Source organism: Hyla sarda, chromosome 4 (assembly GCF_029499605.1).
Source record: "Hyla sarda isolate aHylSar1 chromosome 4, aHylSar1.hap1, whole genome shotgun sequence".
NCBI classification, from domain to species: domain Eukaryota; kingdom Metazoa; phylum Chordata; class Amphibia; order Anura; family Hylidae; genus Hyla; species Hyla sarda.
The window spans coordinates 12,231,838-12,376,016 of record NC_079192.1 but is presented as its reverse complement, the minus strand read 5'-3'; the positions used below and the strand labels follow the sequence as shown (position 1 = coordinate 12,376,016).

Sequence of the window (144,179 nt, the reverse complement as noted above, 5' to 3'; positions counted from 1 at the left end):
ACTCTGTGTAACGCTGTGCTATGAGCGATTGACACACACACACAGTCCCGTGTTCTCCCGATCAGATTGAATAGTAAAAATGACGAGAAGGAAGATGGCCGCCGATTATATAGGGCTGTGATATCACAGGTGTCAGTTAACACTGATATGCTGCATCTCCCATGTGATTCAGGGTCAGCACGCCTACTTTCATTCCCGCCGCAATCTCCAGCCCTCCCATCATCCCTTGCCCCATGTACTGACATGTGGATCCGCCATTTTAGGTCTCCAATAGGCTGGAACGCTGTAAAATGGAGTTTAATGAAGCGATTCGTGGGATCGAATGGCGGCGATATTCGTATTCGTTCAGAATCAAATTTTTCATGAAATTCGTAACAAATTCTGGTTCGTCAACTTCGATTCGCTAATCTCTAATCGGTACAAAATGAGCGATTTTAGAAAAACGATCTACTACCACCCATATGACAGTATTACCTTGGGAAGAAGGAAGATCTGTAATGAAATCCATGGCAATGCCAGACCATGGAAGTTCAGAAACTGGCAAGGGTTGAAGCAGACCTGCTGGCTTGGAACGGGGAGTCTTGTCCCGGGCACAGACTGGGCAGGACCGAACAAACTCAACGACATCCTTTTTCAAAGTTGGCCACCAGCAATGTCTTGAGATGAGCTGTAAAGTCTTACGAATACTAGGATGGCCAGCCAGAAGAGAAGAGTGTCCCCATTTCAAGACTCAGAGTTTCATACGAGGTGAAATGTTGGAGGCAGGTGTTGGAGACTTGCTGGTACTGTAGAAATTAGACTCTCCGGCGGGATAATATGCTGTGGAAGAGATTCACCATCGTGCACATCTGAAGACCTGGAGAGAGCGTCAGCACGGACATTTTTTTCTGCAGGGCAGAAGTGGATGAAGAAGTGGAATCTGGAGAAAAACAATGACCATCGGGCCTGTCGTGGGTTGTGACGATGAGCTGACTGAAGATAAAGCAGATTCTTGTGGTCTGAATAAATTGTGACAGGAAATACCGAACCTTCCAAGAGGTGATGCCACTCTTCTAAGGCCAGTTTAATTGCTAGGAGATCACCGATAGGATAGTTTCTTTCTGCAGGGGTGAAGGTTTTAGAAAAAAAGCCGCAGGTTAAAGTTGTCCCTTTAGCAGACGTTTGTGTTAAAACTGCCCCGGCTCCTACTGAGGAAGTGTCCACCAAGAAAAATGGCTGGTCAGGATCAGGTCTGAATAAAACAGGAGCAGAAGCAAAGGCGGACTTAAACTGCTTGAACTGCTTCTTCAGCCTCTGGTGTCCACACCCTGGGATTAGCAGTCTTCTTGGTAAGGGAGACGATGGGAGCTACCAGAGTATAGTAATGAGGTATACATTGCCGATAGTAGTTGGCAAAACCAAGGAAGCGCTGGGTCGCCTTCAGACCAGAAGGTTGAGGCCAGTCTAGAACAGCGGACAACTTGTTGGGATCCATCTGGAGACCTTCACTTGTAACAATATAGCCCAAGAAAGGAAGACTGGTTTTCTCAAAAGTGCATTTTTCCAGTTTGGCATAAAGACGATTTTCTGGGAGACGCTTTAAGACTTGGCGGAGATGAGAGCGATGAGATTGAGGATTGGACAAATAGACTACGACACAGGTGTATAGAAGATCTTGAAAAATATTGTTGATGAACTCCTGAAAGACCGCTGGAGCATTACAGAGTCCAAATGGCATGACAAGATACTCGAAATTTCCATCAAGGGTATTACACGCGGTCTTCCATTCGTCCCCTTTACCGATGCAAATTAAATTATATGCCCCACGCAGATCAAGTTTTGAGAAGATTTTGGCACCTCTCAGACGATCAAATAATTCCGAGATTAGGGGTAGTGGATAACGGTTCTTTACAGTAATTTTCTTTAATCCACGATAGTTAATACAAGGTCGCAAAGAACCGTCTTTTTTCTCAACGAAGAACCCTGCCCCGGGAGGTGAAGAGGACTTCCTGATAAACCCCTTGCGCAGATTTTCTTGGATGTAGTCTGCCATGGCCTGGGTTTCTGGAACAGACAAGGGGTAAATTCTGCCTCTGGGAGGAGTGGTACCGGGCAGTAAGTCTATAGTACAATCGTAGGAACGGTTTGGAGGTAATACTTCAGCTTGCTTTTCGCTGAAAACATGCGCAAAGTCCTGAAGAAAAGTAGGCAGACCAGGCAGAGGTCTTGAAGTTGGTTTCAATTTAGTAACACGTACATGGATACAGTGACTGTTACAATGTGGACCCCAACGTAGAACTTCTCCAGTTTTCCAATCCAGCTGAGGGGCATGGAGCTGTAACCAAGGTAGACCAAGCAGGAGAGGAGAAGTACAGTGCGGGAGTATGTAGAAGGACAAGTTCTCCATATGAGAAACTCCGACCTGCATAGACAAGTGTTCTGTGCGGTATAGCACGGTACAGTACGATCTTTCTCCATTGACCGTTGAGATGTACAGTGGTTTCCGTAGGCAGGACACAGGCAAAACGATACTTGTGCACAAGAGAGGCATCAATAAAGTTTCCCGCAGAGCCTGAGTCCAGGAAGGCCAGAACGGAGATGATCTCTTTGGAGAGAAGAAGGAGCTGGACTGTCAAATTTAAACGTGGAGAGGAGGAATTCACACCTATGGAGGCCTCTCCAACAAACCCTAGGTGCGAGCGTTTCCCTGTGGCTGTGGACGTACAGGACAATCTTTCAGGAAATTATCGGCACTGGGGCAGTAGAGACACAGATTCTCAGCTCGGCGGCGAGTTCTTTCTTGCAGAGTCAGGCGAGACTGATCCACCTGCATAGCCTCCACGGCGGGAGGCAAAGTATAAGGTTGCGGTGGTTGCTGGAAGACTGGTGCCAAGCGAGGAAAGCGCTGAGGTTGTGCTGATTCCCTTTCTTGATGTTGTTCCTCACGTCTCTCAGAGAAACGGATATCAATCCGGGATGCCAAGTTCATTCAGATTAGATGGCAACTCCAGGGCAGCGAGGACATCCTTTATTTGGCTAGATAATCCCCTCTTGAAAGTAACGCAGAGAGCTTCATTATTCCAAGACAACTCCGAGGCCAGGGTCCCGAACCGGATGGCATATTCGCCCACAGTGGAGTTGCCCTCGGAAAGACTCAGCAATGCCGTCTAAGCGGAGGAAGCTCAGGCAGGTTCTTCAAAAACTGTGCAAAATTCCATCAGGAACGCCTGGAGGTTATTAGTGATAGCATCACTTCGATCCCAAAGTGGAGTAGCCCAGGCCCTACCAGACAGGAGACTGATGATGAAGGCCACCTTTGCTCGCTCTGTGGAGAACTGGTCCACCATGAGTTCCAAGAGCACTGCGTCATGAAACCCCACAAGTCTTGGGATCCCCCTCAAACTTCTCAGGAAGCGACCGACAGAGTTCAGAACCAGAGGAGACTGCGGCAGCGGGAGGCTGTACTGGAGCTGGAGAAGGCTGTGGCGGAGCAGCTGCTGCATCATGGCGGAAAGCTGGTTGAGCTGCTGTGCCTGCTGAGCCAACTGCTGGGACTGAAGCGCCACGACTGATGCAAGATCCGATCCAGGCAGAGGAACCCCAGTTGGATCCTTGGCCGGATCATGCTGTCACGCACATGGATGCGGGCGGTCTGGAACAGGATGTGGATCCTCCACCTGTGTGGCTGATGGTTCGGACCGTATCGGGGAGTGGAGTCTAAGGTGCCGCTGGTCTTCACCAGAGCCCGCCGCAAAGCAGGATGGATTTGCTGCGGCAGGCAACACCCAGGTCGCTACCCCCAATATGGCTTGACCACACAGGCAACTGGGCAAGGCGAGGTACAGGAGGATGAGACAGAGGCGTAGTCAACGTAGCAGAAGGTCAAGGCAGGCGGCAAAGGTTCGTAGTCAGTAAATGTAGCGGAAAGGTCTGGGTACGCGGGTATGCTTTCTCTCAGGCAAATTACACTGAAGATCCAGCAGGGGGTGTGGGAGGTGCAACAACTTTATAATGTGCTTTTCAGGTGCATACTAATTATGGGCGTACTGGCCCTTTAAATCTCAGAGCACCAGCGTGCGCGTGCCCTAGGAGACGGGGACACGCGCGCTGGACCTGAGACGCAGAGCAGTGGGTAGCAGAGGATCGAGGTAAATGACGGTCCGGGACTCGCATGCGGGCGTGTCCCGCGATGCAAATCCTGGCCCCGCCGGGAGCAGAGCCCGTGAGCTCGCGGGCGCCATGTGTGGCCAGAGCGCAGGTAGTGACAGTACATTTGAGGTCTAAATTGGTGATTTGCACAGGGGTGGCTGATTTTACAGTGGTTCTGACATAAATGCAAAACAATAAATACCCACATGTGACCCGCTTTTGGAAACTACACAGAATGTAATAAGGGGTACAGTGAGCCTTAACACCCCACAGGTGTTTGACGAATTTTCGTTAAAGTTGGATGTGAAATTGAAAAAAAAAAATTCACTAAAATGCTGGTTTTACCCTAAATTTTTCATTTTCACAAGGGAGAATAGGAAAAAGCCCCCCGAAATTTGTAACACAATTTTTTCTGAGTAAGTGCATACCCCATATGTGGATGTAAAGTGCTCTGCTGGTGCACTACAATGCTCAGAAGAGAAGGCGCGCCATTGGGATTTTGGAGAGAGAATGTGTCCGAACGAAATTGAAGGCCATGTGTGTGTACAAAGCCCCCATAGTGCCAGAACAGTGCCCCCCCTCACATGTGTCCCCATTTTGGAAACTACACCCCTCACAGAAGTTAATAAGGGGTACAGTGAGCCTTTACACCCCACAGGTGTCTGACAGATTTTTGAAACAGTGGTCCGTGAAAATGAAAAATAAAATTTTTCATTTGCACAGCCCACTGTTCCAAAGATCTGTCAAATGCCAGTGGGGTGTAAAGGCTCACTGTACCCCTTATTATATTATGTGAGGGGTGTAGTTTCCAAAATGGGGTCACATGTGGGGGGGGGCACTGTTCTGGCACTATGGGGGCTTTGTACACACACATGGCCTTACATTTTGAACACATTCTCTCTCTCCAAAATCCCAATGCAGTTTCCAAAATGGGGTCACATGTGTGTGTGTGTGTGTGTGTGTGTGGGGGGGTCTACTGTTCTGGCACCACGGGGGGGGGGGGGGGTTGTAAAAGCACATGGCCCCCAACTTCTATTCCAATCAAATTCTCTCTCCAAAAGTTCAATGATTCTCCTTCTCTTCTGAGCATTGTAGTTCGCCCGCAGAGCATTTTGGCATTTAGCATTTTACATCCCATTACCTCTTGTGAAAATGAAAAATTTGGGGTGTCGGGCATATTAATAATGTGTATGATTATAAATCAAGAATGTTGCAGTTGGCTTATAGAATTCATAGATCATAGCTCTGAAGACAGAATTTCCCTGTTTTCTGTCAGGTCTGGTTTGAATGCTGATTTCACCTTCTGCCCTCTGTTCCAAGGTAGATAGATAAGGAAACTTATTTACCAGGAGAATAGTTAACAATGGAAATCCTAATCTAGTTGTCCAAAACCCAATATGAGATAGAACAAGACTAGTTTAAATACAAGACACTATGGTTTCAAAGTTCTCATGTTTATACTTCCACAGGCCATTGAATGGACATGTGTGAGGAAGTCAAGGAATTGTAAATACCAGACAATGCATTATACTATGTTCTGTCTATAGAGGTTCTGAGATATACAAATACTGGAGGATCTCTTGATCTCAATACAATAGCTCTGGATATAACAATCCTGATATAGAAGGAAGTGTAATATGATCCTATTGTCCCTAGAAGTGTTAACCAAATCTAAGGTGTAGATTCAGCCAGCCAAAAGTTTAACTTGTTTGTGTGTGTGTGTGTGTATATATATAAAAATATAAATAATATATATATATATATAAAAATCTTCAGAGCTACTGCTCACGGTGCCGAGGCCTCGCTGATCATGAGTCTGGCTTGGGGGGTGCAGGTGCGGCATCCCTGGCAGCTCTGCTGGCTGTCTTATCTGGGGATGCTGAGTCTCACTCTGATTATTAGGTAATATAGGGCAGGTATGGTTCTGGCTGGCTCTGCCCACAGCGGTAGTGGGGTCCAGGAGCAGCAAGCAAGTGAGTTAAATCGGTGCTGGGGGTGGCGAGACCTCAGCATCTCGCGCATCCCGCTAGCTGCCTCATGGCGGCATGTGGACCGCTCGCCACACGCACAGCTACAATTGTCTATGCACTTGGGACAGGTTGCGACAGCTGCCCAGTTCTCTGCATGGCCGCTCGTTAGGCGGTCCTGTCAGCTTGTCTGCTATCGTTAATCTAAAGTATAGTGCAATGCTCTGCGGAGGGTTGTTTCAATACAACGTTTGCTGTATACAGTGTGGTGCAATGGTCTGCAAAGAGTCGTTTCAATATGACTATTGCTGTGTGCTGCGGTGCTCTGCGGGGTATATGGTGCCCTTGCAGTAAATGGTACAGTGTAATGCTCTGCAAAGGGTCTCTTTACAATATAACATGTACTGTATAACAGTTTAGTGCAGTGCTCTGCAGATGGTCTCGTTACAATATAGTATACATGATATATAGTTATGGTGCAATGCTCTGCAGATGGTCTTGTTACAATAAAGTATACATGATATACAGTTATGGTGCAATGCTCTGCAGATGGTCTCATTACAATATAGTATACATGATATGCAGCTATGGTGCAATGCTCTGCAGATGGTCTCATGGTTAATTCATACGCTTATGGCCACACTGCTCGTACGCGCATAGTATGTATACAGTTTCATGCGCTAATATCATTATATACGGTACATATACTCACTGACGATATATTCACAGCATTATACTGTGCAAACTTGTTTATGCTGTTCACCTCATGGTTATTCTCTCACTCACTGGTGTTTATACGGTCCACAAACTTGGCATTTATGCTGCTCATATATTCTGGGCATGTTCATGGTCTTACGTTCTTTCTATCCATGTTACGTTCATGGCAGTCAAACACCTCGTACTTATCACTGTTACGCCGAGCGCTCCGGGTCCCCGCTCCTCCCCGGAGCGCTCGCTTCACTCTCCCCGCGGCAGCGCTCCGGTCACGTCCTCTGACCCGGGGCGCTGCGATTCCGCTGCCAGCCGGGATGCGATTCGCGATGCGCACCCCGGCTCCCCTACCTGACTCGCTCTCCGTCTGTTCTGTCCCGGCGCGCGCGGCCCCGCTCCCTAGGGCGCGCGCGCCGGGTCTCTGCGATTTAAAGGGCCACTGCGCCGCTGATTGGCGCAGTGGTTCCAATTAGTGGTTACACCTGTGCACTTCCCTATATCACCTCACTTCCCCTTCACTCCCTCGCCGGATCATGTTGCCTTAGTGCCAGTGAAAGCGTTCCTTGTGTGTTCCTTGCCTGTGTTTCCAGACCTTCTGCCGTTGCCCCTGACTACGATCCTTGCTGCCTGCCCCGACCTTCTGCTACGTCCGACCTTGCTTTTGCCTACTCCCTTGTACCGCGCCTATCTTCAGCAGCCAGAGAGGTGAGCCGTTGCTAGTGGATACGACCTGGTCACTACCGCCGCAGCAAGACCATCCCGCTTTGCGGCGGGCTCTGGTGAAAACCAGTAGTGGCTTAGAACCGGTCCACTAGCACGGTCCACGCCAATCCCTCTCTGGCACAGAGGATCCACTACCTGCCAGCCGGCATCGTGACAGTAGATCCGGCCATGGATCCCGCTGAAGTTCCTCTGCCAGTTGTCGCTGACCTCACCACGGTGGTCGCCCAGCAGTCACAACAGATAGCGCAACAAGGCCAACAGCTGTCTCAACTGACCGTTATGCTACAACAGTTACTACCACAGCTTCAGCAGTCATCTCCTCCGCCAGCTCCTGCACCTCCTCCGCAGCGAGTGGCCGCTCCTGGCATACGCTTATCCTTGCCGGATAAATTTGATGGGGACTCTAAGTTTTGCCGTGGCTTTCTTTCCCAATGTTCCCTGCATCTGGAGATGATGTCGGACCTGTTTCCCACTGAAAGGTCTAAGGTGGCTTTCGTAGTCAGCCTTCTGTCCGGAAAAGCCCTGTCATGGGCCACACCGCTCTGGGACCGCAATGACCCCGCCACTGCCTCTGTACACTCCTTCTTCTCGGAAATCCGAAGTGTCTTTGAGGAACCTGCCCGAGCCTCTTCTGCTGAGACTGCCCTGTTGAACCTGGTCCAGGGTAATTCTTCCGTTGGCGAGTATGCCGTACAATTCCGTACTCTTGCTTCAGAATTGTCCTGGAATAATGAGGCCCTCTGCGCGACCTTCAAAAAAGGCCTATCCAGCAACATTAAAGATGTTCTGGCCGCACGAGAAATTCCTGCTAATCTACATGAACTTATTCACCTAGCCACTCGCATTGACATGCGTTTTTCCGAAAGGCGTCAGGAACTCCGCCAAGATATGGACTCTGTTCGCACGAGGCGTTTCTTCTCCTCGGCTCCTCTCTCCTCTGGTCCCCTGCAATCTGTTCCTGTGCCTCCCGCCGTGGAGGCTATGCAGGTCGACCGGTCTCGCCTGACACCTCAAGAGAGGACACGACGCCGTATGGAGAACCTCTGCCTGTACTGTGCTAGTACCGAACACTTCCTGAGAGATTGTCCTATCCGTCCTCCCCGCCTGGAAAGACGTACGCTGACTCCGCACAAAGGTGAGACAGTCCTTGATGTCTACTCAGCTTCTCCACGTCTTACTGTGCCTGTGCGGATGTCTGCCTCTGCCTTCTCCTTCTCTACAGTGGCCTTCTTGGACTCTGGATCTGCAGGAAATTTTATTTTGGCCTCTCTCGTCAACAGGTTCAACATCCCGGTGACCAGTCTCGCCAGACCCCTCTACATCAATTGTGTAAATAATGAAAGATTGGACTGTTCCATACGTTTCCGCACGGAGCCCCTTCTTATGAGCATCGGATCTCATCATGAGAGGATTGAACTTTTGGTCCTCCCCAATTGCACCTCGGAAATTCTCCTTGGACTTCCCTGGCTTCAACTTCATTCCCCTACCCTGGATTGGTCCACTGGGGAGATCAAGAGTTGGGGGTCCTCTTGTTCCAAGAACTGTCTAAAACCGGTTCCCAGTAACCCTTGCCGTAACTCTGTGGTTCCTCCAGTAACCGGTCTCCCTAAGGCCTATATGGACTTCGCGGATGTTTTCTGCAAAAAACAAGCTGAGACTCTACCTCCTCACAGGCCTTATGATTGCCCTATCGACCTCCTCCCGGGCACTACTCCACCCCGGGGCAGAATTTATCCTCTCTCTGCCCCAGAGACTCTTGCCATGTCCGAATACGTCCAGGAGAATCTAAAAAAGGGCTTTATCCGTAAATCCTCCTCTCCTGCCGGAGCCGGATTTTTCTTTGTGTCCAAAAAGGATGGCTCCCTACGTCCTTGCATTGACTACCGCGGTCTTAATAAAATCACGGTTAAGAACCGCTACCCCTTACCCCTCATCTCTGAACTCTTTGATCGCCTCCAAGGTGCCCACATCTTCACTAAATTGGACTTAAGAGGCGCCTATAACCTCATCCGCATCAGAGAGGGGGACGAGTGGAAAACGGCATTTAACACCAGAGATGGACACTTTGAGTATCTGGTCATGCCCTTTGGACTGTGCAACGCCCCTGCCGTCTTCCAAGACTTTGTCAATGAAATTTTTCGTGATCTGTTATACTCCTGTGTTGTTGTATATCTGGACGATATCCTAATTTTTTCTGCCAATCTAGAAGAACACCGCCAGCATGTCCGTATGGTTCTTCAGAGACTTCGTGACAACCAACTCTATGCCAAAATTGAGAAATGTCTGTTTGAATGCCAATCTCTTCCTTTTCTAGGATATTTGGTCTCTGGCCAGGGACTACAGATGGATCCAGACAAACTCTCTGCCGTCTTAGATTGGCCACGCCCCTCCGGACTCCGTGCTATCCAACGCTTTTTGGGGTTCGCCAATTATTACAGGCAATTTATTCCACATTTTTCTACCATTGTGGCTCCTATCGTGGCTTTAACCAAAAAAAATGCTGATCCCAAGTCCTGGCCTCCTCAAGCAGAAGACGCCTTTAAACGACTCAAGTCTGCCTTTTCTTCGGCTCCCGTCCTCTCCAGACCTGACCCTTCCAAACCCTTCCTATTGGAGGTTGATGCCTCCTCAGTGGGAGCTGGAGCTGTTCTTCTACAAAAAAATTCTTCCGGGCATGCTGTCACTTGTGGTTTTTTCTCTAGGACCTTCTCTCCAGCGGAGAGGAACTACTCCATCGGGGATCGAGAGCTTCTAGCCATTAAATTAGCACTTGAGGAATGGAGGCATCTGCTGGAGGGATCAAGTTCTCCTGTTATTATCTACACCGACCACAAGAACCTCTCCTACCTCCAGTCTGCCCAACGGCTGAATCCTCGCCAGGCCCGGTGGTCTCTGTTCTTTGCCCGATTTAATTTTGAGATTCACTTTCGTCCTGCCGATAAGAACATTAGGGCCGATGCTCTCTCTCGTTCCTCGGATGCCTCAGAAGTTGAACTCTCTCCGCAACACATCATTCCACCTGACTGCCTGATCTCCACTTCTCCTGCCTCCATCAGGCAGACTCCTCCAGGAAAGACCTTTGTTTCTCCTCGCCAACGCCTCGGAATCCTCAAATGGGGTCACTCCTCCCATCTCGCAGGTCATGCGGGTATCAAGAAATCTGTGCAACTCATCTCCCGCTTCTATTGGTGGCCGACTCTGGAGACGGATGTTGTGGACTTTGTGCGAGCCTGCACTATCTGTGCCCGGGATAAGACTCCTCGCCAGAAGCCCGCTGGTTTTCTTCATCCTCTGCCTGTCCCCGAACAGCCTTGGTCTCTGATTGGTATGGATTTTATTACTGATTTACCCCCTTCCCGTGGCAACACTGTTATTTGGGTGGTCGTTGATCGATTCTCCAAAATGGCACATTTCATCCCTCTTCCTGGTCTTCCTTCTGCGCCTCAGTTGGCTAAACAATTTTTTGTACACATTTTTCGTCTTCACGGATTGCCTACGCAGATTGTCTCGGATAGAGGCGTCCAATTCGTGTCTAAATTCTGGAGGGCTCTCTGTAAACAACTCAAGATTAAATTAAATTTTTCTTCTGCATATCATCCCCAGTCCAATGGACAAGTAGAAAGGATTAACCAGATCTTGGGTGATTATTTGCGACATTTTGTTTCCTCCCGCCAGGATGACTGGGCAGATCTCCTCCCATGGGCCGAATTCTCGTATAACTTCAGGGTCTCTGAGTCTTCCTCCAAATCCCCATTTTTCGTGGTGTACGGCCGTCACCCTCTTCCCCCCCTCCCTACTCCCTTGCCCTCTGGTCTGCCCGCTGTGGATGAAATTTCTCGTGACCTTTCCATCATATGGAGAGAGACCCAAAATTCTCTCTTACAGGCTTCATCACGCATGAAGAAGTTCGCGGATAAGAAAAGAAGAGCTCCCCCCGTTTTTTCCCCTGGAGACAAGGTATGGCTCTCCGCTAAATATGTCCGCTTCCGTGTCCCTAGCTACAAGTTGGGACCACGCTATCTTGGTCCTTTCAAAATTTTGTGTCAAATTAATCCTGTCTCTTATAAACTTCTTCTTCCTCCCTCTCTTCGTATCCCTAATGCCTTTCACGTCTCTCTTCTCAAACCACTCATCCTCAACCGTTTTTCTCCCAAGTCTGTTCCTCCCACTCCTGTTTCCGGCTCCTCGGACATCTTCTCGGTCAAAGAAATTTTAGCTGCCAAAAAGGTCAGAGGGAGAAATTTTTTTTTAGTGGACTGGGAGGGTTGTGGTCCTGAAGAGAGATCCTGGGAACCTGAGGACAACATCCTAGACAAAAGTCTGCTCCTCAGGTTCTCAGGCTCTAAGAAGAGGGGGAGACCCAAGGGGGGGGGTACTGTTACGCCGAGCGCTCCGGGTCCCCGCTCCTCCCCGGAGCGCTCGCTTCACTCTCCCCGCGGCAGCGCTCCGGTCACGTCCTCTGACCCGGGGCGCTGCGATTCCGCTGCCAGCCGGGATGCGATTCGCGATGCGGGTAGCGCCCGCTCGCGATGCGCACCCCGGCTCCCCTACCTGACTCGCTCTCCGTCTGTTCTGTCCCGGCGCGCGCGGCCCCGCTCCCTAGGGCGCGCGCGCGCCGGGTCTCTGCGATTTAAAGGGCCACTGCGCCGCTGATTGGCGCAGTGGTTCCAATTAGTGGTTACACCTGTGCACTTCCCTATATCACCTCACTTCCCCTTCACTCCCTCGCCGGATCATGTTGCCTTAGTGCCAGTGAAAGCGTTCCTTGTGTGTTCCTTGCCTGTGTTTCCAGACCTTCTGCCGTTGCCCCTGACTACGATCCTTGCTGCCTGCCCCGACCTTCTGCTACGTCCGACCTTGCTTTTGCCTACTCCCTTGTACCGCGCCTATCTTCAGCAGCCAGAGAGGTGAGCCGTTGCTAGTGGATACGACCTGGTCACTACCGCCGCAGCAAGACCATCCCGCTTTGCGGCGGGCTCTGGTGAAAACCAGTAGTGGCTTAGAACCGGTCCACTAGCACGGTCCACGCCAATCCCTCTCTGGCACAGAGGATCCACTACCTGCCAGCCGGCATCGTGACAATCACTGGTTCATACGCTCAAAGTGTCATTCGGTTCATAAGTTAATGGCATTTTATTCACGCGTTTGCAGTTTTTGTGCCTCGCACATGCTCATACAGCGCATGGGGTGTGGCCCTGTGCGCAGGTATGTGGTCATTATAGTTACTACATGCATGTATGTTCTTTGTCATCGGTTCTGGTTGGCCACATTTGCGTTTGTTTCACCGGTGCATAAACGCATATAGTTGGCCTGAGTATAGGTTCATCAAGTTTGGTGGTACAGCCATACATAGCTGTTATATGACAGTTTCGCACATAGTCGTTCTGTACATATCTGCATATAGGCAGGGAGATACATTGCGTAGTTGTGGTTACTGACACGTCTTCAGAACAAAAATAACACAACACACAGGCGTTGTATACCCATTAAGCTTGCCACGCCTGCAGGGGGGGTACGTTGCATTTTTGTTGTTACTGACACGCCTTCAGCACAACAACAACGCGACACATAGGTGGTGTATACGCATCATGCCTGCCACGTCTGCAGGGTGTTACATTGCATAATTGTTGTTACTGACACATCTTCAGAGCAACAACATTACGACACATAGGTGGTGTATACGCATCATGCCTGCCACGTCTGCAGGGTGTTACATTGCATAATTGTTGTTACTAACACATCTTCAGAGCAACAACATTACGACACATAGGTGGTGTATACTCATCATGCCTGCCACGTCTGCAGGGGGATACATTGCATAGCTGTTGTTACTGACACGTCTTCAGAGCAACGACATTATGACACATAGGTGGCGTATACCCATTATGCCTGCCACGTCTGCAGGAGGGGTACGTCGCATAGTTGTTGTTACTGACATGTCTTCAGAGTAACAACATTACGACACATAGGTGGCGTATACCCATTATGCCTGCCATGTCTGCAGGAGGGGTACGTCGCATAATTGTTGTTACTGACACGCCTTCAGAACAACAATAACACAACACATAGGTGGTGTATACTCATCATGCCTGCCACGTCTGCAGGGGGTTACGTTGCATAATTGTAGTTACTGACACGCCTTCAGAGCAACAACATTACTACACATATGGTGATATACTCATTATTCCTGATATGTCTATAATTAAAAAGAAAAAAATATATAGAAAAAAAAGGAAAAAATATACAAAAAAAAGAAAATAAAAAAGTTTATTGTCATGACCTGACACATTCTTAGGTCAAATACAACCTCCTCTGTTGTATTTCACGACTACATTATCAGTTAGTTATAGTACACATATTCAACTGGCACAGGTGCTCGTTCAAAGGGTGGTCATCATTTTAATGGCACTAATCGGCTGTTCAATACCCGATCACCTGACTTGTTCCTTCAGGATTAGGGGTTGAATCGCGGTTGTTACTGACTCACATTCAGAGCAACTAATTTCAGGAATACTCACTATGTTACCCTGCTGCCTGACTCCTCTTCAGGTTAAGGGGTAATGTTGGTTGCTACTGACTCGTTTCAGAGCAATTTTGTCGTTTGTGTATTTGTTATGACCTGACACGTTTTCAGGTCAGATACAACCTCGTCTGTTGTATTTCTCAATTACTTTATCATTTCGTTATAGTACACAGATTCAACTATCCGGCATAGTTGCATGTTCTCTTTTAAGGAGGGCCGGAATTTAGTTGCAGATATATTGTGTATTTAATACACAGTTACATGACTCATTTCTTTAGGATTGGAGATTGAATCGTGGTTGCTGCTGTCTCATTTCAGAGCAATTGATTTCGACATGGTTGTGTAGGTAATCTGACACGTTTTAGATCGCATGTCATTTCACACTTACATATTTGGAAAAAAAAGTGGTTTACAAAGACCTGTTACGTTTATAGGCACAATGATTTCACAAAGACCTGTCATGTCTACAGGCTTGATGGTTTTGCGGGGACCTGTGATGGGTTCAGGCACGAAGGTGTCACAAAGACCTGTCAGGTCTACAGGCATGATGGTTCACCTAAACACTGGTCACATCTACAGGTACGTTGCTCACGCAGGGAGCTGTCATCTGCAACCGGTCATCACTCCCAAGTCCAGTTGGGTCAGTAGATTGGCTAGTTAGGTATGCCTGTTGTTACAGTCTCAATCAGGTAAGGTGCCTTCGTGAACCTTGTCAGGCGACATGACCCACACGGTCTATCAGGTAGATAGGTATTTCTTGTCATTTACCTTTCAGTTTAGTTTTTGCCTCTTAAATAGCAGGGGATTGGTGCTTTTCAGACCTGCCATGAAGTTAGTCTTTCCGTGTCCATTTGAAGTAATGTCAAAAAGTAGGGATGGTAATAGGTAGAGTTCAGTTAGTATATTGGCAGGGAATGTTATCATACTCAGGTCGTTTCTTTACAGATGGACGTTACTACCACAGTTTCTAAGGTATGGTTACCACCTCTAGTAGTCACTAGTTGGTCGGGGCTACTCTTTCAGCACACTAGGTATAATCTACTTCGGGTATGTGAAGATTGATGCTGGGTGTAGGATGTGTTATTTCAGGAATTGTATTTATGCTAGCATGGTTGCTTTTTGCCCTCTATAGGCGTGCCCTCATTGCGCGGTTATGGCACAACTCAGACCGCTATGCTAGGGTAAGATCTTGTATAGATATGTAGGCTATCTTTCCTGTCACTAGTACACCTATGGAGCCCCGAACACAAGTGTATGCCTGCAGGACTGTGTTTGTGCGAGGGGCGGAAGTAATTATCGCTCTCTGCACTTGCAGGTGGGGCTTATTGGGAACAGGTGGGGGCATGTGTATATAACTCTCCCCTCTCCTACAGGGGCGGAGCATGTGTCATTTGTGGAACCCTCCCAACCCTCCCTTATTTTATTCCTTCACTATAGGGCATGCCCTCTATAGGCGTGCCCTCATTGCGTGGTTATGGCACAACTCAGAACGCTATGCTAGGGTAAGATCTTGTATAGGTATGTAGGCTATGTTTCCTGTCACTAGTACACGTATGGAGCCCCGAACACAAATATATATATATATATTTTTTTTTTATCAGGACTTTTTACCGTGCATGAGCTTACCTGTTACCTCCTGCCAAGGATACCTGAAAGAAACTAGATTAAGAAAGCTCTAACACTTAAACTCTACCTATGACTTAGAACAGAGGATGAGGTGTGCCTGAAAACCGCGCCGAGGGTTCGCCATTAGAGGGCAAAAATACACCACCATTTAGGGTAATTAAGTAATATTTATTTATAATGCCAAATATTGAAATGCATCTGCCATCTCCCTTGAGGGATCTGGGACATAAGTGGTGTACGCGTCAGAGCGCCACCTACCCAACTTCTGGTTAACATGTACCGGCACCTTGTGCCTAAAAGCCGCTGACGCTGCTCCTATTCGAAATGAGTGACCTGTACCCTAATGTGCGAATCAATGTGCCGACGTGAGATGTGAATAAAGAAGTAAAAAAAAGGAGGAAACGGTCCCTATATAGGACTGAGGTGCCTTTTAAAATATAACTTTTACTTGTTACTATTAAAAAGATAATCTTACAAATAACAGTGTCTATATAGTGCAAATAACCAATAATTAGTAACTGGTGCTCATACATACGATTAGTACGCAAATCAATTATATCAGTGGTTATCAGAGTGACACCATCACGATATTCCTATATCATAGGAGTATGGTTCAAATTACATAGAGATTAGAGTCTCTTGTCCCAACGCGTTTCCATGGGGGGAACAGATAAATAATATTGTTCCCCACACTTCATCAGGGGACTTTAGCAATATATTCACTCGTAACAACAAACGCATATTAGAGTGGTAGGTGTGCAATCACTATGTGGAGACACAAATGTAGTAAACTCCACAACTTATATCCACCGTAATGATACCAGGGTCTCAAGATAAGCTAATCTGTCCACATATCCACCGTGCATCCCCCAAGGATCCTGGGTGCAACGGTCTGTGGAGTTCTAAACTAATATATGAGACCACCGGGTGAGTTGGCTGTTAAAAGTGCATAAGACGCTGCTGTGACAGCGAATACAGGAGCGGTGTATGGGACAAGTGCGTGTGTAAAGGGCATAAATCACCTAACATTCCTAAATTATTTGGAATAACGTGCTTCAGCCCCCTTTAGGCATCACATAGTTAGATCCCCCTTTAGGCAGCACATAGATTCCCCCATATTTAGAGCCTCCCTTGAGGCAGCACATACTGGGATTTGAACCCAAAGCCCCAGCGGAGCAGTACTAACCTCTAAGCCACCATGCTACCCTTACCATACATCTAATATCCACGGTTGCTAAAATGGACAGAGATGTCAGCAGAGAGAACCAGAAAAATTGCAGCACCATAACAAGTGCCGCAGCAGAGCCCAGAAAAATTAGGCATGTACACATGCATGAAAAATTGGGTATTGTCGCAGCTGCAGCTGTAGCAGCGGCCACAAAAATTGCAGCACCATAACAAGTGCAGCAGCAGAGGCCAGAAAAATTAGGCATGTACACCTGCATGAAAAATTGTGGGAGGAGGAGGAGGACTACTTTCACCTCTTCCCCTGTTAGATCCCTGTTTTGCTGTGACATGACCCTTATACGGCATACTTCTTAATTTATTTTGGACCTGCTGAATCCTTTCCGCCTTGCTGTAATGCGGTAACATGTCAGGCACTTTGTGTTTATACCGGGGGTCTAATAGCGTGGACACCCAGTACAAGTCGTTCTCCGTCATCCTTTTTATACGCGGGTCCCTCAACAGGCACGACAGCATTAAAAAACCCTATTTGCACAAGGATACCGTGCTACTCATGTCCCGTTCCTTGTCCTCAGTGATGTCAGGGAAGGTATAATCTTCTTCCCCCCAGCCACGTACAACACTACGGGAACCAGATAGGTGACAAGGAGCACCCTGGGATGCCTGCTGTGGTTGGTCTTCCTCCTCCTCTTCAAAGCCATATTCCTCCTCTGACTCCTCTTCCTCACAATCCTCTTCCAGCATTGCCGAAGGTCCAGCAAGCGATGCTGATAAGGCTGTTTCTGGTGGTGATGGTGTCCACAACTCTTCCTCTTCACGATCATCTACTGCCTGATCCAGCACTCTTCGCAGGGCATAATCCAGGAAGAAAACAAACGGTATGATGTCGCTGATGGTGCCTTCGGTGTGACTGACCAGGTTTGTCACCTCCTCAAAAGGACGCATGAGCCTACAGGCATTGCGCATGAGCCTCCAGTAACGTGGCAAAAAAATTCCCAACTCCGCAGATGATGTCCTAGCATCCCGATCATACAAATATTCGTTGACGGCTTTTTCTTGTTGGAGCAGGCGGTCGAACATTAGGAGTGTTGAATTCCAAAGTGTTGGGCTGTCGCAAATCAAGCGCCTCAATGGAATGTTGTTTCGCCGCTGGATATCTGACAAGTGCGCCATGGCCGTGTAGGAATGCCTGAAATTGCCACACACCTTCCTGGACTGCTTCAGGACATCCTGTAAGCCTGGGTACTTGAGCACAAAGTGTTGTACACTCAGATTACACACATGTGCCATGCACGGCACATGTGACAACTTGCCCAACCTCAATGCCGCCAACAATTTTTTTCCGTTATCACAAACCACCTTGCCGATCTCCAGTTGGTGCGGAGTCAGCCACTGGTCCACCTATGCGTTCAGGGCCGACAGGAGCGCTGGTGCGGTGAGACTCTCCACTTTGAGGCAAGTCAACCCCAAGATGGCGTGACACTGCCGTATCCGGCATGTGGAATAGCACCTGGGGAGCTGGGGGGTGCCGGTGATGTGGAGCAAGACGCAGCAGTGGAAGAGGATTCGACCGAGGATGTTATGGAAGAGGATGGAGTAGGAGGAGTAGAGGAGGTGGCAGCAGGCCTGCCTGCAAGTCATGGCGGTGTCACCAACTCCTCTGCAGAGCCACGCATTCCATGCTTGGCAGCCTCCACCAGGTTTACCCAATGCGCTGTGTAGGTGCCTGCCCTGACCATGCTTTGCAGACCAGGTATCAGTGGTCAGATGGACCCTTTCCCCTACAATGTGTGCCAGACATGCCATAATTTCCTTTTGCACAATCGAGTACAGGTTGGGGATTGCCTTTTGTGCAAAAAAATTTCGGCCGGGTACCTTCCACTGCGGTGTCCCAATGGCTACAATTTTTTTAAAGGCCTCAGACTCCACCAGCTTGTATGGTAAAAGCTGGCGGGCTAGCAGTTCTGACAAGCCAGCTGTCAGACGCTGGGCTAGGGGGTGACTTTGAGACATTGTCTTCTTGTGCTCAAACATCTCCTTGACAGACACCTGACTTTGGGCAGATGAGCAGGAACTGCTCAAGGCGAGAGACGGAGAGGCGGATGGTTGAGAGGGGGCAAGGAGGGCAGCAGTGGTTGACCTGGCTGAAGATGCTGGACCAGGAGGAGGATGGCGGCTTTGACTTTGTGTGCTGCTTGTACTGACGTATTGATCCCATAGGCGTTTGTGATGTGACATCATGTGCCTTCGCAAAGCAGTTGTGCCTAGGTGGCTGTTGGACTTCCCACGACTCAGTTTCTTCTGGCACAGATTGCAAATGGCCTCGCTGTTGTCAGAGGCAGACACAAAAAAAATGCCACACTGCTGAGCTCTGTGATGACGGCATTCTGGTGGTGGCAACAGCATGCGTTGATTGGCATCCCGTCTGGCTGACCCTGGGTGCCGATGCATGCTGTCTGACTGTGTCACTAGCTCCTTGCGACGACCTCCCCCTGCTTCCAACTCGTCTCCTCCTCCTCTCTGTCTCCCCATCTGAACTTTCCCCCTCTTCTTCTCTTCTAGTGGGCACCCACGTGGCATCCACAGACACATCATCATCATCAACACCTTGACCGCTATCTGACACCTCAAGAAAGGAAGCAGCGGGTACAACATCATCATCACACCGTACGTCCATGTGTGTAATGCTGCCTGACTGAGACATATCCCTGTTAACTACATCCTCTGGCAATAATGGTTGCGCATCACTCATGTCTTCAAACTGATGTGTAAATAACTCCTCTGACGGATCAAGTAAAGCTGCTGTGGTGCAAGTGGTGGTGGCGGCAGGCGGGCAAGTGGTAGCATGAGAGGTGCCAGAAGCTAAGCTAGAGGAGGAGAAGGATGGTGCCTCAAGGTTCAGAGCGGAAGCTGTAGTAGATTGGGTGTCTTGTAATAGCCAGTCAACTAAGTCCTCAGAACTTTGGGGGTTCTCAGAACTTTGGGGCCATTCTAGGGCCAAATGGAATCCCAGCACCACGACGCCCCCTTTTTTGGTTAAATTTGCACAACTGTCACACCAAATGTGACGTGAACTGACAGTGACTGGTTTTATTTAACAGCCAAAAAAGGTATTTTTAATTTTTTTATTTGCACAAGTGTCACACCAAATGTGATTTGCACTAGGGTGACACAATTTGCCCTGCTGGCAAAAAAAACTGGCAACTGTGATGTGAACTGACAGTGACTGTTTTTATTTAATAGCCTAAAAAGGTAATTTTTTTTGCACAAGTGTCACACCAAATGTGATTTGCACTAGGGTGACACAATTTGCCCTGCAGGCAAAAAAAAACTGGCAACTCTGACATCAACTGACAGTGACTGGTTTTATTTAACAGCCAAAAAAGGTATTTTTTTTATTTATTTGCACAACTGTCACACCAAAATGATTTGCACTTGGGTGACACAATTTGCCCTGCCGGCAAAAAAACTGGCAACTGTCACGTGAACTGACAGTGACTGGTTTTATTTAACAGCCCAAAAAGTTTTTTTTTTTAAATTTGCACAACTTTCACACCAAATATGATTTGCACTAGTGTGACAATGAGCAAAAAAGCTTGCCAGCGGAGTTTCCCTTTTAAGCAGTGGTCCACAACCAGGGTGCCTCCAGCTGTTGCAAAACACACGGACTGATATATTTCAGCCCTTTGAATACTGTAGTAGTTAGTTGCTTTAAAGAAAAAAAGCTTGCCAGCGGAGTTCCCCTTTTAAGCAGTGGTCCCTAACCAGGGTGCCTCCAGCTGTTGGAAAACACACGGACTGATATCTTTCAGCCCTTTGAATACTGTAGTAGTTAGTTGCTTGAAGGACCTTACGTTTTATACTGGAGTACCCCTTTTAACCAGCGGTTCCCTCCCAACCAGGGTGCCTCCAGCTGTTGCAAGACACACGGACTGATATTTGAGCCCTAAAAAGGGCTTTTTTGGGTGCTGTCCTTAACCCCTTAAAGACCAAGGACGTATGAGTGCGTCCTTGGTCCCGCTCCCGTGATATAACGCGGGGTCCCATGGTGACCCCGCATCATATCACGGCGGGCCCGGCATCATAGTGAAGCCGGGACCCGGCCGCTATTAGCGTGTGGCACTGATCGCGGTGCCGTGCGCTATTAACCCTTTAGCCGCGCGTTCAAAGCTGAGCCACGCAGCTAATAGTGAAAGTAAAAACTGCCGGTTAGCTCAGTGGGCATCGCGAAATCGCGGCATCCCGAACAGCTCTCAGGACAGCCGGAGGGTCCCTGCCTGCCTCCTCGCTGTCCGATCGCCGAATGACTGCTCAGTGCCTGAGATCCAGGCATGAGCAGTCAAGTGGCAGAATCATCGATCACTGGTTTCCTATGAGAAACCACTGATCAATGTAAAAGATCAATGTGTGTAGTGTTATAGGTCCCTATGGGATAACAATGATCAATGTGAAAGACCATTTGTGCAGTGTTATAGGTCCCTATGGGACCTATAACACTGCAAAAAAAAAGTGAAAAAAAAGTGAATAAAGATCATTTAACCCCTTCCCTATTAAAAGTTTGAATCACCCCCCTTTGCCCATTAAAAAAAACACAGTGTAAATAAAAATAAAAATATACATATGTGGTATCGCCGCGTGCGGAAATGTCCGAATTATAAAAATATATCGTTAATTAAACCACACGGTCAATGGTGTACGCGCAAAAAAATTCCAAAGTCCAAAATACTGCATTTTTGGTCATCGATTAATAAGTCCTATCAATGCAAAAATGGTACCGTTAAAAACTTCAGATCACGGCGCAAAAAAATGACCGCAATGTTAAAGTATAGGGGGCGGATCGAACTTCACATATCTTTGCCGGGCAATGCAAACATGAGCATGTGAAATTCGCCGGGAACTGTTCGCGGGCGAACAATTTGTGACATCTCTACAAATAAATAATAATAGACTTGTGTGTTGTACTCCAAATTACATTTGTCCATAGGCATAAGCATTCAATAGAAAGTAATAGCAGATAGCTACTCTAAACAGCACTTTATATGCTGATGTCCGTGGTACCTGCTTCCTATTGCTGATGCACGTAGTTCTGCTGCGGAATAAGTCTCTCTTTAATTCTCACGTCGGTTCTGTGTGACTTTAGGGGGCTCCAAATAGAGATCCTCTGCTGAGCGATGAGATGTACTGTACCGGGGGGCCGAACGCCAGGAGATCTGCTCCGGCCGGAAGTTTGGAGTCTGGATCGTGATTTTCTGCTAACACAAAGGAGGGTGCACATCTGGAGAATAACCCACAAAATCCAATCAATATCCCTATAATCACAACTTATAATAACCATAGCTTTTTGTTCAAAAGGATAGTACAGAAACATTGGGATATACTAAAAGGTGATTGCACTATAGGTGAATTACTCCCAAAAAAAACAAAGTTTGTCTTTAAGAGACCGGCTAATATAGGAAATTGTGTGGCACCCACGGTGAGGAGGAACCTTCAGAAACCTGTTTTTTTCCATGCCGTTCATGCAAAGGATGTAAAATTACAAAGGGAAAGCAGACTTTGGAAGTAAAAAATAAAGACGGCTCTTTTGTCAACTTATAAAAACACATATAAATTGTAAAAGTAGAGGAGTGATCTATGGAATAGTATGTCCCTGCGGAAAAATATATGTGGGAAGAACAAAAAGAATGTTGTCGAAAAGAATTGGAGAACATATTTACAACATTGGTAGAAATTTTTTAGGGCACCCCCTATCCAAGCATTATCTAAACAAACATACTGCTTCATTCTCCGGATACCACTTTTTTGGCATAGAACAAATAAAAAAACATTGGAGAGGGGGCGACTATATAGCGGCTATGTCTAGAGCAGAGGGCAGATGGATGTTCAATTTTAATTTCATGGTTCCTTTTGGTTTAAACACGAACTTTGAAATGTTTGCTTACTCGTAATATATTATTTTGGACTCTTTGAGTAAGCCATTATATATTATTATTCATCTTTTTCAAAAATAAATTTCTTACTTGGACCATGTTCCCACTGTGCTGTATTTAAGTGCGTTTTTGATGCGTTTTTTTGCACAGGGGCTGTGTTACGCCGAGTGCTCCGGGTCTCTGCTCCTCCCCGAAGCGCTCGCGGCGTTTCTCTCCCTGCAGCGCCCCGGTCAGACCCGCTGACCGGGAGCGCTGCACTGACATTGCCGGCGGGGATGCGATTCGCATAGCGGGACGCGCCCGCTCGCGAATCGCATCCCAAGTCCCTCACCTGCCCCGGTCCTCGGCTGTCATGTTCTGGCGCGCACGGCTCCGCTCTCTAGGGCGCGCGCGCGCCAGCTCTCTGAGATTTAAAGGGCCAGTGCACCAATGATTGGTGCCTGGCCCAATCAGCCTAATTAGCTTCCACCTGCTCCCTGGCTATATTACCTCACTTCCCCTGCATTTCCTTGCCGGATCTTGTTGCCTTAGTGCCTTGAGAAAGCTATTACTGTGTTTACCCATACTGTGTTCCTGACCTCCTGCTATTCCTATAGAACCTTGCCGCCTGCCCCGACCTTCTGCTACGTCCGACCTTGCTCTTGCCTTATCCCTTGTACCACGCCTATCTCAGCAGTCGGAGAGGTTGAGCCGTTGCCGGTGGATACGACCTGGTTGCAACTGCCGCTGCAAGACCATCCCGCTTTGCGGCGGGCTCTGGTGAAAACCAGTAGCAACTTAGAACCGGTCCACTGACACGGTCCACGCCAATCCCTCTCTGGCACAGAGTATCCACCTCCAATCAGCCGAATCGTGACAGGCTGCTGTCTCTACTTAAGGAACAGTCTCCAAATCAAAACTTGGAGAAATGAAGGAAGTTCATTAAAATGCATACCAATAACCTGGATGACACTGAGATAGATGGATGATGGACAGCTTCTAGTATAAATAGCCGTGACCCCATACCATCTATAATCTCTGAGGAAGAAAATGTATTTTCCGAAAAGCGTTAGATCCTTTTTGGCCCCAGGCCCATGCAGTAGTGACGCCACAAGCAGAACCTGGGTTACGGCTAAGCGCTATTACACCAGGGAAGAAGGAGGAGAAGAAAGGATCCTTTGTGGCGCTCTTCATAAGGTAGAGATAGTGAAATTAAAGCCGTAATACCAGCAGTAATTTAAAATAAAAAACTGGTTTATTAGAGCGCTCGTGGACAACGCGTTTCAAAGGGTTGCCCCCTTCTTTATCAGGTCCAGTGATTGGTCAGAGTAAAAGGTACGTCATTATATACAAAAAAAGCCTGCGAGGAGGGGCGTGGCTTGGCACGCTGGAGACAATAAGCTGCGTGTGAGAGCTCCCAGCAGGGCCAACTCTTAGAGGGCTAAATTCGGGCTATGGGAGGCAGATCCAGAGCCAGAAAGGCACACCCGGCTCCCTCACACCCCAGTGCTCCTGCTGGCCGGATCCCAGCTTATTTTGTACCGTGCCGCTGACCGCGGTCCTGACAGTGCAGGGGCCGCGGCCATTGCGGGAGCAACCTTCGGCTCCTCCACGCTCCTGCCCGACGGCTGTTGAAACCCCGCTGTGAGTGGGGGATTGACAAACTCACCTCCACAGTCACCTCCAACCAAAGATCAACACCCCGGGACCCGCGCCGGATCCCCGGCAGCGCTGGATTGTGTGCGCACACGAGACCTGCCAGCTCCAGCGCGCACTGATCTCCACAGGCGGCAGGAGGAAGCTTTCCCTGAGCTCCGGTCATCGGGTGAGTGGACCGTCCTGCCCGTACAGCAGCCGCAAATGACAGCCCTGGCAACTGATAGTGGGGCCCAGGCGATGGAGACCCAGACCCCTGTTACCGCTACAGAACCCTCCTATGCCGCCATGGTGGCCATGACACCCTCTACTCCAGCTGAGGCACTGCTGAGCCACTATCCTGCTGCCTTGGAGACTGATACAGCTTCCAGAACTGCACTTAACCCTTCCTCTCCCAGCATTGCAGGGGCTTGCACCGCACCATATCTCTCTACATCCCCTGCAGTTATTGCTAAGGCTGTGACTGTCCACATGGCCCCTTTACCTGGCCCACCCGCGCAATTGGTCACCGACTGGGCAGCAGAAATGGATTCTGATGACTCTCAGACTGCTCGGAGCTCGCAGGACTCCACGGAGGGTAGTGATACACCTGGTTTCTGGGAAGATAGTCCCCCTGCTAAGAAGAAGCTCTTTAAGACCCCACTGAAGTACCCTGCACACCGGGACCCTGATACTCTAAGGTCGTCCTCGGATGATTCATAGAAACGTACTAGGACTGAGACGCGTCACTCCTCTACACGCAAACCGCGAGTCGCTCCTGTGGGTCCTCAAGAACCTGTGCGGATGTCCCCCGATCATATCCTGCCATCTCCTGAAATAGCGGCTAACACCTTGAAAAACTTTCCTAAGCTGAGAGATCTATTGGCTTTTTTACCTTCCAAAAATGATCTACTCTCTATGGCGTCTGACTTAAAATCGGCGTGGCAACAGGACTTCCAGCCGGTCAAGGCTGATGTCTCTGAGTTGCAGACCAAGGTGAAGGATCTTGAGGTCTTCCGCTCCACAGTATCTTCCCAAGTCCAAGCTCTACAGCAAGCCATAAAATCGCTCTCTGACCAACAGGCTGCTACCATTGAACATCTGGACGATATAGATAACCGGAACAGAAGAAATAATATTAGAATCAAGGGACTTCCGGAATCTGTCCCCCCTCAGGAGATTTCTCATTGCTTGCAGAAACTCTTTAACCAAATACTTCAAAAACCACCTGACAACCTAATCGAATTGGACAGGGCTCAAAGAGCTCTCAAAGCTAAAAATCCAGACCCCAAGCGCCCTCGAGATGTGATCTGTAGAATACATCACTTTCAACAGAAAGAAGAGATTATGCGCAAGGCGTGCTCCCTGAAGACAATTGCCTATAATGGTTCCGAAGTCCGGCTGTATCCTGATTTATCGCTCCGCACCCTCAAGCTTAGAGCGACTCTGCAACCTCTCCTGCAGTTACTCCTGAACGCTCAAATCACCTACAGATGGGGTTTCTCGTTCTCTCTGATGGCAAGACACGGACCGACGACAGCTGTTCTTCGCAGACGTGAGGATCTCCAGGGATTCCTAATGACCTTCCGCCTCCCTGCTGTACAGCTACCTGAATGGAACAGCATGTTCCCACTATCTGTGCTGCCTCCGTTGACATCGCATCCACAACGCACTCTCACGGAGGGTGTCGAGAATGTCAGCCTTCCAAGATCACTACCACAGCGACAGAAGAAGAAGACCTGACTCTAATCTGGACTCTAAGTATACATTTTCTCTTTGAATCCTGTTCCGATGACTTGGCCCCCTCTGGGCGCGTTTGTCCTGGGGCCAACTCAGGCGGAATAGTTCACTGTCGGTAGAGATGTTTTTCTTTTTGCATTACCTGGCTGTGTTCTACCGTTATTGGGGTAATGCCCATTGTGTTCAGATGCCATCCCTACTTCTCAATTCTGATGCGACATTTTGGTTAATGTTCCCACTTCACTTCCCCACTCACCAGTTGTGTGCTGTATTTTTTGTTTACACATAGTTTACTGCCTCCCACCCACTGATAGTCATAGGGTGCCTGAGCCCTTTTCTTTTTCCATTAGCCCACCCCCAACGGTCCTACAGTAGGATAGATTATATATTTTGTCCCCACAACTTCCTACCCTCAGTCTTATCCGTCAATATTGGAGTAGTTACGCACTCTGATCACGCCCCTGTGTTCTGCACCTTTACCCTTCCCTCTTTTGACCAGCCTCATCCAAGTTGGAAATTTAATGAGTCTCTCCTTCTTGATGCCCTGTGTCTCAAGGACCTGAAAGACTCCATCTCTCACTTCGTACGAGATCATGAGAATGACCCCTCCTCACCCTTAAATGTGTCTTGAGAGGTGTTTTAATGACTCATGGGGCTTAAGAGGGAAAAGGCGGCCAAATATCAGGAACTTATACGAACCCTGCAGACACTGGAAACTCAACACAAACAGACCCAACTAGAGGGCACTTTACGGGAACTGATAAAAGTACGCCATGATTTACTTGATCACCTCAATGACAGGTACCTGTCAGGATCCGGGTACTTTGAGGACACTGGTGGTGGATCCTCTGTGTCAGTGGGGTGATGACGTGGGCCGTACCAGGGGAACGGAGTCTAAGGGGTTACTGGTTTTCACCAGAGCCCGCCGCAAAGCGGGATGGACTTGCTGCGGCTGTTAACCCCCAGGTCGTTCCACCCGATAGTGACTCAACCCCAACTGACGGCTGAGATAGGCGAGGTCGGAGCAAGGTCGGACGTATCAGAACGTCAGGGCAGGCAGCAAGGATCGTAGTCAGGGGCAACGGCAGAGGGTCTGGAACACTGGCTTGGGACATACAAGGAACGCTTTCACTGGCACAAGGGCAACAAGATCCGGCGATGCTGGGAAGGGGAAGTGAGGTAATATAGGCTAGGGCACAGGTGTATGCACTAATTGGGCCAGGCGCCAATCAGAGGCGCACTGGCCCTTTAAATCGCAGAGAGCCGGCGCGCGCGCGCCCTAGAGAGCGGGGCCACGCGCGCCGGGACTGAACTGACGGAGGACAGGTCGGGTAAGAAGACTGGGATGCGAACCGTGAGCGGGCGCTTCCCGCTTCGCGGGTCGCATCCCCGCCAGTGACACTAATGCAGCGCTCCCAGTCAGCGGGTCTGACCGGGGCGCTGCGACAAGGTGAACGCTGTGAGCGCTCCGGGGAGGAGCGGGGACCTGGAGCGCTCGGTGTAACAGTACCCCCCCTTGGGTCTCCCCCTCTTTTTGGAACCCGAGAACTTGTGAATGAGCTCCTTGTCGAGGATGTTATCCTCGGGTTCCCAAGACCTCTCCTCAGGTCCACAACTTTCCCAATCTACGAGAATTTTTTTTTTACCTCTGACTGTCTTGGACGCGAGAATCTCTTTAACAGCGAAGACATCGGAGGAGCCAGAGACAGGAGCTGGAGCGACAACCTTGGGAGAGAAGCGGTTAAGGACAAGCGGTTTGAGAAGAGAAACATGAAAAGCGTTAGGAATACGGAGAGAAGGGGAAGAAGAAGTTTGTAGGAGACAGGATTGATTTGACTCTTGATTTTAAAGGATCCAAGATAACGTGGTCCCAGCTTATAGCTGGGGACACGGAAGCGGATATACTTGGCAGAGAGCCACACTTTGTCCCCAGGAACAAAGACAGGAGGAGTTCTTCTCTTTTTGTCGGCATGCTTCTTCATACGGGATGAGGCCAGTAGGAGGGACTTTTGAGTTTCCTTCCAGATGATGGAAAAGTCCCGGGTAACTTCATCAACAGCAGGCAATCCAGAAGAAGTGAGAATGGGGAGGGGGGGCAGAGGGTGACGGCCGTACACCACAAAGAACGAGGATTTGGCGGAGGATTCAGAGTTTTTGAAATTGTACGAGAATTCAGCCCAGGGTAGAAGATTGACCCAATCTTCTTGGCGGGAGGAAAAAAAATGTCGCAAATAGTCACCAAGGATCTGGTTAACTCTCTCTACTTGCCCATTGGATTGGGGATGATAGGAGGACGAGAAATTTTATTTGATTTTTAATCGATTACAGAGAGCTCTCCAAAATGTCGATACAAATTGAATGCCTCTATCCGAGACGATATGCGTGGGAAGCCTGTGAAGGCGAAAAATGTGCACAAAAAATTGCTTCGCCAACTGTGGCGCTGAAGGAAGACCTGGAAGTGGAATAAAATGTGCCATCTTGGAGAAACGATCAACGACCACTCAGATGACTGTGTTGCCATGGGATAAAGGCAGATCCGTAATAAAATCCATGGCAATTTGAGACCATGGTAGATCAGGAACAGGTAAAGGATGAAGAAGTCCAGCAGGCTTCTGACGAGGAGTCCCGTACAGGCCCGAATGAAATCAGCGACATCAGCCTCCAGGGTAGGAGCCACCAATATAAACGACAAATGAGTTGGAAGGACTTCTTGACGCCAGCATGGCCGGCGAGGTGTGAAGAGTGTCCTCACTTGAGGATCTTGAGGCGCTGGCGTGGAGGGACGAAGGTCTTTCCAGGAGGAGTTTGTCTGATAGAAGCTGGAGCAGAGGAGATCAGGCACTCAGGAGGTACAATGTGTTGCAGGGGGGCTTCCGATTCGGAAGCATCAGAGGAACGTGAAAGGGCGTCAGCCCTCATGTTTTTGTCAGCAGGACGAAAATGAATCTCGAAGTTAAAGCGGGCAAAGCCGGAGAGAAGGTTTTAGAAAAGAAACCACAAGTAATGTTATGTCCGGTAGAGTTTTTTTTTAAGGAGTACGGCTTTGGCTCCGACCAAGGAGGCGTCTACTTCCAGCAAGAAGGGTTTTGATGGATCAGGTCTGGAGTGTACCGGAGCAGAAGCGAAGGCAGTTTTGAGGTGTTTGAAGGCCTCATCCGCTTGGGGAGGCCAGGACTTAGGGTTGGCATTCTTCCTGGTTAGGGCCACAATCGGAGCCACCATGGTGGAAAAATGAGGAATTAACTGTCGGTAGTAATTGGCAAATCTTAAGAAGCGTTGGATAGCTCGGAGTCCAGAAGGGAGTGGCAAATCTAAAACGGCTGACAGTTTGTCTGGGTTCATTTGAAGTCCCTGGCCAGAGACTAGGTAACCTAGGAAGGGAAGAAATTGGCATTCAAAGAGACATTTCTCCATCTTGGCATATAATTGATTTTCACGGAGTCTCTGGAGCACTAGGCGGACATGACGACGGTGTTCCTCAAGATTAGAGGAAAAAATCAAGATGTCGTCCAGGTAAACCACAACACAGGTATATAACAAATCCCGAAATATTTCATTAACAAAGTCCTGGAAGACAGCAGGGGCGTTGCAGAGCCCAAAGGGCATAACGAGATATTCAAAATGTCCGTCTCTGGTATTAAATGCGGTTTTCCACTCATCCCCTTTTCTGATGCGAATGAGATTATATGCGCCTCTTAAGTCCAATTAAGTAAAGATGTTAGCGCCACGAAGGCGGTCAAAGAGTTCCGACATAAGAGGCAGGGGATAGCGGTTTTTGATAGTGATTTTATTTAAACCGCAGTAATCAATGCACGGCCTTAACCCCTTAAGGACCAACACAAATAAACCTGTACGCCCCTGAAAGACCAGGCCTGTTTTTTTCAAATCGGGGATGTCTGTTTTTATTAGAGAATAACTCTGGTAACGTTTTGCCAATCACGATAATTCTGACATTGTTTTATTGTCACAAGTTGTCCTTCATGTACATAGTAAAAGTAAGCCGATATCATTTTTAGTTTTTTTTTACAATGTAAAAAATCATGAAATTTTTACAAAAAATTAAGATTTTTTGCTATTTTAACACTAATAGGTTGCATATATTTATACTTACTGACCAAATAGTTTATGAAACTTATACTTTCAGATGTCTACTTTATTTTGATGTCCTTTTTTTGTTTTTAATTAACATTTTAAATTAGTTAGAAGCCTAACAATTTAACTTGAAATTTTGAAAATTTGAAAAGTACATCTTTTTTTGTGTGCTATGCAAGGTTTGCAGAAATTAAAAGGTAGTAGAACATAGGAACACCCTCCCAAATTGCCCCATTTTAAAAACTAGACCCCTTAAGATATTCGCTAGGGGGTACAGTGAGTATTTTAACACCATAGTTTTCTGGCAGGAATTATTACAAAGTCAGTGTTAAAAATGTGAAATTTGCAATTTTTCACAAATGCATCATTTGGGGGGCATTTTTTTGTACATCACTTCTGATATTGAAAGAAATGCACCCTATATTTTATTTAGCTGCTTGTCCCATGTTCGGAAATACCCCCGCTTTGGCCATATATGGTTCCTTGGCCGCATGGTAGGACTCAGAAGGAGAGGAGCACCATTTGGCTTTCAGGGCAGAACAGTACCCCCACCCCCACAAGTAACTCCATTTATATACCGCACCCTACAAGTTATTGGCTGGACCAGGGACCTCTCTGATTGGTCCTTGGTCGGCTGGCAGTATAACGCGTCTGTCTGTGACAATTAAGGCTCCTAATGGATATATCCGCCATGTTGTGGGAATAAGCACCCGCTCATGGCGAATATATCCATCACTGCTGCGGCTGGGTAGCTCAGTGTGTCCGCTTATGACTGCTGGTGGGAAATCCCCCGCTATGAGTGGACACACAAAGCTACCCAGCCGCAGCAGGGAGCTCATTACCGTGTCTGCTGCATAATGTGTAGGATCACATGGCGGACATCCGCAGCATATTACATGCTGCGGATGTCCGCCAATGCGATCCTACACATTATGCATTTTTTTTATTAGATTCATTTAATAAATGTATTTATATATATATATATATATATATATATATATATATATATATAATTACATTTTTTTTACACTTTTATTACATTTTTATTTATTTTTACACTTTTATTTATTTATTTATTTTTACACTTTTTAATGCTTTGGAATACTTAGTATTTCAAAGCAGTTATATGCTGCCTGCCAGTTTTCACTAGCAGGCAGCATATTTTTAATGCTTTGGAATACTTAGTATTTCAAAGCAGTTATATGCTGCCTGCCAGTTTTCACTAGCAGGCAGCATATTAGGACGTGCCTCTGGGCAGACCTGGGGTCTTTGTAGGACCCCCGGCTGCCCAGGTATGCAGCAGCCCCCCGCGATGCTCCGGTGTGCTGCAGGAGAGACAGAGGGAGCCCCCTCCCTCTGTCAGAACTCCTTACAGCGCGCGGTCACTTCTGACTGCGGCTGTAAGGGTTGAACTGTCGGGAGTGAAGTGAACTTCACTCCCGGCAGTGCGGCAGGCCCCGGCCAGCCGCGGCCACACACAGCACTCCGCGATCACGATGAGGGGTGCTGCAGAGGAGACAGAGGGAGCTGTAAGGGTTAAAAGCTGTGTGATACAGCCGAGTCCCTGCCGCGATCTCATGGGTGCATTGGGCATCACCCACGAGAATAATGGACGAGTATAGACGTCCAGGTGCGGGAACGGCCGCCAACCTGGACGTCTATACTCGTCCGTGGTCATTATCGGGTTAAGCTACCGTCTTTTTTTGAGACAAAGAAGAACCCCGCTCCGGCAGGGGATGAGGACTTGCGAATGAATCCCCTCTTTAAATTTTCTTGGATGTAGTCCGACATGGTTTGAGTCTCAGGAGCGGACAGAGGATAGATCCTGCCCCGGGGTGGAGTAGTACCAGGAAGGAGGTCAATAGGGCAGTCATAAGGCCTGTGAGGTGGCAAAGTCTCTGCTTGTTTTTTGCAGAAAACATCGGCATAGTCCTGGTAGGCCTTGGGAAGACCTGGTGTAGGAGGAGCCACAGGGGTTTGACTGACGGAGCCGGGAGCAGACATGAGGCATTTTTTGAGGCAAGAAGAACCCCAGCTCTTGATCTCCCCGGTGGTCCAGTCAAGGGTAGGAGAATGACGTTGGAGCCAAGGCAAGCCGAGGAGAATTTCAGAAGTGCAGTTGGGTAGGACCAGAAATTAAATTTTTTCGTGATGTAGTCCAATGCACATTAACAGGGGTTCTGTGCGGTAACGCACAGTACAGTCCAATTTTTCTCCATTAACTGAAGCGATGTAGAGGGGTCTGACGAGACTGGTAACTGGGATGTTGAACCTATTAACGAAAGAGGCCAAAATAAAATTTCCTGCAGAACCGGAATCCAAGAAGGCCACAGCTGAGAAGGAGGAGTTAGCAGAAGAAGAAATCCGCACAGGCACAGTAAGACGTGGAGAAGCAGAGTTCACACCTAGAGCTGTCTCACCTTTGTGCGGAATCGGAGTGCGTCTTTCCTGACGCGGAGGACGGATAGGACAATCCTTCAGGAAGTGTTCGGTACTAGCACAGTACAGGCATAGATTCTCATTGCGGCGGCGAGTCCTCTCTTGTAGGGTCAGGCGGGAGCGGTCTACTTGCATAGCCTCCACGGCAGAAGGCACAGGAACAGATTGCAGTGGACTTGAGAAGAGAGGAGCCGGAGAGAGAAATCGCCTGGTGCAAACAAACTCCATATCCTGACGGAGCTCCTGGCGTCTTTCGGAAAAACGCATGTCAATGCGGGTGGCCAAATGGATAAGTTCATGCAGGTTAGCAGGAATTTCTCGTGCGGCCAGCACATCTTTAATGTTGCTGGATAGGCCTTTCTTGAAGGTCGCGCAGAGGGTCTCATTATTCCAGGATAATTCAGAAGCGAGAGTACGAAATTGGATGGCGTATTCGCCCACAGAAGAATTTCCCTGGACAAGGTTCAACAAAGCAGTCTTGGCAGAAGAGGCTCGGGCTGGTTCCTCGAAGACACTACGAACCTCAGCGAAGAAGGACTGGACAGTGGCAGTGACAGGATCATTGCGGTCCCAGAGCGGTGTGGCCCATGACAAGGCCTTCCCAGACAGGAGACTAACCACGAAAGCCACCTTAGACCGTTCTGTGGGAAATTGGTCCGACATCATCTCCAAGTGCAGGGAACATTGAGAGAGGAAACCACGGTATTTGAGTCCCCATCAAATTTGTCCGGCAGGGACAAGCGGAGGCTGGAGGCGGCCACTCGCTGAGGAGGAGGTGCAGGAGCTGGCGGAGGAGATGGTTACTGAAGCTGTGGCAAAAGTTGTTGCAGCATAACTGTCAGTTGGGACAGCTGATGTCCTTGTTGCGCTATCTGTTGAGACTGCTGGGCGACCACCGTGGTAAGGTCAGCGACAACTGGCAGCGGGACCTCAGCGGGATCCATGGCCGGATCTACTGTCAGGATCCGGTTACTGTGAGGATACTGGTGGTGGATCCTCTGTGTCAGTGGGGTGATGACGTGGGCCGTACCAGGGGAACGGAGTCTAAGGGGTTACTGGTATTCACCAAAGCCCGCCGCAAAGCGGGATGGACTTGCTGCGGCAGGTAACCTCCAGGTCGTTCCACCCGATAGCGACTCAACCCCAACTGACGGCTGATTAGGCAAGAGCAAGGTCGGACATAGCAGAAGGTCATGGCAGGCAGCAAGGATCGTAGTCAGGGGCAACGGCAGAGGGTCTGGAACACTGGCTTGGGACATACAAGGAACGCTTTCACTGGCACAAGGGCAACAAGATCCGGCAATGCTGGGAAGGGGAAGTGAGGTAATATAGGCTGGGGCACAGGTGTACGCACTAATTGGGCCAGGCTCCAATCAGAGAGCAGAGAGCCGGCGCGCGCGCACCCTAGAGAGCGGGGCCGCGCGCGCCGGGACTGAACTGACGGAGGACAGGTCGGGTAAGAAGACTGGGATGTGAACCACGAGCGGGCGCGTCCCGCTTCGCGGGTCGCATCCCCGCCAGTGACACTAATGCAGTGCTCCCAGTCAGCGGGTCTGACCAGGGCGCTGCGACAAGGTGAACGCTGCGAGCGCTCCGGGGAGGAGCGGGGACCCGGAGCGCTCGGCATAACAGTACCGCTACTATAGACAGGTCACGGAGAAAACATTTTATGAATGAGGTAATAGGGCGGGACGATTGTTAGCTGCTGCCCTTAAGGCAAAAAAATCCACATTATTTATCCCAGCAATACGCACTTCTGCGGGCTCCACTTCTTTTCTTACACCGGACATTCTTTCTGCTTTCCGTTCTTACTACTCTGCTCTTTACAACTTGCCCAAACCTCAGGTCCCGACCTCTTCTGCGGAGGCTTCTCCCTCTTTGGGACAAAACATAGCATCGACGGCACTCCGTGAACTTCCCTGGGATGTGATCCAGTCACTAGAGTCTCTATTCTCCTCAGAGGAATTGTTGGGGGTGATATCTTCCTTAGCGGCCGGTAAGAGCCGGGGACCTGATGGTTACACTGCCAAGTTCTACAAAATACTAGATACTGACCTCTCTCCCGCACTACTCTCTGTTTTTAACTCCGTCTCGGGTGACACTCCGCCTCCTGCCTCCTTTCTGCATGCCTTCATTACTGTCATCCCAAAGCAGGGTAAGGATCCCTTGCTCTGCCCCAGCTACCGACCTATCTCTCTGATTAACAGTGATGCTAAACTGTTTGCAAAACTTATTGCAAAAAAGTTGGCAGATCACATGCAGTCTCTCGTCCACCCTGATCAGGTAGGTGTTATACCGGGGAGGGAGGCCAGAGACAATACCCTAAGGGTCTTCTCGGTTCTCCACGTTGCCCGATCACACAATATCCCACTATGCCTTCTCTCTTTGGATGCAGAAAAGGCCTTCGATCGGGTGGACTGGGGTTTTCTGCATGCAACTCTCTCCCAAATTGGACTGGGTACAGTCATGAGGTCGCGCATAATGGCACTTTACTCCCACCCCCAGGCCCAAATAAAGATAAATGGTCATCTGTCGTCTCCCATTGACATTGGCAATGGCACGAGACAGGGGTGTCCTCTCTCCCCACTCCTATTTGTGCTTTGTATGGAGCATCTCCTTGTACATATCAGACGGAACCCGGACATCACAGGTCTCTCACTGTCCTCGGGCCATTGCAAATGCTCGGCATACGCAGATGATCTTCTTCTCTTTCTCTCCTCGCCTGTCACCTCTCTCCTTTCTCTACTCGCTTCTATACGCAGATTCTCTTTCCACAGCTATTATAAATTGAATACTTCCAAAAGTAAGGCCCTTAATGTGAACCTCCCCCCTAACACGGATAAAATGCTACGGGATTCCTACTCCTTTCAATGGCAATCGAAATCACTAAAATACTTAGGTATTCGTGTCCCAGCTAACCCTGCTGATACCTACACTCTCAACTTTCCCCCCTTGCTATGCGCCCTGAAGTCGGACCTGTCAAAATGGGATAGAGCTGATGTTTCATGGTTAGGTAGAATTAACATATTTAAAATGAATGTACTCCGACGCCTCCTCTACCTGTTTGCGGGTATACCCACTCATATCCCTCGGACTTTCTTTCAAGAATTGTCCTCCCTACAAACTAGATAATTATGGGCGAATAAACATCCTAGGTTAGCTAGACACATACTTATTAGGCGCAAGAAGGACGGAGGATTGGCTTTTCCTGACTTCCTTTCCTACTACCTTGCGGCGGTCCTTTCTAGAATGTTAGACTTGTTCCGTACAACTGATGGCAAACAATGGGTTTCCCTAGAAAGTGCTCTATCTGGCAGGGATATTAGGGCTATCTTATGGACGAGTACACACTTGACCTCCCCCTCCCTGGGCCCCCCATATACGCCTCCATTATGCGTGCCCATTTGACTTACCTGAGACGCTCCCCCTTTCTCTCTCCTGACGGCCCGCTCACTCCGCTCTTTGGTAATGCAGCATTCCCACCAGCCTTTCAGGCTCGTACGTTTCTGACCCTACCTCGTTCTGAAGGCACAACCTTTCATACTCTTACACGTGATGGGGATCTGAAAACCCTTAGTGAACTTTGCCCAAGTACCCCGCCCACACCATTACATTAGTTCCAATATGCCCAGCTGTCTCACTTTTACCACACTAATAAACATGGCTTGGGTCTCAATCGCCCCTTGACAACATTTGAGCACCTTTGTGCTGAGTCGCACCCTTCCAGGGGTCAGATTAAGATACTCTACACCCTCTTTTTAGACAGCTTTGCCTCTTCCCCACTTAGATTTCGATCCTCATGGGAGACTGAACTGGGACACACCATTAGCGATACAGACTGGCACAAGGCGATATCAGTTTGTCACAAAATGACGATTTCATGTAGGTCGCAAAAGACCAACTACAAAGTGCTGACCAGATGGTATAGAGTCCCATCCTTATTGGCCCACATATACCCTGGGGTCTCGGAGGTGTGTTGGCGATGTGGAGTCAACAGTGGTACTATGACCCATATTTGGTTCACCTGTCCATCACTTGATTCCTATTGGACTGGCACTTTGAACCTCATGTCCAAGCTAACCTTCCACACACTCCCCAAGACCCACGGAACTGACTTTACTATCCATTCTTCCCCCATCACTTCCAAAATTTTCTACCCGCCTCCTTCACTACGTGTTGATGGCTGCCAGATCGGTGATCCCCAGACTCTGGAGATCTTCCAGACCCCCTACCCTCTCGTCCTTGCTTCAGGAAATATCACATATTTGTAGGATGGAGAAATTAATGGCGGTCTCAGAACGGCAGATTGACAGATACCAGCGTATCTGGGGTCCTTGGCTATGTCATCGGGGGAATTTGAGTCCTTTCACTTAGAGGCGTAATATGGTACATCTGTACTCATTTACTGATCCCTTCTGTACTACGGCGGCAGCCGCGGATCTGGAGGTGGCCGGTCCTGCCAGACTCATGAGGTACATCCTTCTCTAACTCGCCTGCTTCCCTATTCACTCTTCTTCTATCATTCGTCTTACCTTCTAGCTCTACTTTTGTCCTTCCGGCCTTTCCCTTCCCTCTGTTCCCTCTTGACCTGTGTGACTGTGCTTATACCCTCCCTAACTTGACGACCCTTCCCTACCCCTGGCCTACGCCCTTATTGAGATTTAAATTCGAGTTACTGTAGGATCTTTTTCATGTTATCTCTGAATTGCACTGTTGTTTTGATTATGACCGCTGTCATAAAGTGGGCAATTCCTCTATGATCTTGGACTGGCCGTCCGAAGAGAGTCACTCATGTCTTTCCTTCTTCCTGTGAGATGCTTTTGCTGTTTATTGTCTTGTATGCTATTTTTGAAAATAAAAATTTTACTTTGGAAAAAAAAGCCCGCAAACTGCACAGGTAAGAGTGTGAGAAAAATAAACATAAAAGCATATAAGTACACAGAATAAACAGGATAAAACATAAAATGGCAGCATCCATAAAAAATGCATTAAATGCAACAAATGAACATCAGGAAAATAACAGCACAGATATAAGAAAACTTACTATGAACTTTGTTACAAACTATTCCGGGGGTCATAAGCACTGGGATATTTTAAGGTCAGATCAACACCTTGCAGATCTACTCCCCAAAAAAAACAGCTTTACTTACCGAAGGGCCCCAACACTTCGTAACATTCTAGCACCTAGTCGGGGGAAAAAGAACCAACAGATCAGTAACAATATAAAATAAACTTAAACAATCTAACTTAGATATGTCGCCAAAAAATGGGGCCTATAGATGTGCCCGCCCAAGATGCCTTTGCTGTACAACAATTGTCCATAATCAGACCTGCTTCCAGAATCCACAGACAGGTGCTACATTTGATATTAAATCGCAAATGACCTGCCAATCATCTTTTGTTATTTACTTAATTACATGCAAGTGTGGCAAACAATATGTTGGTCGAACAACACAACATCTACACCAGCGGCTGAACCAACACAGGAAAAATATTAACAAAGGCTATCTACTCCATAGCCTATGCCGACATATTAGCACCTCACACAGTGGAGAACTGAACCCGATCTCTATTTTACCTATTGAGCATATTACATCATCCACCACCAATAGAATGGAGGTACTGTCAAAAAAAGAGATGTACAGTGGTCCCTCAACATACGATGGTGATTCGTTCCAAACGACCCATCATTTGTCGAATCCATCGTATGTTGAGGGATTCGTGCAATGTAAAGTATAGGAAGTTCTACTCACCTGTCCCCGCCGCTCCGGACCGCGTCGTCACCGCTCCTGATGCTGTCCCAGGGGCTCTCGATGCTGGCCCGCTGCTCTGGCGTCTTCTTCGGGACCCTCCGGCTTCTTCCGCCTCTTCCCCAGGGTCTGGGCCTTGTTTTCTGGTGACGTTATTACGTTGCACCGCGTGCGCAGCTGCGTAATAACGACGCCGGAAAGCGAGGCCCGGACCCTGGAGGAGATGCAGAAGACGCTGGAGGATCGCGAAGTGGACCCGGAGCAGCGGGGATAGGTAAGCGAAGCTATCCGACAGCAGCTTAAGCATTTTGCGCTGTCGGATAGCAGTTAATGCGATGGCCCCGACATATTAAAGCATCGTATGTCGATTTGATCATATGTCGGGGCCATCGCATGTCGGGGGGTTACTGTATAGGATTTACACCTTATCCTCTCTACAACCAATAGGAATTAATGAAGCCACGGAACTTATCTGCTGATTAACATCCTTCACATACAGCTCATCTTCTTTAAGGGTCCCCTAGCACCATCTATTGGCCAGAAGATTAAAGGTACTTGTGAAGGAAGATTGCTTCTCCCTCACCTTCAAATCTGATATTGTGTCTGTTATACATCTTAAAATTGGAACTATATAGGTTTTCACTATTTGATGAGTGTTTTTTGGTATAAATGTGATATTATCTACCTGTCCTCAGGTGCAGAATGTAGAAACTTTTTAAATATTCTTGTACATTACATTTGGATACTTCCAAATGTAAGAATATATCACCTCATCTGGTACTATTGCATGTCCGTTATATTGTATCCATCTATAACAGGAAAACCTAGCCCAGGTAATTCTAAATAAGCCGGTATCCGAGTATGTATTACCTTACCATATAAAACCACAAAGGGAGCCAGCAATGGATGACCACTGGGGATGTGCCCGTAATCCACCCGAGCGCCAAAGACGGGTACACTTCACATTCTCTCCAAAGGAAACAGCAGCAATCGCCAGGTCCAGTGTAGTAGCAAACTGATATTTATTGCATCAATAACAGCAACGTTTCGGCTAAAAGTGAGCCTTTTTCAAGCATAGTGCAAATGGCAATGAGTCAAACTTATATATGTAGTGGAGGAACATGATTGGTGACAATACAGGTGCATTACATTAATCATTAGACATTGTGTCCACCCTCAACCCATGATTGGGTAGATGGGCGGTCATGTGATATCAAATCTGTCAAAATGTCAAATAACAGACTTAAACTCTATAAATATTAATATTATTACTTCCCCACATGGAGCGACGGAGTCCGCAGGGATCAGCAATTCATCTCCAACCCTCCGATTGTTGATTGTTGTGACCATTCCCGTGCATCTGAGCCGCCGTCTCTTCGCTCCTCCGTTTGTAAACAAAGGAGCTGCGGCTGCGCGGATCCCACATAGATCTCCGCCCAGCCTTCATTCCATAGTGTCGTCAGTGATCAATCTGCGCATGCGCGGGTGCTCCGTGCATCGATTCTGGCCGTCCTGCAGTGAGTGCACAGAGACCGCTGTCAATAAATGCAGCAGCTCTGTGTACTATATTCACCAGGATCATGGCCAATAGGAATGCTTATAGGACAGACTGAAAACTGACTAAAATGTATAGTGGGGTCAATATGTTAGAAAAAAAAGAGGGGGTTGTGTGTATTCTTCGGCAGAATTGCATAAAGTTCCGTGCGTCTTCTCGCTCCATGTGGGTTAGGTGTGAACAAGGTGTCTAAAAATGATACAAAAATACAAAAAGTTACAAAAAGTTAAAATGTAGTAAAACCAACGCCTCCCATCGTTTATCATTATAAAGAAAGTATTCACGTATTCCTGTACAGAGAAGAATAAAGGAGAAAAGAACAAGAGAAAAAGTGAGAAAAATAAAAAGTGTAAATAAAAAGCAAAAAAAAAATTTTTTATTATTATCTTTTTATTTATTAATCTTTTTCACTATTTATTTTACCATTTTTATTATTATTTTTTCATTTTTTCTATTTTTTATTTTTTATTATTATTATTATTATTTTTATTTTCATTTTTTATTTTTTACTTTTTATTTTTTATTTTTATTTTTAGTATTTTTATGTTCATTTTTATGTTTATTGATTTTTTTGTTTTTTTGCTTTTTTAGTTTATTTTTATTTATCTTTATTTTTGTCTTTTAGTTTTTTTGCTTTTTATTTACACTTTTTATTTTTCTCATTTTTTCTCTTGTTCTTTTCTCCTTTATTCTTCTCTGTACAGGAATACGTGAATACTTTCTTTATAATGATAAACGATGGGAGGCGTTGGTTTTACTACATTTTAACTTTTTGTAACTTTTTGTATTTTTGTATCATTTTTAGACACCTTGTTCACACCTAACCCACATGGAGCGAGAAGACGCACGGAACTTTATGCAATTCTGCCGAAGAATACACACAACCCCCTCTTTTTTTTCTAACATATTGACCCCACTATACATTTTAGTCAGTTTTCAGTCTGTCCTATAAGCATTCCTATTGGCCATGATCCTGGTGAATATAGTTCACAGAGCTGCTGCATTTATTGACAGCGGTCTCTGTGCACTCACTGCAGGACGGCCAGAATCGATGCACGGAGCACCCGCGCATGCGCAGATTGATCACTGACGACACTATGGAATGAAGGCTGGGCGGAGATCTATGTGGGATCCGCGCAGCCGCAGCTCCTTTGTTTACAAACGGAGGAGCGAAGAGACGGCGGCTCAGATGCACGGGAATGGTCACAACAATCAACAATCGGAGGGTCGGAGATGAATTGCTGATCCCTGCGGACTCCGTCGCTCCATGTGGGGAAGTAATAATATTAATATTTATAGAGTTTAAGTCTGTTATTTGACATTTTGACAGATTTGATATCACATGACCGCCCATCTACCCAATCATGGGTTGAGGGTGGACACAATGTCTAATGATTAATGTAATGCACCTGTATTGTCACCAATCATTTTCCTTCACTACATATATAAGTTTGACTCATTGCCATTTGCACTATGCTTGAGAAAGGCTCACTTTTAGCCGAAATGTTGCTGTTATTGATGCAATAAATATCAGTTTGCTACTACACTGGACCTGGCGATTGCTGCTGTTTCCTTTGGAGAGAATATTACCTTACCATAGATATTTTTAGATATATTTTGTATACTCAGATTTTGTTGTGTATATGTATATATTTTTTACCTCTGATATCTCTGGAAGTAGTTGCTATCCAATGCACATGAATACACAGGTGAAGATTTGGTTCTAAAAGCGGGGCTCTGTTGCCCTCTGGATGAACCTCACTGTTCCTCTGCTGTCTCCCATTGTGGCTGCGGCCGGAGCGGTAGCTGTTTAGCGCATCCAAGTCTGGAGCTGATACTACAACATGTCCAATGAGCCTCTCTTCTGTTTCCTCTATTCACTGCCAGTCCCGGACGAAACAGAAGGACAATGTTGTAATGGTTGCTCCTCAGAAGTGACCAATATTATAATCATTTATCATATGAGTGTATTTTAGGGTAATGCATTTTTTATGGATGCTGCCATTTTATGTTTCATCCTGTTTATTCTATGTACTTATATGTTTTTATGTTTATTTTTCTCGCACTCTTACCTGTGCAGTTTGCAGGCTTTTTTTGTATATAATGACGTACCTTTTACTTTGACCTATCACTGGACCTGATGAAGAAGGGGGCAACCCTTTGAAGCGCGTTGTCCATGAGCGGTTTAATAAACCAATTATTTATTTTAAATTACTGCTGGTAATACGGCTTTAATTTCACTATCTTTACCTTATGAAAAGCGCCACAAAGGATCCTTTCTTCTCCTCCTTCTCCACTGCATTAGACCGGCGGCCATTCCATCCCGATCAGGCGGATCCTGGCAGCACTTCCACGCTTGACCCACATCAGTTGGGCCCCTATGTCCTCGCAGGTGTTGTGCCCTTAGCAAAACGCCCCCAGGTGAGTGCAACACCAAAAGTATTTTTCATATACAATTTTTTTCCTGGGTAACGGCACAAGGTTGGTCGCATTGTCTCTCTTTTTTCTTACATATATGATCATTACACCAGGGAAGCCAGCTGGTGAGACCCTTCCGGCCGGAGCAGATCTCCTGGCGTTCGGCCCCCCGGTACAGTATATCTCATCGCTCAGCAGAGGATCTCTATTTGGAGCCCCCTAAAGTCACCCGGAACTGATGTGAGAATTAAAGAGAAACTTATTCCGGATTATTGGCTACGTAGACACCATAGTGCCGATACACATATATTTATTTATATATTTTTTAATCTTTGTTGAGTGGAAGTACAGGGATCCACTCTTTGTTATATCTTGGCAGCTCTTTTTAATCCTTTTTGCGCCTGTACTGTATTTTTATATAATTGTATCTCATATCTATCTATCTCATATCTATCTCATATCTATCTATCTCATATCTATCTATCTCATATATATCTATCTATTTCATATCTATCTCTCTATCTATCTATACATTACAGCTGTATAGCATTTCATGTTCTATCTATATACTCATGTTTTATCTATATACTCATGTTTCATCTATATCTTTGTGCTAGCAGTGTGCTGCTGTATTCTCCTGTTGCTGTATATTTAGCCCAGCAGCCTGCATCTGCAAGCCAGGTTTTTACAATAGTTTGGAATTAATAGTGCTGGCCAACTTATTCTTTGGTTGTATTACACATAGGGGGGAATGGCTACCTCCATGTTGGCTCCTGCACCCCACCCACCTCTATTAGGTGTATATAAGGTGCCTTGGATGTTTCAGACCTTGCATGCCTGCTGTACTGTTCACACAGAGGTATATTCACAGTGTAGGGTCCGTCCCAGAATGAGGTCACCTTACCGTGGTGGGATGGTCCACGCTATTTGGCGCCAAATTTGCAAGCTAAGTACCTCATAATTTCATTGTTTCATATCTTCATTTATTGCATTACAGCTGTATAGCTTTTCATGTTCTATCTATATACTCATGTTTTATCTATATCTTTGTGCTAGCAGTGTGCTGCTGTATTCTCCTGTTGCTATCTATCTATCTATCGTGGCCAAGTACAGCATGGGGTTGCCCCCTACCTTTCCTGCCCTGTCCTTCAGTGTTCCTTAGTGTCCCCAGGGCCCAATGTTGTTGTTTCCCCAATTGTACATATGTTTTGATTATAAAATGTGTTATACCTTTAATAAAATGTACCATGTGATTGTTACCCAGTAGGTACCAGTGACAAGGTTATCACAAGAGTGACCTATGGGCTCCCTGCTAGTCTCCCCCATATAATGACCTATGGGCTCCCTGCTGGTCTCCCCCATATAATGATCTATGGGCTCCCTGCTAGTCTCCCCCATATAATGACCCATGGGCACCCTGCTAGTCTTCCCCATATAATGACCTATGGGCACCCTGCTAGTCTTCCCCATGTAATGACCTATGGGCTCCCTGCTAGTCTCCTCCATATAATGACCTATGGGTTCCCTGCTAGTCTCCCGCATATAATGACCTAAGGGCTCCCTGCTAGTCTCCTCCATATAATGATCTATGGGCTCCCTGCTAGTCTCCCCCATATAATGACCTATGGGCTCCCTGCTAGTCTCCTCCATATAATGACCTGTGGGCTCCCTGCTAGTCTCCCCCATATAATGACCTATGGGCTCCCTGCTAGTCTCCCCCATATAATGACCTAATGCTCCATGCTTGTCTTCTCCATATAATGACCTATAGGCTCCCCGCTAGTCTCCTTCATATAATGACCTATGGGCTCCCTGCTAGTCTCCATATAATGACCTATGGGCTCTCAGCTAGTCTCATCCATATAATGACCTTTGGGCCCCCTGCTAGTCTCCTCCATATAATGACCTATGGGCTCCCTGCTAGTCTCCCCCATATAATGACCTATGGACTCCCTGCTAGTCTTCCCCATATAATGAACTGTGGGTTCCCTGCTAGTATCCTCCATATAATGACCTATGGGTTCCCTGCTAGTTTCCCGCATATAATGGCCTATGGGCTCCCTGCTAGTCTCCTCCATATAATGACCTATGTGCTCCCTGCTAGTCTCCTCCATATAATGACCTATGGGCTTCCTGCTAGTCTCCCCCATATAATGACCTATGGGCTCCCTGCTAGTCTCCCCCATATAATGACCTATGGGCTCCCTGCTAGTCTCCCCATATAATGACCTATGGGCTCCCGACTAGTCTCCTCCATATAATGACCTATGGGCTCCCTGCTAGTCTCCATATAATGACCTATGGGCTCCCTGCTAGTCTCCCTTATATAATGACCTATGGGCTCCCTGCTAGTCTCCTTCATATAATGACCTATGGGCTCCCTGCTAGTCTCCCGTATATAATGACCTATGGGCTCCCTGCTAGTCTCCTCCATATAATGACCTATGGGCCCCCTGCTGGTGTCCCCATATAATGACCTATGGGCTCCCTGTTTGTCTCCTCCATATAATGACCTATGGGCTCCCTGTTAGTCTCCCCCATATAATGACCTATGGGCTCCCTGCTAGTCTCCTCCATATAATGACCTATGGGCTCTCTGCTAGTCTCCTCCATATAATGACCCATGGGCTCCCTGCTAGTCTCCTCCATATAATGACCTATGGGCTCGCTGCTAATTTCCTCCATATAATGACATATGGGCTCCCTGCTAGTCTCCCCCATATATTGACCTATGGGCTCCCTGCTAGTCTCCCTTATATAATGACCTATGGGTTCCCTGCTAGTCTCCTCCATATAATTACCTATGGGCTCCCTGCTGGTCTCCCCCATATAATGACCTATGGGCTCCCTGCTAGTCTCCCCATATAATTACCTATGGGCTCCCTGCTAGTCTCCCCCATATAAGCCCCAGGTGCAACTTCTCTCTCTTGTTGCTGAGGTCCAGTGTAGTCGTCTCAGTGTGTGTGTCCAGAGCATTGGATGTCTCACCCCAGTCTGCAGCCACAGTCAAGTGCAAGTAAGATAAACCTGCAATAATTGTCAGTCACCAGTCAAGTTGTCTGTCTAGTCAACGTGGCCTGCACTAATATACCCAGTACTACTACAAGTCCCAGCGAGCTGGCAAGGTCTCTGAGACGCTGGTCACCTCCGTGGGCCTTGGCTGAACTGTATAGACTTTACCATCTGTCTACCCTCAGTAAAGCTACCGTTGTCCGTAACTTAGTGTTGGAGTCTATATTGCCCCCCGTGCCTAGCCCAGGATCCAGCAGTATACCTTCAGGTGGTTATAGGCTAAACCATGCCCTAGTTTCACAAATACAAGGGGTTAATGCCATCTTCCCCCAGGGTAACAACATCTGCCCTGCACCACACACCCCGCCACCACATATCTATCTCCTATTTATCTAACTCCATTTATCTATTTTGGTTTTAACATCTTGGGGGATGTGGAACCAACTTCCAGTTCTCCATAGAGTTTAGTGATGAGCGGCATTAGCCATATTCGAATTCGTGATTTTTCACGAATATTTAGACGAATATTCGTCCTATATTCGTGAATTTCGCGTATTCATAAATTCTCATATTAGAATATTCGCATATTCGAGGAAGAAAACAGTAAGGGGGTGGGCAACTTTACTCTTGGTTGCTAGGAATGTTGTTGACAGAAGTGATTGAATATTCGCATATTAGAATATTCATAAATGCAAATTTTCGCGCGGGTGCCAGTCTCACACAGTAACTAGTATTGGAGCCTTGTTTAGACCACAAGCTGGAAGCAGGGAGGGGTGATCACTGTGATGTGTACTGTGAAAAGAAAATGTGAATATTTGTAATAGCGAATATATAGCGCTGTATTCGCAATATTCGTGAATTAGCGAATAAGCAATATTTGCGATAAATATTCGCATTGCTAATATTCGCGCCCAACATTAATAGAGTTATGGTCTCAACATACGAGGTCCTAACCAGTAGATATTATATGTAGAGGGGTCACTGTACATTGTATTGTTTCCATGTTGTACTTTAAGTTTGTTAATACTTTTTTTTTCCAAAGAAAGCAAAGAGAATGACAGCAACATTTATCATTTTATTGATCAGATTTGGATCCAGATTTACATGAACCCATCACTAGTATCAACAACATTCAAATTCAACATCATTGAGAGAGGTGTCATCTCCGCCATATTGTTGTCCCTCCACTTTGGTTCGGATACCACAGATACCATCTAAGCAGTCCTCACTCCAGTTGTCATAACTTCCCCACCTTTCACCATTTCCTTCTAGAATGTCTTCATCTGAACATGCCATCATGATGTTGTTGGCCGCTGTGTCGTCTCCTAACTGTATGTCCTCAACTTTCAAGGAGAAACTTATGAGATTTCCACTAGGACACCAGGAAATGGAAGTCCAGTCCCCCCATCTTTAAAGAAAAACACACAGATTACATTGTTATCACCCATATGTGGAATACATAGAAGAAAGGGTAATACTGAAATAGGCCTCCCATTATGGTGTCTGATTTTGCCCCCCCCCCCCAAGCACAGAAAGGTCTGGTGTTTATTTATTTTTTGCTTTTTATGACCCATTGGTCAAAACCACCCCTCCACAAATTTACTGACAATGCAGTTCCCTGGAAAGAGGAAAGAGACCAACCAGGACGGGCCCCTCTCTCTCTAAGGGCCCCATAGCAGCTGGATGATCTGTTACTATGTGATCTGTTACTATGGTACATACGCTACACATGTCATTGGTTTACCATGATGATGTTTCCTGCAGTTGCTCTCACACTTTTACAACATGAAACAGAGGACAGTGAGGGGGATCAGCAGCACTTTGCTCTCAGCTGCTGTATAATTCTCTATATTTTGACTTAAAGGGGTACTCCACCCCTAGACATCTCATCCCCTATCCAAAGAATAGGGGGTAAGATGTTAGATGACGGTGGTCCCACTGCTGGGGACCCCCGCAATCTCCCAGCTGCACCTAGTGTTCATTTAGAACGTGGGGTGCAGCACCGGAGGCTCGTGACGTCACGGCCACACCACCTCAACAAGTCTATAGAAGGGGGCGTGACGGCCCGCTCCGCATCACCAGTCATCTGGCACAGAGCAAAGTTCGCTGGGTGCACCGGATGTCTGGGGTGCCGCAGGATAGGGGATAAGATGTCTGAACTGAGTTACAGGAGGTGTCATTTCTCATTCTAATTCCCAATAAGTGGAATAAGAGTTGTGTAAACAGTATAGTAGCGGTTGCTGCACTGCTTTCCTAACTCCTGGAGTTACATAAACAGCGTAGGTCACAGTCCTATTCTGTTGTTTTGGCCTCTCAAACACCTCGATGGTCACAAACAGGACAGAGTGGCCAAAGAGACTTCATTTTAGTAGGTAAGTAGATAGATAGGTGTGGGGTGAGGGGGTCCAAGATGTGGGACCTGCATCTATGGATCATGTATGGCATATCCTGTGGATATGCTATAAATGTCTCAGATAAGAATACTCCTTTAATGCCTTAAACGGGTACTCCGGTGGAACATTTTTTGTTTTAAATCAACTGGTGCCAGAAAGTTAAACAGATTTGTAAATTAATTCTATAAAAAATTGAAATCCTTCCAGTACTTATTAGCTGCTGAATACTACAGAGGAGATTCTTTTCTTTTTGGAACACAGAGCTCTCTGCTGACATCACAAGCACAGTGCTCTCTGCTGACATCTCTGTCCATTTTAGGAACTGTCCAGAGTAAGAGAAAATCCCCATAGAAAACATATGCTGCTATGGACAGAGACGTCAGCAGAGAGCACTGTGCTTGTGATGTCAGCAGAGAGCACTGTGTTCCAAAAAGAAAATAATGTCCTCTGTAGTATTCAGCAGATAATAAGTACTGGAAGGATTAAGATTTTTTAATAGAAGTAATTTACAAATCTGTAAAACTTTCTGGCACCAGTTAATAAAAAAAAAAGTTTTCCACTGGAGTACCCCTTTAACCCCTTAAGGACGCAGGATGTAAATGTACGTCCTGGTGCGGTGGTACTTAACGCACCAGGACGTACATTAACTTCCTGTGCATAACCGCGGGCATCGGAGCGATGCCCGTGTCATGCGCGGCTGATCCCGACTGCTGATCGCAGCCAGGGACCCGCCGGCAATGGCCGACGCCCGCGATCTCGCGGACGTCCGCCATTAACCCCTCAGATGCCGGGATCAATGCAGATCCCGGCATCTGCGGCAGTACGCGATTTCAATGAATAATCGGATCGCCCGCAGCGCTGCTGCGGGGATCCGATCATTCATAACGCCGCACGGAGGTCCCCTCTCCTTCCTCCGTGCGGCTCCCGGCGTCTCCTGCTCTGGTCTGTGATTGAGCAGACCAGAGCAGAAGATCACCGATAATACTGATCTGTTCTATGTCCTATACATAGAACAGATCAGTATTAGCAATCATGGCATTGCTATGAATAGTCCCCTATGGGGACTATTCAAGTGTAAAAAAAAATGTAAAAAAATGTAAAAGTTAAAGTAAAAAAAAAGTGAAAAACCCCCTCCCCCAATAAAAAAGTAAAACGTCAGTTTTTTCCTATTTTACCCCCAAAAAGCGTAAAAAATTTATTTAATAGACATATTTGGTATTGCCGCGTGCGTAAATGTCCGAAATATTAAAATAAAATGTCAATGATCCCGTACGGTGAACGGCGTGAACGTAAAAAAAAAAAAGTCCAAAATTGCTACTTTTTAAATACATTTTATTAAAAAAAATTATAAAAAATGTATTAAAAGTTTTTTATATGCAAATGTGGTATCAAAAAAAAGTACAGATCATGGCGCAAAAAATGAGCCCTCATACCGCCGCTTATATGGAAAAATAAAAAAGTAAGAGGTCATCAAATTAAAGGGATTATAAACGTACTAATTTGGTTAAAAAATTTGTGATTTTTTTTAAGCACAACAATAATATAAAAGTATGTAATAATGGGTATCATTTTAATTGTATTGACCCTCAGAATAAAGAACAGACGTAACTTTTAGCGTAAATTGTACGGCGTGAAAACAAAACCTTCCAAAATTAGCAAAATTGCGTTTTTCTTTTTAATTTCCCCACAAAAATAGTGTTTTTTGGTTGCGCCATACATTTTCTGATATAATGAGTTATGTCATTACAAAGGAAAACTGGTCGCGCAAAAAACAAGCCCTCATACTAGTCTGTGGATGAAAATATAAAAGAGTTATGATTTTTAGAAGGCGAGGAGGAAAAAATTAAAACGTAAAAATTAAATTGTCTGAGCCCTTAAGGTCAAAATGGGCTGAGTCCTTAAGGTGTTAAGGACGCAGCCCATTTTCACCTTAAAGCGTACGCGTCAGATCCAACAAAAAAAAAAATGTTTTTAATATATCACTCAATACCTAATCCTGACCATGTACATCATATTTTTATGTGTCTAGCACCTTTATTTATTTTTTATTACACTATTAATTTAGCTCACTAGTCTGAATTCCTCTCAAAGTGAGGGGGCGTTTCTTCACTGTGCAGGTCTCCGCCCCATCCCTCAGTATGCTGTCTGCTCACATCTCCCCTAGCATTAGAAAAACTACAACTCCCAGCTTGTCCTCACTGACAGTAGCGGGACACAAGCTGACAGTGGGAGGATTTTTCCTCCAGTTCTGAGCCCTGCACTCACAGTTGTCAATCAAGGAAGTGTGTCCATGACATAGGTGATGACTCATGGACACAGCAGGACTAGTATGTGTCCAAGTAGGCAGGGGGGGGGGGCAGTTGTTTGACTGGATTTTTCAGTATGAAATACTGAAAATTTTCTAATGAAAGCAATTGCAAAACCTATTGGTTATACATGCTTTACAACATATCAAAAGTTTTTGTATCTGACAGTGCCCATTTAAGGACCCAAGAATTTTTTGCACATCTGACCACTGTCACTTTAAACATTAATAACTCTGGGATGCTTTTACTTTTCATTCTGATTCCAAGATTGTTTTTTCAGGACATATTCTACTTTATGTATGTTAGTGGTAAACTTTCTTCGATATTTGCATAATTTCTTGGTGAAAAATTCCAAAATTTGATGAAGAATTTGAAAATGTTGCATTTTTTTTTACTTTGAAGCTCTCTGCTTATAAGGAAAATAGACATTCCAAATAAATAATATTTTGATTCACATATACAATATGTCTACCTCCTGTTTGCATCATAAAGTTGACGTGTTTTTACTTTGGAAGACATCAGAGGGCTTCAAAGTTTAGCAGCAATTTTCAAATTTTTCACAAAATTTTCAAAATCGGAATTTTTCAGGGACCAGTTCAGTTTTGAAGTGGATTTGAAGGGCCTTAATATTAGAAATACCCCATAAATTACCCTATTATAAAAACTGCACCCCTCAAAGTGTTAAAAATGACATTCAGTTAAGTGTGTTAACCCTTTAGGTGTTTCACAGGAATAGCAGCAAAGTGAAGGAGAAAATCTTAATTTTTTACACTCGCATGTTCTTGTAGACCCAGTTTTTGAATTTTTACAAGGGGTAAAAGGAGAAAAATCTTCCTAAGATTTGTAACCCAATTTCTCTCGAGTAAGGAAATACCTCATATGTGTATGTCAAGTGTTCTGCGGGCGCAGTAGAGGACTCAGAAGGGAAGGAGCGACAATGGGATTTTGGAGTGTGACTTTTTCTGAAATGGTTTTTGGGGGCATGTCACATTTAGGAAGCCCCTATGGTGCCAGAGCAGCAGAAAACCCCCCACATGGCATACTATTTTGGAAACTACACTTGGAAGTGTAAATTATTATATATTTTTTTCACTAAAATGCGTTTTTTCCTCAAATTTGACATTTTTACAAGGGGTAATAGGAGAAATAGTCCCCCAAAATGGACGTCAAGTGCTCTGCGGGTGCACTACAATGCTCAGAATAGAAGGAGTCACATTTGGCTTTTTGCAATTTTGCTGGAATGGTTTTTGGGGGGCATGTCGCATTTAGGAAGCCTCTGTGGTGCCAAAACAGCAAAAAACTCCCACATGGCACACTATTTTGGGAACTACACCCCTCAAGGTACATAACAAGGTGTACAGCGAGCCTTAACACCCCATAGATGTTTGATGACTTTTCATTAAAGACGGATATGTAAATGAAAATTATTTTTCCACTAAAATCAATTTCCCCCCCCCAAATTTACCATTTTTACAAGAGTTAATAGGAGAAAATGCCCCCCAAAATTTATAACCCCATCTCTTCTGAGTATGGAAATACCCCATTTGTGGACATCATGTGCTCTGCTGGCGCATTGCAATGCTCAGAAGAGAAGGAGTCACATTTGGCCCCTATGGTGCCAATGGACCCCCCCCCCTTCACCCACATGTGATCCCATTTTAGAAACTACACCCCTCACGGAATGTAATATGTGGTGCAGTGAGCATTTACACCCCACTGGCGTATACCAGTGGAGTGTAAATGTTTACTGTACCCCTTATTACATTCCATTAGGGGTGTAGTTTCCAAAATGGGGTCACATGTGGGGAGGGGGGGGGTCCACTGTTCTGGTACTATGGGGGCTTTGTAAACGCACATGGCCTTCAATTTCGGACACATTCTCTCTCCAAAAAAAAACAATGGCGCTCCTTCTCTTCCGAGCATTGTAGTTTACCCGCAGGGCACTTTACATCCACATATGAAATGGTGTTACAAATTTTGGGGGGCTTTTTCCCTATTACCTCTTGTGAAAATGAAAAATTTAAGATAACACCAGCATTTTAGTGAAAGAATACAATTTTTTTATTTTCACGCTTAACTTTAACGAAAATTCGTCAAACACCTGTGGGGTGTCAAGGCTCACTGTGCCCCTTGTTAAATTCCGTGAGCGGTGTCGTTTCCAAAATGGGGTTGCATGTGGGTGTTGTTTTTTGTGTTTATGTCAGAACCGCTGTAAAATCAGCCACTCCTGTGCAAATCACCTGAAATGTACATGGCGCTCTCACTCCTGAGCCTTGTTGTGCGCCCGCAGAGCATTTTACGCCCACATATGGGGTATTTCCGTACTCAGGAGAAATTGCGTTACAAGTTTTGGGAGGTCTTTTTTTCCTTTTACTGCTTGTGAAAATAAATAGTATGGGGCAACACTAGCAGTGTAAAAAATATATATTTTTTCAAAAACATGCTGGAATAGCCCCCCACTTTACCTTTTCATAAGGGATAAAAGGAGAAAAAGCTCAAAATTTATAGTGCAATTCCTCACCTGTACGGAAATACCCCATATTTTGCCCTAAACTGTTATCTTGAAATATGACAGGGCTCCGAAGTGGGAGATCGCCATAAGCATTTGAGGCCTAAATTAGGGATTGCATAGGGGTGGACATAGGGGTATTCTACGCCAGTGGTTCCCAAACAGGGTGTCTCCAGCTGTTGAAAAACTCCCAGCATGCCTGGACAGTAAATGGCTGTCCGGCAATACTGGGAGTTGTTTTTTTTTTTGCAACAGCTGGAGGCTCCATTTTGGAAACAGTGCCGTACCAGATGTTTTTCATTTTTATTGGAGGGGAGGGGGGAAATGTGTAGGGGTACATGTATATTTAGTGTTTTACCCTTTATTTTGTGTAGGTGTAGTGTAGTGTTTTTAAGGTACATTCACACGGCGGGGGTTTACTCCGAGTTTCCCGCTGCAGCGAGAAACTCACTGTAAACCCCCAGCGTGTGAATGTACCCTGTACATTCATATGGGGGTGGGGGGGGGTGCAAACCTCCAGCTGGTGCAAAACTACAACTCCCAGCATGCCCTCTGGCTGTCCATGCATGCTGGTGCTTGTAGTTATGCAACAGCTGGAGGCACACTGTTTGCAAAACACACAGTTTGTTACTTAACTCAGTGTTTCCCAACAAGTGTGCATCCAGCTGTTGCAAAACTACAACTCCCAGCATGTACTATCTATCAGTGCATGCTGGGAGTTGTAGTTTGCAACAGCTGGAGGCCCACTGGTTGTGAAACACTGAGTTAGGTAACAAACAACCTGTTGCAAAAACTACAAATCTCAGCATACAGTAAAAGTAAAAGGGCATGTTGGGAAATGTAGTTATGCAACAACTGGAGGCACACTAGCTGCAAAACACAGAGTTTGTTACTTAACTCTGTGTTTCCCAAGCTGTGTGCCTCCAGTTGTTGCAAAACTACAACTCCCAGCATGCATAGTCTGTTAGTGCATGCTGGGAGTTATAGTTTTGCAACAGCTGGATGTACACAGGTTGGGAAACACTGAGTTAGGAAACAGAAAATGTTTCCCAACCAGTGTGCCTCCAGATTTAGCAAAACTAAAACTCCCAGCATCCCCGGAGAGCCGAAAGGTATGTTGGGAGTTGTAGTTACCTAACAACTGGAGGAGAACAGTTTGGAGACCACTGTGCAGTGGTTTCTAAACTGTAGCCCTCCAGATGTTGCAAAACTTCAACTCCAAGCATGCCCAGACTGCCCAGGTATGCTATGAATTGTAGTTTGGCAATATCTGAAGGGACAGATGTTACAGAACTACAACTCCCAGCATGCCTGAACTGTATGGGCATGCTGAGAGTTTTAGTTTGGCAACATCTGGAAGGGCTACAGTTTGGAGAAACTGTAGCCCTTCCAGATGTTGGGTATGCCAAAGGCTGTCTGGGCATGCTGGCAGTTGTAGTTTTTGAAGTCCTAGAAGCAGCAGTGAAGATCACTTTACAGCGATCCTTACTGCTGCCTTGGACGCCGCAGCCTACTGGACCTCCCCACTGCCTGCTCCACTCACCGGTCCCGGTCCCCGTGTGCTCCCGTGGTACCTGCCGCCGGTCCCCCTGCATCAACGGCCCCCGCCGCCATCTGCCCCGCTCTGCCCAGACTTCTAGGGGATCTGAACTGTCACCCCTGCTCCTGCCCTGCGATTTGACAGTCAGTCCTGCACCCCTGCTACCTCACTCCTATCCTTCAGGATGGTCGGAACTCTCTCTGACAGCTCCGATCATCCCTATTTTCCACCAGAGAACCGATCTGCCCGGAATAGCCGCAAATCGCCGATCTAATTTGGCAATGTCACAGGATGCCTGCTAAATGATTTCAGCAGGCATCCCATGCACGTGGCGGGGACCGAAATTCCCACGAGCGTACAGGTACGCCCTGGGTCCTTAAGTACCAGGGCGTCAGGGCATACCTGTATGCCCTAGGTCCCCAAGTGGTTAAAGATATTCAAATACCAATAGGATGACAGCATTATAAGGCCGGTTTCACACTGCGCAATCTCCTGCTGGAATTTTTGCCAAAGATACTGCGGGCAGTACTAGGACCATACGGACTGCTTTGTCGTCACCATAGATGGCAATGCATTTCTGACTGGATCCGCCTGTGGGATTTCAACCAGAGATTCCGCAGTATGAACCCGGTCTTACTGCTAAAGGGTATGGGAAAAAACTTGGAATCAGAGCCAATAAGCCTGGAAGTACGTCTCTGGTTGGAGTTCATGTCTCAGGGAGCCAATACACCAAAAGTTTGTTTGGCCAATGGCTTCTCCTCCTGAGGCTATGTCCACATGTCAGAATGTCTGCGTGGAATTCCACAGTAATATTCCACATGAACATTCCGCTGCAGCAAAGCCCCATTGATTTCAATGGAAGTCTGCTGTGCACAGAGCAGAATATCCACTGCAGAGACATCCCAATATGATTCACTCTCTCTGCACATGGCAGGAAGGTGCCGTCCGCCTTACATTACTAGAGTCAACTGCCTGACTACTGAGAGGCGGCTCGAGGACTCTCCAGGACAGCCCTGTATATTTCTGAGCCTCTGTCCTCAGTCTTATTCTCACAGTGAGCGTTACTGTCACTGTGTGTATGTATTGTTTGTGTGTTTGTATGTGACTGTGTTTGTGATTGTGTGCATGTATTGTTTGTGTGTTTGTATGTGACTGTGTTTGTGTTTGTGATTGTGTTTATGCCACTGGCCTGTACTCTGGGATCGTGCACACACCACAGCACAAAACCGAAAAGCTGCACTAAGCCACAGGACAGACAAGGTACTGAGTTGAGAATACCCCTTAAAGAGTACCTGTAACCAAACTAAACTTAAATTTATTGTTCCTTATGTAATTACAAGACACTTTGCTATTTACTTGCTGTTAAAATTCTCAACCTTTATATGTTTTTAATGTATTTGAAAAAATGTCCACTAGGTGGCTCTGTTCTGTTCCCTGCGCAAGTCAAACAGTTTCATCTCCGGACTTGCAGAAATTCAAACTCAGGAAGTGCATGCGGGCATGGCGAGGCACAGCTCTGGCAGGCTTCGGTGATGTTGCGCCTGCTGGGGGACGCCCACTTTCTCCTGCTGGGAGCAAGTGGAAAGGTATGATACACAGCTTTTAAACCCCTTAAGGACCAGGCCCATTTTATTTTTGTATTTTGGTTTTTTCCTCCTCGCCTTCCAAAAATCATAACTCTCTAATATTTCCATCCACAGACCCATATGAGGGCTTGTTTTTTTGCGTCACCAATTTTACTTTGTAATGACATCAATTATTTTACCATAAAATGTACGGCGCAACCTAAAAATATATTATTTATGTGGGAAAATTGAAAAGAAAACCACAATTTAGCACATTTTGGAAGGTTTTGTTGTCACGGTGTACACTTTATGGTAAAAATACGATTAAAATGATACCCATGTTATATGCTTTTCTATAATTGTACCGCTTAAAAAAAATCTCAAACTATTTCAAAGGACAACTGCAGGGGCATTACACTTATCCCCTATCCACTGGATAGGGGATAAGTGTTTGATCGCGGGGGGTCCGACTGCTGGGAACCCCCCTGATCTCCCTAACGGGGCGCCGCCATGAGCGCTCATGGTGAGCGCTAAGGCGCGTAGAGTCGACCTAGAGGTCGACGGTGACGCCCCGTCTCCTCCCCGTACCCATACAGTTCTATGGGGGATGCGGGGAGGCACGAATGCTGCCTCCCCGCCTCTCCCATAGAGATGTATGGAGGAGGCGTGCCGGCCGCAACGTCATGCTGCAGCTGGCATGCCCCCTACACGGGAGAGCCGCGGTCCCATGCAGGAGATCGCCGGGGGCCCCAGCGTTCGGACCCCCCGCGATCAAACACTTATCCCCTATCTTGAGGATAGGGGATAAGTGTTTGTAACGCTGCAGATGTCCTTTAACAAAATTAGTATGATTGAAATTGCCCTATTTTGACCACCTATAACTTTCTCATTTTTCCGCATATGGGGCGATACGAGGGTTAATTTTTTTGTGAGGTGATCTGTAGTTTTTATCGGTACCACTTTTTGCTTAGTTTTTACTTTTTATTAACTTTTTATAAATTTTTCTGGGAATAAGATATGACAAAAATGCAGCAACTTTAGACTTTAAAAAAATGTTTTTGTGTTTACGCCATTCACTGTACGGAATAATTAACAATATATTTTGATAGTTCAGACTTTTATGCACGCGGTGATCCCAAATATGTTTATTCATTTTTTTTTACATTTTTTGGGGGGTAAAATGGGAAAAACGGAAGATTTACTTTTTTATTGGGGTAGAGGATTTTTCAAATTTTTTTAACTTTTTTTTATACATTTTTCTAACTTTTTTTTTTTTTTTTTACTTTAATAGTTCCCAATGCGGACTATTTATAGCAATCTATAGTTTGATTGCTAATAGTGTTCAGTGCTATGCATAGGGCACAGCACTGATCAGTATTATCGGTAATCTTCTGCTCTGATCTGCTCGATCTCAGAGCAGAGCAGAAGACCCCGGGAGACAGAGAGAGGAGAGTGAGGGAACCTACGTCCACCATTATGGATGATCGGATCCCCACAGCAGTGCTGCGGGCAATCCGATCATCCATTATAAGCACCGCACTGTCGCAGATGCCGTGATTCATCACGGCATCTGAGCGATTAATGGTGGACATCTGCGCGATCACGGATGTCCGCCATTATCGGCAGGTCCCCAGCTGCTGATAGCAGCCGGGACCTGCCACGAACACTGGTCCGGTGCTCGCGGTCATGGCGGAGAATAAATGTACGTCCTGGTGCGTTAAAGGGGTACTCCGGTGGAAAACTTTTTTTTTTTAAATCGACTGGTGCTTGAAAGTTAAACAGATTTGTAAAGTACTTCTATTAACCCCTTCATGATCCAGCTAGTTTTGGCCTTCATGACCCAGTCCGTTTTTTTAAATCTGACGTGTCTCTTGAAGTGGTAATAACTTTGAACTGCTTTTACCAGGCAAAGTTATTCAGAGACAGTTTTTTCAAGACATATTGTTCTTTATTCTGTTAAGGACCCAGGACATACCTGTACGTCCTGAGTCCGCTCCCGATCTATAACGTGGGTCGGGCCCGGCCTCTAACAACGGCCGGGACACGTGGCTAATAGCGCACGGCATTGATCGCGGTGCCGCGCGCTATTAACCCTTTAGACGCGGCATTCAAAGTTGAATGCCGCGTCTAAAATGAAAGTGAAACCATGCCGGTTAGCTCAGGGAGCTGTTTGGGATAGCCGTGGCGAAATCGCGGCATCCCGAACAGCTTACAGGACAGCAGGAGGATCCCTACCTGTCTCCTCGCTGTCTGATCACCGAAATGACTGCTCACTGCCTGAGATCCAGGCATGAGCAGTCAAGCGGCAGAATCATCGATCACTGGTTTCTTATGAGAAACCACTGATCAATGTAAAAGATCAGTGTGTGCAGTGTTATAGCCCCCTATGGGATAACAATGATCAATGGAAAAGATCAGTGTGTGCAGTGTTATAGCTCCCTATGTGAGCTATAACACTGCAAAAAAAGTGAATAAAGATCGTTTAACCCCTCCCCTAATAAAAGTTTGAATCACCCCCCTTTTCCCATAAAAAAAAAAAGTGTAAATAAAAATAAACATATGTGGTATCGTCGCGTGCGTAAATGTCCAAATTATAAAAATATATCGTTAATTAAACCGCTCGGTCAATGGCGTGCGCACAAAAAAATTCCAAAGTCCAAAATAGTGCATGTTTGGGCACTTTTTATATCATGAAAAAATGAGTCAATAAGTCCTATCAATGCAAAAATAGTACCGCTAAAAACTTCAGATTACAGCGCAAAAAATGAGCCCTCATACCGCCCCATACACAGAAAAATAAAAAAGTTTTAAGGGTCAAAAGATGACAATTTTAAACGTATACATTTTCCTGCAGGTAGTTTTGATTTTTTTTAAGAAGTACAACAAAATTAAACCTATATAAGTAGGGGATCATTTTAACCGTATGGAGCTACAGAATAATGATAAGGTGTCATTTTTACTGAAAAATGTACTATGTAGAAACGGAAGCCCCCAAAATTTACAAAATGAAATTTTTTTTTTCAATTTTGTCTCACAATGATTTTTTTTTCCATTTCGCCGTAGATTTTTGGGGAACAATGACTGACGTCATTACAAAGTAGAATTGGTGGCGCAAAAAATAAGCCATCATATGGATTTTTAGATCAAAAATTGAAAGAGTTATGATTTTTTAAAGATAAGAAGGAAAAAACGAAAATGCAAAAACGGAAAAACCCCGGGTCCTTAAGGGGTTATATTAGTGGTAAATTTTTGTTGATTCATGAAGTGATTTTTGTGAAAAACTCAAAAATATTGTGAAAAATTGGAAACATTTTATTTCTCTACGTTTGAAACTCTCTACTTGTAAGAGAAATAGTTGTCCAAATAAATTTAGTTATTAATTCACATCCACAACATGTCTACTTTCTGCTGGCGTCATTTATTAAACGTTCTTTTACTTTTTTACAACATTAGAAGGCTTATATTATATTATTACACGCAATTTTTCAAATTTTCTACAAAAGTTCTAAATCGAATTTTTTGAGGGAACAATAAAATTTTTAATATATACCGTATTTATCGGCGTATAACACGCACTTTTTAGGCAAAAATTTTTAGCCTAAAGTCTATGTGCATGTTATACGCCGATACACCCCCAGGAAAGCCAGAGGGGGAGAGGCCGTCGCTGCCTGCTTCTCTCCCCCTGCCTTTCCTGGGGTCTAGAGCCCTGCTGCCGGCCCTTCTCTCCACCTGGCTATCGGCGCCGCTGCCCGTTCTGTCCCCCTGATTATCGGTGCCGGCGCCCCATTGCCGGCGCCGATAGCCAGGGGGAGAGAAGCGGCGCCGACAGCCAGGGGGAGAGAAGGGGCAGTGGCACCCATTTCCGGCACCGCTGCCCCGTTGCCTCGCCCCATCCCCAGTGGCATAATTACCTGTTGCCGGGGTCGGGTCCGCGCTGCTGCAGGCCTCTGGTGAGTGTCCCCTGCGTCGTTGCTATGCACGGCGCGGCGCACTGACGTCATGCGCCGCGCCGTGCAGCGCATAGCAACAACGCAGGGGACGCACACCGGAGGCCTGAAGCAGCGCGGACCCGACCCCGGCAACAGGTAATTATGCCACCGGGGATGGGGGGAGGCAACGGGGCAGCGTCGCCGGCAATGGGTGCCGCTGCCCCTTCTCTCCCCCTGGCTGTCGGCGCCGGCAATGGGGCGCCGGCACCGATAGTCAGGGGGAGAGAACGGGCAGCGGCACCGATAGCCAGGGGGAGAGAAGGGCCGGCAGCAGGGCTCTAGACCCCAGGAAATGCAGGGGGAGAGAAGCAGGCAGCGACGGCCCCTCTCCCCCTGCCTTTCCTGGGGGTGTATCGGGGTATACACGCGCACACACGCACCCTCATTTTACCATGGATATTTGGGTAAAAAACTTTTTTTACCCAAATATCCTTAGTAAAATGAGGGTGCGTGTTATAGGCCGGTGCGTGGTATACCCCGATAAATACGGTATATATATATATATATATATATATATATATATATATATATATATTGTGGAACTCCAGCTCTCGTTTAAACCATGCACCTGATCATCTTTAACCGCTCCAGAAAGCGGAAGGTGTTACGGAAGCAAACCAGGAGTATACCAGGAGACTGGACAGGACCTCACAGCAAGTCTACAGTACCGATATCTACATTACAGGTAGTACCGGTCTTACAATACTATAGTGTTGTTTATTAACAGCTTTGTTAATTAAGTAAGACTGTGCTTATAACAGCATTGGAGGATTTTTTACAGACCAATTATTGTGTGAATCTCCTTTTTGCAGTGAACACTGAGTGCTACACCCTTTACTCCCTGCAATTATTTAAATCTATGCCATCAGTTAAAGTAAGCGCTATCTATACGTTATATTAGATAAACTAAAGTTTTTAGTTTTAATCCATTATCTATAAGCGCCGATACACAGATTTCTATTACTGTTAACCCCTTTCTGAGTGGAACTACAGGGATCCACCTTGTTGTATCTAGGCTGCTCAGTTAGCTATCCCAGCGCGCCGATGCTAAGACTTTTTTATATTTTAATTTACAAATCTGTTTAACTTTCTGGCACCAGTTGATAAAAAAAAAAATATATATATATGTTTTCCACAGGAGTACCCTTTAACCCGTTAACTAGAGATGAGCGAATCGAAGCTGACGAACCCAAATTCGTTACATTACGTGAAATATTTGATTCGCAACTAATGCGAATATCGCCGCAATTCTATCACACGAATCGCTTCATTAAATGCCATTTTAAAGCGTTCCTGGCTAAAGGAGACCTAAAATGGCAGATCCACATGTGAGTACATGGGGCAGGGGATTATGGGAGGGCAGGAAACAGCGGCGGGAATGAAGGTAGGCGGGATGACCCTGAATCACATGCAGATAGCTGTCAGCTGCCTCATACATATCAACAAGCTGCCTGAACTTTATCAACCATCTCATCACCTTATTTTTCAGCGCAGTTCAGTGGTTTTTTTTCTCCAGAAATCATCTGCTGCTCAGAATTGTGTGTAGACTGTATAAAAACCAGTGCACACCATTCCTAACACTCTGTGACACAGTGCAATTTAGGGTTTAATCCCTGTTTTCTTTTCTTTTTTTTTTTTTGTGGTGCTGCACTGTTGTGTCCTGCCGCTGTTCACAAATACGTTTTTTCAGCGGACTGTAGTGCATTTGTCTGCGCTCATACCTGCATACCACATACCTACATCAAAGCAGTCTACTATTCTGTATCTGTAACAAGTCTAGATACAGGGAAAGTCCTGGCAAAAGTAATCACCTGCTGGTGTTTTACAAAAATACAGATTTTTTTCTGCCTATTGTTGCTCATTGTTCTGCCCTCATCAGCGCATACCGCATACGTACATCCAAGTAGTGTACCATTTTGTACCTGTTAATCTGTCAAGGGCGTACATACTGTGAAAGTCCAAACAATAGTACTCACCTGCTGGTGTATTACAAAAATACAGATTTTTTTCTGCGTATTGTTGCACATTTTTCTGCCCTCATCAGTGCATACCGCATACGTACATCCAAGTAGTGTACCATTTTGTACCTGTTAATCTGTCAAGGACCTACATACTGTGAAAGTACAAACAATAGTACTCACCGGCTGGTGTTTTACAAAAATTACAGAGTTTTTAGGCTCATTGTAGCGGATTTTTCTTCCCTCATCAGTGCATTCTGCATACGTACATCGAAGTAGTGTACCATTTTATACCTGTTAATCTGTCAAGGGCCTACATACTGTGAAAAGACAGCCAAAAGCAATCACCTGCTGCTGTTCTTGACAAATACTGTTTAAAGAGTAGTGAAGCATATTGTAATAACCTTATATACGCACTAAGTATGTCAGGAAGAGAAGTGTCAGGATGTGCGCAGAGGAGTGGCAGAGGCCTAAAAACTTCAGGCAGAGTTGGCAGCAGACTAGGGGCGAGTAGCAGCAGGAGTCGCAGAGAGAGGCCTGTGCTCCCGTTATCAGCCAGCGGTTGTGTCTCGACCAGCAACCCATCTGTCGTAGTCGATAGGTTAACATTAGAGGTGCACCGAAATAGAAGTTTCAGAACCGAAACGAAACCGAAATAAAAAAAAATGTCTGGCCGAAACCGATACCGAAAATGACTTCTCCCCGTCTTCTGGTAAAATGCAGCGCTCCGCTCATTAGATTCCCCCACATTAGATTGCCAGCTCCCCCACATTAGGTCGGGAGTTCCCCCACATTAATAGGCAGCTCCCCCACATTAATAGGCAGCTCCCCCACAATAGTAGGCAGCTCCCCCACAATAGTAGGCAGCTCCCCCACATTAGGTCACCATTTCCCCCACAATATTAGGCAGCTCCCCCCAACAATATTAGGCAGCTCCCCCCCACATTAGGTCAGCAGTTCCCCCACAATAGTAGGCAGTTCCCCCAACAATATTAGGCAGCTCCCCCAACAATATTAGGCAGCTCCCCCCCCCCCACAATATTAAGCAGCTCCCCCCCACAATATTAGGCAGCTCCCCCCCACAATATTAGGCAGCTCCCCCACAATATTAGGCAGCTCCCCCCTAACAATATTAGGCAGCTCCCCCCCAACAATATTAGGCAGCTCCCCCCACAATATTAGGCAGCTCCCCCCACAATATTAGGCAGCTCCCCCACATTTGTAGGCAGCTCCCCCCCACAATATTAGGCAGCTCCCCTCCAACAATATTAGGCAGCTCCCCCAACAATATTAGGCAGCTCCCCCCACAATATTAGGCAGCTCCCCCCCCCCAACAATATTAGGCAGCTCCCCCCCAACAATATTAGGCAGCTCCCCCCCCCATTTGTAGGCAGCTCCCCCCCACAATATTAGGCAGCTCCCCCCCAACAATATTAGGCAGCTACCCCCCAACAATATTAGGCAGCTCCCCCCCCCATTTGTAGGCAGCTGCCCCCCAACAATATTAGGCAGCTCCCCCCCAACAATATTAGGCAGCTCCCCCCCCCCATTTGTAGGCAGCTGCCCCCCAACAATATTAGGCAGCTCCCCCACAATAGTAGGCAGCTTCCCCCCACCCCACAGACATACAGCTTCCAGCCATATACAGTGTACGACTGGAGGCTGTATGTCTGTACTGCTGCCCCCACAGTGTTCCGGTCACCGCTCCTCCGGCCCGGGGTCACATCTACTGTTATGGCCTATGGACCATAGCAGTAGGTGCCGGGACCGGGGGAGCGGTGACTGGAACACTGAACAAGATGACGCGGTCACTTACCAGGCCCCGACCAGCGCGCGTTCTCCTGCGACGATCCTGCGGTCCTCCTGCGTCTCTATGGTTGTACGCACGGGACGTCAGTGACGTCCCGTGCGTACGACCATAGAGACGGAGAAGCGAAGGACCGAAGGAGGATCGCAGGAGGACGCCGGGGAATGGTGAGTGACCGCCGGACATCCTTATGTCCCGAAAAGATATTTCGGGACACAGGGATGTCCGGGATAGGATTAGGAATACTTCTTTTTATGTGCCCGGGCCGGCTCCCGTGTGTGGCTGCAGGCGGGGTCCGGCCAGAGCATATAAAACCTAATACTGTGTACTAAAAACCAGGGGGCCTCCAGCTGTTGTGAAACTACAACTCCCAGCATGCCCGGACAGACTTTGCCGGTCCGGGCATGCTGGGAGTTGTAGTTTCACAACAGCTGGAGGCCCCCTGGTTTTTAGTATACAGTATTAGGTTTCATATGCTCTGGCCGGCCCCCGCCTGCAGCCACACACGGGAGCCGGCCCGGGCACATAAAAAGAAGTATTCCTATCCCGGAGAGCGCGACCCCCCCCCAACCCCACCCCCCCCCTCAGATGTTGCGGCCGCCCCCCCCTGCACCGCCCACGAGTGCCTCTGCCACTGGCAGTGTTTGTAACTTGTGCTGTGGGCGGGCAGGGGAGGTGGTCATTATCTGCACTTTTTTAGTTGTTTCGGCATTTCCCCGAAACAGCTATTTTCGGCCGATATGTATCGGCCGTCGATATATCGGTGCATCCCTAGTTAACATGCTCATCCACTTCATCACAAGTGACATCTGACACCCCCAGTCAACAGTCGGTGGGTTCCTCAGACACAACCCTCAGTAGGCATGGCCCGGGAGTAGTCCCTGTCCTCCCATTGCCTTTGTCCTATGCTGTTCCCTTTCCTAGAGAAGTATCTTATGCTGTAGGCAGTGGCGTCTCCAGCATTCAAATTTAGGGGGGGCACATGGGGGGCCAGTGACAAAAGTGGGGGGGCAATTTAAAACGTGTGTATGTGTATATATATATATACACACACACACATATATATATATATATATATATTTATATATATATATATATATATATATATATATATACACACAATGACTTTTTTTCCCGTTTTTGCCATAGATTTTTGGGTAAATGACTGATGTCATTATAAAGTAGAATTGGTGGCGCAAAAAATAAGCCATCATATGGACTTTTAGGTGCAAAATTGAAAGGGTTATGATTTTTAAAAGGTAAGGAGGAAAAAACAAAAGTACAAAAACGGAAAAACGCTCGGACCTTAAGGCGTTAAAACTTTTGGACACTACCATCAACTTTGATAGCGGCATCTAAAGTGTTAATGTCGGACATCAGCCTGATTGGTGATGTCTGGCATTAGCCGAGGGTTCTAGCTAATGATTTATACAACACAGTGGGAGCGGGCACTGTGCGTACACATACGCCTTGTGTCCTTATGGCTCATTTACACGGATGGATCCCCAGCATATTTTACGCTGCGGATCCCCCGACAATGCACACATCGCTGCTGCTTTCGGCCTAGTTCAGAGAGCAGGAGGAGCGGTCATGATGTGCGCGAGTATACACATCAAAGTGTGTCTGCTCGTAGCGGAGGATTGCCATTATGATCAGCACAGATAGAGGCAGCACTGTAGGGTCCATTGTCGGCGGATCCGCAGCGTAAAATACACCGTGGATCCACCCCTGAATAAGCCCTTAGGATACGCTCACACGTACAGGATCTGCTGCATATTTTCTGCAGCTGATTTTGCTACCTATTGAAGCTAATGGGTTGCAAAATCAGCTGCACAAAATATGCAGCAAAAATATGCAGCAGATCCTGAACATGTGAATGTACCCTTAAGGGGTTAATGAGGGGTTAATGTGTTCACATGTTGTCCTTCCAGAGGGGTCACTTTCCCTCCTCCAGCGTCCACAGGTCTCCAACAGGTCACATTACCAGAACAATTTATGGAAAAATCGCGGCAAAAATTGCGCTGTTTTACCGCGATTTACGAAAAATCTTACGAAAACAATTTTTGCCGCGATTTTTCCCAAAAATTGTTGTGATAATGTGGCCTGTTAGTGACCTGTGGACACTGGAGAAGGGAAAGTGACCCCTCTGAACTGCTACCATACACATGACCCAGCCCCAGGATAGACTGCTGATCAGGGGGAGAGAGGGAGGACACGGGACATCACTCATCACCTCACATGAAGCTGCCGCTCTGCTGTGTGACCTGTCACCTCTCGGCCCCTCCTCTCCTGTGCTGGGGGCGGAGCCATCAATGTATCAGGACATCCCTATTAATTTTAAATTGGGGGGGCCCAAGGGGGGGCACGGCCTGATCTAGGGGGGGCCATGGCCCCCTCTGGCCCCCCCCTGGCGACGCCACTGGCTGTAGGTTCAGCAACACTATTCACTGAGGACAATCTATTAGAGGACAGCCAGCAGCTACTGCCCAGCCAAGAAGGGGAGGAGACATGCGCCGCTTGCTGCACTAGGCGGCCAAGTTGTGATGCGGAGAGTGACGTGGGAGGCGGTGTTGCCAGGGTTCAGGGTCCTGCAGCAGACACTGTTGGGGAATCTGAGGAGGACATCAGTGACATGCAGACATCTGTTGATGATGATGAAGCCGATTGCAATTGGGAGCCGGGTGCAGAAGGGGCTTCATCATCATCAGGAGAAGAGAGTTGCAGGTTGCCCTTGAGGCAGCAGCTGAGCCAGCAAGGCGGTAGCACGATTAGCAGTCAGCGTGGTGGCAGGAGTGGAAATTTTGGAGCCAAACGTGCCCGGGGAGACCACCTGCTTCGCGGCAGCCTACCTTTCAGGGAGGTAGTGGAACAGGGGTTCCTGGAGATGGCGCCAGTAGCAGCCAATTAGTGCGGACTGTAGGTGGGAAAATCAGCTACTCGCCGGTGGGGAAGTTTTTCATCAGGCATCTGGAGGAGGTTCACGTAGCCACATGCAAGATATGTCGGCAGAAGGAGAAGAGTGGCCAGGGTCCCAATGTTGGCACCACGGCCCTGCGTCAACACATGCTTCGCCACCATAAAGCGGCCTGGGAGAACCCTGGCTCCGATGTAGTGGTCCAGCCTGCTGCATCACCCAGTGGCCATCCGCTCCCTCCTTCATCCAGCCAAGGCTCCACCACCTCAGCCGAAAGGAGCTGTGTGTCAAACCCTCCTTCTGTCGCTCCAGATGCTCCTGCTTCTCCCACTTTTAGTCAGCCAATCCTTCAACAATCCATCTGCGAAGCCATGTCCAAGAGACAACAGTATGCGCCCACTCATCCAACGGCGCAGAAGTTGAATGTGCTCCTGTCCAAGTTGCTGGTGTTGCAGCCCTCCCTTTTCAAGTGGTCGACTCTGCACCTTTCAGAGAATTGATGGCTTGTGCCAAAGCGAGGTGGAGAGTCCCAAGCTGTCATTTCTTTGCGAATAAGGCAGTACCAGCCCTGCATAAGTTTGTACAAGAGAAGGTGGGCCAGTCCTTGAGCCTGTCGGTGTGTTCAAAAGTGCACGGTAGCGCCGACGTGTGGAGCTGTAACTACGGGCAGGGACAATAATTGTCTTTTACGGCCCACTGGGTAAATGTGGTTCCTGCACAGCCAAAACAGCAACTTGGACAGGTCACACCACTTCCACCTCCATGCTCTCACTCTCAGGCAGTTGGTCCTGTGACAGTGTGCGACTCCGCCTCCTCATCCTCCACCGTGTCCTCAGCCTCCACTGCACGTACAAATCTCGGTGGCCCTTCATCGTACCATGTGTGTGGGGAACGGCGGTGTCAAGCTGTTTTTCACATGGTTTGCTTTCATGAACGGATGAGAAGATGAGGGGCAGAGTGGAGCATAGTTTAGGTTGGATGAGATGGCCGGTGTTTTTAGTCATTGGACAGGAGAGGAGGAGCAGGAGCAGCCAGAGGAGCTAGAGGGTTATGACGAAGGCAAGACAGAGGACCCAGACACACTGTGGCAGTATGCAGTGGAGATGGAGGCACGTAGTCCCTCCGAGTCACTGGCGCAAATGGCACGATGCAGGCTCAGTTGCTTGCGAAGTGACCCCCGAATTGTCAAAATTCGTCAGCGGGATGACTTCTGGCTCTCCACCTTTTTGGACCCTCGCTACCGTCCCAGAATGGGGGCCTTTTTTACACCCACTGAGAGGGAGGACAAACTGACCTACTAAAGAGAGATCCAACGTAGTCAGTTGGCCGATGCCTATCGGCGACATGATCCATCCACTCGCAGGTCTGACTCTTGGGGCCCTCTGCACTCACCTTCCACTGCCATGGCTGCTGGGGAGGGGAGGCATGGCAGGAGCAGTACCAGTTCCATCAGCAGCATGTCTACAGTCGCTGATGAGTAGCTTTCTTCACCTGCATAGTGAAGCAACTCATCAGCAGCAGGTAGACATGAAGCAGGACCTGAACCAGCAGGTGGTGGCATACCTTGACATGGCCATGCCAACAAACATTAAAGATCTGCTGGACTTCTGGGTAGCCAAACTTGATTTATGGCCGAAACTAGCAGAGTTTGCCCTGGAAAAGCTGTCCTGCCCAGCCAGTAGTGTGGCATCAGAGTGGGTGTTTAGTGCGGCCGGGGCCATAGTCACCCCAAGGCGAACTCGTCTGTCCACGAAAAATGTGGAGAGACTGACCTTTGTGATGATGAATCAGGGATGGATCAGCCAGGATTTCCAGCCACCAATGCCAGATGCCTTAGAGTAGATTGACCATGCTGCTACACCAACACTTCAAAATTATGGTTATGAAACCCTCTTGGGTTATCAATTAGGGTTATGAAACCCTCTTGGGTACTGCGAATGCCTGCTCCTGACTCATCCTGTGTTTTTCAGGAACTACTTGCCTCACGGATGCTTCGGGCCTTGGGCCTTTAATTTTTGGATGTTTAGCAGTAGCTAAATACATTCTTAGTGTGAATTTCAACATTGATCTTTAACCCCTTAACGACGCAGGATGTGTATTAACGTCCTCCGCCGTCTTCCGCGATACGCCGCGGGGTCACGCGGTGACCCAGCGTCATATCGCGGCGGTCCCAGCAGCTTTCCACGGCCGGGACCCATGGCTAATACAGGACATCACCGATCGCAGTGAAGCCCCATTTTAACCCTTCAGACGCAGCGATCAAAGCTGACCGCCACATCTGAAGAGAAAGTGAAAGTAACCTGGCTGCTCAGCCGGGCTGTTCGGGACCGCCGCGGTGAAATCGCGGCATCCCGAACAGCTTGCATGACACCGGGAGGGACCCGGTCCATCAATTTAACCGTATGGACCTACAGAATAAAGATAAGGTGTCATTTTTACCGGAAAATGTACTGTGTAGAAACGGAAGCCTCCAAAAGTTACAAAATGGCGTTTTTCTTTGATTTTGTCGCACAATGATTTTTTTTTCCATTTTGAGGTGAATTTTTTGGGTAAAATGACTAATGTCACTGCAAAGTAGAATTGGTGACGCAAAAAATAAGCCATAATATGGATTTTTTGGTGGAAAATTGAAAGGTTACGATTTTTTAAAGGTAAGGAGGAAAAAACAAAAATGCAAAAACTGAAAAAGGGGTTAAATGTAAGGCATTATGAAACCCTCTTTGGTACTGCGAATGCCTGCTCCTGACTCCTCCTGTGTCTCTTTCAGGAACTACTTGCCTCACTGATTATTCGGACCTTGGGCCTTTAATTTTAAAATGTTTAGCAGTAGCTAAATACATGCTTAATGCAAATTTCAACATTGATCTTGCAATGTAAAGGGGTTATGAAACCCTCGGGTGTACTGCTGATGCCTGCTCCTATGTCTTTCAGGAATGACGTGGCTTACTGATGCTTCTGGGCTTGGGCCTTACATTTTTGAATGTTTAGCACGAGATAAATACATGCTTAATAGAAATTTGAACTTTGATCTTTCAATGTAAGGGGTTATGAAACCCTCTTGTGTACTGCTGATGCCTGCTCCTGACTGTGTGTTTCAGGAACTACTTGGCTTATTGATGCTTCTGGGCTTTGGCATTAAATTTGGATGTTTTGCACTAGCTTACATACATGCTTAATTGAGATTTCAACATTGATCTTTCAATCTTAGGTGTTATGAAATCTTCTTGTTGTTACGCCGAGCGCTCCGGGTCCCCGCTCCTCCCCGGAGCGCTCGCAGCATTCTCCTGTTCGCAGCGCCCCAGTCAGACCCACTGACCGGGAGCTCTGCGATAATGTCCCTAGCCGGGATGCGATTCGCGATGAGGGACTCGCCCGCTCGCGATGCGCATCCTGACCCATTTACCAGACTCGTTCCCCGTCTGTGCTGTGCCGGCGCGCGCGGCCCCGCTCCCTAGGGCGCGCGCGCGCCGGCTCTCTGCGATTTAAAGGGCCAGTGTGCCACTGATTGGCGCATGGTTTTAATTAGTGTGTTCACCTGTGCACTTCCCTATAATACCTCACTTCTACTTCACTTCCTTGCCGGATCTTGTTGCCATTGTGCCAGTGAAAGCGTTCCTTTTGTATCCCAAGCCAGTGTTCCAGACCTCTTGCCGTTGCCCCTGACTACGATCCTTGCTGCCTGCCCTGACCTTCTGCTACGTCCGACCTTGCTCTTGCCTAATCCCTTGTACCGCGCCTATCTCAGCAGTCAGAGAGGTTGAGCCATTGCCGGTGGATACGACCTGGTTGCTACCGCCGCTGCAAGACCATCCCGCTTTGCGGCAGGATCTGGTGAATACCAGTAGCAACTTAGAACCGGTCCGCCGGCACGGTCCACGCCAATCCCTCTCTGGCAGAGAGGATCCACCTCTAGCCTGCTGAATCCTGACACTTGTGTACTGCTGAGGCCTTTTCTTGACTGTGTCTTTCAGGAACTACTTGGATTACTGATGCTTCTGGGCTTGGGCCTTACAGTTTTGGATTTTTGAACTAGATACATACATGCTTAATTTGAATTTCAAAATTTATGGTGCAATGTATGGGGTTATTAAACCCTCTTGGGTTCTGTTTTTCACATTTTCTGATAATTTTCTTGGAAGTAATCTTGAATTTTCCAAAGTACAAACCGTGCCACCATAGAAAGCTTGTTGTGTGTGATTTTTTAATTAACATTTTCCCAAAATAACACGGTGAGGGATGAACTCTGCTTCTTTATGTCAGAACACATTACTTTAGAGAAGAATGTCTTTTTGTGGACCACCGTCATGCATTATAGAGTCATCTGGATTCTTGGATATGCACTTGTTCAAACACAAAGGTATTTTGTCAGACAACATACCTAAAACAACTTTAATATTTTCTTCTGACTGAGAGAACGATTGAATTATTTTAGTACACCTTTTAATAAACACTGAAGTTAACTTTTTTATTCAGTCTATTTATTGTGGGAATCTCAATTTTGTGCAAGCCTTTATTTGATGGAACTGGGCTACAGCTGACTGCTGTGTCATGTGACTCAACACTGTTATCCACTTTTAATGAAAGTGTCTAAAGGTTGTCATTTTTACTTTCTATTAAAATTGGAGTGTCTGTCTGAATTTCTGAGATAGAATCTGCTATCTGGTGATCTCAAGTTAAATAATTAAAGTCCTCGAAGCCTTTACTTTTTGCTTCTTTGGATGGACCTATTTCCTATGTGTGTGAGCCATAATGGCTTCCCATTGCTTCAACCACCTCAAGGATGTGGCATTCAGACACTGTATAGTCTAGAATCTGCTATCAGGGGATCTTGAGTTAAATAATTAAAATCCTCGAATTAATTACTTTTTGATTCTTTGGATGTACCTATATCCTATGTGTGTGAGCCATAATGGCTTCCCATTGCTTCAGCCACCTCAAGGATGTGGCATTCAGACACCGTATAGTCTAGAATCTGCTATCAGGTGATCTTGAGTTAAATAATTAAAATCCTTGAATTAATTGATATTTCAATCTTATTGATTATTAAATCCCCCGGTGTACTGCAGATGCCTTTTCCTGACAGTTTTGATCCGGAACTAATTTACTTAATGCTGCTTCTGGCCTTGGCCCATAAATTTTGTGATATTTAGCACTAGCTTAATTGAAATTTCCTGTGTCTTTCAGGAATTACTTGGCTTACTGATGCTTCTGGGCTTGGGCCTTAAAGGGGTACTCCGCCCCTAGACATCTTATCCCCTATCCAAAGGATAGGGGATAAGATGTCAGATCGCCGCGGTATCTCTGCTGGGGAGCCCTGGGATCCCCGCTGCGGCACCACGCTCTCATTACAGCACAGAGCGAGTTCGCTTTGCACGTAATGATGGGCGATACAGGAGCCGGAGCATCGTTATACCATGGCTCCGCCCCTCGTGACATCATGGCCCGCCCCTTTCAATACAAGTCTATGGGAGGGGGTGTGGCGGTCGTCACACCCCCTCCCATAGACTTGCATTAAGGGGATGGGCCATGATGTCACGAGGGGCAGAGCCATGACATCACGCTGCTCCGTCCCCCGTATCGCCCGTCATTAGGCACAGAGCGAACTCGCTCTGTGCTGTAATGAGAGCGCGGTGACGCAGCGGGGATCCCAGGGCTCCCCAGCAGCGGGACCGCGGTGATCTGACATCTTATCCCCTATCCTTTGGATAGGGGATAAGATGTCAAGGGGCGGAGAACCCCTTAAAATTTTTGGATGGTAGCACTATCTAACATGCATCTTGAATAGAGATTTCAAAGTTCACCTTTTAATTTTAGGGGTTGTGAACCCCTCTTGTGTACTCATGCTGCTTCGTGCTCCACTCTGTCAGCCCGTTGGTCCTGTGACAGTGTGCGACTCCGCCTCCACATCCTCCACTGTGTCCTAAGCCTTCACTGCCCGGACAGTCTCAGTTGCCCTTCAGCATACCATGTGTGCAGGGCACGGCGGTGTCACGCTGTTCTTCACATGGTTTGCCTTGGTAAAAGTCTTGGAAACAATGGCTGGTCAGGGCAATGGAGACGTTGCGCCTACATTTCCCGGCCACATGAGCCCTGTGGGGGCTTTTTTTATTTGGTCCTTTGTACCCACACGATGTGTTGTGGGACACTCAAACTTTGATTTAAATTTCAAATAAAAAAATCAGACATTTCAATGGTCTCCTCATGCATCAGCACACTCCAGGCTGTGTCATTCAGGCAATATATGGTTTACTGATGCCGCTGCTGGGCCTGGGTCTGGGAATTTCAAATTTTCTCATAGGTAGCACCCGCTATCCAAAATCTTCTTCAAAAATGTTAATTTTTTTTTCTTAGGGATTGTGAAGCCCTGCTGTGTACTCCTGCATCAGCCAACTCCAGGCTGTGTCATTCGGGCAATATATGGGTTACTGATGCCGCTGTTGGGCCTGGGTCTGGGAATTTAAAATTTTCTCATAGGTAGCACCCGCTATCCCAAATCTTCGGTTTAAATTTTTAAATTCATCTTTTAATCTTAGGGATTGTAAAGGCCTAGTGCCTACTCATGCTGCCAACACCTCCACGCTGTGTCATTCAGCCACTATATGGTCTCCTCATGCTGCCAACACCTCCACGCTGTGCCATTCATCCACTATATGGTGTCCTCATGCTGCCAACACCTCCACGCTGTGTCATTCATCCACTATATGGTCTCCTCATGCTGCCAACACCTCCACGCTGTGCCATTCATCCTCTATATGGTCTCCTCATGCTGCCAACACCTCCACGCTGTGCCATTCAGCCACTAAATGGTCTCCTCATGCTGCCAACACCTTCACGCTATGTTATTCAGTCACTATATGGTCTCCTGACACTGATGCCACCACCAGGCTCTGTCATTGTGCTGCTGTACGGCAGTGATTCTAAGAGCGATGCCGGTAATCTGCATGCTATTCTGAATAACAGTATTATTTCACTACCCCAGCACACTCCATATGCATTTTAGGATTATGCATTCTATACCCCTATAGAGGCTGTATGTAGGCTAGAAATAGCCTTTTTTAATATAGATTCGCCGCAAAAAAATTTGGATCAAAACAAGCTTTTTCGGAAAATTCGGCGAATCGGTCAAAACTAATTTTTTAAAAGTTTGCTCATCTCTACCCTTAACGATCCAGGGTTTTTTGTTTTTGCATTTTAGTTTTTTCCTCCTTACCTTTAAAAAAAAAATCATAACTCTTTCAATTTTGCACATAAAAAATCCATATGATTCAAACTTTTATTAGGGAAGGGGTTAAATGATCTTTATTCATTTTTTTGCACTTTTTTTTTGCAATGTTATAGCTCCCATAGGGACCTATAGCACTGCACACACTGATCTTTTACATTGATCATTGTTATCCCATAGGGATAGGAAACCACTGATCGGTGATTCTGCCTCTTGACTGCTCATGCCTGGATCTCAGGCACTGAGCAGCCATTCAGCGATTGGACAGCATGCAGGCAGGTAGGGACCCTCAGGCTGTCCTGTAAGCTGTTCGGGATGCCGCGATTTCGCCACAGCGATCCCGAACAGCTCCCTGAGCAAACCGGCAAAGTTTTAGTTTCACTTTAGATGCGGCGATCAACTTTGAACGCCGCATCTAGGGTTAATAGAGTGCTGCACGCTATTAGCCACGGGTCCCGGCCTCTGTTAGAGGCTGGGCCCGACCCGCTATGACGTGGGGCCATGCCGCGGCCCCGCGTTATAGAACGGGAGCGGACTCATGACGTACCGGTACGTCATGGGTCCTTAACAGGTTAAGGACCTAGACAATTTTCAGTGTAGGACCAGCCCATTTATACCTTAAGGACCCAGACAATTTTTGCACTGTCAGGATCCGGATGGGTATGCAGTGAGGATACTGGTGGTGGATCCTCTGTGTCAGTGGGGTGATGACGTGGGCCGTACCAGGGGAGTCTAAGGGGTTACTGGTTTTCACTAGAGCCCGCCGCAAAGCGGGATGGACTTGCAGCGGCAGGTAACCCCCAGGTCATTCCACCCGATAGCGACTCAACCCCAGCTGACGGCTGAGACAGGCGCGGTACAAGGGATAAGGCAAGAGCAAGGTCGGACGTAGCAGTAGGTCAGGGCAGGCAGCAAGGATTGTAGTCAGGGGCAACGGCAGAGGGTCTGGAACACTGGCTTGGAACATACACAAGAACGCTTTCACTGGCACTGAGGCAACAAGATCCGGCGATACCAGGAAGGGGAAGTGGGCTTTTATAATGAGGACACAGGTGAATATACTGATTGGGCCAGGCGTCAATCAATGGCACACTGGCCCTTTAAATCTCAGAGAGCCGGCGCACGCACGCCCCAGGGAGCTGGGCCGGGCGGGCCGGGACTGAGCCGACGGAGGACGGGACAGGTGAGGGGATTGGGATGCGAGCCGCGGGCAGGCGCGTCCCGCTACGCGGGTCGCATCCCCGCCGGTGACACTACTGCAGCGCTCCCGGTCAGTGGGTCTGACCGGGGCGCTGCATGGAGGTGAACGCCGCGAGGGCTCCGGGGAGGAGCAGGGACCCGGAGCGCTCGGCTTAACAGTACCCCCCCCCCTTGGGTCTCCCCCTCTTTTTGGAGCCCAGGAACCTGTGAATGAGCTCCTTGTCGAGGATATTATCCTCGGGTTCCCAAGACCTCTCTTCGGGCCACAATTCTCCCAATCTACGAGAATTTTTTTTTTTTTACCTCTGACCACTTTGGAAGCAAGGATTTCCTTTACAGCGAAGACATCAGAGGAGCCAGAGACAGGAGCTGGAGCGACAACCTTGGGGGAGAAGCGGTTAAGAACGAGAGGTTTCAGAAGTGAAACATGAAAGGAGTTAGGAATACGGAGAGAAGGGGGAAGAAGAAGTTTGTAGTAGACAGGATTGATTTGACTCTTGATTTTAAATGGCCCAAGGTAACGTGGACCCAGCTTATATCTGGGAACGCGGAAGCGGATATACTTGGCAGAAAGCCACACTTTGTCCCCAGGAGCGAAGACAGGAGGAGTTCTTCTCTTCTTATCGGCATGTCTCTTCATACGAGACGAGGCCACTAGGAGCGACTTTTGAGTCTCCTTCCAGATAACAGAGAAGTCCCGGAATGGGGAGGGTGGGGGGGGGGGGCAGAGGGTGACGGCCGTACACCACAAAGAACGGGGATTTGGCAGAGGATTCTGAATATTTTAAATTGTACGAGAATTCAGCCCAGGGTAGAAGGTCAACCCAATCGTCTTGGCGGGAGGAGACAAAATGTTGCAAATAGTCACCAAGAATCTGGTTTACTCTCTCTACTTGTCCATTGGATTGGGGGTGATAGGAGGACGAGAAATTTAATTTGATTTTTAATTGGTTACAGAGAGCTCTCTAAAATTTCGACACAAATTGCACGCCTCTATCCGAGACGATATGCGTGGGTAGCCCGTGAAGGCGAAAAATATGCAGAAAAAATTGCTTCGCCAATTGTGGCGCAGAAGGGAGACCTGGAAGCGGAATGAAATGTGCCATTTTGGAGAAACGATCAACGACCACCCAGATGACGGTGTTGCCATGGGATACAGGCAGATCCGTAATAAAATCCATGGCAATTTGGGACCATGGCTGCTCGGGAACGGGTAAAGGAAGGAGGAGTCCAGCAGGCTTCTGGAGAGGGGTCTTATCCAAGGCGCAAACTGTACAGGCCCGAATGAAATCAGTGAGGTCACCCTCCAGTGTAGGCCACCAATACAAATGAGAAATAAGCTGGATGGACTTCATGATGCCAGCATGGCCAGCAAGGTGAGAGGAATGTCCCCATTTTAGGATCTTGAGGCGCTGGCGTGGAGGGACAAAGGTCTTTCCAGGAGGAGTTTGTCCAATAGAAGCTGGAGCAGAGGAGACCAGGCACTCAGGAGGTACAATATGCTGCAGAGGAACTTCAGATTCGGTGGCATCAGAGGAACGTGAAAGGGCGTCAGCCCTGACGTTTTTGTCTGCAGGACGAAAGTGAATCTCGAAGTTAAAGCGGGCAAAAAACAACGACCACCTAGCCTGGCGAGGATTCAGACGCTGGGCAGACTGGAGATACGAGAGATTCTTGTGGTCAGTGTAAATGACAATGGGGTGTTTGGAACCCTCCAAAAGTTGCCTCCATTCTTCCAGTGCTAACTTGATGGCTAGAAGTTCACGATCTCCAATGGAGTAATTTTTTTCTGCCGGAGAGAAGGTTTTAGAAAAGAAACCACAAGTAATATTACGTTCGGTAGAGTTTTTTTTGAGAAGTACGGCTCTGGCTCCGACTGAGGAGGCGTCCACTTCCAGCAAGAAAGGTTTCGATGGATCAGGTCTGGACAGCACTGGAGCAGAAGCGAAGGCAGTTTTGAGGCAATTGAAGGCCTCATCTGCTTGGGGAGGCCATGACTTAGGGTTGGCATTCTTCCTGGTCAGGGCCACAATAGGGGCCACATTGGTGGAAAAATGGGGAATAAACTGTCCGAAGTAGTTGGCAAATCCCAGAAAGCGTTGGATAGCACGGAGTCCAGAAGGGCGTGGCCAATCTAAAACCGCTGACAGTTTGTCTGGGTCCATTTGAAGTCCTTGGCCAGAGACTAGGTAACCTAGGAAAGGAAGAGATTCACATTCAAAGAGACATTTTTCCATTTTGGCATACAGGTGATTTTCGCGGAGTCTCTGGAGCACTAGGCGGACATGACGACGGTGTTCCTCTAGACTAGAGGAGAAAATCAAGATGTCGTCCAGGTAAACCACAACACAGGTATATAACAAGTCCCGAAATATTTCCTTAATGAAATCCTGTAATACTGCAGGAGCGTTGCAGAGCCCAAAGGGCATAACAAGATATTCGAAATGTCCGTCTCTGGTATTGAATGGGGTTTTCCACTTATCCCCTTTCCTGATGCGAATAAGATTATATGCGCCTCTTAAGTCCAATTTAGTGAAAATGTTGGCGCCACAAAGATGGTCAAAGAGTTCAGAGATCAAAGGCAGGGGATAGCGTTTTTTGATGTTGATTTTATTTAAACCGCGGTAGTCAATACATGGCCGTAGGGTACCGTCTTTTTTAGAAACAAAGAAGAACCCTGCTCCAGCAGGGGATGAGGACTTTCGAATGAATCCCCTCTTTACATTTTCCTTGATATAGCCAGACATGGCTTGAGTCTCTGGGGCAGACAGAGGGTAGATCCTGCCCCGGGGTGGAGTAGTACCAGGAAGGAGGTCAATAGGGCAGTCATAAGGCCTATGAGGTGGCAAAGTCTCTGCTTGTTTTTTACAGAAAACATCGGCAAAGTCCTGGTAGGCCTTGGGAAGACCTGCTATAGGTGGAGCCACAGGGGTTTGACAAATGGGAGCAGATGTGAGGCAATGTTTGAGACAAGATGAACCCCAACTCTTGATCTCCCCGGTGGTCCAGTCAAGGGTAGGAGAATGACGTTGGAGCCATGGCAGACCGAGGAGGATTTCAGAGGTGCAGTTGGGTAGGACGAGAAATTAAACTTTTTCGTGATGCAGTCCAATGCACATAAGCAGGGGTTCTGTGCAGTAACGCACAGTGCAGTCCAATTTTTCTCCGTTGACTGAAGAAATGTAGAGCAGTCTGCCGAGACTGGTCACTGGGATGTTGAACCTATTAACAAAAGAGGCCAAAATAAAATTTCCTGCAGAACCGGAGTCCAAGAAGGCCACAGCTGAGAAGGAGGAGTTAGCAGAAGGAGAAATCCGCACAGGCACAGTAAGACGTGGAGAAGCAGAATTCACACCTAGTGCTGTCTCACCTTTGTGAAGAAACGAAGTGCGTCTCTCCTGACGCGGAGGGCGGATAGGTCAGTCTTTTAGGAAGTTTTCGGTACTAGCACAGAACAGGCATAGATTCTTGTTACGGCGGCGAGTCCTCTCTTGTAGGGTCAGGCGGGACCGATCCACTTGCATACCCTCCTCGGCAGAAGGCACAGGAACAGATTGCTGTGGACTTGAGAAGAGAGGAGCCGGGGAGAAAAATCGCATGGTGCGAACAAGATCCTTTTCCTGTTGGAGCTCCTGGCGTCTTTCAAAGAAACGCATGTCGATGCTGGTGGCCAAATGGATAAGTTCAGACAGGTTAGAAGGAATTTCACTTGCGGCCAGTACATCCTTGATGTTGCTGGATAAGCCTTTCTTGAAGGTCGCGCAGAGGGCCTCATTGTTCCAGGATAATTCTGAGGCGAGGGTACGAAACTGGATGGCGTATTCGCCTACGGAAGAACTTCCTTGGACTAGGTTCAGCAAAGCAGTCTCGGCAGAGGAGGCCCGGGCTGGCTCCTCGAAGACACTACGAACTTCAGTGAAGAAGGACTGGACAGTGGCAGTGACAGGATCATTGCGGTCCCAGAGCAGAGTGGCCCATGACAAGGCCTTTCCAGACAGGAGACTAACCACGAAAGCCACCTTAGACCGTTCTGTGGGGAATTGGTCCGACATCATCTCCAAGTGTAGGGAACATTGAGACAGGAAACCACGGCACAGTTTAGAGTCCCCATCAAATTTGTCCGGCATGGACAGGCGGAGGCTAGGAGCAGCCACTCGCTGTGGAGGAGGTGCAGGAGCTGGCGGAGGAGATGGTTGCTGAAGCTGTGGCAGAAGTTGTTGCAGCATGACGGTCAATTGGGTCAGCTGCTGTCCTTTTTGCGCTATCTGTTGAGATTGCTGGGTGACCACCGTGGTTAGGTCAGCGACAACTGGCAGCGGGACCTCAGCGGAATCCATGGCCGGATCTACTGTCAGGATCCGGATGGGTATGCAGTGAGGATACTGGTGGTGGATCCTCTGTGTCAGATGACGTGGGCCGTACCAGGGGAACGGAGTCTAAGGGGTTACTGGTTTTCACTAATGCCCGCCGCAAAGCGGGATGGACTTGCAGCGGCAGGTAACCCCCAGGTCGTTCCACCCGATAGTGACTCAACCCCAGCTGACGGCTGAGACAGGCGCGGTACAAGGGATAAGGAAAGAGCAAGGTCAGACATAGCAGAAGGTCAGGGCAGGCAGCAAGGATCGTAGTCAGGGGCAACGGCAGAGGGTCTGGAACACTGGCTTGGAACATACACAAGAACGCTTTCACTGGCACTGAGGCAACAAGATCCGGCGATACCAATAAGGGGAAGTGGGCTTTTATAATGAGGACACAGGTGAATATACTGATTGGGCCAGGCGCCAATCACTGGCGCACTGGCCCTTTAAATCTCAGAGAACCGGCGTGCGCGCGCCCTAGGGAGCGGTGCCGCGCGCGCCGGGACTGAGCCGACGGAGGACGGGACAGGTGAGGGGATTGGGATGCGAGCCGCGGGCAGGCGCGTCCCGCTACGGGGCGCTGCATGGAGGTGAACGCCGCGAGCGCTACGGGGAGGAGCAGGGACCCGGAGCGCTCGGCGTAACATGCACATGTGACCACTGTCACTTTAAACATTAATAACTCTGGGATGCTTTTACCTTCCATTCTGATTCCGAGATTTTTTTTTTCGTGACAAATTCTACTTTATGTTAGTGGTAAATTTTCATCAATAATTGCATAAGTTCTTGGTGAAAAATGCTAAAATTTGATTAAAAATGTTTTCATTTTGCATTTTTCTAACTTTGAAGCTCTCTTCTTGAAAGGAAAACAGACATTCCAAATAAATTATATTTCAATTCACAAATACAATATGTCTACTTTATGTTTGCATCATAAAGTTGAGATGTTTTTACTTTTGGAAGACATCAGAGGGCTTCAAAGTTCAACAACATTTTTCCGATTTTTCACAACATTTTCAAAATCTGAATTTTTCAGGGACCAGTTCAGTTTTGAAGTGGATTTGAAGGGCCTTCATATTAGAAATACCACATAAATGACCCCATTATAAAAACTGCACCCCTCAAAGTATTCAAAATGACATTCAGTAAGTGTGTTAACCCTTTAGGTGTTTCACAGGAATTGCAGCAAAGTGAAGGAGAAAATTCAAAATCTTCATTTTTTACACTCGCATGTTCTTGTAGACCCCGTTTTTTACTTTTTGCAAGGGGTAATAAGAGAAAAAGTCCCTCAAAATTTGTAACCCAATTTCGCTTGAGTAAGGAAATACCTAATTTGTGGATGTCAAGTGTTCGGCAAGCGTAGTAGAGGGTTCAGTAGGGAAGGAGCAACAATGGGATTTTGGAGAGTGAATTTTGCTGAAATGGTTTTTGGGGGGCATGTCACATTTAGGAAACCCCTATGGTGCAAGAACAGCAGAAAAACCCCAAACATGGCATACAGTTTTGGAAACTACACCCCTTAAAGCATGTTACAAGGGGTCAAGTGAGCCTTAACACCCCAGGTGTTTGATGACTTTTCCTTAAAGTCAGATGTGTAAATAAAAAATATAAAAAAATTTCACTAAAGGGCAGTTATTTTCCCAAATTTACCATTTTTGCAAAAGTTAATGGGAGAAAATGCCCCCCAAAATTTGTAGTCCCATCTCTTCTGAGTATGGAAATACCCCATGTTAGGATGTAAAATGCTCTGCGGGCGAACTACAATGCTCAGAAGAGAAGGAGTACACATTTGGCTTTTTGAAAGCAAATTTTGCTGAAATGGTTTTTGGGGGGCATGTCGCATTTAGGAAGCCTCTATGGTGCCAGCACAGCAAAAAAAAAAAAAAAACACATGGCATACTATTTTGGAAACTACACCCCTCAAAGAATGTAACAAGGGGTACAGTGAGCCTTAACACCTCACAGGTGTTTGATGACTTTTTGTTAACCCCTTAAGGACACAGCCCTTTTTCGCAATTCTGACCACCGTCACTTTACGCATTAATAACTCTGGGATGCTTTTACCGAATATTCTGATTCTGAGATAGTTTTTTCATTACATATTCTACTTTATTTTGGTGGTAAATTTTTGGCGTTACTTGCATCCTTTTTTGGTGAAAAATCCCCAAATTTTTATTCTCAAATACAATATGTCTACTTTATGTTTGCATAATTAAATGGACATATTTTTACTTTTTGAAAAAATTAGAGGGCTTCAAAGTAGAGCAGCAATTTTCAAAAATTTCATGAAAATTGCAAAATTTGAAGGGACAGATGTTACAGAACTACAACTCCCAGCATGCCTGGGCAGTCCAGGCATGCTGAGAGTTGTAGTTTGGCAACATCTGGAGGGCTACTGTTTGGGCACCACTGTACAGTGGTCTGCAAACTGTGACCCTCCAGATGTTGCAAAACTACAAATCCCAGCCTTTGGCTGTCTGGGCATGCTGGGAGTTGCAGTTCGGTCTTCCTAGTGGTTGTTACAGTAAAGATCGTTTACTGCAATTTTCCTTCCCCTCCCCCACCGTCGCTTCCCTACCTGCGCCGTGATCTCCGCAGTCTACAGTGACGATCGGAGGTCCCCACAACATCTTCTTTACAGGTACCGGCCTCCATCTTTTCCCCCTGTTCTACCCGACATCCAGGGGTGGGCAGGATGGGGGATTTCCATGGCAACCCCCTGTTGTGCACTGCCATTGGCCAGAACTCATTTCTGACCAATGGCAGGGGATAGGAGGAGATCGCAGTACTGCGACCGTGCTCCTATCCCTCAGGATGATCGGGGCTGTCACTGACAGCTCCAATCATCCCTATTTTCACCAGAGATCCGATCAGCCCGGAATAGCAGAAAAATTGCATGCCTGAATTGACATGCGATTTTCTGCAATTGCCGACATGGGGTGGGGGGTCTCTGTATCGATCACGGCATATGAGGGGTTAATGGCGGATATCCGCGCGATCGCGGATGTCTGCCATTACCAGCAGGTCCCTGGCTGCTATCAGCAGCCGGGACCTGCCGCGCATGACCCGAGCATTGCTCCAATAATCGCGGTTATGTATAGGATGTAAATGTACGTCCTGGTAAATTAAGGGGTTAAGTACCCAGGGCATATGGGTACACCCATGGCTTCCTGGTAGTTAAGGACCCAGGGCGTACCTGTATGGGTGTCACCTCACGATCACGTGATTGATTGGTGGGAACGACTGATCATTCACTGTCCTTCTGGGTGGCGATCGGGCCGGCAGGGGTCTCCTACCTTTCCCTGGTCCGGCTGGGGTCATTTCAGGAGCGGCACCGGCGGTCCAGGTGGCAGGAGTGGTGGCAGCAGCAGCGATGGTGGCGGTGCAGGTGGCAGGATACAGCAGGAGGTGAGGCCTGTTCCCCTCCTGCTGTTGCTTAGCAACAACTCTCAGCATGCACAGCCAAAGGGCATGCTGGGAGTTGTAGTTTTGCAACAGCTGGAGTTCCAACTACAACTCCCAGCATGCCCTTTGGTAGTCTGTGCATGCTGAGGATTGTAGTTATGCACCAGCTGGAGGCACATTTTTTCTATGAAAAAGTGTGCATCCAGCTGTTGCATGACTACAACTCTCAGCATGCACAGACTACCAAAGGGCATGCTGGGAGTCTGTCAATGCATGCTGAGTGTTGCAGTTTTGCAACAGCTGGAGGCACTGGTTGTGAAACAGAGTTTGTGTCCTAACTCAGTGTTTGTCAACCAGTGTGCCTCCAGCTGTGTCAAAAATACTACTCCCATCATGCACTGAGAGACTGTATATGCTGGAAGTTCTAGTTTTGCAACAGCTGGAGGCACACTGGTTGCAAAACACTGAGCTAAGTAACAAACTCTCAGTGTTGCGCAACCAATGTGCCTCCAGCTGTTGCATAACTACTACTCCCAGCATGTATGGTCTGTCAGTACATGTTGGGAGTTGTAGTTTTGCAATAGCTGGAGGTTCCCACCCCCCCCCCCATGTGAATATACAGGGTACATTCACACGGGCGGGTTTATAGCGAGTTTTCTGCTGCAAGTTTGAGATGCGGCAAATTTTTTGCCGCAGCTCAAACTCCCAGCGAGAAACTCACTGTAAAACCCCATCGTGTGAATGTACCCTGACTGTCAAGGCATGACCACTGACTGTCAAGGCATGCTGGGAGTTTTGCAACAGCTGGAGACACCCTGTTTGGGAAACACTGACGTAGGGTATTTTGGCGGCGGATGCAAATCCCCAAAATAGGCCACAAATGCGCATGGCGCTCTCTCACTGTGGAGCCCTGTCGTATTTCAAGGAAACAGTTTAGGGCCACATATTTCCGTACTCAGGAGAAAATGTGTTACAAATTTTGGGGGCGTTTAGATTACATTTTTTACACTAACATGCTGGCGCTTCCCCATAGTTTTAATTTTCACAAGCGGTAAAAGGAAAAAAAGACCCCAAAATTTGTAACGCACTTTCTCCTGAGTATGGAAATACCCCATATAAGGGTGTAAAGTGCTCTGCAGGCGCACAACAAGGCTCAGGAGTGAGAGGGCACTATGTACATTCGAGGTCTAAATTGGTGATTTGCACAGGGGTGGCTGATTTTACAGCGGTTCTGACATAAACACAAAGCAATAAATACCCACATGTGACCCCATTTTGGAAACTACACCCCTCACAGAACGTAACAAGGGGTATAGTGAGCCTTAACACCGCACAGGTGTTTGACAAATTTTCGTTAAAGTTGGATGTGAAAATGAAAAAAAAAATGTTTTCACTAAAATGCTGGTGTTACCCTAAATTTTTCATTTTCACAAGGGAGAATAGGAAAAAAGCCCCACAAAATTTGTAACCCCATTTCTTCTGAGTAAGAACATACCCCATTTGTGGATGTAGAGTGCTCTGCGGCTGCACTACAATGCTCAGAAGAGAAGGGGCGCCATTGGAATTTTTGAGAGAGAATGTGTCCAAAATTGAAGGCCATGTGTGTTTACAAAGTCCCCACAGTGGCAGAACAATGGACTGCCCCCACATGTGACCCCATTTTGGAAACGAAACCCCTCACAGAATTTAATAAGGGGTACAGTGAGCCTGTTTGACATATTTATGGAACAGTGGTCCGTAAAAATGAAAAATTAAAGTTTTCATTTGCACAGCCTGTGAGGAGTGTAGTTTCCAAAATGGGATCACATGTGGGGGGGGGGGGTCCATTGTTCTGGAACCAAGGGTGGCTTTGTAAACGCACATGGCCCCCGACTTCTATTCCAATCAAATTCCCTCTCCAAAAGTTAATGGCGCTGCTTCTCTTTTGAGCATTGTAGTTCGCCGGCAGAGCATTTTACATCCACATATGGGGTATTTCCATGCTACAAAGAAATGGGGTTACAAATTTTGGGAGGATTTTTCTCCTATTACCCCTTGTGAAAATGAAAAATTTTGGGTAACACCAGCATTTTAGTGATAAAAATCGAATTGTACATTTTCACGTCCAACTTTAGCAGAAATTTGTCAAACACCTACGGGGTGTTAAGGCTCACTGTACCCCTTGTTACGTTCCTTGAGGGGTGTAGTTTCCAAAATAGTATGCCGGGTTTTTTTTTGGGCTGTTCTGGCACCATAGGGGCTTCCTAAATGCCACATGCCCCCCAAAAACCATTTCAGCAAAATTTGCTTTCCAAAAGCCAAATGTGACTCCTTCTCTTCTGAGCATTGTAGTGCGCCAGCAGAGCACTTAAAGTCCACACATGGGGTATTTCCACACTCAGAATAGATGGGGTTACAAATATTGGGGGTCATTTTCTCCTATTACTACTCATAAAAATAAAAAAATTGGGGGAAAACTAGCATTTTTGTGGGGAAAAAAAACTAAATCATAATTTACACATCCAACTTTAACAAAAAGTCTTCAAACACCTATGAGGTGTTATGGCTCACTGTACCCCTTGTTACGTTCCTTGAGGGGTATAGTTTCCAAAATATTATGCCATGTGTTTTTTTTTTTTTCATTGCTGGCCCCATAGGGGCTTCTTAAATGTGACATGCCTCCCAAAAACCATTTCAGACAAACTCACTCTCCAAAATCCTGCTCCTTCCCTTCTGAGCCCTTTAGTGCACCCACAGAGCACTTGACATACACATATGAGGTGTTCCCTTACTTGAGAAAAATTGGGCTACAAATTTAAATGTTCTCCTTCAGTTTGCTGCTATTCCTGTGAAACACCTAAATGGTTAACAAACTTTTTGAATGTCATTTTGAATACTTTGAGGGGTGGAGTTTTTATAATGGTGTAATTTATGGGGTATTTCTAATAAGAAAGCCCTTCAAATCCACTTAAGAAATGCAAAATTGAAAAAATTTTCAACAAATTTTGGAATTTTTCACCAAGAAATGATGCAAATATTGATGAAATTTTACCACTGACATAAAGTAGAATATGTCACGAAAAAAATAATCTCGGAATCAGGATGAAAGGTAAAAGCATCTCCGAGTTATTAATGCTCAAAGTGCCAGTGGTCAGATGTGCAAAAAATGGCCAGGTCCTAAGGTGAAAATTGGCTGGGTCCTTAAAGGGGTACTCCGCCCCTGGCATCTTATCCCCTATCCAAAGGATAGGGGATAAGATGTTAGATCGCCACGGTCCCGCTGCTGGGGACCCCGGAGATCGCCACTGCGGCACCCCGCCATCATTACTGCACAGACCGAGTTCGCTCTGTGCGTAATTACGGGCGATACAGGGGACGGAGCAGCGTGACGTCATGGCTCCGCCCCTCAGGACATCACGGCCCATCCCCTTAATGCAAGTCTATGGCAGGGGGCGTGACAACCGCCACGCCCCCTTCCCATAGACTTGTATTGACGGGGGCGGGCTGTGACGTCACGAGGGGCGGAGCCGTGACGAAACGATGCTCCGGCCCCTGTATTGCCCGTCATTACGCACAGAGCGAACTCACTCTGTGCAGTAATGATAGCGGGGTGCTGCAGCAGCGATCCCCGGGGTCACCAGCAGTGGGACCCCGGTGATCTGACATCTTATCCTCTATCCTTTGGATAGGGGATAAGATGTCTAGGGGCGGAGTACCCCTTTAAGGGGTTAAGTACCACGGCACCATGACGCACATTAGCATCCATTGTCGTTAAGGGGTTAAAGCTCGGAATAGTTTTTTAAGGGCAGGAGGGGTGTTAGGAGTAGTTAAGGAATATAATCTGAGTTAGTTTAGAAAATATGGTTTAATGACAGGTACTCTTTAAAGGGATATTCTGGCTTTATATATCTTATCTCTTATCCAAAGGATGGGGATAAGATGTATGATTGCAGGGGTCCCACTGCTGGGGACCCCCGCAATCTTGGTGCAGCCCGCAGCATTCTTTGCCAGGCTCTGCCTACAAGACGGGGATGTGGCGTCACAGAAACGCCCCTAGTGATGTCATGCCACGACCCCCTCCATTCATGTCTATGGGAGTGGTTGTGAGCGCCATGCCCCCTAGTGAGGTTACACCACGCCCTCCATTCATGTCTATGGGAAGGGGCGTGACAGCCATCACTCCCCCTCTCATAGACATGAATGGAGGGCCATGATGTACCATCCCCGTCTCGGGATGCTGGGGGCTGCACAGAGATTGCGGGGGTCCCCAGCAGAGGGACCCCTGTGATCATACATCTTATCCCCTATCCTTTGAATAGAGGATAAGATGTATAAAGCCAGAATAACCCTTTAAGTCTCTGGTCTTCTTCACACTTAAGGACATGGCAGACTGACCGAGGCTTCTTAATATCTGCTTAATAAGACAAATGTATGGACTTACGGTCCGATTGTAGATGTAATTGTCGCTACCACATCTCTGCTTCCATATTCAGTACAATATAACATTATTGCATTCAAGGCTGTGTCATCTCCTTTAGTTCCAAGTGGTCGCTCCACCTTAAAAAGAAAAAATCACATTGTAATGTTCATATGGAGATATAGCTTTTTATCAGACAGGACAATGGATATATGGAAGACTGCCTAGTAGTTCTTCCACCGACCATTCCTGCTGCCATCCCATCCCATTGATCTTTCCCCTAAACTACAGACAGAGCTGTCCACCAGAGACGTGCACAGACATTTTGGGGGGCAGGGGCTCAAGTAGAGAAAAAGGGCACTTCTAATAAAAAAAAAAATGTTTGTAAAAACCTTAACACAACACAATTCCTGAGGTAAGGGACCTCCGGCAGTCAGGGATGTGCACAGACATTTAGGAGGGCAGGGGATCAAGTTAAAAAAAAAAATAAATAAATAAAAAAGGGCACTTCTCAAAATGTATAAAACGTCTGCCAGACTTAATGGGAATGCTCTGCAGAAAGCAAAGTGACGTCACAGGGGAGATATGCTGCGGCCCAGGCACACAGTGGACTCCGGCCAGGTCCCCTTGACATTCCTAGCCCCCATAAAAGTTGGTGTTTTTGTAAAATAAAGTCAAGAACAGTTTCTATGAAGGTCTGCCATGTGTATATACACTTTGGCTGTGCTACCAGTCTTAATTACAGAAAACATGTGACAGCTGCCCTATAATATACTATATTATAGAGGAGATTTATCAAAACCTGTGCAGAGAAAGAGCGGTGCAGTCGCCCATAGCAACCAATCAGATTGTTTTGCAGAAGGCTTTTCCTCTGCAAAGGTTTTAATAAATCTCCCCCTATATGCCCCGGTCTGACCTCTATATGACAGAACCCATCACCAATCACCCAGCACCCATCACTTAGCACCAATCACCCAGGACCAATAAACCAGCACCCATCACCCATCACCCATCACCCAGCACCAATCACCCAGCACCAATCACCCAGCACCAATCACCCAGCACCCATCACCCATCACCCAGCACCCAGCACCCATCACCCAGCACCCATCACCCATCACCCAGCACCCATCACCAATCACCCAGCACCCATCACCAATCACCCATCACCCAGCACCCATCACCCAGCACCAATCACCCAGCACCAATCACCCAGCACCCATCACCAATCACCAAGCACCCATCCCCAATCACCCAGCACACATCACCCATCACCCAGCACCCATCATCAATCACCCAGCACCAATTACCCATCACCCAGCACCAATCACCCATCACCAAGCACCCGGCACCCATCACCCAGCACCAATCACCCAGCATCCAGCATAAATCACCCAGCACCCATCACCCAGCACCAATCACCCATCACCCAGCACCAATCACCCAGCACCCAGCACCAATCACCCAGCACCAATCACCCAGCACCCATCACCCAGTACCCATCACCAATCACCCAGCACCCATCACCCAGCACCAATCACCCAGCACCCATTACCAATCACCCAGCACCAATCACCCAGCACCCATCACCCAGCACCAATCACCCAGTACCCATCACCCAGCACCCAGCATCAATCACCCAGCACCCATCACCCAGCACCCATCACCAATCACCCAGCACCCAGCATCCATCACCCAGCACCAATCACCCAGCACCCATCACCCAGCACCAATCACCCAGCACCCATTACCAATCACCCAGCACCAATCACCCATCACCCAGCACCCACCTTATGCAGGAATCTCCACACAGCTCTGGTTCTTACACTAATGAGATGAACACCACACTAATATATACTTACATTCTACAATATACAAGAATTGGCAGAAAAAAACAAGATGTAAGAACGAAGAATTATAAATATGAAAAGACGGCCGGGCATAGCACAGCATACAGGATGGAGGCAGGGAAGCTCCGCCTCCATTGCGCACAAGACTGAATTTGCATACTAGCAATGTGGGGCAATACCTAGAAAATGGGTAGATCGATTTTAGTAAGTATAACATTATCTTTCTCCTGCACTGTAACCTAGTGAATTGGGTTTAGTGCGAGTAAACAGCCTGTCAGTTTCCCTTTAATTATATACCGTACCCCCCTTAATGAACTATATACTGTGCCACCATTCTTCTATTAATTCCCTATATACTGTGCCACCATTCATCTATTAATTTTCCTATATACTGTGCCATCATTAATGAACTATATACTGTGCCACCATTCATCTATTAATTCCCTATATACTGTGCCACCATTCATCTATTAATTCCTTATATACTGTGCCACCATTCATCTATTAATTCCCTATATACTGTGCCACCATACATCTATTAATTCCCTATATACTCTGCCATCATTAATGAACTATATACTGTGCCACCATTCATCTATTAATTTCCTATATACTGTGCCATCATTAATGAACTATATACTGTGCCACCATTCATCTATCAATTCCCTATATACTGTGCCATCATTAGTGAACTATATACTGTGCCACCATTCAAATTCATCTATTAATTCCCTATATACTGTGCCACCATTCATCTATTAATTCCCTATATACTGTGCCACCATTGATCTATTAATTCCCTATATACTGTGCCATCATTCATCTATTAATTCCCTATATACTGTGCCACCATTCATCTATTAATTCCCTATATACTGTGCCACCATTCATCTATTAATTCCCCATATACTGTGCCACCATTCATCTATTAATTACCTATATACTGTGCCATCATTCATCTATTAATTCCCTATATACTGTGCCACCATTCATCTATTAATTCCCTATATACTGTGCCACCATTCATCTATTAATTCCCCATATACTGTGCCACCATTCATCTATTAATTCCCTATATACTGTGCCACCATTCATCTATTAATTCCCTATATACTGTGCCACCATTCATCTATTAATTCCCTATATACTGTGCCACCATTCATCTATTAATTCCCTATATACTGTGCTTTCATTTCTCTATTAATTCCCTATATAATTGTGCTTCCATTTCCCTAATAATGTGCTTCATACAATACATACAAGCATATAACATAAAGGCGCAAACAGTACATGGGTAATATACACACATACAGTACATAGGTCATATACACACATACAGTACATAGGTCATATACACACATACAGTACATAGGTAATATACACACATACAGTACATAGGTCATATACACACATACAGTACATAGGTCATATACACACATACAGTACATAGGTAATATACACACATACAGTGCATAGGTAATATACACACATACAGTACATAGGTCATATACACACATACAGTACATAGGTAATATACACACATACAGTACATAGGTCATATACACACATACAGTACATAGGTCATATACACACATACAGTACATAGGTAATATACACACATACAAAGAGACACTGACACATACATACAGGTACAAATATACATTAAGAAACAAATACACAGACACACATATAACATGTAATATATACAAACAGATATATCCAATAAGCACATCATACATACAGGTACACACATACAATCACTCACATATATATACACACACATACATAGATTCCCTTGCTCACATATATATATATACATATATATATATATATATATATATATATATATATATACATATATATATATATATATATATATATATATATATATATATATATATACATATATATGTGTGTGTATGTGTATATTTATATATATATATATATATATATCACATATATACACATACAGTGGTCCGTCAATATACGATGGTAATTCGTTACAAACGAGCCATCGTTTGTCGAATCCATCGTATGTTGAGGGATTCGTGCTATGTAAAGTATAGGAAGCTGTACTCACCTGTCCCCGCCGCTCGAGATGGTGTCCCCACCTCTTCCGATGGTGACCCCGGCCTCCGCTGGGCTCTCCGCTGTCTTCTCCGGTCCTCCACTGTCTTCTCCGGTCCTCCGCTGTCTTCTCCGGTCCTCTGCTGTCTTCTCCGGTCCTCTTCTGTCTTCTCCGGTCCTCCGCTGTCTTCTCCGGATCTCCGCTGTCTTCTCCGGTCCTCCGCTGTCTTCTCCGGTCCTCCGCTGTCTTCTCCGGTCCTCTGCTGTCTTCTCCGGTCCTCTGCTGTTTTCTCCGGTCCTCTTCTGTCTTCTCCGGTCCTCCGCTGTCTTCTCCGGTCCTCCGCTGTCTTCTCCGGTCCTCTGCTGTCTTCTCCGGTCCTCCGCTGTCTTCTCCGGTCCTCTGCTGTCTTCTCCGGTCCTCTTCTGTCTTCTGCAAGGCCTTACTGGGCCTGCGTAGCGACGTCATTACGCCGCTGCGTACGCCATTCCTATTGGATGACGTGCGCAGCAGCGTATTGACGTCATCGGAGAGGGCCGAGAAGACACCGGAAGACCAGTGCTGGACCCGGAGGGCACCCCGGAGCATCGTGGAGGGGTAAGTAATACTTACCGCACCACACGGGGAACATTAAGCTGCTATCCGGCAGCAGCTTAAGCATTTGGCGCTGCCGGATAGCACTTAATACGATGGCCCCGACATAAAAAAGCATCGTATGTCGAAGCTGACATCGACATGCAATGGCCTCTGAGAGGCCATCGTATGTCGATTTGATCATATGTCGGGGCCATCGTAGGTCGGGGGGGTCACTGTACATAGATTCCCTTGCTCACATATATACACACATAGATTCCCTTGCTCACATATATACACACATAGATTCACTTGCTCACATATATACACATATACATAGATTTCCTTGCTCACATATATACACATACATAGATTCCCTTGCTCACATATATACACATACATAGATTCCCTTGCTCACATATATACACATACATAGATTCCCTTGCTCACATATACACATACATAGATTCCCTTGCTCACATATACACACATACATAGATTCCCTTGCTCACATATACACATATACATAGATTTCCTTGCTCACATATATACACATACATAGATTCCCTTGCTCACATATATACACATACATAGATTCCCTTGCTCACATATACACATACATAGATTCCCTTGCTAACATATATACACATACATAGATTCCCTTGCTCACATATATACACATATACATAGATTCCCTTGCTCACATATATACACATATACATAGATTCCCTTGCTCACATATATACACATATACATAGATTCCCTTGCTCACATATATACACATATACATAGATTCCCTTGCTCACATATATACACATACATAGATTGCCTTGCTCACATATATACACATACATAGATTTCCTTGCTCACATATATACACATACATAGATTCCCTTGCTCACATATATACACATCTACATAGATTCCCTTGCTCACATATATACACATATACATAGATTCCCTTGCTCACATATATACACATACATAGATTCCCTTGCTCACACATATACACACAGACATAGATTCCCTTGCTCACATATATACACATACAAAGATTCCCTTGCTCACATATATACACATATACATAGATTCCCTTGCTCACATATATACACATACATAGATTCCCTTGCTCACACATATGCATAGATACATAGATTCCCTTGCTCACACATATACACACATAAATAGATTCCCTTGCTCACATATATACACACATACATAGATTCCCTTGCTCACATATATACACATGCATAGATTCCCTTGCTCACATTTGCACACATGCATAGATTCCCTTGCTCACATATATACACATATACATAGATTCCCTTGCTCACATATATACACACATACATAGATTCCCTTGCTCACATATATATACATAAATAGATTCATTTACTCACATATATACACATACATAGATTCCCTTGCTCACACATATACATAGATACATAGATTCCCTTGCTCACATATATACACATATACATAGATTCCCTTGCTCACATATATACACATACATAGATTCCCTTGCTCACACATATACACACATACATAGATTCCCTTGCTCACATATATACACATACAAAGATTCCCTTGCTCACATATATACACATATACATAGATTCCCTTGCTCACATATAGACACATACATAGATTCCCTTGCTCACACATATGCATAGATACATAGATTCCCTTGCTCACACATATACACACATAAATAGATTCCCTTGCTCACATATATACACACATACATAGATTCCCTTGCTCACATATATACACATGCATAGATTCCCTTGCTCACATTTGCACACATGCATAGATTCCCTTGCTCACATATATACACATATACATAGATTCCCTTGCTCACATATATACACACATACATAGATTCCCTTGCTCACATATATATATATACATAAATAGATTCATTTGCTCACATATATACACATACATAGATTTCCTTGCTCACACATATACATAGATACATAGATTCACTTGCTCACATATATACACACATACATAGATTCCCTTGCTCACATATATATATATACATATATATATATATATATATATATATATACATATATATATATATATATATATATACATATATATGTGTGTGTATGTGTATATTTATATATATATATATATATATATATCACATATATACACATACAGTGGTCCGTCAATATACGATGGTAATTCGTTACAAACGAGCCATCGTTTGTCGAATCCATCGTATGTTGAGGGATTCGTGCTATGTAAAGTATAGGAAGCTGTACTCACCTGTCCCCGCCGCTCGAGATGGTGTCCCCACCTCTTCCGATGGTGACCCCGGCCTCCGCTGGGCTCTCCGCTGTCTTCTCCGGTCCTCCACTGTCTTCTCCGGTCCTCCGCTGTCTTCTCCGGTCCTCTGCTGTCTTCTCCGGTCCTCTGCTGTCTTCTCCGGTCCTCTTCTGTCTTCTCCGGTCCTCCGCTGTCTTCTCCGGATCTCCGCTGTCTTCTCCGGTCCTCCGCTGTCTTCTCCGGTCCTCCGCTGTCTTCTCCGGTCCTCTGCTGTCTTCTCCGGTCCTCTGCTGTTTTCTCCGGTCCTCTTCTGTCTTCTCCGGTCCTCCGCTGTCTTCTCCGGTCCTCCGCTGTCTTCTCCGGTCCTCTGCTGTCTTCTCCGGTCCTCCGCTGTCTTCTCCGGTCCTCTGCTGTCTTCTCCGGTCCTCTTCTGTCTTCTGCAAGGCCTTACTGGGCCTGCGTAGCGACGTCATTACGCCGCTGCGTACGCCATTCCTATTGGATGACGTGCGCAGCAGCGTATTGACGTCATCGGAGAGGGCCGAGAAGACACCGGAAGACCAGTGCTGGACCCGGAGGGCACCCCGGAGCATCGTGGAGGGGTAAGTAATACTTACCGCACCACACGGGGAACATTAAGCTGCTATCCGGCAGCAGCTTAAGCATTTGGCGCTGCCGGATAGCACTTAATACGATGGCCCCGACATAAAAAAGCATCGTATGTCGAAGCTGACATCGACATGCAATGGCCTCTGAGAGGCCATCGTATGTCGATTTGATCATATGTCGGGGCCATCGTAGGTCGGGGGGGTCACTGTACATAGATTCCCTTGCTCACATATATACACACATAGATTCCCTTGCTCACATATATACACACATAGATTCACTTGCTCACATATATACACATATACATAGATTTCCTTGCTCACATATATACACATACATAGATTCCCTTGCTCACATATATACACATACATAGATTCCCTTGCTCACATATATACACATACATAGATTCCCTTGCTCACATATACACATACATAGATTCCCTTGCTCACATATACACACATACATAGATTCCCTTGCTCACATATACACATATACATAGATTTCCTTGCTCACATATATACACATACATAGATTCCCTTGCTCACATATATACACATACATAGATTCCCTTGCTCACATATACACATACATAGATTCCCTTGCTAACATATATACACATACATAGATTCCCTTGCTCACATATATACACATATACATAGATTCCCTTGCTCACATATATACACATATACATAGATTCCCTTGCTCACATATATACACATATACATAGATTCCCTTGCTCACATATATACACATATACATAGATTCCCTTGCTCACATATATACACATACATAGATTGCCTTGCTCACATATATACACATACATAGATTTCCTTGCTCACATATATACACATACATAGATTCCCTTGCTCACATATATACACATCTACATAGATTCCCTTGCTCACATATATACACATATACATAGATTCCCTTGCTCACATATATACACATACATAGATTCCCTTGCTCACACATATACACACAGACATAGATTCCCTTGCTCACATATATACACATACAAAGATTCCCTTGCTCACATATATACACATATACATAGATTCCCTTGCTCACATATATACACATACATAGATTCCCTTGCTCACACATATGCATAGATACATAGATTCCCTTGCTCACACATATACACACATAAATAGATTCCCTTGCTCACATATATACACACATACATAGATTCCCTTGCTCACATATATACACATGCATAGATTCCCTTGCTCACATTTGCACACATGCATAGATTCCCTTGCTCACATATATACACATATACATAGATTCCCTTGCTCACATATATACACACATACATAGATTCCCTTGCTCACATATATATACATAAATAGATTCATTTACTCACATATATACACATACATAGATTCCCTTGCTCACACATATACATAGATACATAGATTCCCTTGCTCACATATATACACATATACATAGATTCCCTTGCTCACATATATACACATACATAGATTCCCTTGCTCACACATATACACACATACATAGATTCCCTTGCTCACATATATACACATACAAAGATTCCCTTGCTCACATATATACACATATACATAGATTCCCTTGCTCACATATAGACACATACATAGATTCCCTTGCTCACACATATGCATAGATACATAGATTCCCTTGCTCACACATATACACACATAAATAGATTCCCTTGCTCACATATATACACACATACATAGATTCCCTTGCTCACATATATACACATGCATAGATTCCCTTGCTCACATTTGCACACATGCATAGATTCCCTTGCTCACATATATACACATATACATAGATTCCCTTGCTCACATATATACACACATACATAGATTCCCTTGCTCACATATATATATATACATAAATAGATTCATTTGCTCACATATATACACATACATAGATTTCCTTGCTCACACATATACATAGATACATAGATTCACTTGCTCACATATATACACACATACATAGATTCCCTTGCTCACATATATACACATACATAGATTCCCTTGCTCACACATATGCATAGATACATAGATTCCCTTGCTCACATATATACACACACATAGATTCCCTTGCTCACACATATATACACACACATAGATTCCCTTGCTCACATATATACACATACATAGATTCACTTGCTCACATATATACACATACATAGATTCACTTGCTCACATATATATATACACATACATAGATTCACTTGCTCACATATATACACATACATAGATTCACTTGCTCACATATATACACATACATAGATTCATTTGCTCACATATATACACATACATAGATTCCCTTGCTCACATATATACACATACATAGATTCACTTGCTCACATATATACACATATACAGATTAACTTGCTCACATATATACACATACATAGATTCCCTTGCTCACATATATACACACACATAGATTCCCTTGCTCACATATATACACACACATAGATTCCCTTGCTCACATATATACACACATAGATTCCCTTGCTCACATATATACACATACATAGTTTCCCTAGCTCACATATATACACATACATAGATTCCCTTGTTCACATATATACACATACATAGATTCCCTTACTCACATATATACATACATAGATTCCCTTGCTCACACATATACACATACATAGATTCCCTTGCTCACATATATACACATATACATAGATTCCCTTGCTCACATATATACACACATACATAGATTCCCTTGCTCACATATATATATACATAAATAGATTCATTTGCTCACATATATACACATACATAGATTCCCTTGCTCACACATATACATATATACATAGATTCACTTGCTCACATATATACACACATACATAGATTCCCTTGCTCACATATATACACATATATAGATTCCCTTGCTCACACATATGCATATATACATAGATTCCCTTGCTCACATATATACACACACATAGATTCCCTTGCTCACATATATACACATACATAGATTCACTTGCTCACACATATACACATACATAGATTCACTTGCTCACATATATATACACATACATAGATTCACTTGCTCACATATATACACATACATAGATTCACTTGCTCACATATATACACATACATAGATTCATTTGCTCACATATATACACACATAGATTCCCTTGCTCACATATATACACATACATAGTTTCCCAAGCTCACATATATACACATACATAGATTCCCTTGTTCACATATATACACATACATAGATTCCCTTACTCACATATATACATACATAGATTCCCTTGCTCACATTTGCACACATACATAGATTCCCTTGCTCACACATATAGATAGATACATAGATTCCCTTGCTCACTTATATACACATACATAGATTCCCTTGCTCACATATATACACACATACATAGATTCCCTTGCTCACATATATACACATAAATAGATTCATTTGCTCACATATATACACATACATAGATTCCCTTGCTCACACATATATACACATACATAGATTCCCTTGCTCACACATATACATAGATAAATAGATTCCCTTGCTCACATATATACACACACATAGATTCCCTTGCTTACATATATACACATACATAGATTCACTTGCTCATATATATACACATACTTAGATTAACTTGCTCACATACATACACATACATAGATTCATTTGCTCACATATATACACATACATAGATTCACTTGCTCACATATCTACACATACACAGATTCACTTGCTCACATATATACACATACATAGATTCCCTTGCTCACATATATACACACATAGATTCCCTTGCTCACATATATACACATACATAGATTCCCTTGCTCACATATATACACATACATAGATTCCCTTGCTCACATATATACACACACATAGATTCCCTTGCTCACACATATATACACACACATAGATTCCCTTGCTCACATATATACACATACATAGATTCCCTTGCTCACACATATACACACATACATAGATTCCCTTGCTCACATATATATACATACATAGATTCCCTTGCTCACATATATACACATACATAGATTCCCTTGCTCACATACATACACATATACATAGATTCCCTTGCTCACATATATACACATACATAGATTCCCTTGCTCACATATATACACACACATAGATTCCCTTGCTCACATATACACATACACATAGATTCCCTTGCTCACATATATACACATACATAGATTCCCTTGCTCACATATATACACATACATAGATTCCCTTGCTCACATATATACACATATACATAGATTCCCTTGCTCACATATATACACATACATAGATTCCCTTGCTCACATATATACATATACATAGATTCCCTTGCTCACATATATACACATACATAGATTCCCTTGCTCACATATATACACATATACATAGATTCCCTTGCTCACATATATACACATACATAGATTCCCTTGCTCACATATACACATACATAGATTCCCTTGCTCACATATATACACATACATAGATTCCCTTACTCACACATATATACACATACATAGATTCCCTTGCTAACATATATACACATACATAGATTCCCTTGCTCACATATATACACATATACATAGATTCCCTTGCTCACATATATACACATATACATAGATTCCCTTGCTCACATATGTACACATATACATAGATTCCCTTGCTCACATATATACACATATACATAGATTCCCTTGCTCACATATATACACATACATAGATTGCCTTGCTCACATATATACCCATACATAGATTCCCTTGCTCACATATATACACATATACATAGATTCCCTTGCTCACATATATACACATATACATAGATTCCCTTGCTCACATATATACACATACATAGATTCCCTTGCTCACACATATACACACATACATAGATTCCCTTGCTCACATATATACACATACAAAGATTCCCTTGCTCACATATATACACATATACATAGATTCCCTTGCTCACATATATACACATACATAGATTCCCTTGCTCACACATATGCATAAATACATAGATTCCCTTGCTCACACATATACACACATAAATAGATTCCCTTGCTCACATATATACACACATACATAGATTCCCTTGCTCACATATATACACATGCATAGATTCCCTTGCTCACATTTGCACACATGCATAGATTCCCTTGCTCACATATATACACATATACATAGATTCCCTTGCTCACATATATACACACATACATAGATTCCCTTGCTCACATATATATACATAAATAGATTCATTTACTCACATATATACACATACATAGATTCCCTTGCTCACACATATACATAGATACATAGATTCCCTTGCTCACATATATACACATATACATAGATTCCCTTGCTCACATATATACACATACATAGATTCCCTTGCTCACACATATACACACATACATAGATTCCCTTGCTCACATATATACACATACAAAGATTCCCTTGCTCACATATATACACATATACATAGATTCCCTTGCTCACATATAGACACATACATAGATTCCCTTGCTCACACATATGCATAGATACATAGATTCCCTTGCTCACACATATACACACATAAATAGATTCCCTTGCTCACATATATACACACATACATAGATTCCCTTGCTCACATATATACACATGCATAGATTCCCTTGCTCACATTTGCACACATGCATAGATTCCCTTGCTCACATATATACACATATACATAGATTCCCTTGCTCACATATATACACACATACATAGATTCCCTTGCTCACATATATATATACATAAATAGATTCATTTGCTCACATATATACACATACATAGATTCCCTTGCTCACACATATACATAGATACATAGATTCACTTGCTCACATATATACACACATACATAGATTCCCTTGCTCACATATATACACATACATAGATTCCCTTGCTCACACATATGCATAGATACATAGATTCCCTTGCTCACATATATACACACACATAGATTCCCTTGCTCACACATATATACACACACATAGATTCCCTTGCTCACATATATACACATACATAGATTCACTTGCTCACATATATACACATACATAGATTCACTTGCTCACATATATATATACACATACATAGATTCACTTGCTCACATATATACACATACATAGATTCACTTGCTCACATATATACACATACATAGATTCATTTGCTCACATATATACACATACATAGATTCCCTTGCTCACATATATACACATACATAGATTCACTTGCTCACATATATACACATATACAGATTAACTTGCTCACATATATACACATACATAGATTCCCTTGCTCACATATATACACACACATAGATTCCCTTGCTCACATATATACACACACATAGATTCCCTTGCTCACATATATACACACACATAGATTCCCTTGCTCACATATATACACACATAGATTCCCTTGCTCACATATATACACATACATTGTTTCCCTAGCTCACATATATACACATACATAGATTCCCTTGTTCACATATATACACATACATAGATTCCCTTACTCACATATATACATACATAGATTCCCTTGCTCACACATATGCATAGATACATAGATTCACTTGCTCACATTTGCACACATACATAGATTCCCTTGCTCACACTTATAGATAGATACATAGATTCCCTTGCTCACTTATATACACATACATAGATTCCCTTGCTCACTTATATACACACATACATAGATTCCCTTGCTCACATATATACACATAAATAGATTCATTTGCTCACATATATACACATACATAGATTCCCTTGCTCACACATATATACACATACATAGATTCCCTTGCTCACACATATACATAGATATATAGATTCACTTGCTCACATATATACACACATACATAGATTCCCTTGCACACACATATGCATAGATAAATAGATTCCCTTGCTCACATATATACACGCACATAGATTCCCTTGCTTACATATATACACATACATAGATTCACTTGCTCATATATATACACATACATAGATTAACTTGCTCACATACATACACATACATAGATTCATTTGCTCACATATATACACATACATAGATTCCCTTGCTCACATATATACACATACATAGATTCACTTGCTCACATATCTACACATACACAGATTCACTTGCTCACATATATACACATACATAGATTCCCTTGCTCACATATACACACACATAGATTCCCTTGCTCACATATATACACATACATAGATTCCCTTGCTCACATATATACACATACATAGATTCCCTTGCTCACATATATACACACACATAGATTCCCTTGCTCACACATATATACACACACATAGATTCCCTTGCTCACATATATACACATACATAGATTCCCTTGCTCACATATATACACACACATAGATTCCCTTGCTCACACATATATACACACACATAGATTCCCTTGCTCACATATATACACATACATAGATTCCCTTGCTCACACATATACACACATACATAGATTCCCTTGCTCACATATATATACATACATAGATTCCCTTGCTCACATATATACACATACATAGATTCCCTTGCTCACATACATACACATACATAGATTCCCTTGCTCACATATATACACATACATAGATTCCCTTGCTCACATATATACACACACATAGATTCCCTTGCTCACATATACACATACACATAGATTCCCTTGCTCACATATACATATATACATAGATTCCCTTGCTCACATATACACACATATACATAGATTCCCTTGCTCACATATATACACATACATAGATTCCCTTGCTCACATATATACACATATACATAGATTCCCTTGCTCACATATATACACATACATAGATTCCCTTGCTCACATATATACACATACATAGATTCCCTTGCTCACATATATACACATACATAGATTCCCTTGCTCACATATATACACATATACATAGATTCCCTTGCTCACATATATACACATACATAGATTCCCTTGCTCACATATATACACATACATAGATTCCCTTGCTCACATATATACACATACATAGATTCCCTTACTCACACATATATACACATACATAGATTCCCTTGCTCACATATATACACATACATAGATTCCCTTGCTCACATATATACACATACATAGATTCACTTGCTCACATATATACACATACATAGATTCACTTGCTCACATATATACACATACATAGATTCACTTGCTCACATTTATACACATACATAGATTCCCTTGCTCACATATATACACATACATAGATTCCCTTGCTCACATATATACACATACATAGATTCCCTTGCTCACATATATACATATACATAGATTCCCTAGCTCACATATATACGTATACATAGATTCCCTTGCTCACATATATACACATACATAGATTCCCTTGCTCACACAAATACACACATACATAGATTCCCTTGCTCACATATATACACATACATAGATTCCCTTGCTCACATATATACACATACATAGATTCCCTTGCTCACATATATACACATACATAGATTCCCTTGCTCACATATATACACATACATAGATTCCCTTGCTCACATATATACACATACATAGATTCCCTTGCTCACATATATACACATACATAGATTCCCTTGCTCACATATATACACATACATAGATTCCCTTGCTCACATATATACACATACATAGATTCCCTTGCTCACATATATACACATACATAGATTTCCTTGCTCACATATATACACATACATCGATTCCCTTGCTCACATATACACATACATAGATTCCCTTGCTCACATATACACACATACATAGATTCCCTTGCTCACATATATACACATACATAGATTCCCTTGCTCACATATACACATACATAGATTCCCTTGCTAACATATATACACATACATAGATTCCCTTGCTCACATATATACACATATACATAGATTCCCTTGCTCACATATATACACATATACATAGATTCCCTTGCTCACATATGTACACATATACATAGATTCCCTTGCTCACATATATACACATATACATAGATTCCCTTGCTCACATATATACACATACATAGATTCCCTTGCTCACATATATACACATACATAGATTCCCTTGCTCACATATATACACATACATAGATTCCCTTGCTCACATATATACACATATACATAGATTCCCTTTCTCACATATATACACATATACATAGATTCCCTTGCTCACATATATACACATACATAGATTCCCTTGCTCACACATATACACACATACATAGATTCCCTTGCTCACATATATACACATACAAAGATACCCTTGCTCACATATATACACATATACATAGATTCCCTTGCTCACATATATACACATACATAGATTCCCTTGCTCACACATATGCATAAATACATAGATTCCCTTGCTCACACATATACACACATAAATAGATTCCCTTGCTCACATATATACACACATACATAGATTCCCTTGCTCACATATATACCCATGCATAGATTCCCTTGCTCACATTTGCACACATGCATAGATTCCCTTGCTCACATATATACACATATACATAGATTCCCTTGCTCACATATATACACACATACATAGATTCCCTTGCTCACATATATATACATATATAGATTCATTTGCTGACATATATACACATACATAGATTCCCTTGCTCACACATATACATAGATACATAGATTCCCTTGCTCACATATATACACATATACATAGATTCCCTTGCTCACATATATACACATACATAGATTCCCTTGCTCACACATATACACACATACATAGATTCCCTTGCTCACATATATACACATACAAAGATTCCCTTGCTCACATATATACACATATACATAGATTCCCTTGCTCACATATAGACACATACATAGATTCCCTTGCTCACACATATGCATAGATACATAGATTCCCTTGCTCACACATATACACACATAAATAGATTCCCTTGCTCACATATATACACACATACATAGATTCCCTTGCTCACATATATACACATGCATAGATTCCCTTGCTCACATTTGCACACATGCATAGATTCCCTTGCTCACATATATACACATATACATGGATTCCCTTGCTCACATATATACACACATACATAGATTCCCTTGCTCACATATATATATACATAAATAGATTCATTTGCTCACATATATACACATACATAGATTCCCTTGCTCACACATATACATAGATACATAGATTCAATTGCTCACATATATACACACATACATAGATTCTCTTGCTCACATATATACACATACATAGATTCCCTTGCTCACACATATGCATAGATACATAGATTCCCTTGCTCACATATATACACACACATAGATTCCCTTGCTCACACATATATACACACACATAGATTCCCTTGCTCACATATATACACATACATAGATTCACTTGCTCACATATATACACATACATAGATTCACTTGCTCACATATATATACACATACATAGATTTACTTGCTCACATATATACACATAAATAGATTCACTTGCTCACATATATACACATACATAGATTCATTCGCTCACATATATACACATACATAGATTCCCTTGCTCACATATATACACATACATAGATTCACTTGCTCACATATATACACATATACAGATTAACTTGCTCACATATATACACATACATAGATTCCCTTGCTCACATATATACACACACATAGATTCCCTTGCTCACATATATACACACACATAGATTCCCTTGCTCACATATATACACACACATAGATTCCCTTGCTCACATATATACACACATAGATTCCCTTTCTCACATATATACACATACATAGTTTCCCTAGCTCACATATATACACATACATAGATTCCCTTGTTCACATATATACACATACATAGATTCCCTTACTCACATATATACATACATAGATTCCCTTGCTCACACATATACACATACATAGATTCCCTTGCTCACATATATACACATATACATAGATTCCCTTGCTCACATATATACACACATACATAGATTCCCTTGCTCACATATATATATACATAAATAAATTCATTTGCTCACATGTATACACATACATAGATTCCCTTGCTCACACATATACATAGATACATAGATTCACTTGCTCACATATATACACACATACATAGATTCCCTTGCTCACATATATACACATACATAGATTCCCTTGCTCACACATATGCATAGATACATAGATTCCCTTGCTCACATATATACACACACATAGATTCCCTTGCTCACACATATATACACACACATAGATTCCCTGACTCACATATATACACATACATAGATTCACTTGCTCACATATATACACATACATAGATTCACTTGCTCACATATATATACACATACATAGATTCACTTGCTCACATATATACACATACATAGATTCACTTGCTCACATATATACACATACATAGATTCATTTGCTCACATATATACACATACATAGATTCCCTTGCTCACATATATACACATACATAGATTCACTTGCTCACATATATACACATATACAGATTAACTTGCTCACATATATACACATACATAGATTCCCTTGCTCACATATATACACACACATAGATTCCCTTGCTCACATATATACACACACATAGATTCCCTTGCTCACATATATACACACACATAGATTCCCTTGCTCACATATATACACACATAGATTCCCTTGCTCACATATATACACATACATAGTTTCCCTAGCTCACATATATACATAGTTACATAGTTACATAGTTACATAGTTAGTACGGTCGAAAAAAGACATATGTCCATCAAGTTCAACCAGGGAATTAAGGGGTAGGGGTGTGGCGCGATATTGGGGAAGGGATGAGATTTTATATTTCTTCATAAGCATTAATCTTATTTTGTTCCAGGAATGTATCTAATCCTGTTTTAAAGCTGTTAATTGTTTCTGCTGTGACCAGTTCCTGAGGTAGACCGTTCCATAAATTCACAGTCCTCACGGTAAAGAAGGCGTGTCGCCCCTTGAGACTAAACTTTTTTTTCTCCAGACGGAGGGAGTGCCCCCTCGTCCTTTGGGGGGGTTTAACCTGGAACAGTTTTACTCCATATTTTTTGTATGGGCCATTAATATACTTATATACGTTTATCATATCCCCCCTTAAACGTCTCTTCTCAAGACTAAACAATTGTAACTCCTTTAATCGCTCCTCATAGCTAAGATGTTCCATGCCCCATATTAGTTTAGTCGCGCGTCTCTGCACCCTTTCCAACTCCGCAGTGTCCCTTTTATGGACAGGTGACCAAAACTGAACAGCATATTCCAGGTGAGGCCGTACCAATGCTTTATAAAGGGGGAGTATTATGTCCCTGTCCCTTGAGTCCATGCCTCTTTTGATACATGACAATATTCTGCCGGCTTTGGAAGCAGCAGCCTGACATTGCATGCTATTCTGTAGTCTGTGATCTACAAGTACACCCAGATCCTTCTCTACCAGTGACTCTGCCAGTTTAATCCCCCCTAAGACATACGATGCATGCAGGTTATTAGTACCCAGATGCATAACTTTACATTTATCCACATTGAACCTCATTTGCCAAGTGGATGCCCAGACACTTAGTCTATCCAAGTCATCTTGTAACTTATGCACATCCTCTATAGACTGTACCGTGCTACAAAGCTTGGTGTCATCTGCAAAGATAGAAACAGAGCTGTTAATACCATCCTCTATATCATTGATAAATAAATTAAACAACAGCGGTCCCAGTACTGAACCTTGGGGTACACCACTAATAACCGGGGACCAATCAGAGTACGAATCATTGACCACCACTCTCTGGGTACGATCCATGAGCCAGTGTTCAATCCAGTTACAAACTAAAATTTCCAAACCCAAAGACCTTAACTTACCTGTCAGACGTCTGTGAGGGACAGTATCAAATGCTTTAGCAAAATCCAGAAACACTATATCCACAGCCATTCCTCTGTCAAGGCTTCTACTCACCTCTTCATAAAAGCAAATTAGATTGGTTTGACAACTTCTATCCTTAGTAAACCCATGCTGGCTATCACTTATAATACAATTATCCCCTATGTATTCCTGTATGTAATCCCTTATAAGTCCTTCAAACAATTTACCCACAATGCACGTTAAACTTACCGGTCTATAGTTTCCTGGGGAAGACCTAGAGCCCTTTTTGAAGATTGGCACCACATTCGCCTTGCACCAGTCCCTTGGCACAATACCAGACACCAGAGAATCTCTAAATATCATGAACAGGGGTACAGATACACATACATAGATTCCCTTGTTCACATATATACACATACATAGATTCCCTTACTCACATATATACATAGATACATAGATTCACTTGCTCACATTTGCACACATACATAGATTCCCTTGCTCACACATATAGATAGATACATAGATTCCCTTGCTCACTTATATACACATACATAGATTCCCTTGCTCACATATATACACACATACATAGATTCCCTTGCTCACATATATACACATAAATAGATTCATTTGCTCACATATATACACATACATAGATTCCCTTGCTCACACATATAGATAGATACATAGATTCCCTTGCTCACTTATATACACATACATAGATTCCCTTGCTCACATATATACACACATACATAGATTCCCTTGCTCACATATATACACATAAATAGATTCACTTGCTCACATATATACACACATACATAGATTCCCTTGCACACACATATGCATAGATAAATAGATTCCCTTGCTCACATATATACACACACATAGATTCCCTTGCTTACATATATACACATACATAGATTCACTTGCTCATATATATACACATACATAGATTAACTTGCTCACATACATACACATACATAGATTCATTTGCTCACATATATACACATACATAGATTCCCTTGCTCACATATATACACATACATAGATTCACTTGCTCACATATCTACACATACACAGATTCACTTGCTCACATATATACACATACATAGATTCCCTTGCTCACATATACACATACATAGATTCCCTTGCTCACATATACACACATACATAGATTCACTTGCTCACATATATACACATACATAGATTCCCTTGCTCACATATATACACATACATAGATTCCCTTGCTCACATATATACACACACATAGATTCCCTTGCTCACACATATATACACACACATAGATTCCCTTGCTCACATATATACACATACATAGATTCCCTTGCTCACATATATACACATACATAGATTCCCTTGCTCACATATATACACACACATAGATTCCCTTGCTCACATATATACACATACATAGATTCCCTTGCTCACACATATACACACATACATAGATTCCATTGCTCACATATATATACATACATAGATTCCCTTGCTCACATATATACACATACATAGATTCCCTTGCTCACATACATACACATACATAGATTCCCTTGCTCACATATATACACATACATAGATTCCCTTGCTCACATATATACACACACATAGATTCCCTTGCTCACATATACACATACACATAGATTCCCTTGCTCACATATACATATATACATAGATTCCCTTGCTCACATATACACACATATACATAGATTCCCTTGCTCACATATATACACATACATAGATTCCCTTGCTCACATATATACACATATACATAGATTCCCTTGCTCACATAAATACACATACATAGATTCCCTTGCTCACATATATACACATACATAGATTCCCTTGCTCACATATATACACATACATAGATTCCCTTGCTCACATATATACACATATACATAGATTCCCTTGCTCACATAAATACACATACATAGATTCCCTTGCTCACATATATACACACATACATAGATTCCCTTGCTCACATATATACACATACATAGATTCCCTTGCTCACGTATATACACATACATAGATTCCCTTGCTCACATATATACACATATACATAGATTCCCTTGCTCACATATATACACATACATAGATTCCCTTGCTCACATATATACACATACATAGATTCCCTTGCTCACATATATACACATACATAGATTCCCTTACTCACACATATATACACATACATAGATTCCCTTGCTCACATATATACACATACATAGATTCCCTTGCTCACATATATACACATACATAGATTCACTTGCTCACATATATACACATACATAGATTCACTTGCTCACATATATACACATACATAGATTCACTTGCTCACATATATACACATACATAGATTCCCTTGCTCACATATATACACATACATAGATTCCCTTGCTCACATATATACACATACATAGATTCCCTTGCTCACATATATACATATACATAGATTCCCTAGCTCACATATATACGTATACATAGATTCCCTTGCTCACATATATACACATACATAGATTCCCTTGCTCACACAAATACACACATACATAGATTCCCTTGCTCACATATATACACATACATAGATTCCCTTGCTCACATATATACACATACATAGATTCCCTTGCTCACATATATACACATACATAGATTCCCTTGCTCACATATATACACATACATAGATTCCCTTGCTCACATATATACACATACATAGATTCCCTTGCTCACATATATACACATACATAGATTCCCTTGCTCACATATATACACATACATAGATTCCCTTGCTCACATATATACACATACATAGATTCCCTTGCTCACATATACACATACATAGATTCCCTTGCTCACATATACACACATACATAGATTCCCTTGCTCACATATATACACATACATAGATTCCCTTGCTCACATATACACATACATAGATTCCCTTGCTAACATATATACACATACATAGATTCCCTTGCTCACATATATACACATATACTTAGATTCCCTTGCTCACATATATACACATATACATAGATTCCCTTGCTCACATATGTACACATATACATAGATTCCCTTGCTCACATATATACACATATACATAGATTCCCTTGCTCACATATATACACATACATAGATTCCCTTGCTCACATATATACACATACATAGATTCCCTAGCTCACATATATACACATACATAGATTCCCTTGCTCACATATATACACATACATAGATTCCCTTGCTCACATATATACACATATACATAGATTCCCTTGCTCACATATATACACATACATAGATTCCCTTGCTCACATATATACATATACATAGATTCCCTAGCTCACATATATACGTATACATAGATTCCCTTGCTCACATATATACACAGACATAGATTCCCTTGCTCACACAAATACACACATACATAGATTCCCTTGCTCACATATATACACATACATAGATTCCCTTGCTCACATATATACACATACATAGATTCCCTTGCTCACATATATACACATACATAGATTCCCTTGCTCACATATATACACATACATAGATTCCCTTGCTCACATATATACACATACATAGATTCCCTTGCTCACATATATACACATACATAGATTCCCTTGCTCACATATATACACATACATAGATTCCCTTGCTCACATATATACACATACATAGATTCCCTTGCTCACATATATACACATACATAGATTCCCTTGCTCACATATATACACATACATCGATTCCCTTGCTCACATATACACATACATAGATTCCCTTGCTCACATATACACACATACATAGATTCCCTTGCTCACATATATACACATACATAGATTCCCTTGCTCACATATACACATACATAGATTCCCTTGCTAACATATATACACATACATAGATTCCCTTGCTCACATATATACACATATACATAGATTCCCTTGCTCACATATATACACATATACATAGATTCCCTTGCTCACATATGTACACATATACATAGATTCCCTTGCTCACATATATACACATATACATAGATTCCCTTGCTCACATATATACACATACATAGATTCCCTTGCTCACATATATACACATACATAGATTCCCTTGCTCACATATATACACATATACATAGATTCCCTTGCTCACATATATACACATATACATAGATTCCGTTGCTCACATATATACACATACATAGATTCCCTTGCTCACACATATACACACATACATAGATTCCCTTGCTCACATATATACACATACAAAGATTCCCTTGCTCACATATATACACATATACATAGATTCCCTTGCTCACATATATACACATACATAGATTCCCTTGCTCACACATATGCATAAATACATAGATTCCCTTGCTCACACATATACAAACATAAATAGATTCCCTTGCTCACATATATACACACATACATAGATTCCCTTGCTCACATATATACCCATGCATAGATTCCCTTGCTCACATTTGCACACATGCATAGATTCCCTTGCTCACATATATACACATATACATAGATTCCCTTGCTCACATATATACACACATACATAGATTCCCTTGCTCACATATATATACATAAATAGATTCATTTGCTCACATATATACACATACATAGATTCCCTTGCTCACACATATACATAGATACATAGATTCCCTTGCTCACATATATACACATATACATAGATTCCCTTGCTCACACATATATACACATACATAGATTCCCTTGCTCACACATATACACACATACATAGATTCCCTTGCTCACATATATACACATACAAAGATTCCCTTGCTCACATATATACACATATACATAGATTCCCTTGATCACATATAGACACATACATAGATTCCCTTGCTCACACATATGCATAGATACATAGATTCCCTTGCTCACACATATACACACATAAATAGATTCCCTTGCTCACTTATATACACACATACATAGATTCCCTTGCTCACATATATACACATGCATAGATTCCCTTGCTCACATTTGCACACATGCATAGATTCCCTTGCTCACATATATACACATATACATAGATTCCCTTGCTCACAAATATACACAAATACATAGATTCCCTTGCTCACATATATATACATAAATAGATTCATTTGCTCACATATATACACATACATAGATTCCCTTGCTCACACATACACATAGATACATAGATTCACTTGCTCACATATATACACACATACATAGATTCCCTTGCTCACATATATACACATACATAGATTCCCTTGCTCACACATATGCATAGATACATAGATTCCCTTGCTCACATATATACACACACATAGATTCCCTTGCTCACACATATATACACACACATAGATTCCCTTGCTCACATATATACACATACATAGATTCACTTGCTCACATATATACACATACATAGATTCACTTGCTCACATATATATACACATACATAGATTCACTTGCTCACATATATACACATACATAGATTCATTTGCTCACATATATACACATACATAGATTCACTTGCTCACATACATACACATACATAGATTCATTTGCTCACATATATACACATACATAGATTCACTTGCTCACATATATACACATACATAGATTCATTTGCTCACATATATACACATACATAGATTCACTTGCTCACATACATACACATACATAGATTCATTTGCTAACATATATACACATACATAGATTCACTTGCTCACATATATACACATACATAGATTCACTTGCTCACATATATACACATACATAGATTCATTTGCTCACATATATACACATACATAGATTCACTTGCTCACATACATACACATACATAGATTCATTTGCTCACATATATACACATACATAGATTCCCTTGCTCACATATATACACATACATAGATTCACTTGCTCACATATCTACACATACACAGATTCACTTGCTCACATATATACACATACATAGATTCCCTTGCTCACATATATACACACATAGATTCCCTTGCTCACATATATACACATACATAGATTCCCTTGCTCACATATATACACATACATAGATTCCCTTGCTCACATATATACACACACATAGATTCCCTTGCTCACATATATACACACATAGATTCCCTTGCTCACATATACACACATACATAGATTCCCTTGCTCACATATATACATATACATAGATTCCCTTGCTCACATAAATACACATACATAGATTCCCTTGCTCACACATATATACACACACATAGATTCCCTTGCTCACATATATACACATACATAGATTCCCTTGCTCACATATATACACATACATAGATTCCCTTGCTCACACATATACACACATACATAGATTCCCTTGCTCACATATATACACATACATAGATTCCCTTGCTCACATATATACACATACATAGATTCCCTTGCTCACATACATACACATACATAGATTCCCTTGCTCACATATATACACATACATAGATTCCCTTGCTCACATATATACACATACATAGATTCCCTTGCTCACATATATACACATACATAGATTCCCTTGCTCACATATATACACATACATAGATTCCCTTGCTCACATATACACATACACATAGATTCCCTTGCTCACTTATACATATATACATAGATTCCCTTGCTCACATATACACACATATACATAGATTCCCTTGCTCACATATATACACATACATAGATTCCCTTGCTCACATATATACACATACATAGATTCCCTTGCTCACATATATACACATATACATAGATTCCATTGCTCACATATATACACATACATAGATTCCCTTGCTCACATATATACACATACATAGATTCCCTTGCTCACATATATAAACATACATAGATTCCCTTGCTCACATATATACACATATACATAGATTCCCTTGCTCACATATATACACATACATAGATTCCCTTGCTCACATATACACACACATAGATTCCCTTGCTCACATATATACACATACATAGATTCCCTTACTCACACATATATACACATACATAGATTCCCTTGCTCACATATATACACATACATAGATTCCCTTGCTCACATATATACACATACATAGATTCACTTGCTCACATATATACACATACATAGATTCACTTGCTCACATATATACACATACATAGATTCACTTGCTCACATATATACACATACATAGATTCCCTTGCTCACATATACACACATACATAGATTCCCTTGCTCACATATATACACATATACATAGATTCCCTTGCTCACATATATACGTATACATAGATTCCCTTGCTCACATATATACACATACATAGATTCCCTTGCTCACACAAATACACACATACATAGATTCCCTTGCTCACATATATACACATACATAGATTCCCTTGCTCACATATATACACATACATAGATTCCCTTGCTCACATATATACACATACATAGATTCCCTTGCTCACATATATACACATACATAGATTCCCTTGCTCACATATATACACATACATAGATTCCCTTGCTCACATATATACACATACATAGATTCCCTTGCTCACATATATACACATACATAGATTCCCTTGCTCACATATATACACATACATAGATTCCCTTGCTCACATATATACACATACATAGATTCCCTTGCTCACATATACACATACATAGATTCCCTTGCTCACATATACACACATACATAGATTCCCTTGCTCACATATATACACATACATAGATTCCCTTGCTCACATATATACACATACATAGATTCCCTTGCTCACATATACACACACATAGATTCCCTTGCTCACATATATACACATACATAGATTCCCTTACTCACACATATATACACATACATAGATTCCCTTGCTCACATATATACACATACATAGATTCCCTTGCTCACATATATACACATACATAGATTCACTTGCTCACATATATACACATACATAGATTCACTTGCTCACATATATACACATACATAGATTCACTTGCTCACATATATACACATACATAGATTCCCTTGCTCACATATATACACATACATAGATTCCCTTGCTCACATATATACACATACATAGATTCCCTTGCTCACATATATACATATACATAGATTCCCTAGCTCACATATATACGTATACATAGATTCCCTTGCTCACATATATACACATACATAGATTCCCTTGCTCACACAAATACACACATACATAGATTCCCTTGCTCACATATATACACATACATAGATTCCCTTGCTCACATATATACACATACATAGATTCCCTTGCTCACATATATACACATACATAGATTCCCTTGCTCACATATATACACATACATAGATTCCCTTGCTCACATATATACACATACATAGATTCCCTTGCTCACATATATACACATACATAGATTCCCTTGCTCACATATATACACATACATAGATTCCCTTGCTCACATATATACACATACATAGATTCCCTTGCTCACATATATACACATACATAGATTCCCTTGCTCACATATACACATACATAGATTCCCTTGCTAACATATATACACATACATAGATTCCCTTGCTCACATATATACACATATACATAGATTCCCTTGCTCACATATATACACATATACATAGATTCCCTTGCTCACATATGTACACATATACATAGATTCCCTTGCTCACATATGTACACATATACATAGATTCCCTTGCTCACATATATACACATATACATAGATTCCCTTGCTCACATATATACACATATACATAGATTCCCTTGCTCACATATATACACATATACATAGATTCCCTTGCTCACATATATACACATACATAGATTCCCTTGCTCACATATATACACATATACATAGATTCCCTTGCTCACATATATACACATATACATAGATTCCCTTGCTCACATATATACACATACATAGATTCCCTTGCTCACATATATACACATATACATAGATTCCCTTGCTCACATATATACACATATACATAGATTCCCTTGCTCACATATATACACATATACATAGATTCCCTTGCTCACATATATACACATACATAGATTCCCTTGCTCACATATATACACATACATAGATTCCCTTGCTCACACATATACACACATACATAGATTCCCTTGCTCACATATATACACATACAAAGATTCCCTTGCTCACATATATACACATATACATAGATTCCCTTGCTCACATATATACACATACATAGATTCCCTTGCTCACACATATGCATAAATACATAGATTCCCTTGCTCACACATATACACACATAAATAGATTCCCTTGCTCACATATATACACACATACATAGATTCCCTTGCTCACATATATACCCATGCATAGATTCCCTTGCTCACATTTGCACACATGCATAGATTCCCTTGCTCACATATATACACATATACATAGATTCCCTTGCTCACATATATACACACATACATAGATTCCCTTGCTCACATATATATACATAAATAGATTCATTTGCTCACATATATACACATACATAGATTCCCTTGCTCACACATATACATAGATACATAGATTCCCTTGCTCACATATATACACATATACATAGATTCCCTTGCTCACATATATACACATACATAGATTCCCTTGCTCACACATATACACACATACATAGATTCCCTTGCTCACATATATACACATACAAAGATTCCCTTGCTCACATATATACACATATACATAGATTCCCTTGCTCACATATAGACACATACATAGATTCCCTTGCTCACACATATGCATATATACATAGATTCCCTTGCTCACACATATACACACATAAATAGATTCCCTTGCTCACTTATATACACACATACATAGATTCCCTTGCTCACATATATACACATGCATAGATTCCCTTGCTCACATTTGCACACATGCATAGATTCCCTTGCTCACATATATACACATATACATAGATTCCCTTGCTCACAAATATATACATACATAGATTCCCTTGCTCACATATATATACATAAATAGATTCATTTGCTCACATATATACACATACATAGATTCCCTTGCTCACACATATACATAGATACATAGATTCACTTGCTCACATATATACACACATACATAGATTCCCTTGCTCACATATATACACATACATAGATTCCCTTGCTCACACATATGCATAGATACATAGATTCCCTTGCTCACATATATACACACACATAGATTCCCTTGCTCACACATATATACACACACATAGATTCCCTTGCTCACATATATACACATACATAGATTCACTTGCTCACATATATACACATACATAGATTCACTTGCTCACATATATATACACATACATATATTCACTTGCTCACATATATACACATACATAGATTCATTTGCTCACATATATACACATACATAGATTCACTTGCTCACATACATACACATACATAGATTCATTTGCTCACATATATACACATACATAGATTCACTTGCTCACATATATACACATACATAGATTCATTTGCTCACATATATACACATACTTAGATTCACTTGCTCACATACATACACATACATAGATTCATTTGCTCACATATATACACATACATAGATTCACTTGCTCACATATATACACATACATAGATTCACTTGCTCACATATATACACATACATAGATTCATTTGCTCACATATATACACATACATAGATTCACTTGCTCACATACATACACATACATAGATTCATTTGCTCACATATATACACATACATAGATTCCCTTGCTCACATATATACACATACATAGATTCACTTGCTCACATATCTACACATACACAGATTCACTTGCTCACATATATACACATACATAGATTCCCTTGCTCACATATATACACACATAGATTCCCTTGCTCACATATATACACATACATAGATTCCCTTGCTCACATATATACACATACATAGATTCCCTTGCTCACATATATACACACACATAGATTCCCTTGCTCACATATATACACACATAGATTCCCTTGCTCACATATACACACATACATAGATTCCCTTGCTCACATATATACATATACATAGATTCCCTTGCTCACATAAATACACATACATAGATTCCCTTGCTCACACATATATACACACACATAGATTCCCTTGCTCACATATATACACATACATAGATTCCCTTGCTCACACATATACACACATACATAGATTCCCTTGCTCACATATATACACATACATAGATTCCCTTGCTCACATACATACACATACATAGATTCCCTTGCTCACATATATACACATACATAGATTCCCTTGCTCACATATATACACACACATAGATTCCCTTGCTCACATATACACATACACATAGATTCCCTTGCTCACATATACATATATACATAGATTCCCTTGCTCACATATACACACATATACATAGATTCCCTTGCTCACATATATACACATACATAGATTCCCTTGCTCACATATATACACATACATAGATTCCCTTGCTCACATATATACACATATACATAGATTCCATTGCTCACATATATACACATACATAGATTCCCTTGCTCACATATATACACATACATAGATTCCCTTGCTCACATATATACACATACATAGATTCCCTTGCTCACATATATACACATATACATAGATTCCCTTGCTCACATATATACACATACATAGATTCCCTTGCTCACATATACACACACATAGATTCCCTTGCTCACATATATACACATACATAGATTCCCTTACTCACACATATATACACATACATAGATTCCCTTGCTCACATATATACACATACATAGATTCCCTTGCTCACATATATACACATATACATAGATTCCCTTGCTCACATATATACACATACATAGATTCCCTTGCTCACATATATACACATACATAGATTCACTTGCTCACATATATACACATACATAGATTCACTTGCTCACATATATACACATACATAGATTCACTTGCTCACATATATACACATACATAGATTCCCTTGCTCACATATATACACATACATAGATTCCCTTGCTCACATATATACACATACATAGATTCCCTTGCTCACATATATACATATACATAGATTCCCTAGCTCACATATATACGTATACATAAATTCCCTTGCTCACATATATACACATACATAGATTCCCTTGCTCACACAAATACACACATACATAGATTCCCTTGCTCACATATATACACATACATAGATTCCCTTGCTCACATATATACACATACATAGATTCCCTTGCTCACATATATACACATACATAGATTCCCTTGCTCACATATATACACATACATAGATTCCCTTGCTCACATATATACACATACATAGATTCCCTTGCTCACATATATACACATACATAGATTCCCTTGCTCACATATATACACATACATAGATTCCCTTGCTCCCATATATACACATACATAGATTCCCTTGCTCACATATATACACATACATAGATTCCCTTGCTCACATATATACACATACATAGATTCCCTTGCTCACATATACACATACATAGATTCCCTTGCTCACATATACACACATACATAGATTCCCTTGCTAACATATATACACATACATAGATTCCCTTGCTCACATATATACACATATACATAGATTCCCTTGCTCACATATATACACATATACATAGATTCCCTTGCTCACATATGTACACATATACATAGATTCCCTTGCTCACATATATACACATATACATAGATTCCCTTGCTCACATATATACACATACATAGATTCCCTTGCTCACATATATACACATACATAGATTCCCTTGCTCACATATATACACATATACATAGATTCCCTTGCTCACATATATACACATATACATAGATTCCCTTGCTCACATATATACACATACATAGATTCCCTTGCTCACACATATACACACATACATAGATTCCCTTGCTCACATATATACACATACAAAGATTCCCTTGCTCACATATATACACATATACATAGATTCCCTTGCTCACATATATACACATACATAGATTCCCTTGCTCACACATATGCATAAATACATAGATTCCCTTGCTCAAACATATACACACATAAATAGATTCCCTTGCTCACATATATACACACATACATAGATTCCCTTGCTCACATATATACACATGCATAGATTCCCTTGCTCACATTTGCACACATGCATAGATTCCCTTGCTCACATATATACACATATACATAGATTCCCTTGCTCACATATATACACACATACATAGATTCCCTTGCTCACATATATATACATAAATAGATTCATTTGCTCACATATATACACATACATAGATTCCCTTGCTCACACATATACATAGATACATAGATTCCCTTGCTCACATATATACACATATACATAGATTCCCTTGCTCACATATATACACATACATAGATTCCCTTGCTCACACATATACACACATACATAGATTCCCTTGCTCACATATATACACATACAAAGATTCCCTTGCTCACATATATACACATATACATAGATTCCCTTGCTCACATATAGACACATACATAGATTCCCTTGCTCACACATATGCATAGATACATAGATTCCCTTGCTCACACATATACACACATAAATAGATTCCCTTGCTCACTTATATACACACATACATAGATTCCCTTGCTCACATATATACACATGCATAGATTCCCTTGCTCACATTTGCACACATGCATAGATTCCCTTGCTCACATATATACACATATACATAGATTCCCTTGCTCACAAATATACACAAATACATAGATTCCCTTGCTCACATATATATACATAAATAGATTCATTTGCTCACATATATACACATACATAGATTCCCTTGCTCACACATATACATAGATACATAGATTCACTTGCTCACATATATACACACATACATAGATTCCCTTGCTCACATATATACACATACATAGATTCCCTTGCTCACACATATGCATAGATACATAGATTCCCTTGCTCACATATATACACACACATAGATTCCCTTGCTCACACATATATACACACACATAGATTCCCTTGCTCACATATATACACACACATAGATTCCCTTGCTCACATATATACACATACATAGATTCACTTGCTCACATATATATACACATACATAGATTCACTTGCTCACATATATACACATACATAGATTCACTTGCTCACATATATACACATACATAGATTCATTTGCTCACATATATACACATACATAGATTCCCTTGCTCACATATATACACATACATAGATTCACTAGCTCACATATATACACATATACAGATTAACTTGCTCACATATATACACATACATAGATTCCCTTGCTCACATATATACACACACATAGGTTCCCTTGCTCACATATATACACACACATAGATTCCCTTGCTCACATATATACACACACATAGATTCCCTTGCTCACATATATACACACATAGAGGGACATTTATCAATGTTTGCTTATGTATTCCTTTTTTTAGTAATTTTTTCCTTACTTTTTTTTTGCTTATGTGCGACGTATTTATCAACTGCTTTCAGCCTGTTGATAATTTTCTTTCACGTAAGCAATTTTTCCTTTTTTACTTTGGTAGTAGCTTTTTCTGCTCCATGTTTGAGCTGGAGTAAATTTAGTAAATTTTTAACGCTGTTGCGACTTTTTTTTGCGCAGTTGCGACTGTCGCAGTTAATAAATACCTGACTATCCGTAGTCCATTTTAAAATTATTACTACATAGTAAATTTTAGGAAAACTTGCTTTTCTCGCTTTCCAGTCAAAATGTCGCACGAAAAAGCGTGTAGTCGCAGTTGCGACAATTTTGCGACAATTATAGTAAAGAAAACCTGACTAAACCCGTTGATAAATGTCCATAATAGATTCCCTTGCTCACATATATACACATACATAGTTTCTCTAGCTCACATATATACACATACATAGATTCCCTTGCTCACATATATACACATACATAGATTCCCTTGCTCACATATATACACATACATAGATTCCCTTGCTCACACATATGCATAGATACATAGATTCACTTGCTCACATTTGCACACATACATAGATTCCCTTGCTCACACATATAGATAGATACATAGATTCCCTTGCTCACTTATATACACATACATAGATTCCCTTGCTCACATATATACACACATACATAGATTCCCTTGCTCACATATATACACATAAATAGATTCATTTGCTCACATATATACACATACATAGATTCCCTTGCTCACACATATATACACATACATAGATTCCCTTGCTCACACATATACATAGATACATAGATTCACTTGCTCACATATATACACACACATAGATTCCCTTGCTTACATATATACACATACATAGATTCACTTGCTCATATATATACACATACATAGATTAACTTGCTCACATACATACACATACATAGATTCATTTGCTCACATATATACACATACATAGATTCCCTTGCTCACATATATACACATACATAGATTCACTTGCTCACATATCTACACATACACAGATTCACTTGCTCACATATATACACATACATAGATTCCCTTGCTCACATATATACACACATAGATTCCCTTGCTCACATATATACACATACATAGATTCCCTTGCTCACATATATACACATACATAGATTCCCTTGCTCACATATATACACACACATAGATTCCCTTGCTCACATATATACACACATAGATTCCCTTGCTCACATATACACACATACATAGATTCCCTTGCTCACATATATACATATACATAGATTCCCTAGCTCACATATATACACATACATAGATTCCCTTGCTCACACATATATACACACATACATAGATTCCCTTGCTCACATATACACACATACATAGATTCCCTTGCTCACATATATACACATACAAAGATTCCCTTGCTCACATATATACACATATACATAGATTCCCTTGCTCACATATAGACACATACATAGATTCCCTTGCTCACACATATGCATAGATACATAGATTCCCTTGCTCACACATATACACACATAAATAGATTCCCTTGCTCACTTATATACACACATACATAGATTCCCTTGCTCACATATATACACATGCATAGATTCCCTTGCTCACATTTGCACACATGCATAGATTCCCTTGCTCACATATATACACATATACATAGATTCCCTTGCTCACAAATATACACAAATACATAGATTCCCTTGCTCACATATATATACATAAATAGATTCATTTGCTCACATATATACACATACATAGATTCCCTTGCTCACACATATACATAGATACATAGATTCACTTGCTCACATATATACACACATACATAGATTCCCTTGCTCACATATATACACATACATAGATTCCCTTGCTCACACATATGCATAGATACATAGATTCCCTTGCTCACATATATACACACACATAGATTCCCTTGCTCACACATATATACACACACATAGATTCCCTTGCTCACATATATACACACACATAGATTCCCTTGCTCACATATATACACATACATAGATTCACTTGCTCACATATATATACACATACATAGATTCACTTGCTCACATATATACACATACATAGATTCACTTGCTCACATATATACACATACATAGATTCATTTGCTCACATATATACACATACATAGATTCCCTTGCTCACATATATACACATACATAGATTCACTTGCTCACATATATACACATATACAGATTAACTTGCTCACATATATACACATACATAGATTCCCTTGCTCACATATATACACACACATAGGTTCCCTTGCTCACATATATACACACACATAGATTCCCTTGCTCACATATATACACACACATAGATTCCCTTGCTCACATATATACACACATAGAGGGACATTTATCAATGTTTGCTTATGTATTCCTTTTTTTAGTAATTTTTTCCTTACTTTTTTTTTGCTTATGTGCGACGTATTTATCAACTGCTTTCAGCCTGTTGATAATTTTCTTTCACGTAAGCAATTTTTCCTTTTTTACTTTGGTAGTAGCTTTTTCTGCTCCATGTTTGAGCTGGAGTAAATTTAGTCAATTTTTAACGCTGTTGCGACTTTTTTTTGCGCAGTTGCGACTGTCGCAGTTAATAAATACCTGACTATCCGTAGTCCATTTTAAAATTATTACTACATAGTAAATTTTAGGAAAACTTGCTTTTCTCGCTTTCCAGTCAAAATGTCGCACGAAAAAGCGTGTAGTCGCAGTTGCGACAATTTTGCGACAATTATAGTAAAGAAAACCTGACTAAACCCGTTGATAAATGTCCATAATAGATTCCCTTGCTCACATATATACACATACATAGTTTCTCTAGCTCACATATATACACATACATAGATTCCCTTGCTCACATATATACACATACATAGATTCCCTTACTCACATATATACACATACATAGATTCCCTTGCTCACACATATGCATAGATACATAGATTCACTTGCTCACATTTGCACACATACATAGATTCCCTTGCTCACACATATAGATAGATACATAGATTCCCTTGCTCACTTATATACACATACATAGATTCCCTTGCTCACATATATACACACATACATAGATTCCCTTGCTCACATATATACACATAAATAGATTCATTTGCTCACATATATACACATACATAGATTCCCTTGCTCACACATATATACACATACATAGATTCCCTTGCTCACACATATACATAGATACATAGATTCACTTGCTCACATATATACACACACATAGATTCCCTTGCTTACATATATACACATACATAGATTCACTTGCTCATATATATACACATACATAGATTAACTTGCTCACATACATACACATACATAGATTCATTTGCTCACATATATACACATACATAGATTCCCTTGCTCACATATATACACATACATAGATTCACTTGCTCACATATCTACACATACACAGATTCACTTGCTCACATATATACACATACATAGATTCCCTTGCTCACATATATACACACATAGATTCCCTTGCTCACATATATACACATACATAGATTCCCTTGCTCACATATATACACATACATAGATTCCCTTGCTCACATATATACACACACATAGATTCCCTTGCTCACATATATACACACATAGATTCCCTTGCTCACATATACACACATACATAGATTCCCTTGCTCACATATATACATATACATAGATTCCCTAGCTCACATATATACACATACATAGATTCCCTTGCTCACACATATATACACACATACATAGATTCCCTTGCTCACATATATACACATACATAGATTCCCTTGCTCACATATATACACATACATAGATTCCCTTGCTCACATATATACACACACATAGATTCCCTTGCTCACATATATACACATATAGATTCCCTTGCTCACATATACACACATACATAGATTCCCTTGCTCACATATATACATATACATAGATTCCCTAGCTCACATATATACACATGCATAGATTCCCTTGCTCACATAAATACACATACATAGATTCCCTTGCTCACACATATACACACATACATAGATTCCCTTGCTCACATATATGCACATACATAGATTCCCTTGCTCACATATATACACATATACATAGATTCCCTTGCTCACATATATACACATACATAGATTCCCTTGCTCACATATATACACATACATAGATTCCCTTGCTCACACATATACACCCATACATAGATTCCCTTGCTCACATATATACACATACCTAGATTCCCTTGCTCACATATATACACATACATAGATTCCCTTGCTCACATACATACACATACATAGATTCCCTTGCTCACACATATACACACATACATAGATTCCCTTGCTCACATATATACACACACATAGATTCCCTTGCTCACATATACACATACACATAGATTCCCTTGCTCACATATACATATATACATAGATTCCCTTGCTCACATATATACACATACATAGATTCCCTTGCTCACATATATACACATACATAGATTCCCTTGCTCACATATATACACATATACATAGATTCCCTTGCTCACATATATACACATACATAGATTCCCTTGCTCACATATATACACATACATAGATTCCCTTGCTCACATATATACACATATACATAGATTCCCTTGCTCACATATATACACATACATAGATTCCCTTGCTCACATATATACACATACATAGATTCCCTTGCTCACATATATACACATACATAGATTCCCTTGCTCACATATACACACACATAGATTCCCTTGCTCACATATATACACATACATAGATTCCCTTACTCACACATATATACACATACATAGATTCCCTTGCTCACATATATACACATACATAGATTCCCTTGCTCACATATATACACATACATAGATTCACTTGCTCACATATATACACATACATAGATTCACTTGCTCACATATATACACATACATAGATTCACTTGCTCACATATATACACATACATAGATTCCCTTGCTCACATATATACACATACATAGATTCCCTTGCTCACATATATACACATACATAGATTCCCTTGCTCACATATATACACATACATAGATTCCCTTGCTCACATATATACATATACATAGATTCCCTAGCTCACATATACACATACATAGATTCCCTTGCTCACATATATACACATACATAGATTCCCTTGCTCACATATATACACATACATAGATTCCCTTGCTCACACAAATACACACATACATAGATTCCCTTGCTCACATATATACACATACATAGATTCCCTTGCTCACATATATACACATAAATAGATTCCCTTGCTCACATATATACACATACATAGATTCCCTTGCTCACATATATACACATACATAGATTCCCTTGCTCACATATATACACATACATAGATTCCCTTGCTCACATATATACACATACATAGATTCCCTTGCTCACATATATACACATACATAGATTCCCTTGCTCACATATATACACATACATAGATTCCCTTGCTCACATATATACACATACATAGATTCCCTTGCTCACATATATACACATAAATAGATTCATTTGCTCACATATATACACATAAATAGATTCTCTTGCTCACACATATATACACATACATAGATTCCTTTGCTCACATATATACACATACATAGATTCCCTTGCTCACATATATACACATACATAGATTCCCTTGCTCACACATATACGCATACATAGATTCCCTTGCTTACACATATACGCATATACATAGATTCCCTTGCTCACACATATACGCATATACATAGATTCCCTTGCTCACATATATACACATACATAGATTCATTTGCTCACATATATACACATACATAGATTCCCTTGCTCACATATATACACATACATAGATTTCCTTGCTCACATATATACACATATACATAGATTCCCTTGCTCACATATATACACATACATAGATTCCCTTGCTCGCATATACACACATACATAGATTCCCTTGCTCACATATATACACACATACATAGATTCCCTTGCTCACATATATACACACACACATAGATTCATTTGCTCACATATATACACATACATAGATTCCCTTGCTCACACATATACATAGATACATAGATTCACTTGCTCACATATATACGCATACATAGATTCCCTTGCTCACATATATACACATACATAGATTCCCTTGCTCACACATATACATAGATACATAGATTCACTTGCTCACATATATATACATACATAGATTCCCTTGCTCACATATATACACATACATAGATTCCCTTGCTCACACATATACATAGATTCACTTGCTCACATATATACACATACATAGATTCCCTTGCTCACATATATACACATACATAGATTCCCTTGCTCACACATATACATAGATACATAGATTCACTTGCTCACATATATATACATACATAGATTCACTTGCTCACACACAGACACACAAACTGACATACATTTGCTCACATATATACACAGAATTGCTTACATGCTAACAGTAAGGCCCCATCCCCCTCTGCTGTGGCACATGTATAGAGGGGCACACACACACATAGCCACATCATACAGACAGACACATATACACACAAACACCCATATAGACACATCATACAGACATACAAACTGACATACAATCACTCACATAAATATACAATCACTTACAGTAAGGGTCCCATGTCTCTCTGCACAGGCTGGAGATTCTTGGACGGACAGACTGTGGGCGGGGCTTCCCTCTGCCTCCTCTGCCCTTGTCTCCTCCGTGTTGAGAGGAGAAGAGAAATGGCAGATTATGACAGGGTAAGTGGCGCCCCCTTCCTGCAGGGAGGGCATAACACCCTGCATCAAATCACATACAACTCCCCAACAAAAGATAATTTTACTGCCCCTGTCACCCTGAGTCTGCAGCTCCTTTTGTGAGGGCACTAGAGGGGCAGGTGAGGAAAAAGGCAGGGGCTCCAGCCTCCTTTCACTCCTATGTGTGCACGTCCCTGTCGGCAGTCATGTCCATAAATCCAAGAAGACTTGTCATCCCTGGAGATTAAATTTAGCTTTTAATAGATTCCAAAATAATAATTTTTGCGCTCAAAATTACCACTAGGTGGCAGTGTGTGCTTTAAAATTACAGTCCCTATTTGTAATAGTTTTCATTGCATTCTATGCGGGGATGAAACTGATCACGGAGCTCTGTTTGCAGCACTCTGCTCTGACACCATCTATAGACATAGTGTCACAGCGCACCATGATTCATCCATATTATAAGTACGGCGACTGAGCTAAAACTTCCTCCTCTGGCTCAACGTTTCGCTAGTTGGACCTAGCTTTTTCAAGAGTATCAGTATGAGTATAAGTACGGGGACTGAGCTAAAACTTCCTCCTCTGGCCAGTTTTAGCTCAGTCCCTGTACTTATAATATGGATGGATCACGGTGCGCTGTGACACTATGTCTGTAGACGGTGTCAGAGCAGAGTGCTGCAAACAGAGCTCCGTGATCGGTTTCATCCCCGCATAGAATGCGATGAAAACTATTACAAATAGGGACTGTAATTTTAAAGGGTACCTCTCATCAAATAAACTTTTGATATATTTTAGATTAATGAATGTTGAATAACTTTCCAATAGCATGTTAATGAAAAATATGCTTCTTTCTATTGTATTTTTCCCGATCAGTCCTATCAGCAAGCATTTCTGACTCATGCTGGAGTCCTAAACACTCAGAGCTGCCAGCCTGCTTTGTTCACAGCCAAACAGGCTGTGAACAAAGCAGGCTGGCAGCTCTGAGTGTTCTCCTTTGTGAACAAAGCAGACTGGCAGCTCGTAGTGTTTAGGAATCCAGCATGAGTCTGAAATGCTTGCTGCCAGGACTGGTAGGGAGACCCCTAGTGGTCATTTCTTCAAAGTGGAAAATTAAATAGAAAGAAGCATATTTTTTCATAACATGCAATTGTAAAGTTATTCTACATACATTAATCTATAATATATCAAAAGTTTTTTTGATGAGAGGTACCCTTTAAAGCACACACTGCCACCTAGTGGTAATTTTGAGCACAAAAATTATTATTTTGGATTTTATTAAAAGCTAAGTTTTAGACCACAGAGGGTCTCTATTCAGGGTTTCCCTGAGGGGACACATATCCCCAAGGTTGTTGTTCAATATTTAAGTGCCCGTAGACCCTCTAGGGGTACTTGTTAAGCTAATTGATGTAACTTAGCCTCGTTGCACAGGGCCGAGGAGAAGAAATAGATTTACTTAGACATACACTTGCAATATATAATAAACACCGATATTTAGTTTTTCTACAAAAATGTTAAAAAAAATATAAAAAAGATATAGTAAAATATGTCACTATCTACAGAACACAATCTGAAACTAATTTTGCCGTATAATTCAGATTATAAAAAGATAGAGAATATTATATCCAAACATTGGAGTAAAATTAAAGCAGACAAAGATGTGGTCCTGCAATAGTTTACACCAAAGCCCCAAACCTAGGACTAGCTGTGGCACCCTCCGTCAAACCCCCAACAAATAAAACTCAAAAATCTTCTGAAATTTGGCTTAGTACAAAAGGATTCTTCCGATGTGGTCTATGCCCCAATTGTTTAACCCCTTAAGGACCCGGGCTTTTTCAGTTTTTTCCTTTTCAATTTTCCTCCTTAACTTAAAAAAATCATAACTCTTTAAAATTTTCACCTAAAATTCTATATGATGGCTTATTTTTTGCGTCACTAATTCTCCTTTGTAATGACATAAGTCATTTTACCCAAAAATCTACGGTGAAACGGGAAAAAAAATCAATGTGCGACAAAATTGATGAAAAAACACAAATTTATTCCGTTTTTACGCAGTACATTTCTCGGCAAAAATGATACCTTATCTTTATTCTGTAGGTCTATACAGTTAAAATGATCCCCTATTTATATAGGTTTGATTTTGTATTACTTCAGAAAAAAATCATGAATACATGTAGGAAAATGTATATGTTTAAAATTGTCATATTCTGACCCCCTATAACTTTATTTTTCTGTGTTCAGGGCGCTATGAGGGCTAATTTTTTGCGCCATGATCTGAAATTTTTAGCGGTACCATTTTTATTCTGATCAGACTTTATGATCACTTTTTATTCACTTTTTTGTGGTATAAAAAGTGATCAAAAATGCGCTATTTTGGACTTTGAAATTTTTTTGCGTGTACACCATTGAACGTGCGGTTTAAAAAGCGGTATATTATTTATAATTCGGACATTTCCGCACGCCGCGATACCATATATGTTTATTTTTATTTTTATTTACACTGTGTTTTATTTATTCTTGGAAATGCCGGGTGATTCAAACTTTTATTAAGGGAAGGGATAATTGAAAGGGTTAATGATTTTTTTTACACTTTTCTTATACCATATTATAGCTCCTATAGGGAGGGCTATAACATTGCATTAACTGATCTTTTACACTGATTGATCCATCTCCATAGGAATGGATCAATCAATGTTTTCGGCGATTGAATGCGATTGATGTCTGGATCTCAGGCTTGAAGCTTTCAATCGGCGATCGGACTGCAGGAAGGAAGGTAAGAGACCTCCTCCTGTGCTACAGCTGTTCGGGATGCCGCGATTATACCGCAGCGATCCCGAACAGCTCCCTGAGCTAACCGGCAACTTTCACTTTCGTTTTTAGCCGCGCGGCTCAGCTGTGAGCGCGCGGCTAGAGGGTTAATAGCGCGCGATCAGTGCCGCGCGCTATTAGAGGCGGATCCCGGCTTCATTATGACGCCGGGCCCGCCGCGATATGATGCGGGGTCACCGTTTGACCCCAAGTTATATCGCAGGACCGGGATCCAGGACGTACTCATACGTCCTGGGTCCTTAAGAGGTTAAAAGTAAAGGGTCCTAAAAAAAAAAAAACTATGGAAGCAATATCTTGCAGCAACAGTTTAAAATGGTCCATAGAAGATCATATTTCATGTAATACTACAGGTGTTATATACAGAATAGAATGTAGTTGTAAGAAACAATATACAGTGGTCCCTCAAGTTACAATATTAATTGGTTCCAGGATGACCATTGTATGTTGAAACCATTGTATGTTGAGACCAGCCTTTGGCTGTCCGGGCATGCTGGGAGTTGTAGTTTTGCAACAGCTGGGGGCACCCTGCTTGGGAAACACTGGTCTATGTAGAGGACAGGAGCTTCTTCAGGGTCCTTTACAGTACACAGTGTCCTAAAAAAGTAACACGGAGCTGCCCTGACCTGGTGTCCAAAGGAGCAGCTAACCCTGGTACAGGTAAAGAGTACAGAACATGTAATACCTCCCTGTACTGTAGGGGGCGCTACCAGACACCAGTCAGTACATACACTTCAGTAATACAGGTAAAGAGTACAGAACATGTAATACCTCCCTGTACTGTAGGGGGCGCCACCAGACACCAGTCAGTACATACACTTCAGTAGTACAGGAAAAGAGAACAGAACATGTAATACCTCCCTGTATTGTAGGGGGCGCTACCGGATACCAGTCAGTACATACACTTCAGTAATACAGGTAAAGAGTACAGAACATGTAAAAACTCCCTGTACTGTAGGGAGCGATACCAGATACCAGTCAGTGCATACACTTCAGTAATACAGGTAAAGATTACAGAACATGTAATACCTCCCTGTACTGTAGGGGGTGCTATCAGACACCAGTCAGTGCATACTCTTCAGTAATACAGGTAAAGAGTACAGAACATGTAATACCTCCCTGTACTGTAGGGGGCGCTACCAGACACCAGTTTGTGCATATACTTCAGTAATACAGGTAAAGAGTACAGAACATGTAATACCTCCCTGTACTGAAGGGGGCGCTACCAGACACCAGTCAGTGCATACACTTCAGTAATACAGGTAAAGAGTACAGAACATGTAATACCTCCCTGTACTGAAGGGGGCGCTACCGGATACCAGACAGTGCATACGCTTCAGTAATACAGGAGTTTTACCAGTGAATGCCCATTCTGATTGGTCAGTTCATCGACACGTTTCACGGATCTGGACTGTCTTTACATTGTATGTTGAGTCCGGTTTCAACTTACAATGTCCAGAAAAGATCATTGTATGTTGAAACTATTGTATGTTGAGGCCATTGAAAGTTGAGGGATAACTGTATAGGAAGAACCAAGAGAACTTTAAAGATACGTATTGGGGAGCATATTATGAATATTAAAAATGGCAATCAGAAACATCCCCTGTCAGCGCACTTTGCAAATTTGTGCATAATAGAGATTTAACATTTTTTTCCTTCATCGGGATACAGAAAATAAAAAAAGATTGGAGAGGATGTCTAATTATTAGGATGTCTAGAACAGAGAGCAAAAAAATCTGAGTTTGATACTTTAGAGCCAAATTGGCTGAATTCTACTTTTGAATTATTTGGTTTCTTGTAGGGGACGTGCAGGTGCCCAGAGTCCACCCTCTTTTTATATCCAGGGTGGACTCGGGGGGCTTCCTTGTCCCCTACATATTCTCCACAGCAAGATTTTCATTCATATGTATATGTACAATATAGTCCTGGTTGTGTGAATCTCTATGTTCCTTTTCATAGTACGATGTTTAGGTTTGGTAGTTATACATATCAACTCACATGATTGTGGTTCTCCTATAAGTATTATTTATCACTATTTACATATCTTTCTATCATTTTCAGTTTTATTTTATTTTATTATTTTTCATTTTTCCACACCTATTTTTTAACTCTTTTTATTTTTATATTTATTTTTATATTTATTTTTATATTTATTTTATTTTTATTTTTATATTTTTATAATTTTTCTTTATTTTTTTCTTTATTTTTCTTTTTTCTTTTATTTTATTATTTATTATTTTTTATTTTATATTTTTTATTTTAATTTACGTTTTTCATTTTTATTATTATTATTTTTATATTTTTTTATTATTTTTTATTTTATTTATTATTTATTTTTTGTTGTTAATTTTATTTTTATTTTAAATTCTTATATTACAATTATTATGTCTATTGGCATTTTATTTTATTATTTTTCTTATTATTATTATTATTATTTATTTTTTCTTATTTCATTATTCTCTTTATTTGTATTTGTATAAGATATATTCTGTAAGTATATTGATTTAATACACTGTGTATTAAATTTTGTCTATTTTTATGATGTCCTTATGATTGGTGTCTGTATGCTTTTACACATGATGCGGTAGTTCAAAACCGCGGACATTTATCCAACTATTCACTGATAGTGATGCCAGTACGGATTTTACAAATGAAGTAATCCACATGGAAATCCGTTCCAAGTTTTTGTTCACCCTAAGTATCACCCATGTGCATTTGATTTGATTGCAACCAAAGCAATACTTAAATGGATCAGTTTCTTCATATCTAGCACACATACCTACTGAGGAAAGGGCCGTGTTCTACTTGTAAGAGCCCTGAAACGCGTCTAGGTGTATGATTTTAGCACCGATATTTTACTCACCTCTGAAGGACCGATTGTGGGTCAAACCAGCAATACCATCTAAGTCTACACATCCAGGTGGCGTTGCCAAGCGCCTTAGACGTCACACGCCATCAGGATACCACGAGGTCTGCACCGCTAAGATTCCAACTACAGCGAAAGATCACGGGAGCGGCTATCATTCACACTGGTCTGTGGCAGGCAGACTGCCGCGGTGACGCATGCCAGTGTCTTTTTACCACCCGAGATTTGCGGACCTCATCGGTTGTCCTCAAGTGACGTTTCGGTGGGACTCTATTCAAGCTGGTAAATACTAACTCATCCATTCCTTTCAGTTTATCATGATTCTATATCAGTTACAGGACTTTAACACATCTCTGGACTTCCAGTTACCGGACTATTGAAAGTGACATATTTTACTATATCTTTTTTATATTTTTTGTATTTGTATTGATCGGACTTGTTGATCGCTTTTTATTCATTTTTTCATGATATAAAAAGTGACCAAAAAAATTAAAAAAATTTTAAATTGTGAGTAATTGTTAATGTTTAAGTCTACCATACATTCCAAATTTTTCTACATTCTCTTTGACCCCCCTTACTCCTCATCCATCTAAGCTCCTTATTTTTCATGATATTCAAACCTTCCTTCCATTCCTCTATCTGCTATTCTTTAGGGAATATCCAATTCCTTAATATGGTCAGTCTGGCGAAGAACAAAATCCGATGTAGTAGGCACTCAAATTTGCCCATCTTACCAATAGCTCCCAGCAGTATAAACTCTATCGTACGAGGTACCTTCACAGGGATTTTACTTTCTACCTCTTTTATTACAGATTCCCAGAAAACAGATATCTTCTCACACGACCAGAAGCTGTGTAGATAATCTGCTTCTTCCAAACCACATTTAACACACTGTGACGTAATTTTCACCCCTATCCTATATAAATGAAGCGCGGAATAGTGGGTCCTGTGTAGTATCTTAAATTGTGTGATTTTATGTTCCATATTACGAGAAACCGTGCTTATATTTTGGGCCATAATGTCCCAGTCATCTTCAGACACAGTACCCACTATCCCGGACCATTTTTCTTTGATTCTATCGGTCCCCCTTACTCCAATAATCTTATTTAATTTCTTATACAAAATTGATATTCCTTTTTTTTTAAGTGCTGTATTTGGGTTAGTGCTTCTATCAAATTGTGTTTCTGTGTTACATATATCTCCTTGTCTATCGTGTTATGGACTGCATGACTAACTTGCCAATAGTACAGCCAATCATTATCACTAATGTCATACCCCCTTTTTATGTGCTCAAATGAAAAAAGTTGTCCTCTATCAAATATTAGTTCCAATCGTTTTATACCCTTACTATCCCAAAAAGTTGACTCACAATCCACCAATTCTTTAAATTTGTTGTTACCCCATAGGGGTGTGAACCCAAAACTATTTTCTATATGTAATTCCTCCTTTAATCTTTCCCATACTTTTTTGTATTTATACAATAGCATTGTGTTATTTGAACCGCTCTCCTCATAATCATCTAATTCCAACACCTCATATATGTTCTCTTTCTCCTTATCTATTACAGTCTTCTCCAGATATCTAGAATTCCTCCAATTCACGACTCGTACCAACTGCGCGGCCAAGTAATAAACAAGAAAGTTGGGCATGTCCAATCCCCCCCCTATCTCCAGGGGCCATAAAATATCTGTACTTCAGACGAACCCTTTTTCTTCCCCATAACAATCTACCCAGTATCACTTCTATCTTCCGGAACCAGCACTTGCCGATCCACATTGGCGAGGCACTAAGAAAGAAAAGGATCTGTGGGAGGACCACCATTTTTACTATCGCCATCCTTTCTGACATAGAGAAAGGCATTTTAATCCATACTTCTACTCTCTTCGCCAGACTATTTAATAGGGGCCGTATATTGTCAATCACAAACCTATCATTTGCGGCTGCTATTTTTACTCCCAAATAGGGGAAACATTCGTTTTTTTTTTTAGCACGGATAGTCTTCCCACCATCTCCCCCATATCTTCATCCAGGGGGAGCATAGTAGATTTACTCCAGTTTATCTCCAACCCAGATAGAGGGGCAAATACCTCGAACAGCTTAATGATACGATGTATTTTTTCTTGTGGGTTAGTTACAAAAAGGAGGATATCATCTGCAAATAATAAGATCTTACTCATCTCTCCATTTACTCCAAATCCCTCATAGACATTATTATCTCTTATCCAAGCCGCTAGGGGTTCAATATAAATGAAAAATAAAGAGGGTGAGAGGGGGCAGCCCTGCCTTGTTCCTCTACTTAGTTTGAATGGGTAGGAGGGAATTCCATCCACCACTACACTCGCCTCAGGGTTAGTGTACAATAACTGAATATAACTCAAAAACCTCGGGCCCACCCCAACCCTCTTCAAAACTTCCCAGAGGTATCCCCACTCCACCCTGTCAAAAGCTTTAGTAGCGTCCAGTGACAGAATGGAGCGGGGGCCCCGGGATAGACTCTGGATTGCCTCATACACCTGGTGGATATTGTCATGGACCGTTCTTCCTGACCTAAACCCTCCCTGGTCATTGCCCACCACTACATCCACCACTTTATCCAATCTCCTTTCCAATACTTTCGCTATTATCTTTATATCCGTATTAAGCAAGGAGATAGGACGATACGAACCCAAATCCAAGGGGTCTTTATCTTTTTTCCTAATGAGTCTAACATTAGCCTCACACATTGATTTAGGGAGAACCCCCCCCCCCCCCTCCAGGATTCATTAATGATACCCAGCAGTTTTGGAAGTAGCAGGGTTGAGTATATCCTATATATCTGGAATGGAATGCCATCGGACCCGGGGGATGTATTCCCTTGAATTGATGCCAATGCTTCCTCCAGCTCCTGGAGGGAGATTGGGTCATCCAAGGAATCCCTGACATCCTCTGTCAGACTTGGAATATTAATTCCCCTCAAAAATTCCACTACGTCAGCCCTATTAATATTGCTGCTTATATAGAGATTGGAGAAAAAAGAGCTAACCATTTGGGCTATTTCTTCTCTTTCTGTGGTTATGCTGCCATCCTCCCTCCTCAGAGCCATAATACCACATTCCTCGCCTTGATTTTTAAGTAATCTTGACAATGTCTTATTTGGTTTCCCTTTCTCAAAGAAGTTAAATTGCCCACTAAAGAATAGTTTATTTTGTGCCTTTTTAAGTAGATATTCTTTATATTCCTCTTGAGCTGCCTTCAATTCTAACAGCTGTTCACCCCCACTGTCCTCTTCTATCCCTGCTTCTAATGTTGCCACTTTACTATCCAGTGTTGATTCTTCCTGTGAGAATTCCTTTTTCTTTTTATTAATTCGCCCTATATATAGGCCCCTCAAATATGCCTTCATGGTATCCCATACCACCTGAGGGTTTGCAGACTTATGATTAATCTCCCAGAATGCCTCTATTTCCTGTCTAAACCAGTCCTGGTCTCCCACTAATTCTATCCAGTGGGGGTTGAGCCGAAAGCCCAACCTTTTCCCACCCATTGCCTTACCTCCAACTTCCACCATCACTGGGCAATGGTCCGATAGGGTTTTAGCTTTGTACTGCACCCTACTGGTCCAGGTCATCGCATTCTTATCACACAGGCATAAGTCAATTCGGGAAGCAGTGTTATATGAGGTAATAAAGCATGAGTACTGTCTTACTCCTGGGTTTAGTTTCCGCCACCCATCAACCCAATTCATCTCTCCACAGTATCTCGCCAATGCTGTTTCATTCCCCCCTACATTCCTACCTAATTTGTATCTGTCCATACTAGGGTCCATTACATTATTCAAGTCTCCAACTATCCATAATGCCGCATGTGTCTTACTTTCGCTATAACTCATGAGGTCCCTCAGAACATCCACTCCAAAAGGTGGAGGAATATAAACAAAAGCCAAGATAACGGCCCTATTTTCCCATATGCCATAGAGAAATACGTATCGACCATACTTGTCTACCTTTGCATTTTTAGTTTCGAATGGTACCTTCCTATGGACATATACTGATACTCCCACGGAGTAAGAAGAGAGTCTGGAATGGTATTCTTCTTTGGCCCACTTCCTTGGTAGTATCTGCTCATCTCTTGACCTATAGGTCTCGACTAAACATATGATCGCAGGAAGGCACCTCCGAATATAATCAAAGATTGCACACTTTTTAATTCTATCCGACATGCCTCGCACGTTCCAGGCTAACAATTTGAGCATTGACATATTAACCTAAGAAACGAAAAAAAAAAAAAGGGAGAGCTCCTCTTTCGATCTTCCCGTGCCATCCCTCCCCCTTCCCCCTACCCTCTACTATGCATTCCTATCCTAGTGTCACCCCAGAGATCCCCCCCACCCCTCCCCCCCGAGACGTAGATTTAATACTCAACTATTACTTCCAACCCCTAATGCCACAATAGTATCTTATATTACATGCCTTCTTTATCCATCCATTCTGAGACTTCTTGTGGGGTTCCAAATATTGTTACCTTTCCCTTATGCTCTACCCGGAGTCTCGTTGGAAACAACCGAGAGACGGGCACCCCCGCGTTCTTTAGCCGCCTTTTTATCTCCCGAAAGGATGCCCTTTTCCTATTGGTCTCCCAAGAGAAATCCGGATATACAAAAATATTCTGTCCATTATACTGTAGGTCCCTCACCTCTCTTGCCCTCCTAAGGATAGTGTCCCTATCCTGGGAGGTATATAACTTAATTAGGATTGTCCTAGGGGGACCCCCCGGAGGGGATATCCGCCTTGGTACCCGATGAGCTCGTTCAATCCCAAACATTGGGGTAAGATACCCTTCCCCTATCACTTCCTTCAGCCATCTACTGAGAAACTGTATAGCAGAGTCCCCTCCCCTCCGCCCCTTCAGGAAACCCCACCATCCTTATGTTACAACGTCTAGATCTATCTTCAATGTCAGTGAGCTTATCTTTGACAGATGTCCTCTCCTTTTTCAAGTCATTAACCTCCTCCTCCAAAACCTTAATCCTATTTTCTGTTTCAGGGGCTTCTTCCTCCAGTCTGGAAATCCTATCTCTCATCTTGGTCATATCGTGTCTTATCAGAGATACCTCGGTAGATACCACACCCAGTTATTTATTTTTTATCCTCAATTGCACAATTAGATTTTTTTACCCCTCCCAAGATCTCCTCCAACATCTGAGTTCCCATAGGGGGCACAGACTGCCCATCCTCAGTTTCTTCCACTTCCAAGACCGAGTACCTACAGCCTGTTTTACTAGGGCAGAGATCCTTCTGGGTTCTAGTTTTAATACCCACAGCTGGAGACTTCCATATTTTATCCAGTTTACCCATAGCCCCCTTATCTTTTTGTGGCGAGGTGCCCCCTGATCTTCTGGGGTTCACCTTAGGGGCCATTTCTCCCGCTATTTCTCTTCGCTTTATATTTGTGGGGTATACGTATCACCACCAGGGTGTCACGTATTAACTTAGCAACTTTATGCACCATAGGCCCCTCCCACCCAGAAATTTACATCCAATTATTTACAACATACAAAAGTGAGGATTCACAGTCCCATATGGCTCTGGGGTGCACTTTGAACCGAGGGTGTCACAGCCTGATCTAGAAGTATCCACCACCAAATATAGCATACTAATATGCAACTAAGAAATCGTTAGCGTGTTCACGCTCCCCCTGATAGACAGTCCAATCTCCCCCTAGAGTCACTGATCTTATTGGGTCCAGGGAGAGGGTCCAATTCCATGAAAGAGGGAGTCTTATAAGGCCAAGTTGTTCGATTTAGTCCGTGAGTCCAGGTTTCTCCTGTATAAGAGAGAGAGAGGGGGGATAAGTCCTCTAGAAACATCGGTTTTTACAGTATGGCAGGCCATAGATACTTCTACGTGGCCATAATTATACCATTCATACTCCTCAAAGTCCATACAGATTTCATTATGGGCAGAGAGTCTCCATGGCTAAGAGTAAAGGATGCCTAAAGGGAGGAGGGAGGGGGGCGCCAGTCCCACAACGCTCAGTAAATTCAGTTCCCCAAGACCCCAGTTGTCCATTAGGGCTCGGCCTAGGTAAGCAGGACAGGAGTATCACTACCACTGTAGTTAGGAGTATTGTAACTCGCTTCCCATGTGTAGCAACCAAGTATCCCCCCAGGGGGGATCAGCTGATAATATACATGTCTGCCTCATAAGGACATTTAGCAAACTCAATGGCTGCTCCACAGTTACCAACCATCGCAGGGGAATAGGGGGGAGACCCGGCATGTGCATTGCCACGGCTGTCACTCACCAAGTCGCTAGGAGGAGTGACCAGGCAGGGAGTCTGGCGTCCAATATTGTCAATTCCACATGGGACCAGTGCTGGGGGCTGCTGCTGTTCAAAATATTGCCGAGGTATTAATAACTGGTTTCACCTATTAGAGGAAATCCGTGAGTAGGTTTCATGGCAGTTTATCCTCATGTAAGACTCATCCATGCAGGGAGACTGCTTACTTAGATGACCTGCCCCCCAAAAGGAAGCGATAACTCACCGGCTTAAACACTGTTCAGATAATTATCACATGTAGCATCCGATCGCTTTTCTCAGTTCCTCTCTCCTTTCCACAAGAAAGGGTCTGGTCCGGCCTAAACAAATCCCAGCAAGGAGTAGCGGAGCTCCACACGTGCCCCTCAACACCTCCAAGCCGCTATAACGTGCTGTGAGGCAGGTGCCACCATATATGGGCTTCCGGAGCAAGCCCGAAGCTCCTCTCAGTAACTGGCCGCAAAGACCACACCTCCCTCTCTCTCACCTCCTCTCCGGCGTCTCTTTCCACAGCGCCTCCCGTCCCGTCCGACGACGGGTCGCGCCACCACCATCTCACTCCTCCCTCCTCCTGCGGCCAAATCCAGTGCCCCCAGCTCTTCACAAGGCGTCCGGGTAGGAAAGCATTACTGTCGGCGTTAGTCTGTGAGTATGCCGGCATCCTGGGGTCGGCATCCACTCCACGTCCGTCCCGAGGGCTCAGGGGGCGGGGCCGGAGCCCCGTAGCGTGCGGCCCTAGCTCATGCCACCGTCACTTCCTTCCTCCTTTTTTTTTTTTTTTCTCTTCTTTTCTTTCCTCTTTCCTCTTTCCTTTTCTGGGTGCCAGTGGGTGTGGTGGGGGTGGGATGGGGGGGTCGTGTTAATAATGATTAGGTATACTTCTCAGATGTAAACAAACATGGCTATTTGGCCTTTATGTCTTTTGTCTTTTCTTGATTGGTGACGTTGTTATATCTGAATTGTACAATGTATTTTTGTAAGTTTTTAATATTAAAATAAAAACGTATATAAAACAAAAAAAAAAGGGACCAAAAATACACAATTTTGGAATTTGGAATTTTTTGGTGCGTACGCCATTGACCGTGCGGTTTAATTAACTATATATTTTTATAATTCGGACATTTCCGCACATACCACATATGTATATTTTTATTTACACAGTTTTTTTTTAAATGGGAAAAGGGGGGTGATTCAAACTTTTATTAGGGAAGGGGTTAAATGATCACTTTTTTTTAAACTTTTTTTTTGCAGTGTTATAGCTCCCATAGGGACCTATAACACTGCACACACTGATCTCTTATACTGATCATTGTTACCCCATAGGGACCTATAACATTGCACACACTGATCTTTTACATTGATCATTGTTATCCCATAGGGACCTATAACACTGCACACACTGATCTTTTACATTGATCATTGTTATCCCATAGGGACCTATAACACTGCACACACTGATCTTTTACATTGATCACTGGTTTCTCATAGGAAACCAGTGATCAATGATTCTGCCTGACTGCTCATGTCTGGATCTCAGGCACTGAGCAGTCATTCGGCGATCGGACACCAGGAGGCAAGGTAGGAGACCCTCCTCGTGTCCTACAGCTGTTTGGGATGCCGCGGCGAACCCGAACAGCCCGGGAGCTAACCGGCAGTGATTTGCTTTAGATGCGGCGTTCAACTTTGAATGCCACGTCTAAATGGTTAATAGCGTGCGGCACCGCGATCAGTGCTGCGCGCTATTAGCCACGGATCCCGACCCGCTATGACGTTGGGCAACGTCATGGCCCCGCGTTATAGAAAGGGAAAGGACTCAGGACGAACCGGTACGTCCTTGGTCCTTAAGGGGTTAATTGTCTCTTCTTGACTTAACATATTTAATTATTTTAATCTTTCCTCATAGCCACTGTTAGATGTTCCATGCCCCTTATTAGTTTAGTAACGTGCCTCAGTAACCTTTGCAGCTCCAGAATGTCCCTTTTATGAACATGTGCGCAAAACAGCATATTCCAGGTGAGGCTGCACCAGTGATTTATAAAGGGGGAGTATTATGTCCCTGACCCTCGAGTCCATGCCTCTTCTGATACATGACAATATCCTGCTGGCCTTAGAAGCAGCTGCCTGACATTTTGCTTTTGTGTAGTCTATGATCTACAAGTCACCAGATCCTTCTCCACCAGTGACTCTCTCCCACTTTAACCCCCCCCCCCAAGACATATAATGCTGCAGGTTAATACTCCCCACCCCCCAGGGCCAGCCTGGCCTACCAGGATACAGAGAAAATTCCCGTTAGGCAGGCCGCTCATTCACACTAGCACACAAGATCCTGACATTAGTACCAGGACATTGTGTGCAGTGGCCACAGAGCCGCAGAGCTGTAGAGCTATAAGCTCCGAGCCCCGCCGCTCACTCCATTACCTGCCGGGAGACCTCCACTGTGCAGGATGTCTGCATCATGGCCTGGGCAGTGAAATGATATGACATCATCACGTCGCCTATGCTAGGACGTAGACAACACTGCGCCGGCTCTACATGGGCACGGTGGAAAGGTGAGTTTTTTTTTTGTTTTAAACCAATATTGCCGCAAAAGAAGGAGGGGGGGAAGCCTACCTGCTTGCCTATCTACTCTAAAGGGGGGAGGGGGAGCCTGCCTGCCTTCCTACCTACTCTAAAGGGGGAGCCTATCTGCTTACCTAACTGCCTGATATAAAGGGGGGGGGGGGGGGGGGGGGCAAATTGACCTAACTTACATGGAAGGTGAGAAGGGGGGGGAGGAGAAGCCTACCTAACTACCTAATATGGTAATATGATAATATGGAGGGGGAGGAGGGGCAGCCTGCTTACATACCTAATATAAAGTGGGGGGCTACCTAGTTATTATGAAGGGACAGGGGGGGACTTACTTAGCTAATATAGAAGGAAGGAGCTAACATGGGTGCTACGAGGGGGTTTTACTGTATGGAGGACAGAGGGGGGCCTAAATGCCATTTGTGGGCACAGAGGCGGCCTAACTGCCATATGCAGGAATAGTGGGGGCCTTACTGCTATATGAGGGCAGAGGGGGCCTAGCTGCTATATGGGGGCACAGAGAAGGCTTAAAGCGCAACTGTCATGGAAATTATACCCCCCAGACTAATAACATGATAGTATAGATGATGATGCGTGTAATGCAGCTGTACTATTGTCTGCTGTTTATCAGTCTTTATCAGCAGGAAAATATTTTTATGGTGCGGTCAGCAACAGTCGGATAGGCGTGGCTGGGGATCGTAATGCCCCACCTCCGCCACGCCTATCACCTGCAAGTGAGCGCTGGACCACTGTGTGATTGACACACAGGTCCCCACCCCCCGATGTCCATGATGTGCGGGCCGATGTGACTCCACTGAGCCTATACATATTATGTGCACCTTTATGATATATGATAT

At 43.4% G+C, this 144,179-nt stretch overlaps 1 protein-coding gene across 1 annotated transcript; it reads right to left on the bottom strand.

The window, feature by feature from the left end:
• Positions 1-46,472: 46,472 nt before the first annotated feature.
• On the bottom strand, positions 46,473-141,415 carry LOC130367251 (vitelline membrane outer layer protein 1 homolog). The gene is made up of 4 exons (XM_056569656.1): positions 141,242-141,415; positions 128,637-128,789; positions 86,997-87,112; positions 46,473-46,818 (listed from the first exon to the last, which is right to left on the bottom strand). Exons 1-4 carry the CDS (start codon positions 141,413-141,415, stop codon positions 46,533-46,535), a joined length of 729 nt encoding a protein of 242 aa, XP_056425631.1. The 3' UTR covers positions 46,473-46,532.
• Between the last annotated feature and the right edge of the window lie 2,764 nt (positions 141,416-144,179).

Coding starts and splice junctions, on each gene's coding strand:
- LOC130367251 (XM_056569656.1), bottom strand. CDS start 141,415: ATGCCGGCATACTCACAGACTAACGCCGACAGTAATGCTTTCCTACCC. Junction 128,790..141,241: donor AAAGAGACGCCGGAGAGGAG/GTGAGAGAGAGG, acceptor CCCTCCCTGCAG/GAAGGGGGCGCCACTTACCC. Junction 46,819..86,996: donor ATTACATCTACAATCGGACC/GTAAGTCCATAC, acceptor TTTTCTTTAAAG/ATGGGGGGACTGGACTTCCA.